Raw genomic sequence first — 122,848 nt, 5'->3', positions numbered from 1 at the left:
CCCATATTCTCTTTCACTTCATGGCAAAAATATTTTTAAATATTTAATTAAGTGTTTTGAAATACATTATAAAACGAAGAGAAATTAATGCCTTACAAGCAAGTAATTCATTAGTAATTAATGTGTTATATAAAAGATAGTTTATATTTTTTTCTGCCTTGAACATATTGGTCCTCTTTCTTTATACTATCACAGAATAAGATGACAACCTCCTCCTCTTCTCTCAATAGTACCAAAGATAGGTTTTTTTTTTAAGGTAGTTATCACAGAAGAGACTACGGTTAGCTTATATTTTATGATTGTTTCTACCACAGTTGAAAGTATTGAAATTTATTCTGACTGTGATGATTATGCTCTTTTACGCTTTGGGGAGCCAAGTAAACTGTCTACAGTTTTAATTATGCTAAAAATATTGAAATGAAAATGGGAAAACAAATGTCACTTTTATCACTATGGATAAATTTCCTGTGATTTCACATGGTTCACCAGAACATTTATATTTCTCTTTAAAAATGCTAAATTTAGGGGAAATATCTAATTTTTTTTTTAATATACAGTCATTCCCAGAACTGAAAATCTAAAAATCCATGCTAAATTGACTCTCATAGCAAATTGACCCTTGTAGTAAATTGACCTAGAAAAACAAATTTCATGGCCTGGTGAAAATGTACACCATTGTGGAAGAAAATTAGCTTATTGAGTACTGGAAACATTGATTGTCATTCTCCTTGCTTGCTAGCATTTTAAGTATGAGATAATCTGCCTGTGTTGCAGAAATGTTAAGAATTTATAGGCATAGTATATAGTATATACACCACAATATAAGTAGTATTATTAATATATGTGATGTGTGTGTATATGGTTGGTATATGTGTTTTTGTATATATTTATATACAAAATGGTTGGTATGGTTGGTATATGTATTTTTTGTATATATTTATAGCAATATTTACTTCTTTAGTTTTTAACTTCCAATTTTGCTACTGTTTATAAAACATTCAGTGTCCCTCTTCAAAATATAACCTATTATTTTACCTCACCCCACTCCGCATGTCTTATTATTAGAGTTTCATGTTATGTTGATGAAAGTATATAAAAGTAATGAAAATAAATTCACAAATATTCAGAAATTTATAACCTCAAGATGATCTCTTCCTTCCTTTTTATATAGCTACATCAAGTAACAATATGATCAACATTTTCACCTTCTCTCATTTTAAAATATGCACTCACAACGTATAGAGTGCAAATGACCTAATGATCTTATGTAGTGTAAATTCTATTTATACAATGATTGAATCTAAATGATCTAAGATATGTGGCCATCATGTACTTTCTTAAACTCATCAAGAAGGATAATTCCTTTCTCTACATTTTCCTGAGGACAAGCACATATTAACCCTAATTCATAGATGATCATATGATCCTTGAGTTTATCAGCAGGTAACATGTAAAATGGAAGTTTTGCAAATAATCATCTATAAACAGAAACATCCTGAAAATCACTATCTACTTTTGAACATAATCATACTGAAAATTGACTTGATTAAAAAAAAACAAGTAAACAACGACAAAAAAAAAAAACCTCTCACGACAATGACTCTATAGCTATTCAAGCCAATTTTATTCCTGACACATGTTTTTTTGCATGTGGAGTTTTTTTTCCCTGGAACACTCCTGTTGGTGTTCATCCTATTGGAGATCCTATTGGAGATCATCCTATTTGTCATTCCCTTACATTACCAAAGAGTCTGCCCAAATGTGACATTCTCAGTGAGGTATTGCTGATAACCCTTTTCCTCTTCACCCCTACCTCCTCTGGTCACTCTTCATGCCTCTAATTTTATTTTTCTTCATATCATTTGTAAACTTGAACTTATATAATTTAAATCATTTATTTACATGTGTGTTGGTTTTTCTCCCCAACTAAAATGTAAGTGGCAAGAAGAATGCAGGGACTTTGGCTTGTTGACCAAATTTTCGGCAGCAAAAAATAAACATAGTAATCACTCAATATGTGTTTGCTAAAGGAATGGGTGTCTGGTTTATCCTGTATAAATACAGATTCCTTTATCTTTCCTCTTTGTGTCTGTTTTAAGGGCAGTATTTCCCTATATAAGTAATTCTAAGTATTCTTAAGTGGAATGGCTCAAACTAAAAAATTCTGCACTTAAAAAAATTATTTCTATTTTCATTTACAAAAGAAGTCCATATGGGCTGTTACAAATATAAGCTGTGGAGAAATAAATAAAATTCCACTCCCCATTCATAATAATTGTTAACCTTTTTTGGGGGGTGGGGGGTGGGGACACTGTCTCTGTCCCCCAGGCCGGAGTCAATGGCGCAATCTTGGCTCACCGCAACCTCTGCCTCCTGGGGTCAAGTGACTCTCGTGCCTGAGCCTCCCTAGTAGCTGGGATTACAGGTGTGTGCCACCACGCCCGGCTGAGTTTTGCATTTTTAGTAGATACAAGGTTTCACCATGTTGCCCAGGCTGGTTTTGAACTTGTGACCTCTAGTGATCCACCTGCCTTGGCCTCCCAAAGTGCTGGGATTATAGGTGTGAGCTACTGCGCCCAGTGGATTGTTCACCATTTCTTAACTGTTCCTGACTTTTTCAGCCACAAGTAGTTTGGAATAAATAAATAAGAAAACCTATAGTCATTTATTAAAGTGTGCATTTTTTTTTAAGTGTCAGTGACTGTTTTTTAGTGTGAATCTTTGTGTTTCCTTAGAGTAGAAGATTCTTTGTATTTGTGTTGCCATTTAATAAAATTTCTGTTAGGAATATTATGAGTACTTCTATGGAATGAGAAAGGCAGACTAAAAATACTGAAACCAACTGAGGACCCTGTTTCTTGACCCAGATTGACTAAATAACAGGAGCTATCTTGGTAATTCACTTAGCTGAAATAAAGGAATTGTGAAGAACATCAGGATTTTACTGATTTTTGATAAACCCAAGCTAAATTAAACTACCTTAAAATCTCACTATTGTAAATAGCCAATTTTATATACATCTCTAAGGAACATCTAATTTGTACCTTGATACAATAAAAAGAAAAAATAAAAGCAATAAAGCATCTTGAAGTAGCAAACTAACAATTACTAAAAGAACAGAAGAGAATAGCAGGAAATGGATCTGGAAGGTAACATACAAGTTATAAAATAGTATGGCTTAAAAAATATGGCTTGTTCTCTAGAGCTGTGCTGTCCACCAGGTAAGCACTAAGCTTGAATGGCTATTTAAATTTTGATTTAAAATAATTAAAATGCTGTTACATTTAAATTATGCACTTTTGTCATAGTAATTAAATTTTAAGCACCCAATAGCCACATGTGGCTAGTGACTACTGTATTGAACAGCACAGATAAGAACATTTTCATTATCACAGAAAGTTCTACTGGATAGCACTGTCTACTATATCAAAATCTGTTTTTGTCTGAGTTCTCCAGAGAAACCGAACTATTCAGAAGTCTGTATATGTGTGTGTGTGTGTGTGTGGCATCTATACCAAAATGATGTTTATTTATTTATTTTTATCATTATTATATTGAGACAGGGCTTTGCTCTGTCACCCAAGCTGGAGTGCAGTGTGGCTGGATCTTGGCTCACTGCAGCCTTGACTTCCCTGGGCTCAGGTGATCTTTTCACCTCAGCCTCCCGAGTAGCTGGGACTACAAGCGTATGCCACCATGTCTGGTTTATTTTTGTATTTTTTGCAGAGACAGGATTCTGCCGTGTTGCCCAGGCCGATCTCGAATTACTAGGCTCAAGAGATCTGCCTGCCTCAGCCTCCCAAAGTGCTGGGTTTATATGCATGAGCCATTGTGCCTGGATTGTTTTTTAATTTTTATTTTTTGTGAGTACATAGTAGCCGCATATATTTATGGAGTACATAAGATGTTTCAACACAGGCATGCAATGCATAATAATCACATCTTACAGAATGAGGTATCCATCCCCTCAAGCATTTATCCATTGTGTTACAATCCAACTATACTTTATAATAACTTGTTATTTTAAAATCTACAATTAAATTATTATTGACTAGAGTGACCCTATTATGTTATCAAATGGTAGGTCTTATTTATTCTAACTTTTTTTTTTTTGAGACAGAGTCCTGCTCTGTCGCCCAGGCTGGAGCGCAGTGGCGCGATCTGGGCTCACTGCAAGCTCCGCCTCCCGGGTTCACGCCATTCTCCTGCCTCAGCCTCCCGAGTAGCTGGGACTACAGGTGCCGCCACCACGCCCGGCTAATTTTTTGTATTTTTAGTAGAGACGTGGTTTCACCGTGTTAGCCAGGATGGTCTGGATCTCCTGACGTCGTGATCCGCCCACCTCGGCCTCCCAAAGTGCTGGGATTACAGGCGTGAGCCACTGCGCCCGGCCCTATTTTTTTTTTTTTGTACCCGTTAACCATCCCCACCTTTCTCCCATTCGCCTATTACAATTCCCAGCCCCTGGTAAACATCCTTCCACTCTCTGCAACCATGAGTTCAATTGTTAGGATCTTATATCCCACAAATAACTGATAACATGTGGTGTTTATCTTTCTATGCTTGGCTTATTTCACTTGATGTAATGATCTCCAGTTCCATCCATGTTGTTGCAAATAACAGGATCTCATTCTTTTTTACAGCTGAATAGTACTCCATTGTATATATGTACCACATTTCCTTTATCCATTTCTTTATCCAAAATTCTGAAATTTTGGCAATTGTGAACAGTGCTGTAACAAACAAAGGAGTGCAGATATCTCTTAAATATACTGGTTTCCTTTCTTTTGGGTATATACCCAGCAGCGACATTGCGGGATCTTATGATACCTCTATTTTTAGTTCTTTGAGGAACCTCCAAACTGTTCTCCATAGTGTTTGCACAAATTTGCATTTCCATCAACAATATAGAATGGTTCCCTTTTCTCCACATCCTCACCAGCATTTGCTATTACCTGCCTTTTGGATATAAGCTATTTTAACTCGTGTGAGTTGATATTCATTGTAGTTTTGATTTGCATTTCCCTGATAATCAATGATGTTGAGGACCTTTTCATATGCCTGTTTGCCATCTGTACGTCTTCTTTTGAGAAATGTGTATTGAAATATTTTGCCCATTTTTTTTAAATCAGATTATTATTTTATTTTTCATGTAGAGTTGTCTGAGCTCCTTATACTTTCTGGTTATAAATCCCTCCCATTCTGTGTGTGGTCTTTTTAGTTTATTGATTGTTTCCTTTGCTGTGCAGAAGCTTTTTAACTTGATGTGATCTCATTTGTCCATTTTTGCTTTGGTTTCCTGTGCTTATGGGATATTACTCAAGAAATTATTGCCCAGACCAATGCAATGTTCTGGAGATTCTTTTCTTTTCTTCTTTCTTTCTTTCTCTTTCTTTCTTTCTTTTTTCTTTCTTTCTTTTTTCTTTCTTTCTTTCCTTTCTCTCTCTCTTTCTTTCTTTCTTTCTTTCCTCTTTCTTTCTTTCTTTCTTTCTTTCTTTCTTTCTTTCTTTCTTTCTTTCTCTTTTTCCTTCTCTTCTCTTCTCTTTTCTTTTCTTTTTTGGGACTGAGTCTCACTCTGTCACCCAGGCTGGAGTGCAGTGACCTGATCTTGGCTCACTGCAACCTCCGCCTGTTCTGGAGATTTTCTCCAATGCTTTCTTGTAGTAGTTTCATAATTTGAGGTCTTAGATTTAAGTCTATAATTCATTTTGATTTGGATTTTGTATATGGTGAGAGATAAGTGTCTGCTTTCATTCTTCTGCATAAGGATATCATAATGATATTTATTATAAGGAATTATAAGGAGTTGGTTCACAGGGTTATGGAGGCTGAGAAGTCCCAAGATCTACTGTCAGAGAGCTAAAGACCCAGGAAAACTGATGATATAATTTCAGTCTGTGATGGTTTATTTTATATGTCAACCAGACTGTGCTTACAGATGTCCAGATAGTTGATAAGATTTGATTTCTGGATGTATCTGTGAGGGTGTTTCTGGAAGAGATTACCATTTGAATCAGTAGACTAAGTAAAGAAGATTTACCCTCACCAGTGTGAGTTGGCATCCTCCAATTTGTTGAGGGCTCTAGTAGAATAAAATGATGGAGAAAGGTGGAGAAAGAAAAAATTCCCTCTCCCTCTCCCTAAGCTGGGACACCTATTTTCTCTTGCCCTCACACATCAGAGCCACTGGTTCTTAGGCCTTTGAATTCTGGGACTGACACCAGGTTCTACTCCTCCTTCCCCCACATCACCACTGGTTCTCAGGTCTTCAGACTCACTGAATTAGACCACCAGCGTTCTTTGTTCTCTACCTTGCAGATGAAAGATGGCGGGACTTCTCAGCCTCCATATTTACATGAGCCAATTTCCAGAATAAAATTACTATTGGTTCTGTTTTTCTAGAGAATGCTAACTAATGCATTGTCTGCATCCAAGTCCAAAGGCAGGAGATGACTGATGCCCCAACTTGAAAATAGGCAGAGAGAGAGAGGATTCTTTCTTACTCAGCCTTATATTCTATTCAGACATTCAGTGGGTGGGATGAGGCCCAGATGCATTGGAGTAGGAAATCTGTTTTACAGTCTATTGATTCAAATGTTAACCTCATTCAGAAACATACTTACAAAGACACAGAAATGTAACCAAATATTGGGTACCCTGTGGCCCAGTCATATAGACACACAAAATTAAACATCACCCCTTTCATCTGATATGCATCATATTAGCCTTCATCATCACTACCATGGTATTTTCACGACCCTAGCTCTACATTTCAGACATTACAATTCGGAGGAAATAAGATTTACCTCTCAAGTATGTCAACGTGCTACCTAATGCAGTTTGTTTATTTTGCTATAGATTTGCCTCTTTCTGGTAACACTGATATTAAAATCATTATCTTGGCATGGGAGTTGGGGAGAAGAGAACCTCCTTGCTCCAAGTATTACCTTACAGTACAGTCTATTAATATAAACAAATATATATATATATATATATATATATATATATATATAAAGTCTAAACTCTTTGGTTGCAAGTGTCATAAATCCAAATCAAATTAGCTTAAGAAGAATAAAAAAATCTATTAGTTCATTTAACTTTAAAGTCCAAATGAGGTGTAACAAGTCCACTTTGATTCTAATGACTCAGTGATATAATTAGAATTGTGTTTCATTTCATCCAAATATGAACTCTAATTTCTTTTGGATTCATTAAGGACTAATCAAGCTCTCCACATAGACAAACAAACAGGGTCAACAGATTTCTGGCTTACCCTATACTTATGTTTAGAGGTTCCAGAGTAAAGAAAAGAGCTATTTCTTTGTGACTCTGACAGGGATCCTTGAATGACTTAGAAACACTTCACTTTTTATTTTGTGCTCATCCTTCAATGACTCACTTTGGTGGATTGGCCAGTGGCAGGCAGTGAAGTGTAGATATTTAATTAAATTATCTTGCCAGAAGGGAGGACAAAATTCTGAAAGAGAAGATGCTGCGCAGACAAAATGTAACAAATGTCCCAAGACAGAATACAATAAAATTAGAAAATGTAATACGAGGGACATTTATAGTGATACGAATGTTATTTTGTTACCCATGATAGTTAGAAGGAAGTAGCAAATGACAATTTTTAACACTTTACACAGGACACAGTAGTGTCTCAAAAAATAGTTATGGAACGAATAAACATACTGCTGTAATAAAGTTCTCACTACTGGCAAAATGTAGAAGAAGATTATCTCAGATTTTACAGAGCCAAAAGATTACTTTTCTATGATAGCTCATAATACTGTGTATCTAAGTGTCATATCAGTACTTGAAAATTAACAACAGTTAAATGCTGATTAATTTCCAGCTTTTCTCCCCTATAATTTTCACATATTTTTTCAGAATTGCTTAGAGTCACCCCTGTGCTTATTGCATGCATACTTAGTTGTGTCCCCTGTGTGCCTCCTTGCACTTGTCCCTATTAAATTTCATACTGTTTTTGATGAATGGCTACTCTAATTTATCAAGGTCATTTTAAATTCTAGTTTGGGCTTCTAAGATCAAAGCAACCCAGGCAAACTCCCTGTCACATTAGACGTGTTCTTAATTATTTTACCTAAATTTTTACAACAAACACGTGTGCGTGCGCACACACACACACACGTCATAAGAATTCCAGTCTTAAATTACCTCACTGGTACTCCAGGAAAGAGTTTGTTATTAGTTAGGATTTGGATAAAAACTTAGACTTGGATGAAATAGAGTTAGCTTGCAAGCTCTCTACATTTTATGAGATTGCTTTCAGAGAAAGTATTTAGTTCAGCAAGGCAGAATGACACATTCTATGCCTATAGAGTTTGATAAGCCAGAGTGAAGACCAGGATTCTGAAACCTAGGATCAGATAAAATGAAATGCAAATTTGAAGTCCCAAAAAGGAATTTTGAGCAACATGAAAACAGAACTTGAGAGCACAATGCTTAGAGAAAGACCCCAAGTTCAGGACAAAAGCCGAAGAACTTGATGAAAAACCAAATACATTTTATGGATGGAATTCCTAGCTGACCCCTTGTTTAGAGAAAAGAAGAAAAGTTTTGGAATCAAACTCAGCTGGTAGAGTTTGAGATCCAGGAAATTATAGATCTATGCTTAAATTTTTCTTGTGATTTTTTTGTTTTGTTTTGTGTTTGAACTGAATGAATGTATACAGACTATTTTAACCAACCACCTTCATAGAATAAAATGATTGAATATGTTAAAAAAGCACATAATGACTTGTCTAAGGACACAGAACATTTTAAATAGAAAGAGAATAATAGAACAAAATGCTTGTTGATGCACAGCCAAATGCTAAAGATGGTGTGTATTCCCACAGCAACATGGTTGAAGTCCTGCTGGGTATTGTTTATTCACTGGATAGTTTTGGCAAAAAATGGTAAATTATCTACCTCCAAAAATGTCTCTATCATATGACATCCACCTAGAAATTGAAAGATCATATGCAGATTACACTAATACATTTAGACAATTTTTAAAACTATTCAGTATAAAAATGTCTCACATATAATCAAGTTTATATGGTCAACTGTCTCAGCAACCAGTATCATAGGAATGAAGTCATCCAGACTGCTACATGTTGATAATGAATTAGGCATTTGTTCTTCAGTAAATGATTATAGTGGAGGAGAAAGAGGTATAACATTTATTGTGACATTTTTTCTAGGTAAGATGCTTTTATAATACCATATATAATCATCAATCCAATAAAATATATGTATTATCATACATGTGCGCAATGTGCAGGTTAGTTACATATGTATATAATTAAAAAATAATAATAAAAAATAAAATATATATCTATCTATTATCAATATCAATTTATAAACAAATAATCTGAACTCAGAAAGTTTAAATAATTTTGTCAAGTTGTAAAGGTAGTAAATGCCAGATCAACATTACTTTAAATCTTGAATATTGTGATTGCTTATATTCTCCTTTAGCAAACCTAAGCAAACAGATATAAAATTATTATTACAAAATATGCTTTATTCTTTTTACACTGACGTGATAACATGGAAGTCCTACTGAAAAAGAAATCAGCACCATGGTCAGATCCACACTGTCTGACGTACACTTCCTGTCCCCGAAATGAGTCCCTGTGTAGGAAGAGAATGAAATAAGAAAGTTAGAACAGAAGTTGCTGGAACACTAAATCCTTTACCTCAGCATACATTAGAATATCTGAGATATCCATTCCACAAAGTGAAAACCAGCACTATTTTTGAAAGCTTTCTTTGTTGTCCCTCAAGGCTTCCCAAGGAAAATTTCCACAGGTTTTTCATGCAAAAAGTTTCTGTACTTAAAACATATTTACAGAAATGGCATTACCAAATATCATTTGAAAATGTCAATGCCTTTCCTTAGGCACACAAAGCTTCTATATTTTTAATTTTCCCACTTGCCCTCCTATTATTTCTATAGTACATATTATCCTTCTAACTCATAAACTAGGTTCTATGCTTTCATTACTGGTCTGCATTCCAAAAACCCTAGAGGGATTTTATCCTTACCACATATTCCATTTTGCATCACTTAGAAAACAAAAATTTTCACACTCTTTGGACTTTCTGAAACATCATTTATTTAATAACACTACAGAGCCGTTATGTTTTAAAAATTATATGAACAATTCACAGATAACATGTTTAACCAAAAATTCTGATTTCATAATTCTAACCAGTGCTTCTTCCATAGAGGTAAATGGTCACTTTTCTTTTTCAACATAAATAAAAACAGTATCATAGTTGGTGTAACTTAGTATCTAAAATCCTATTTATTTGTATTTATTTAAATGTGAACTATTATTTTCCATGTCTGCATAATTCTGCAAAAGACTGATCACATTGTTCTCTAGATTCTGAGATAAACTTATTTAAATGAGAGTGAATTTTGCTCCCAGCTACCATGTGTTTTGGAAGAAACAGCCTGCAGCCAAAGTTGCCTTTCTGCTGGCTTTACATATAGGAGAAACTGTAGAATTATAGCTGATTTTTAGCAACCTAAACTTAACAATGGTTTGTATTGTAAATGTTTATTTGTGTTTCTGTCTTTAAATGGGACTATTAAATCATACTTTTAATTACCACCTAGGATCTGAAAATTTTGATAAATAATACAAAGAGTAAGGTTTGGGGGCCAAAATGTCAGCTATTTACCTGGCAAATAACAAGTTGAACCCTTTATGTTCATCAAGGAGTTCTGCTAATTGAACCCTGAATCTTCACAGTTATAAACACCGTCAAATGCACTTTTCTGTCACGGGATTAGCCCTCCTAAAGAGAGGGTTGAGGACGGGGTGGGAAGTAGTGCTCAACCTGGGTAATTCTGTGACACTAAAAACAAAACCCTTAACAAAAGAGAATGTTCTTTCCCTGTGAGCATTTCACTCCCAAGATGAGGAAAAGAAGAAGGAACAAATTATGTCAAAAACATTATTCCCAAAATTACCAAACAGGCATCGCATCTCCCTGGAGCTAGAGAGAAGCCAAAAGTTTCATAGTAATTGAGGCTCCTTCACACAAAGAAAACTTTATAAGAAAAGTGTGCTCTTCCCAATATAATTACCATGATATGCCACAGTTTTGGTTTGGTTTGGTTTTATTGTTGTTTTTCCTTTACCTAAGTGGGCTTCATTGTTAAATCTACAGTCAAGCAGAGTTTTGGCTGTTTTCCTCTGGCAAGAAGGCTGACCATCACTCTGGACATGTCTGCTCCCACCTTCATTCTGCCGGGTTCCCAATCCGAACCACTGCATGTTTTTGTTATCCTCCAGGAGTCACTGAAGGATACAAATGAATCAAAACGTATTAATTGTACCAAATCCAAGTTTTCATTATAGTAACGCTTAATAATTGTTCCCTATTCCATTTTCCATTACAAATGTAAATTCACTTAGTCCAATATAGCCCATTTCAGACCTACCTTGAAATTGAAGGCAACATACTTTAAGAACAAAATATATAAAGACATTGCAATAAAATTCTAGCAACAAAGAGATGCCCCAAATTTGAGTATAATCTCCTTCCAATTGTGACTAGGGAGAATTAAAGTCAGAAAGAATAAACCTCCTCGCAAATTAAAGTCCTAAAATGTTAAAACCCAGAGAAATTGAAGTTTGTATTGAAATTATTTTTACTCTTGCAATATTTTATTTTGAATAAATTAATGTAAAATTTCCCCACCCTAACTACAAATTTTGTATATTCTCAAACAGTTGGGTCTCAGTGCCTGACCATGTTTCTTTAGTAACGACAACCAGAACTATCTGTCATGGGAATGGGTTCGGTTCTTTAGAGCCTCTTGAGTTGTATTAGCCATAGATGATATGTTTCACTTTTAGACGGTCCAAAGAGTTAATCATACACATCATATTTTATGTACAAAACCAAAGCTACCCAAATGTAGATTAGAAGCAGTCCATCACATCTAGAACAGTTTATCCCTAGCCAAATTTTGTTCTCAGAAGTCTTTCTTCATGCTGTAAGAGACCATAGTGGAGTTTCAGTGTTAAAACAGTAAAGGAGAGAGGATGGAGTAAAAATTGAATTTAGCCTCCCTGGACCAAAAGATCATTCATTCTTCGCCATGTCTCCAAAATCGTCTGAATGAAAACTCATTCCTGTCAAACAATTAATAATGGAGTTGTGATTACCACATTAATTGCCATTGCTCTTTAAGTCCCATGTTTCTGGCACTCCAATAATGACTTGAGTACAGGTTCAATCTGGCAACATAGAGTGGACACTCTCATTCAAACAGGCGTTGTCATTCCTGGATCATTTCCACAAATTGCAATGTACTGCGTAAGGCCTAAGAAACCCTTTTCCTAAAAAGTGTTTACCCTCCAAAACTTTGGTCTCAGTTAAAAAGACATCCTCTGTAGCTGAAACTGCTGTGGATGTCTCTGGCCCCTAGTGGCCTAATAAGAACAAGGCATGAATCGTCTTTGCTTTAATGTTACAACTTTTGAGCAGCATTTCATTGTTGCTGCATTTTCTGCACCCCTGTGATAAGTGTTTGACAGTTTGTTTCTTGTTTTGCTTTTTTTTTTTTTAGTATTTTCTGATTATCTAATTTTGTTTTTCTATTCTAGAAGACTCAGCTGAAATGGGGTCCCCTATCTAACGCTACCTTTTTAAGTCTGGAACTCATAATCCAAAGTTAGAACCTGCACAGTGTAGCTAGCACAAATCTAACACAGCTGCAGTTTTAAACTAGTAGAGATTGTTTTGCCAACCAGTGCCTTAATAGCCTGTGAAGACACTCTTTTGCCTGTAATTGTATATTTGCCTCAACTGTTCCTGCCTACTGAGGCCTTTGTGATCTGTCAGCATCTGCCCTGAATGCCAGCACATATATTCTAGGTGTAGTTCAAGCTAAAGATTCAGCAGCCTCTATCCTAAAGTTCCCCACATTTGGCAAAGGCCACCCATGATTTCTGCTGAGGCCCATGTGGCCCATGCCTTTGGTAGTGCTAATCCTCTCATGCAGCTGTCATCTGCCAAGATAAACTATATGCCAAAGCCTCTTGCCTGGCGCACAGAACATAAAAGCCAATAGCATCACTGTAAATACACGCTAGTCCCAACATAAGCCGCTATACACAGTATAGATCAAAATACCCTAGAGCACAAAGCTCAAAGCCACTGGTCCTGGTCCCACCAAATTCTCTCCCTAATATATTTCCCTTCTGCAAATGGTCATTTTTTTGGGGGGTTCTCAACATTTCTTAATTCTGAACCCATTTTGGGGGTCTTTGAAAGACTCAGTATTTGTCACTGTTCTTTCTCAGCTGGGATTCTAAACAAATTGAAAACTGATTTAAATAATAGGCATTTGGAAGCCAAAATAGTAGCCTTATTACTGAGCTCAAGGGATCCACCCTCCTCAGCTTCCCAAAGTGCTGGGATTACAGGTATGAGCCACTGCACTCGGCCAGCAATCTTATTTTAAAATAATGCATTGTAGTGAGCTGAGATCGCAACACTGCACTCCAGCTTGAGTGACAGAGCGAGACTCCATCTAAAAGTAAAATAAAATAAAATAGAATAATGCATTGTAATGTGTTTTGGGTGCCACAAAACCCACACTAGCAAGTATTGATGATATTTATGCCTGAGAGCTGGTTTTCTTGTAAACAGAATGTGGGAGTGGTGTAGTTGGGTTGGGGTCAGTGGCCCAGAGCATGAGTTGAAACTTGTGATTCTGGGGAAAAGACTACTGGAAATAGGGAATAAGCTGAGCAGGGTGGCTTATAGGGGTTTTCATGGAGGACAAATTAATATGGCAAATTGCAAAATGCTTGTCATAGTTGGGTTTTTTTTTTCTTTTTCGTTCCCTCTTCCAGGATTTCTTTTTCTCTATTTTAAACCTTCTCCGAGCATCATAGTGGGTGGTTGCTGTGAAGTGAATGTTTCTGTGTCCCCCACCCCCAATTCATATGTGAAATCCTAACCCTCAAGATTTTGGTATTAGGAAGACATTTGGGATATAATTAGGTCATAAGGCTATATCTCTCATGAATGGGATTCGCGTCCTTATAAATGAGACCCCAGAGAGCTCACTTGTCCCTTCCACCATGTGAGGACACAGTGAGAAGACACTGTCTAGAACCGGAAACAGAGACCTCCCAGACACCAAATCTGCTGGTGATTTGTCCTTGGATTTATCAGCCTCCAGAACTGTAAGAAATGCATTTCTGTGGTTAAAAGCCACCCAGTTTATGGTACTTTGTTATAGCAACTCAATCAGCTTAAGACAGTGGTGGAAGAGAAAGGACAGTCAGGAATGTCTTAATGTTAACAAGATGGACATTTCTCCCCCACGCCATATATCCTCCTATTTAAGAAAATTGATAGAGAGTGTGGAATATCTGCGTGGTGGTTTCAAAAAAAAAAAAGAAAGAAAATGTGGAAAAGCATTTTTTCATATTTTTATTATCTTCTTCACTTGCTATTTTCTCCTAAATTAAACCACATTGGGGAAGTATAGTCAACAATATCCTCACTGTGGAGGGGATTTGAGGTAGAAGAACTTCTAGCAAACAGGGAAAATGTTTCTAGGGTTTTCTGGAGAGTAGTCCATTTTCTTGCCAGAAATGGGGATTTTACAGCAACAACAAACTATTTCCATTAAATTACATTTTATGACATTAAATATTTTTCTTGGAAGATCTAATAAAGTTTAAAAAAAAGACAATAATATTCCTTCAAACTATTTTTAAAAGGTCTTTTTACAATTTTCTCTGTGTGTGTGTGTGTGTGTGTCTGTGTGTGTTTGTGTGTGATGGAGTCTTGCTCTGTCGCCCAGGCAGGAGTACAGTGGTGTGATCTCGGCTCACTGCAACCTCTGCCTGCTGAGTTCAAGCAACTTTCCTGCCTCAGCCTCTGGAGTAACTGGGACTACAGGCTCCTGCCACCACACCTGGTTAATTTTTGTATTTTTAGTAGAGCCGGGGTTTCACCATGCTGGCCAGGCTGGTCTCGAATTCCCGACCTCGAGTGAAAATGCTGGGATTACAAGCGTGAGCCACCGCGCCCAGCCTAATTTTTTTTTTTCTAAAATAATTTTACAGCAATCATTATAGCAATTATATCAAATGGTAATATTGCAACAGCTTAATAATTCGTGTGGCATTTCTAGGTGTTTTGCAGATTAGAACTTGATATATTAAAAAAATAAGAGCAGAAAACTAAATACTATGACTCAAATTCTGAGTTTTCTAAATACCATAATTTTGTATACCTTCTTGGTTAAAATGCATGTTAATGCACTCACAAAAGCATCTTTAATTATCAGCATTTTTCATGAGTAAAAATCCAAGTCTGTTTTCATGATCCGTCATACATCTGTGAAAAGAAATAGAAAAGTTTCAGGCCGGGCGCGGTGGCTCACGCCTGTAATCCCAGCACTTTGGGAGGCCGAGGCGGGTGGATCACCTGAAGTTGGGAGTTGGAGCAAGCCTGACCAACATGGAGAAGCCCTCTGAAAAAAACAAAATTAGCCAGGCATCTCTACTGAAAAACTAAAATTAGCCAGGCGTGGTAGCGCATGCCTGTAATCCCAGCTAGTCGGGAGGCTGAGGCAGGAGAATCGCTTGAACCAGGGAGGCGGAGCTTGCAGTGAGCCGAGATCGCACCACTATACTCCAGCCTGGGCGACAGAGAGAGACTCCGTCTCAAACATAAATAAATAAATAAATAAATAAATAAATAAGAAAGAACGACAATTTTCAATTCCATCTTAAAGAGATTTTTGTTAGGTACAACTGGTATTTAACATTTTAAATTTGTGAAAAACTAAACAAAACCTACACTAAGCTCAACAAAACCTAAAAAGTATACGTTGACTTTTATTTTTGGCTTTGGAATCAAATGGATAGTTTAATATTGGTTATACACATGCCAGTCTTCCATAAAGGCAGAGCAAAGAAAGGAATATATAAAAGATACTAGATAAATATAGAAAAATATACGATAAATATTTATCAGATATTATAGAATGGCTTCCGTTTTGCTTTGCTTTGGGTTTACTTGCAAAAGCAGGAATACTCTCACTTGTATTTTGTTAATTAAAATATATGTTGTTTATGTGTACATGAAATTAACCTTAATTATAATTATGCTTATCTTGAAAATACACATCAGAACTTGTGCAACACGTCCTTGTGTGCACATGTGCTCAAATACCTTCTTCCCTCTCTGCCCTGTGCACACGTTATACCCTGAATGTAAGAAGCCACTTCGTTAAAATGATGATAATTTTAAATAATAATATGAACTGTTTTGCTGAGTCTTGGGTTTATTTTTCAATGTTTTTTCTTTAACTAATTTCTAAATGTGTGTTGACATTTATTTCCATATAGCTTCCATTAAGCTTTTACTTTTTTGTTACAAGCTCTGGATTAGAAAAAATGTGTTTCTTTAAATTGTTAATCCTTAATGATCATTATGCTCATTTCAAAGTTGTAACATTTCAGAGCAAATAGCTTTCTAGATAGCTTTGCTGTTTTACAATTTTTTAATCAGAAATTTCACTTTTATTTTCTCAATTATTCTCTTTGAAATTAAAGAACTATATAATTATATCTTCATTTCTTTAAAATAGCACTTAAGACATTTGTAACAATTTTCAAATGCTTCCCATGTTCTTACTCAGCATTTTGTTAGAGTTACCTAAACTTACATTATTATTTTTCTTCCTGCTTCCATCAGCTGTGCTAAGAACCAATTCTGTGAGCTGTAATTGATGCATGTCTTTTCTCACATTCTTCTTCTTTTGCTTTGGAATTAGCCATAGTCTCTAACATAAATATTACTTCCTTTTGCTATGTTGCCTGCACTGCTGGCAGACTGGCTACCACCTTGTTGGTAGCCTACTTTGGAATTTTATTGGCCCTAATGCATGCACACTTTTGAAAAGTTTTAAGTGTTTTCTCTCCACACACCACCCTGATATTATGTAGTATATGTTTCTCTTGTTTCATCATTAGCTTCTGAATATGTTATTCCTTTAATTATCATTTTACTCCTCCTTTGCAACTTCTCCCTCTTACTCTGCTTTGAGAAACTGTCATTGTTAACATCACATGCCTCATTTCTTCCTAGGTCTCTTTAGAAAACCTTGAGAATCTCAAATCAATTTTTATTTCATTAATCAATAGATTCTAGTTCAAATATTCTTTATTGATAGCTTTCTTGAGAGGCAACATGTTTAGGTGATAGAGAAGACAAGACTGCATAAAAAATAGCTTCCACTGAAAGATGTTGTATTTTGATTGAGTTAATTTGATTAAATTAGAAAATGAGAGTTGGAAAACTAAAATACCTCAATGTCCAGAATTTTACCTGTATTATCTGAAAAACAACTGTTATTTATTTTATTTTACTTATTTATTATTTTATTTTTTGAGACAGGATATTGCTCTGTTGCCCAGGCTGAGTGCAGTGATATCCTTATAGCCCACTGCAGCCTCAAACTCCTGGCTTCAAAGGATTCTTCCGCCTCAGCCTCCCTAGTAGCTGGGAGTACAGGTGCATGTCACCATGTGGGGATAATTTTTTTAAGTGTTTTGTAAAAACAGGGTCCAGGCTGGTCTTCTGCCCTCAAGGAATCCTGCCCTCAAGGAATCCTCCTGCCTCTGCTTCCAAAAGTGCAGGGTTTACAGGTGTGAGCCATTGCACCTGGCCCCAAAAACTTTTATATGTGCTAAATTATTCTTTAAAAACAAAACAAAATTCATGTTAATTTTAAAAGACTACAGAACTTAAATATATTTCTTCATATTTTTGTCCAAAATTGCTTGACCATAGACAAATGATTTTGTGTCTGGAATCTCAATTCTATTCCAAAAATCTACGAGTTGATTCTTATGGTATGACCATACTTTTTTTGAATACTATAGCTTATAAATAATTTTTAGAGTCAGATAATGTGCATGTTTCAAGTTTATTTTATTTTATCTTATTTTTGAAGATTGTTATCTTCTTTTTTTTTTTTCTTTTTTTTTTAAGACGGAGTCTTACTCTGTCGCCCAGGCTGGAGTGCAGTGGCGCGATCTCGGCTCACTGCAAGCTCCACCTCCCGGGTTCAAGAGATTCTCCTGCCTCAGCCTCCCGAGTAGCTGGGACTACAGGCGCCCGACACCACGCCCGGCTAATTTTTTGTATTTTTAGTAGAGAGGGGGTTTCACCGTGTTAGCCAGGACGGTCTACATCTCCTGACGTCGTGATCCGCCCGCCTCGGCCTCCCAAAGTGCTGGGATTACAGGCGTGAGCCACCGCGCCCGGCCGAAGATTATTATCTTAATCTGTTTTTGTTGCTATAATAAAATACCTTAGACTGGGTAATTTATAAAGAAAATTTATTTCTTACAGTTATGGAGGCTGGGAAGTCCAAGGTCTAGGGGCCACATCTGGCCAGAGCCTTCTTGCTTGTAAACAAGGCAGTGCAGAGCATCACATGAAAATAGAACTCAGCATGCTACCTCAGATCTATTCACTTTTATAAAGCCCCTAATGACCGACCCTCATGACCTCCCCTAGTCCTAATTACCTCCCAAAGGTTCCACTTCCCAAATACCGCAACTGGATTTTCCACACTCTTAATACTGTTACAATGGGGATTAAGTTTCCACATGACTGTTGGAAGGGATATACATTCAAATGTTAGCATTCCATGCCTTGCCTCCCAAACTCAAGTCCTTCTCTAATACAAATACATTCATTCTGTCCACACAGCCCCAAGTCATTAAGTCATTTCAGCACCAACTCAAAAATTCAAAGTCCAAAGTCTCATTTGCTTGTCTGTGAAAACAAGTTATCTGCTTCCAAAATACAATGGTGGGACAGGCATGGGTACACATTTCCATTCCAAAATGGAAAAATAGGAACTAATAGAGGAGTAAGAGCTCCTAAGTAAGTCTAAAACCCAACAGGATGGAGAAGATTAAATCTCAAGGATCCAGAATATTCTTCTTTGACTCCATGTTCCGCTCCTTGGAGATAGTGGTTCAAGGGTTAGATGCCAAAAGCCTTAGGCAGTCCAAGCCCTGTGACTTGACTTTGCTGGGCTGAAAAGTCCAACAAGCTCTTATAAGTTGGCTGGTAGCTGCTTGTAGGTGTTGCATGCTGGTAGCTGTACAGTTCTAGATTCTCAGTGGCAGTCCTGCTCCTATAGCTCTGCTAGGCATTGCCTTGGTGGTGACTCTCTGCAGCAGCTCTGAACTCATATTTCCGCTCTGCATTGCTCTAGTGGGGCTCTGATCCTGCAACAAGTCCCTTCCTGGGCTCCAGCCTGGTTGATACATCCTTTGAAATCTTTGCCATGCCTTCTTAGCTCTCTCATTCTGCACACTTGCAGATTTCATACCATGTGGACACACCACCAAGTCTTACTGCTTGAGATCTCTGGAACAGTGGCATAAGCTGCATCTGGGTCCAGTTAAGCTATGATGTAGTGTTTCCAAAGTTTACTTGCTTGCACCTTTTGGAGAGGCAGGTTGAGCCACAAGCGGGGCAACTGGAATCACAGCTGGAATGACTGAGGAGCACACCACCGGCATGCAGAGAATAGTCATGAGTGAGTCCTGGGCAGGGAGACTCTGGAAGGCACTCTGCGGCCATCCTGCAAAATCGTTCTTCCCTGATAGGCCTCTGAGACTGTGATGGAAAGGGGCAGCTTTGAAAATCTCTGAAATGCCTTTGGAGTCCTTGCGAATAACCTCTGGCTGCCTTCTAGCCCTATCAATCTCTTTAGCAAACAGTCACTACGTCACATGCTTGGATTCCTCTGCTGAAAATGCTCTTTCATTCTCTACTACATAGCCAGGCTGAGAGTTTTCCAAATCTATTTTGCTTCCCTGTTATAAATTCTAACTAAATTATTCCTGTCCTCCCAAATCTCAGTAGAAGTAGATGCAAGTATCCATGCAGATCCTTCCATATTTTGCTTATATATTTTTTTCTGCCAGAATTCCTAATTAATCATTTTTAAGCTCCTCATTCCACAAAGCACTAGGATATGAATCCAGTGCAGCCAAGTTCTTTGCAATTGTATAAGAAGAACGACTTTTACTTCATTTCCAAATAATATACTCCTCATTTTCATCTGAGACATCATTAGAATGGCCTTTATTATTCACATTTTGGTTTCAAACATTTAACCAAACTCTAAGGAGTCCAAATTTTCCCTAATCTTCTTATCTGTTGTCTTTGCCAGAATCTAGGCTTTATCTAGCCTGCTCTTTCAAACTTTTTAAACTTCTGCCCATTACTCAGTTCCAAAGCTACTTTCACATTTTAAGTTATCTATACAGCAACAACCACACTTCTTGGTACCAGTTTTCTGTGTTAATCTATTTCATGTTGCTATAACAGAATACTTAAGACTGAGTAACTTATAAAGACAGGTGTGGATATATGTATGTATGTTTGACAGCTAGTTTTTTATGTTGAGAGTTCTATTATTTTGTTCAACTTTTTCTTAGTTTTTCTATTCATTATGAACAGTAGGTTACTGATATCTCTGAATATTTTTATTGAATTATCTGTTTTTTCCTTAATTTTTGTCATTATTTATTTCACACATTTTGATGATTTGTTACTAAGAGTATATATGTTTATATATGTTTATAATTACTATATTACTGCTAAATTAACGTTATATCATCAAAAAATGTCCAGGCCAGCATGGTGGCTCATGCCTGTAATCCCAGCACTTTGGGAGGTCAAGGCAGGAAGATTGCTTGAGTCCAAGAGTTCAAGATCAGCCTGGGCAACATGGCAAGATCCCGTCTCTACAAGAAATTAAAAAAAAAAAAATTGCTGGACCTGGTGGCACTCGTAGTCCCAGCTACTGAGGAGCCTGAGGTTCAAGGATTGCTTAAGCCCAGGAGGTTGAGGCTGTGGTGAGCCGTGTTCATGCCATTGCACTCCTGCCTGGGAACAAAATAAAACAAAAAATGTCTACCTTGATTTCAAGTAACATTTTCAGTTTTAAGGTCCATTTTTTTCTGCTATTAATATACCTACTCCAACTTTTGTGTGTTTATATGTGTTCACACTTTTTATGTTTCTGTGATATAGCTTTTCCTACCCATTTAACTTTCAAACTATTTGTGTCTTTGAATTTAAAGGGTGCCCCTTATAGACAGCATATATTGGATCATGTTTTTAAATTCAGTCTGGCAATCTCCGCCTTTACATTGTATTGTTTAATTCACTAACTTTTAATGTTATTATTGAAAGAGATGAATTAGGTTTGCCATTTACTTTTTGTTCTCTCTATATTTTGAGATTTTTTTGTTTTCAATTATTTGTTTACTGCTTTTAAATTAAGCATTTTAAGGTAGAATTTTAATATATGTAATAATGTTTCCACTAAGATTTCAAGTATTTTTTGACTTATTTCCTTAGCAGTTGCTGTAGAGTTTACCATATATGCCTTAGTTGATTAGAATCAGGTCCACATTTATACAAACTTAATATCCATGAGATACAGGAATGTTACTATTTTATAGCTCTGTTCTTTCTTCTACTTTTGTGGTATTATTATCATACATATTACATCTATGAATGTTTTAAACACAATAATATATCATTGTAATTATTAATTTACATCATTCTACAACTTTAAAAGGAGTAGATTAGTTAGTATCTGTTGCCATTTTCTTACCCTAATAGAACTTTGCTTCTACTTACCTTCTTTATGTGTTGTTGTTGAATACATTATATTTCTATAAGTTATAGGCCAAACAATTCAGTATATACATATTGTTTATTGTAGTTTCTTTTAAAACCATTAAGAGAAAAAAGTGTAAAAAATATCTCATTAATTTTTACAATACTATGCAAAATTACCTTATAGGTGTTCTTTGATTTGGGGTGTAGATTTGAACTACCAGCTGAGGCCATTTGCTTTCAGTCTGAAAAACTTCCTTTAGAATTTCTGGGAGCCTACTAGTATGCTAGGAAAAAATTCTCTGTTTCTGTCTTTATTTCATCTTCACATTTGAAATATAGTTGGGTATAAAATTCTTAGTTTAGAAATTTGTATTTGAGTATTTTGAATGTGTGCTTTTGGCTTCAATTGTTTCCACTGACAAGTTAGCAGTTAGTTTTACTTTGAGTACTTTATAGAAAATGAGTAATTTTTCCCTTGCAACTTTCAATATTTTCTCTGTTTTCGGCTTTCAGAATTTTTACTCTTGTGTGTCTGTTTGTATGGTCTTTTTTTTGTTTGTTTCTTCTACTGGCATTTGCTGAGCTTTCTGTTTGTGTAGGCTACTGTTTTTAATATATTTCAGTAATAACTGAAGTGAAAAATACACTAATAAGGCTAAACAATTGATTTTATGAACTGGGCAAAGAAAAAATTACCGAACTTGAAGATCTATTGATATAGATACTGCCATCAAAAGAGAGCAAAAAGAATGGTTGAAAATAAAGAAAGCTCAGAGAGATGTGGAACACCCTTAAGCATACAATGTTATACACAATGCAAGTATCAGAAGGAGAGGAGAGAAAGAGATAAAGGACTTGAAAAAATATTGAAAGAAATTTTGACTAAATACTTGAATTATAGCCTAATCTTGTGAATTCCCACAACCACTCTGGGATAATGGAAGTTTTGACAAGAATCCTTTTGACTGGCTTTTTTACTGGACACATCCAGTTACTAAGCTTTTCTGATTTCCAACTTATTGCTCTAATTTTTAAAACAATACTTTGGGGTATTAACTGCTTAAAGGCTAATCCAATTAAATTTGAGTTTCTTTGGAGGCATAGTCCCTATGAACAGTGTTTGAAATTTGAACCCTAGGAGCGTTCTTCCAAATTTTTCTTTTCCAGGTGTCTCTTGAAAACAAGACAGCATACTGTTTAACTTGCATCTCCAATCAGATTGTCAACCCCTCCAAATTGCCTTTCACCATAACCTGCACTCTTTTTGAAAGTGCCCTTAGGCTTGAACTTCTCCATGTTTTGTTACAAATAATTCTTTTAGGAGATTAGGAGCTATCAGTTTTATAGCCTGCTTTCCCTACCAAGGCAAAGTCACTGAGCAATCACTCTGGAGCTGGGGACAGAGAGAATGACATATTTCTCTCTGAATGACACTGTTATTGTGTGAGCTAAGCTCTGGGTTGAGGAGGCAGTAGCTTCAAGTCTTCTCAGCTTCTCAGGTCTTCAGGTAATCTGTGTGGAACCTTTGTCTTACATGCTTGAGCAAGGGCAACTGATGCCATAGCAATCTCAGAGGTGCTGTCTATCCCACCAATGGGGACTGAAAATAAAAAGAGACTTCCCCACTATTCAACTATACTTGCCCAGAACTTAACCTCAGCAGTGGATAGGAGGGAAGAATGACAACATGCTGACATATTGATCATGCAGGATAATAGCACTCTTACAGCAAAATGGGGAAACAGGAAGCTCTATATTTTTGTCTACACCACTCTGGAGTAGTTTCCACCTCATTGAGCTAGGAGATATGAGAAAGGGAGCTGTATTGGTTAAAATACCACCAATTCTTGTTCTTATCAGTTCAAATACCCTTTTTTCTTCTTAGGAGGTGCTCTTAGAGTCATTCCCATAGATTTTATGTGTTGTCATTTTTTTAATAGTCTTCACAAATTTTGCTGGGGATTGGGAGTGGTGGGGAGGGCAGGAGCTTCCTCTTGCTGCCATACCAGACTCCACTGTCAAATCCATGTTATTTTAACCATACATATTTATAAACGTTTTTGCAACTGTCATGTATACTGGCCTATTTTGTCTAATGCAAACATTAGTGCTAGAAGTAGGATGCCTCTTTTAAAAATTTTAATAATATATTTGGTTTTATTTTCCTGACTGGGCAGTAAATGATGAGGAAAGCAATAACCAAAGATTAATAAACTGCTATCTATGTTGTCTGGTATTAGAATATTCACTAAAACTGTTAACCTGGACAAATATGGAAGCAGATCATATGCCTAATAAGCTTATGGCTTTATGGGAATAAATTGAAACCAAAACCTTAAGGTATGTTGGTTGTTATCATGGAATTTGCAGAGTAATACAAGAGAGATATGAATTTCAAATTAACTACCAGTTTGAAAGGAGAAATAAAAGTGGTTAGAAAGATTTCAGAAATCTAAGGCCTTCCAATGTAAAGCCGTTTGCTTTTGAAGCGAAAATAATGAGAGACGGACTTTACTTTGAACATCCAACATTTGGTAAAAATGTAGTTTGATAAATTTATTTTAGGGAAAAGATAAAATTAAGAACTTTCACCAGAGAAACCTCTCATCTAATACAGCATCCTTGTATATTCATCAAATTAAAATGTCCCGTACTCAATATAAATGTATAGCCTCAAGGTAACCACAATTATATTTACAGAAAAAGGCATTTGAATAAAAATGCGAAAATAAAAATAAATATTTGGGAGAATGTCTGTAAAAATGTGACTATAGTTACTAGAACAAATAGAAATCCAATGAAGGTTCATTGCCAAGACCATTGTCATATAATGTTTTTCTTATGTTTTCTTCTAGGAGTGTTACATTTAAGTTTCTAATCCCATTAAAAATTGGACAAATGATTTAAATAGATATTTCTCCAAAGAAGACATACAAATGGCCAACAGATATATAAAAAGATGCTTACCTTCACGAATCCTCAAGGAAATGCAAATCAAAATCACAATAAGATAGGCAATGAGCCTCTATAATCCATATGTAGAAATCCTTACTCCTAAGGTGAAGCTGTTACCAGGTGGGGCCTTTGGGTGGTGATTAAGTCATGGGGCAGAGACCTCATGAGTAGGATTAGTCCCTTATGAAAGAGGTTCAGGGGAGACCCCTCATCCCTTTTACAATCTGAGATTTAGAGTGAGCCTGTTTCTGAGAAAGCCGACCTTGAACAGACACTGAATCTGTTGGCCCCTTGATCTTGAACTTCCCAGTCTTCAGGCCTGTGAGAAATAAGACTGTTGTCTAAATGCTGCCCAGTCTATAGTATTTTGTAATAGTGGCCAGACTAAAACAGAGATACCACTTCACATCTGTTAGAATGGTTATCATCAAAAAAATAAAAGACAACAAGTATTGGCAGAATGTGAAGAAACTGGAACCCTTGTGCATTGTTGGTGGAATATAAAATGGTACAGATGCTATGAAAAACAATGTAGAGTCTCCTCACAAAATTAAAAATGGAACTCACATATGATCCAGCAATTTCACTTCTGGGTATACATCCAAAAGATTTACCTCTTTGAAATCAGGATCTCTCATTGGAGCATAAGTCACAAAAGTCAAGATATAGAATCAATCCAAGTGTCAATTTATATATGAACAGACAAAATGTGGTGTGTATGTGTGTGTGTGTGTGTGTGTATATATGTATATAAATGTGGTATATATGTGTGTGTAAATATATACATACATACATACATACATGAAATGCTATTTTAGCCTCCAAAAAAAGTAAATTTTGTTGTATTCAACAATATGGATGAACCTGGAGGACATTATGCTGAGTGAAATGAACCAGTCATACAAAGACAAATACTGCATGATTCTACTTATGTGAGGTACCTAAAATAGTCAACCTGATAGAGGCAGAGAGTAGAATGGTGGTTGTCATAGGCTGAGGGGAGGAGGAAATGGGGAGTTACTGTTTAATGGGTTTAAAATTTCCGTTGCATAAGATGATTAAGTTCTAGAGATCTGCTGTAGAACATTAGGCCTATAGTTAACAATAATGTGTTATGCACTTAAAAATGTGTGAAGAGAGTGGATCTCATGTTAGATGTTCTCACCTCAATAAAAAACACAAAATGAGCTATAAAATAAAAATAAATAAATCCAGTAAAGGAGGAATACACTATTTTTTGAGAAATTCATATTGCCAATGAAAACTTAATTAAATCTACTCTAAAAGTATGACTGTTTCAAACTTAAAACAGCAGTTGATTCATAATATTTCAAAGGCTGTACACAGGCTGACAAATCTCTGTAGTCCACAAAGAGGGTCATATTCACCAATATCCCCTTCACATGTGGCCGGTAAGACTAATAAAATAGGAAGAACTTTCCACAGGGTGGAGCCAGGGACCAACCAAAACAGATTCAGAGGCAGGGCCTCCGAAACAGCCAAATCAAGGCTTAAGCTAGGGATAATTGGGGAAGAGTTCCTTCCTGGTAGACCATGTCATCCTTTATAACCTGGTAACCAAATTGGTTCAAATACCACAGATGCCAGCTCTTCTTAACTGATTTAAGTTTTTTTTTTTTCATTTGCTGTATGCCCTTCAAACCGTTCCACTGACTCTAAATTGTTGAGTTTCGTTTGTTTGTTATAGTTTCCCCAATTTTGCTGGGAAGTTGGTAGAGCTCCCCTGAAGATAAAGGAACTTCACTTTGTCTTCCTAACAGAAATTTCCGAATGTCAGTGGACCAGTACCTGATGTATTTCTCCATTTTGCATTTCTGAATGTGGTTATCCTGCTGTGATCTGCCACTGTGTATTTTCTGTGTATGTTAGTGGAGAGGTTATGCTTATGGAGAGTTAGAGGAGTAGGCTTATGCTTTGTCGTTTTAGTTCATGATGCACTGGACCCAAAGGAGCCACATTTAGACATATGAAAAAATTACATCACCTGATGTTTTGTAATGTTCTAAATATTCCTCATTTGCTCACTCTAGATTGACTTGCCTCCCTTCTCCACTCTGAGGAGGTGCCATAAAGTCACAGAGATTTTCTGCTTGGGCCTGCAGTTTACCCAGCATTCCTTTGAAATCTAGGTGGGGGCAGCCATGCTCCCACAGCTTTTCAGGTCACACTGACTGGCCCTACCAGAGCCACTTCTGGGACAGCTGAGGAGCACTGAGACGGAGGCAGGGAACAGAGCCTGAGACTTGCTTCTAATAAATTGATAAACAGATATCATTTGCTTAACTATATAAGCTGAAAGCAGTTTAAGAAAATCCACAATTAACAGTTGCCCTGGAATGCTGTGAGGAGGCAGGCACTTTCACTTACTGCTTGTAGGAGTACAAATAAACAGGCAACTTGTCAATAGATATCAAAAGTAGTAAAATTATGAAAGGTACGAATACTTCTCCAACTTTTGGCTATTTTAAACAATAATTTGTTGTATACAATAGCATCTATTTTCATTCCAATATTTTAGGCAAAACATTACTCATTATCCTATTAATTTTTACCATCTTTATTAGCAGTAATTATAATTTTTCATGTATTTATGACTACATGTGTTATTATTCTGTGAAATGTTTATCTACCTTGATTTCGCAGCTGCCTGTGTTTTCATTTAATGGGAAAAACTATTAATAACAAGTAAACTGTTTTCAACCTAAGTTTCTCCCCCTTTTGCTCTGGAAACAAGACTAGAAAAGGGCTATCCATGTGCTTCTCCAAAACAATCTTTTGTTCAGCAACTATTAATGAGCACTACCATGTATTAGCTACAGTGTTAGGCACTAGGGTAAAGTAATGAACTATAAATAAAACACACAAACAAACAAAAATTCAGCCTTTACAGAAGAGTTAATATTCTAGTTTATTTTAAACTACCTAACAGCTTATAGAATGATGTGGTTTAACTCTGTGTCCCCACCCTAATCTCATGTTGAATTGTAATTCCCAATGTTGGGGGAGGGACTTGGTGGGAGGTGATTGAATCATGAGGGTGGATTTTCCCCATGCTGTTCTCATGATAGTGACTGAGTTCTCACAGGATATAATGGTTTAAGAATGTGTGGCACCTCTCCGCTCATCTCCCACTCTCTCTCTCCTGCTACCATGTGAAGAAGGTGCTTGCTCCCCCTTCACCTTCTGCCATAATTGTAAGTTTCCAAAGGCCTCCCAGTCCTGCTTCCTGTTAATCGTGCAGAACCCTGAGTCAATTAAACCTCTTTTCTTCATAAATTACTCATTCTCAGGTAGTTCTTTATTGCAGTGTGAAAACAGAATAATACTTAGACTGTGCAATCATATATGTTAAGTGATAAAAATAGAAACACACCTCCACACTTTCCTGTCCCTCACTTTCTGTTTTAATAATGGTATAAACTAACTACTCCCTGCCTCCTCCCAACCAAGCTTTTCTTCTTTTTGATAATGATAAAGTACTTATTAAACAATTAATTCTAGAGAGATTATGTTAAGGTAAAATATTTTTAATTCCTCAAACTCATCATTGATTTATAGCCTACAGTATTCACTTATATCTAATAATTTTGCATTAAATACTGCATTTACCTGGGAATGCATTTAACTGTAACTGCAACAAATAAAACTTGCTCTGCAAGTCTTGGAAAGTGAATGCAATGCTGAACTGTTTCCGACTATTCATCAAAGCCCAGGCCAAACAAATTATATTTATGGAGCTGTTTCTCCCTCCTTTCCTTTTCTTTTATCTTCTTTCTTCTCCATCCTCCTTTTTCTTTACTAATGTGATATACTACATGAGATTTTGTATATATTTGTGCTTAAGTGTGTATGTGTGGAGATACATATCTCTATTGTTTTGTGTAGTATTTTTTTCTTTGATTTTATGTGGGTCTTCTGGTATTTTGAAAAGTGCTATTTAGTGCTTATCTTTGTAATAAAATTTTAGTATTATCTTTCTTGTGTTTGTATGACATCTTTATACTTTTGTCAGTGAATTAGTCATTTTGAAAGATGCCCCTTGACTTCAAGCTATTGCATATGGGGCAATAAATATTATTTCAATATCCAAATTTATTTCTCTTTTTATTATTTTCACTTAGTTCCTTTTAACATTGTAAGATACATAACATTTATGCCCCACCCTATTATTCTTATTCCTACCTTGATTTTTATATTTATATTATATTCCTACCTTGATTTTTATATTCCATTATACAATGAGAAATTCTCACTATGGCGTTTTTCCCAGGGATTTTCCAGTTACTCCTTAGTTTACCGTAGTTTTTCTTCAAAAAGACTTCATATGTAAAATGTATGTTGCTATTCCATATTGAATACTGTTTTGTCAGTATTCTTTACACTTGGAAGACAAGTTTGTTGAGTATAAGATCCCTGTATCACTTTTCCCTCCCATAAGTCCCTTTGTAGATGTTGATCTATTTTCTTTCTGAAATGAACATTGCAGCCAGACTGATTATTTGGCCTTTCATTTTTAATCTGACTATCTGAATTTCTTTCCTTTATAAATGATGTTATCTTTTTCACCTAGAAACCAAACAGATTGTTTCCTTATAAATCCAATAGCTCTATGAGAATATGTTTTAGTGCATTTCTGGTCCCTTGCTTTGATTTTCTCCTTCAAAACTCAACGTTACATAAACCGTATCTTGGCTCCTGTATTTTCTATCACTACCCATTCACTGATTATTTTAATTTGGTTTTCTTTACTTGATTTTCTTATTTCAGTCCTCCGTGTGCCTTACTGTACAGTTTCCCTTCTTTTTATTGATCCTTCTATTAATTGGCCATTTTCCCTTGAGTTTCTATCACTTTTCATAAAAAGTTGTGATTTAATCGTTAGTATTTTTGTATTAATGTTGGAATATTTGGCTAAAATCTTTTTCTACTTCTAGGTCTGGGTTTTCTTATATGTGTTGTTTTTCTAGTGTGGAGTATTGTTGATGCCCCTCCCCCAACACATTTTCTTACATTAATATTATATGGATGCTTTGACTATTTCTGTCTCTCTCAGTGGATTTTGATTTCAGTGGTAGTCTCTGACAAAAAATTAGCAGGAGCTAACAATGGCCATTATGTAAATTTTAAGTATTGCTTCTTAATATTATTTACCTAATTTCTTTTTAGATGTGTGTCATTTTTATTGTTATTAATTATTAATATATATTATGCATTTTTTTCTTATTGAGGATTGATGGGTAAAGGTCATTTTATAGACAAATCAGCAACTATTTTGTTATATGCCTAGTAATATTTTTAATAGTTATAGTAATTTTTTACATGTAGTATTAATTTATATGTCTTTAAGTCCTCAGTCACTGAAATTATAATCTTTTATCATTGATGATTCAGATAACATAAGCCTCTTTAAACATTGCAAACAGTATGGAGTTTAACACAGGAAATTAAATGCTTACAAATTCATTGAAAGGAGTGATGAGGAAAGGTCAAGGAAAGCCACCAATATATCTCAGGTTTGTTGCTAGCTTTTGGGGAATCATAAAGTTGCTATTTTCAACCCAGCTCAAAAAGTACAGGAAATTATTGCTGATGGTTACTGCAGTGCTGGCTGCAGCACCAAAGTGAGTGATTCTTAGGGCAATAGACAATGGACACTAAAAAGTCTCACATCTATCCCATCTATGTGTCTGCCTGTTGTTGCAATAGGAAGAATGATAACTGTATTTCACTTCTGCCTTCCAAATCTAACAAGAATCTCTTTCATTATTATAATCTAATCAAAGTCTTGCCACATACATTCTGGGAAACTTATTTCCCAGCCATCAGTTTCTAAGTTAAGAATAGAGCATAGAAGGGGGTAAAAATGCTTCTAAGTACCAATAATCAATGTGGCACAGTCCTCCCTTTTGGTTCCTCCATATCAATAGATAACCTTCTATTCATGCTTATCTGCAAAACAACAATGACAGCAACATCATATGACTACTTAACATGATGTGACTAACAATGTCTTTCCTCTCTTTGCCAAATTCCCATCAGTCACTGCATGCAGAACTAGATAGTGTTTATTCCTTTTCTAATTCAATCACGAGTCTACTTCTATATCTGGTAACAAAAGATTGAATGATAAAATTCACTTCTATCAAATCACTTTATATGTAGTTTTGTGGAAAAAAGAAAGGCAATTGGTAAGATGCAAAACAATGAAGAAAATATGCATATTACTATAGTTCTTACTTAGCAATTGGCATTTATTTTAAAATGTGCAGTGCATTATTGTTTATTATAGTTACCATTCTGTTTAATTGATCACTAAAGCTTATTCTTGATGTCTAACTGAAATTTTGTTCATATATCTCCTTTCCCCATCTAATCTCCGCTCTCAGCCTGTGCTAACTACCATTCTACTCTCTACTCCTATGAGTTCAATTTTTTTTTTTTTTTAGATTCCTCATATAAGTGAGATCGTGTAGTAATTGTCTTTTTGTTCTCGGCTTATTCCACTTAGTGTAATGTCCTCCAGATTCATCATGTTTCAAATGACAGAATTTCCTTCTTTAAAGCTGAATATTATATATATATCACATTAAAAAATCCATCCATATGATGATGGACACTTAGGTTGATTCCATATCTTAGCTGTTGTGAATAACGTAATGAACATGGTAGTGCATATATCTTCTTAGCATACGGATTTTAGTCCCTTTGCATATATACCCAGAAGTAAGATTGCAGGTTCATATGGTAATAATATTTTTAGTTTTCTTAGAATACTTCATATTGTTTTCCATAATAATTATATAATTTACATCCCTGCTTACAGTGTACAAGGATTCCCTTTTCTCTGCACCCTAATCAACATGTATTATTGTTTTGATAATAGCCATTGTAATGTGTATGGGATCTTATCTCATTGTGGTTTTAATTTGCATTTTCATTATGATGAGTGATGATGAGCATTTTTTCCATATACCTGTTGACCATCTTTGTATCTTCTTTTGAGAAATGTCTAGTTAGGTTCTGTGTTCATTTTTTAATTGGGTTGTATGTTTTCTTGCTGTTGAGTTATTTGAATTCCTTATATATTTTGGATATTAACAACTTTTCAGATATACAATTTACAAATAGTTTCTCCCATTCCATGAGTTGTTTCTTCATTCTGTTGATTTTTTCCTTGCTGTGCTCAAGCTTTTTAGTTTGATGCAATCTTATTTGTGTATTTTCACTTTTGTTGCCTGTGTTTCTGAGGTAATATCCCAGAAATCCTTGTCTAGGCAAATGTCCTGGAATATTTCCCCTCTATTTACTTCCAGTAGTATTACAGTTTCAGATCTTACGTGTAAGTCTTTAATCCATTTTGGTTGATTTTGTATATGGTAAGAGATGTGGGTCTAATTTCATTTTTTGTGTGTGGGTATCCAGTTTTCTCAATGCTATCTATTGAAGTCTATCCTTTTTCTATTATATGTTCTCGGCACTTTATAAAATATCAATTAACCATAAATGTGTGAGTTTATATCTGAGCTCTCTATCATGTTCCATTGGCCAATGTGTCTGGTGGTTTTTTTCCTCAAATTTATTCATTTTAAAACTGACATAAACTTAATATATTTATAGCATACAACATGATGTTTTGCAATATTTACACATTGTGGAATGATTACATCGACCTAATTATCGAATGCACTATCTCACATAATTATCACCTTTGTGATAAGAACACTTAACATCCACTGTCTTAGCATTGTTCGATAATACAGTATGTCATTAATAACTATAACATGATCATACTGTACAGTAGATCTCTTGAAGCTCTTCCTTTTAACTGTAGAGATGTATTATTTAATTAACCATTGGTCAATGTGTCTGTTTTTATGACAACACCATGCTGTTTTGATTACCATAGCTTTGTAATGGATTTTGAAGTAAGGTAGTGTGATGCTTTTAGCTTTGTTCTTTTTGCTCATGATTACTTTGTGTATTCAGGGTCTTTTGTGGTTCCATATGAATTTGGGGATTGTTGTTTCTATTTCCATAAAAAGAAGCATTGGAGTTTTGATAGAAATTGTATTGAATTTGTAGATTATTTGGGGTAGTATGGACATTTTAACAATATTCATTATCTCAATTTATGATCATGGAATTTCGCCTTTCCATTGGATTGTGTCTTCTTCCATTTCTTTATTGTTTGCAGATTTCAGTATGCAGATCTTCCACTCCTTGGTTAAATTTTACCACTAAGTATTCTTTTAAACTGTTGTGAATGAGACTGATTCTTTAATTTCTTTTCCAGATAGCACATTGATAGTGTAAATAAATTCTGAATTTTGCAGCTTGATTTTAAGTCCTGCAACTTTATTCTTTTATGAATTTTACCAGATAGTGTTGGCTTTTTAGGGTTTTGTGTGTACAAGAACATGTCATTAGCAAATAAAGAAAATTTCACTTTGTTCTTCCCGTTTGGATTCCTTTTTCCCCTTTTTCTTGTCTAATTGCACTGTCTCGAACTTCCAATACTATGTTGAATAAAATTCCCATTCTTCTTGACTCATTTGCTCAGAGGTCTTATTATGAAATAATGTTGAATTTTGTCAAATGCTTTTTCTGCATCTATTGAGGTAATAATAAAGTTTTGTCCTTAATTTTGTTAATATGATGTATCACATTTATTGATTTGCATATGTTGATACTTCCTTGCATCCTAAAGATAAATTACACTTGATTATGGCGAATGATACTTTTAATGTGCTGTTGAATTCAATTTGCCAGTATTTTGTCAAGAATTTTTGCATCTACGTTCAACAAGTATATTATCCTGTAATTTTCTGTTCTTTTAGCATCCTTATCTGGCTTTGGTATTAGGTGTAATGCTGACCTTGTAAAATGAGTTTGGACATATTCTTTCTCCTTCAATTTTTTAGAAGTGTTTGAGAAGGACTGCTATGAATTAGTCTTTAAATGTTTGGTAAAATTCTACTATGAAGCCATCTGGTCTTAAGCTTTTCTTTGATGAGAATTTATTATTATTATTATTGATTTAATCTCTTTACTAATTATTGGTCTGTTTAGATTTCTATTTCTTCTTGATGTATTCTTACTAAGTTATACATTTCTAGGAATTTATCCACTTCCAGTTTACCCAATTTGTAGGCATATAATTGTTCATAATAGTCACTCATGATCCTTTGTAATTTTGTGATATCAGTAGTAATTTCTCCTATTTCATTTCTGATTTTATTTACTTGAGTCTTCTCTCTTTTTGTAGTTAATCTGGCTAAAGATTTGTCAATTACATTTATCTTTTCAAAGGACCAATTCTTTTTATTGTTGATCTTTCTATTGTTTTTCGACTCCCTATTTCATTAATCTTTATGCACTCCTTCTTTCTAATGATTTTGAGTATAATTTATCTTTCTTTTCTAGTTCCTGGAGGTGTACTATTAAATCACTTATTTGATTTCTGTTCTTTTTCTATGTAGGCATTTATTGCTGTATACTTCCTTCTCAGAACTGCTATTGCTGCATCTCCAAAGTTTTGGTATGTCGTGTTTCTACTTTTGTTTGTCTCAGGATTTTTTGATGTCCCTTTCAATTTCTTCTTTCACCTTTGGTGTTTCAGAAGCATGTTGTTTTATTTCCATATATTTGTAAACTTTCTAATATCTCTCCTGTTACTGATTTCTAGTTTCATTCCATTAGAGTCAGAAAAAAATACTTGGTATGATCTTAATCTTCTTACATGTGTTAAGACTTGTTTTGTGGCCTAATATATAATCTATTGTGGAAAATATTCCATGAGTTGTTGAAAAAAGATGTATTCTGTTTCAGTTGGTTGGAATATTCTATGTATGTCAATTAGGTCTATATCTAAAGTGTTATTCAGGTCCACTATTTTTCCAATGATTCTCTGTCTGGATGATCTATACAATGTTGAATGTGGAGTATTGAAGTCTCCTACTATGGTCTGTTTAGATTTCTATTTCTTCTTGATGTATTCTATTATGTATTCTATCTATATATAATATTATTATATTGCAGTCTGTCTAACCCTTCAGATCTATTAGTATTTGCTTTATATGTATATGTGCTCTGATGTAGGTGCATATATATTAAAGACTTTTATATCTTCTTGCTAAATTGACCCCTTTATCATTATATATTGACGTTCCTTGTCTGTTTACTGTTTCTGACTTAAAATCTATTTTGTCTAAGTATAGCCACTCCTGCTCTCTTTTGATTATCATTTGCCTAAAATATGTTTTCGTTACCTTCTCTCTCAATCTATGTTTATTGTTAGAACAAATTTTTTTAAGAGACAGGATCTTGCTATATTGTCCAGGCTGGAGTTCAGTAGCATGTTTAGAACTCACTGAAGCCTCAAACTTCTGGGATCAAGCTATCCTCTTGCCTCTATCTCCTGAGTAGTGGGGACTATCGGCATGCACAACCATGGCTGGCTAACTGAAATTTTTTTTTTGTAGAGATAGGGTCTTGCTATGTTGCCCACACTAGTCTCAACTCCTGGCCTCAAGCAATCCTCCTCTCTCAGTGTCTCCAAATGCTAGAGTTATAGGCATAAGTCACTGAACCTGGCCTTATGTTTGTTCTAACGGCTAACGTGAGTCTCCTGTAGGCAGTGTTTTGATAGATCTTTGGTTTTTCATTTTTAATTTTTTTTTATCCATTCAGCTTCTCTGTGGCTTTTAAATTGAGAATTTAATCCATTTATATTTAGACTAAAAGTTTTGAAAATCTTTTGTTCCTTTATTTCACTCCTGCTGTATTTCTTTATGATTTGTTTTAATCTTATAGTGGTATAATGTATTTCTTTCTCTCTGTATTTTGTGTATTTAGTGTTTTTTTTTTTTTTTTTTTTTTTGAGACAGTGCCTCATTCTGTCGCTCAGGCTGGAATGCAGTGGCATTATCTCAGCTCATTGCAACCTCTGCCACCCGGGTTTATGTGATTGTCCTGCCTCAGCTTCCTGAGTAGCTGGGATTACAGGCACACGCACCATGCCTGGCTAATTTTTGTATTTTAAGTAGAGACGGGTTTTCACCATATTGGTCAGGCTGGTCTCAACTCCTGACCTTGTGATCCTCCTGTCTCAGCCTCCCAAAGTGCTAGGGTTACAGGCATGAGCCACCGCACCCTGCCGAAGTTTTTGCTTTATGGTTACCCTGAGACTTACATAAAACACCGTCATATTATCATACCCTAATTTAAGCTGACAGTGCCTTAACTTCAATTGCGTACAAGACACTGCACTTTTAATTTTTCTCCTCCACAGGCTATGCTATTGATGTTGTATTTTACTTTAACATTTTATGCTATTAATGTCATGCTATTGATGTGTGACATCAATTGATTGTGTATCTGTTAATTGATTGTGTATCTGTTAATCAATTGATTGTGTATCTGTTAATCAATCATAGTTTTTTTAAAAAATGAATTTTGTTTTTAACTCTTATAGAAAAGAGTGATTTACAGACTACCTTTATAATATTAGAGTATTCTGAATTTGACTATATATTTACCTTTGCCAGTGAGTTTTGTACTTTCATAAGCTTCATATTGTTGCTTATCATTATTTTGTTTTAATGTGAAAACTTCCTTTAGCATTTCTCATAAAAATAGTTTCATGGTGATGAACTCCTTCAGTTTTTTGTTTCTTTTGAATTTTTTTAACCTCCCCTTCATTTCAAAAGGACAGTTTTTCAAAGGATAATTTTCCTGTTTGGCTTCTCTTTTTTTCCTTTAGCACTTTGAATATGTCATCCCATTTTCTCTTGGCTTGAAAGATTTCTGTTGAAAATCTGCTGATGGCCTTATGAAAGATTCTTTACATGTGACAAGTTTCTTCTCTCTTGCTCTTTTGAAATTCTCTTTGACTTTTGGCAATTTGATTATAATGTGTCTTGGAGTGTTCTTTTTTTGATTTGATCTTGCTTACCATGCTTTGGACCTCCTGAATCTGCATGTCCACATCATTTCCAAAATTTTAGAAGTTCTCAGGCAATACTTCTTAGAATAAGCTTTCTTCCCCTTTCTATTTCTCTTCTCTTTCTGGTACTACCATAATTTATATACTTGTACATTTTATTATGTTCTGTAGGCTCATATGTTTTTATTATTCTTTTTATATATTTTTTCTTTTTGTTCCTGTAATTGGCTAATTTCAAATGACTTGTTTTGAGTTCACTAATTCTTTCTTCCACATGATTGAGTCTGCTGTTGAAATTGTCTATTGAGTTTTTCAGTTCTGTCATTGATTTTTTCAGTTCCAGAGATTCTTCTGTTTTTTTTCTTGGGGGTGGGGGGGTTGGTTTCTATTTAATTATTAAACTTCTTATTTTATTAATGCGTTATTTTTAAATTTTATTTAGTTTTCTATATATTGTTGCATCTCATCGAGCTTCTTTAAGATTATTATTTTGAAATTTTTTCCTGGCAATTTGTGTATCTTCATTTCTTTGGAGTTGGTTATTGAAGCTTTATTGGTTTTCTTTGGTGGTAATATGTGTGCTTGATTCTTTGTTATCCATGCAGTCTTGCATTGGTGTCTGTATATTGGTAGTAGCAAACCCTTCTTTCATTGTTTACAGACTGGTTTCAGCAAGGTAAAATAATCTCCTGTTTGGTCTCTGGGCTGATGGGATTGCCTGTGGGATAGCAGTTGAGTGGGATTGCATCTGGGTCTCATGGCTGATGCTGCATCTGCAATGGATAATGCAGTGAGCAGGTCTGTTACCAGGGGCTCTATTGCATGTGGGTCCTATCTGGTCCCTGTGTAGACTGGACTTTCTCCAGTCCTTTGGTCTATGGATCTGTGCTATAATTAAGTCTCATTTCAGGGTTTGCAAATGGCAGGTCTGTTACCACATGCATGATGGATGTGGTTTTCACCAGGTCTCTGGAAGGGCTCCTGTTATATCACTGGATGAATCCTTGGGCTGGCTGTACTTTTCAAGTTGATGGCTAAAATGGGCTGGAACTGTGACATGAGTTTATATGAGGCCACAGCTGAGACTGAAATTTTTAGGTCTGTCTCTGAGGCCATTGATAGGGTGTCTCCCAGTAGTTTTCCAAGTGAGCAGGCCTGCTTTCCTACTGCAGTTGAGAAGTGATAGAGCCAATTTCCAGAACCATTTTAGGATTCACAGTGGGACTGAGGTCAATGTGTCAGCCTGCAGAGCACTGCGGGACATGCCTCCTTCTAGGTCTCCAGATGGACAGAACTGCTCTAAGTCTACAAACAAGAGGGACTGGGACTGAGATCCAGGGCATTTGAGGATCTGCTGTGGAACAAATTGCCAAGTCTTTCACAGGAACTATCTCCAAGTAGGATTCTTCCTGGGCAAAACTGCTCTCAGATCACAGTTGAAAGATGGCTAAAACTGAGCTTCTGGGTTATTTCAGAATTTTCTGTGGGACAAAATTGGCAAGCCCAGCTCATGTCACTGGTGGGCAAGACTCCTAGCATATCTCTATGTGGGCAAGATTGGTCCCAGACTGCCACTGTAAGGAGATGGAACTGAAATTCAGGGCCGTTTTAGAATCTAATATGGAATGAAGTTTGGCAAGCCTGACCAGGAGTCTCCCAGCAATTACCTGCATAAGCAGGATATCAGTTAGTACTTAACATTTTTTTCTCTTACTTTCCATTCCATTTCATGTTCCATTTCTCCACAATTAACTCCCCCCAAATTTACAATACATTGCTTAGTACGGTGACTTAATTTTTTATTCCCAAACTGTTTGATCTTGCCTATATTTGATTGCTGTCATTTATTGTTGCTTATCACTAGATATGGAAATATTGAAAGACACCTCAGAGAAACCACTGGTTTAAAAACATAATCCTTTCAGACTCTGTTGACTAACAGAAATCCTGCTGCTTCTTTGTGAATTAGAATTAGAATTATGACTACAAACATTTAATACATCTTCTTTTACCTATTGGTTCTGTTGTATTAGGAACCCATAATGGTGAGGTAGTTTTCCCAATTTCCAGTTCATTGAAACAGTCATTGTGCCCTTGTAAAAGTTTTTTTTTCTTAGGAACATAGATCAAGAAATCATCAAAACAGTAAATTATAGGAATGGGAATTCTAAAATTTTGGAGGGAAGTTTTCAGGGTTATAATAAAAGAAGTCATTCCCATTTCCAACAATCCATTTCCCAATCTTTTTTTTCTTTTTTTTTTGGATAGAAGAGAAACATGTACCTTTTTTTGTCATCAGACCATAAACTAAAATTTGTAGAACACTTCTCCAAACCCACCAAGTGTTATTATATGGAAAATGTCATATTTAAGTCTTCTATAAGCTGTCCCACTATATTATTAGCCTCATCACTTCTTCTTCTTTTTTTTTTAAGGAATGTTGCTCTATCACCCAGGCTGCTGAAGTGCAGTGGCACAATCTCGGCTTACTGCAACCTCTACCTCCTGGGTTCAAGCAATTCTCCTGTCTCAGCCTCCCAAGTAGCTGAGACCACAGGCACATGCCTTGACACCTGGCTATTTTTTTGTATTTTTAGTAGAGGTGGGGTTTCACCATATTGGTCAGATTGGTCTTGAACTCCTGACCTGAGGTAATCCACCTGCCTTGGCCTCCAAATGTGCTGGGATTACAGGTGTGAGCCAGTGTGCTGGCTATGCTCACTTCTTCTGGATGATGGGGTACATAGTGATGTGAGTGATTCCCCTGAGTATGAATCTATTGCTTTACTTCCTTGCCGTACATAGGTGACATAGGTTATCAGCGCAGCAAATCATTCATTTTGTGAACTCATAGATGAGAATGAGGTCCAAACATTCCAGACGGAGAAGTGGCGATACCAGTGGGGACAAATTGCTGCCACCCCTGTGACTGAAAAGTAAAAGTTTATTAAACTGACACCAGAACTTACTGCTATACTTTCCTTCAGGAATATATCCCATATGAAGGGCTTCTCTTTGATTCTTGCTATGGGCACTTTGGTCATTAAGCAGTGGAGGTAGCCAGATTTACCTTGGTGAGGAGAAGTCTATGGACTTGAGGCTATACCACTTCTATACCAGCATTCATTCTCAGTTTGCTAATGAGCCCACTGAATAAGCTAAATTTAACAGGTAAAGAGGTTGGTGGACATTCACTGAATGAGAAATCTTATCTATGTGATTATTGCAGATTTCTTTCACAGCATTTGTTTTTGAAAATATTTACACAGATACTATATATATTTACCTACTTTGCCAATTCTTGAGTTTTTCCTTAATCTACGCTAAACTTTCTCCCAGTCTTATAACTGTACAGCTTCTAAGGTATTTGTCATCTGCATAAATTATTAATCAACACATCTGATTGTTAGTATGGATGAATTAAGGTCCAAATGAATTATTGGAACCTCTGGGCAATTCTTTTCTTAAATGAAGTGAACAAACAGATGCCATACTCAAGGTTCTGCCTCCAAGGGGACTTCCTTTCACTGTTATATTTTATGTTTATGATGGACAATTTTATGTGTGAACTTGACTGGACAGCAGGGTGCCAAACTATTTGGCCTAACCTTATTCTGGGCATGTCTATAACGGTGTTTTGAATGAGACTAACATTTGAATTGGTAGAATAAGTAAAGCGGATTGTCCTCCTTAATGTAGGTGGCCCTCATCTAATCAGCTGAAGGCCGGAAGAGAACAAAAAGGCTCATCCTCCCACGTTTAAGAGGGAACTCCTCCCGCCTGACTACTTAAGCTGAAACACCTGCTTTTCTTGCGTGTGGACTTGAACTAAAACTCAGCTCTTCTTGGCTCTTGAGCTTGCATATTCGTGGGCTAAAGGACCAAAACTTACATCATTGACTCTCCTGGTTCTCCAGCTTGCTGACTGCAAATTTGGGACTTCTCAGTCTCCCTCTCAATCAGTTTAGGTTGCTATAACAGAATGCTATAGATTAGGTGGCTTAAACAAGAAATATTTATTTCTCACAACTCTGAAAGCTGGAAGTTCTAGATTAAGGTTCCAGAATGGTTGCGTTCTTGGTGGCAGCCCTCTTTTTTCCAAATTATGTCATCACATGGCCTTCTTTGATGAATGCACGCGGAGGAAGGGGGTGGGGCAGGGAAGTGGGATACAGAGGGAGAAAGAAAGAGAGATAGAGTGAGACACAGAGAGGGAGAGGAGGAGAAAAACAAAGGGAGAAGAGGAGAGAGACAGAGCGCTCATCTACTTTTCTTTTTATAAGGGTGTTAATCCGGTCATGAGGATTCCACCCTCAGAATCTAATCACATTTTAATTACATTTCAAAGGCCCTACCACCAAATAAGATTACACTGGGGTTTGGAGTTTTAAGATATAAATGTAGGGGTTGGGGCACAAACATTTGGTCCACAGCAGTCTCCATAACCCCATAAGCCATTCCTATCAGAATGGATGTTTTTTCTTTACCAGTCAGTTGTTTTTTTTATGAAATCCCCTATGAGGCCATTGGATATGGATTGAAGAAGAGGTGGAAATTCAGGCAAAATAGATCTCATGAGAGTCTGAAATATCAGATCATAAAACTATTTGTGGTACCAGAATCTATAAAAGCCCATATCGGCTTTATGGATCCGATAATATCTAATTGTAATCATGTTGGAGAGCTCAGACCTTATGGTTACTAGGTAAGATGGCCCATCAAATCTCTACTGTGGGTTTAATAGCAAAGTTGAAGTTTTTTTTTTTTTTTTTTAAGGAGTTGTTATTTATAGAAAAAGACATGGCTTTTCTCCCAAACCTAGATGTTTGCCAGGTTTTTATTCCCTGTATGAATTTGTACAGATATTGTATGTACTGTTGGATGTATTGAATCATAAGCTAGCATTTCAGTCTTATTTTGTTATAGACACCAACAAAAATAGCAACCTATGGAATTCTTATGAAATAGGTAATTATAATTATTTATTTATTTATTTTGCTATTCTCCAACATGACAACTCAAATAAAGTCTCCAGATGGAGGATTTTATGATTTTTTTTCTAAACATTACATAACATGTTGGTATATTGGTTCATCTTTTTCAGTTCTAGAGTCTTCATGATCAACTTGCTACTTCCAAAGATACCCAATGTGAAAATTATGAATATTGCTATTTCAATACTGCTGCCCATTTCAGTAACCACATTGGTTGTTAAATCAGTGACTGTTAAGTGCTATAATTTGGCTTTGTCTATAGTGGGATACTGGTATGCCTATTAACATCAAGCAGCCCAGTCCTCATTAGTTAATCCATGCCTGATGAATAAATACATCCAATGCAGAGTGCTTCAAGGGTGCTGGTACTTCCCTCACAAATGTATTTTCAATGCTTTCATGACATGAATGTCTTCTGAGGATCTTCCAAGAGATAACAGAAATAATAAACCCACTTAAACATCCCTACATTTTTTAGCTTTGGCATTTGTTTATGAATATTATATTAAGAAAGTTACACTAACTCAAATTCCTTTAACATAGGATACCATTTAGGATGGATTTTGGTTATCCAATCAAGCACAATAAGCCAATTAATACATTTATTCCAGAATCCCTAGTTAGTGTGTTCATACTTTTACATTCAGCCACTTTAAATGCATTTTTCTTTTTTTATCATATAATAGGTATAACAACCATTCCTGTAATAAGTTCCTTAGAAACTAAGAATAAGATTCTTTTCAGATAACATAGAATATCTCAAACCAAAGAGCAAAATATCTACATGTACTTCCATTAAAATCAGATAAAAAATGTCATGTATTACAATTTTTATTTGACATTGTTCTAGAAGTTACAACCAATGCATAAGATATGAAACAGAAATGTTGTATACAATAGACAGAAAATAATTTTCAGAAAAAGATAATATGCTTCAAAAGTGCAAATGAATTAATTAAAATTATTGAAAAAATAATCAAAGAATCGATATATGAGATGGATTTAAAGAACTTCCTTTTATATTAGACATGACTAATTCGGAAATAACATGGAAAATATTCCATCCACTAGATAAATAGCTATTAATGGAAATATTGCAAGAGTGATGAAATGTCTAAGTGATTATTTTTAGTTGGTAATTGTTGATAAATTTTATTTCTTCTGTAGTTTTTATTATTTTGTATTTTCTATATTGATCAAGTATAGCTTTTAGAATAAAGAGGCAATAAAACATTTAATCAAGCATTACTTTGTGTACACCTATACTCTTAGCTACTGGGGAGGCTGAGGTGGGAGGATGGCTAGCACCAAAGAGGTAGAGGCTGCAGTGAGCTATGATTGCAACACTGCACTCCCACCTGGGTGACAGAGCAAGACCCTCTCTCTAAAAAAAACAAACAAAATATTACCTTAGTAAGAAGTGACTTTGGGGACCTCCTCAATTCACACTTGTAGTCTGCAAGCCATATTGTGAGAACCCCAGCTCTTAACCTCTTTTTTTAATTTAATTTAATTTTTCTTTTTCTTTTTTATTTTATTATTATTATACTTTAAGTTTTAGGGTACATGTGCACAACGTGCAGGTTTGTTACATATGTATACATGTGCCATGTTGGTGTGCTGCACCCATTAACTCATCATTTAGCATTAGGTATATCTCCTAATGCTATCCCTTCCCCCTCCCCACACCCCACAACAGTCCCCGGTGTGTGATGTTCCCCTTCCTGTGTCCATGTGTTCTCATTGTTCAATTCCCACCTATGAGTGAGAACATGCGGTGTTTGGTTTTTTGTCCTTGTGATAGTTTGCTGAGAATGATGGTTTCCAGCTTAATCCCTGTCCCTACAAAAAAAAAAACAAACAACCCCATCAAAAAGTGGGCGAAGCATATTCTCACTCATAGGTGGGAATTGAACAATGGGAACACATGAACACAGGAAGGGGAACATCACCCTTCGGGGACTGTTGTGGGGTGGGGGGAGGGGGGAGGGATAGCACTGGGAGATATACCTAATGCTGGATGACGAGTTGGTGGGTGCAGCGCACCAGCATGGCACATGTATACATATGTAACTAACCTGCACACTGTGCACATGTACCATAAAACCTAAAGTACAATAATAATTAAAAAAAAGTAAATTAAAAAAAAAACTCATTAAAAAAAAAAGTGGGCGAAGGATGTGAACAGACACTTCTCAAAAGAAGACATTTCTGTCACAGGGAGTTTTTGATTTATGTCGCTCACTGTGAGGATTCAGTGAATAAGTCAATGCCAATTTTTGTGTACTCTCTGGTACACATATAATAGTTTGTCTGGTACTGTCATTTCCCTTTTACATGACATTTCAAAATGACGAAAACCATTGGTGATCATACACACACACACACTGATGATCAAGACATATTGATCTAGATCAGAAAGAATAAAAAATGTAAAAATCTAATTCAGTATACTCAATGATCAAATTGTGCTTAATGAAGCTTATAATTCATTTAATTTCCCCTACCCTCAATTCTCCTAAATTGTGCTTTTGTTGTAATTAGTTTAGAACATGGAAATTTGCAATGTATTTTTATTTTGAACATATCGTCTAAGTTGGAACTTTCCAAAATCTGTCTAGAATCAAAATAAAGAGAAACATCTTGTGAGCTTTTCAAATGTCTCTTTTAATAATACATGCTAAAAAATAGAGAATAAGATTACTTAACTTCATATGCACACACACATATCACTCACTCCGAGGATTCAGTAAGTAAATTAACGGCATGTTCTTCTATATTCTCTGGTACATACAATAAAAAGTTTTCAATACAGACAATTTTTGTTAAAAAATTATCTTTGGGTGGTGAGGGGCAAGGGTAGGGAGAGTATTAGAACAAATACCTAATGCATGCAGGGCTTAAGACCTAGATGACAGGCTGACAGGTGCAGCAAACCGGCATGGCACACGTATATACCTGTGTAACAAACCTGCATATTCTCCACATGTATCCCAGAACTTAAAGTAAAATTTAAAAACATTATCATTTCTAAATATGCATAAACATGTAACTACCCAATGGATGAGATGGACATTTAAAGCCAAAGGACTGCTATTTCTAGTAACATTGTCACAGGATCCTTGGGGTGTTGGTTTTCTGGCCAGAAACCTCTATGGCTGGTGGCACCTTTGCCTGAGTTTTGCTCAGGCCCACTGGGCTCGTTCTACCCACTCAGCCTGGCAGGCTGACCTTGGCTTATGCTACTGGCCTGTTTCCCATGCCTGTCAAGGGCGAGTCAAGTGTGGAGCTGTGAGGCGGTGTGAGGGAGTGAGCATGGGATCTGGTCACTGTGTACAGCTAGGCATGCCAGCTGTGGTGGGGTGGGCAGCTCCAGGTGCCAGCATGGGGGCTGGCTCCCTGCAAGGCTACAGCTGGACCATGCACAAGCAGCTTCTATGGCTGCCACCAGGGAACGTGGTTGCGCCCAGAATCTTACAGACACCGGGAACCACAGAGCCCCAAAGTGGGTGTCACAACCCTGGCTCAGGGAGCCCCCAGGTCTGGGCTCCCTAAATGGCCGCAGCTCTTCTCTCTTTCCCTCTTGTCTCCTCCTTGTCACCTGCAATGTGGCAAGCAAGGGGCATGTTTCAGCCCTGTTTGTGTTACGGTTCTTTCAGTCCCACCGTTTGATGGGTCCTGAGTTCTTGTCCTGTGTCCAGAAAGAATAAAGTATGTGGACAGGTGGAGGGTGAGTAAGGCAAACAATTGCTTTATTTAGTGACAGAACAGCTCAGAGGAGACCTATACTGGGTAGCTCCTCTCCACAGTCAGGTCGTCCCAATAAGTGTCCAGCTCTCAGCAGAGAGGACACCCACAGTGGGTAGCACCTATCCACAGGCAGGCTACTCCGTAATCTGCCCGAGTCTAAATGAGTCCAGGGTTTTTATGGGCTTCATAGGGAGGAAGTGCATGCCTGATTGTTCCGTAGGTGGCATGGGCAGGCCCGGAAAAAGCACGAGTTTTCACTCTGGTCCACGGAACAGGCAACCTGGAGCCCAGGCCTCAGGCCCTCCCTGGCTTGAAGGTGGGGTTTCACCAGGGACTTGACCCTTTCCACCCAGGATCCTGTTTGCTTCCTGCCACCATTAACCTGCCAGCCACGGTGCCCATGGCGCCCAGGCTGTTACTGCAGGGAGCCTACAGGCCCACACCAAGCTGCCCCCCTCGGGCTCCCTCCCACGCTTGTTGGTGCCCAAAGTCCAGAAGGCACCAAGGTGGCAGGGGGCTAGCATTTCACTGCTGCCCCAGGCACTTGCACACCCCCCAGGTCGTGACAGTGCCTGGGCTCAGCCACAACTTTGCTGTGAAACGGGAGTGGGGAGAGACCAGGCAGCAGGAGCAGGCACTTCTGAGGTTGCAGGGGCAGGGGGGCTTCCTGCACCTCCCACCCCCGCAAAGTGCAGGGATACACAGATCCACAGCCACGTCTAAGCGGATGCAGCTGTGCCTGTGAGGGCGGGGCTCTCGCCCCTCCAACTTGGAAGAGGGTGGGGCTACCACCTGTTCCCAGCTCCTGCCAGCTCCATGGAGCGGCGGTCCCAGCTGCGCCTCCCTCACTGAGCTAGCGTCATGGCAGCGGACACTCCAGACAGGCTGCTGCTGCCATCAACATTTCATTTTGACAAAATGTTTTGTGTTGTTTAACCACGTGAGCTCTCCAACAGCCCGTTGCTTCTGAATCCTGGATATGTCACATAAAAAATGCGGGACCTTGGACTAATTAATATGATTCAAACTCAGTTTTCTTATTTTTTAAATAGGGGTAATAAGAGTAACTACTTCAGAAGGTTGTTGTGAAGATTAGGCATCAGTGCCTGTACTGGCAAGCATTTAATAAATGTAAGCTATTGTCGTTATCATACATTTCCACAAATGGAAAATAGAGAATATATAAATATCTGGTAAAAAAATAGTGAATTTGTTGAATTATTTCCTTCAATAATTCACAAACATATTTCCAATTACTTCCTTCTTATGACACACAAGGATGAAAATATATCATGTTTGAATTTCCTAGCAGAGGAAGAGTATGTATTTCCATCCACAGATATTGGCTTGGTCATGTGATTTGCTTTGACCAATCTAATGTAAGTTAGTCAGAAGCTATTCAAGACATATGAACCACACCAGCTGTTTGAACACAGATATTTCATATAAACTAATCTTAATAATTAGATACTGATGACAACTTAATTAAAAAGCAAAGGAAACACTACATTTTCATGGAGTAGCTGTGGAAAGCACTTACCATCCCTAAGGCTGGAGGTTAAAAAGAGAAGAGGCTGAAACTGTTAATAATAGAAGTTTGGAGGAGAGTCCTCATTAAAATGGAACCTGCACTCCTGATAAGGTTGGTGCTTGTACCTGAAGGCCTGTGAAGAAAGATTCTGTAGAACTTGGTTGCAGACCTTGAGGAAAGGGCACAATTCATTTCATAATGATGCCCTAGGTCTAAAAGAGGGAGCTTATTAAGAGGAGGAAATAAAATTCTGAGAAAGAGGCTTTGACCAGCTAGTGCTGGTATATTCTAAGTAGGCACAATGAGACTGGTTTGGGGAATTTCAGAAAAACTACAAGCCACTCTGTTTATTTATTTATTTATTTGAGACAGAGTCTTGCTCTGTCGCCCAGGCTGGTGGGCAATGGCACGATCTCAGCTCACTGCAACCTCTGCCTCTCGGGTTCAAGCAATTCTCCTGCCTCGGCCTCCCAAATAGCTGGGATTACAGGCGCATGCCACCACACTGGGGTAATTTTTTTAAAAATTTTTTTCAGTAGAGATGGGGTTTCACCCTGTTGGCCAGGCTGGTCTTGAACTCCTGACCTCGTGATCTGCCTGCCTTGGCCTCCAGAAAAGTGCTGGGATTACAGACGTGAGCCACCACACCTGGCCTTATCTGTCACTTTCAGGGTAAGGAAATTTAACTGGGGTTATACGCATGAGGAAGGAATAAGTCTCTTCTGGTTACTTCAGATTTTCAGTCATTTTCTTCCTTCTTCAGATTTCCAGATTTCTCCAGATTTCTAGAGCCTTCTATTGCTGTATCTCCAGCTGCCCAGCAGATTTCTTTTTCTTTTTACCCCTGCTCCTCCCTATGCCCAGCATATTTAAGATGGCATTAAATCTATCCACATAGATACTATCAAGAGAAACTAATGTTTTCCTTTATCATTTAACATCTTAGCCAATGACCTTTCAAAAGTATAGCACATGGTTATAAAATTCTGTCTTTGTTAAAACAGATTAACCTTGTGACTTTTGACATTTTTATTAATTTATTTCTACTGCATATTTCTCTGGATGACCCTTTGATATGAAAGCAAGAATCTGATGGCACATAATTGATTTATAGCACTGAGTTTTGGAATGGTTTGTTATTCATTAAGAGTTGACTGATACAAGTGGTTAGGTAAGCAGTTAGGTCAATGGATAGGTAGATAGATAAATAGAAGCCCATGAGGACAGGGCTTTCATTTGTCTTAGTTAGCACTACATCTTCCTCTTCTACTGGAATACTGTCTGATAAATTTTGATTAGTGAAATAGTCCCTAAATGAATGAATATATTGATTATAAATATTTAAATCCCTCAAATTTTACTTAACTTTGCTCTAGAAACAGTTTACAATGTCATTAAAAATCCTTGCAAAATTTTTCCCGGGGGCTTTCTATGAATGTATCATAATTTCCTTTACAGTCTCTTGGCAAGAAACATTATTTGGTTTCCAATTTGATTTTATTATAATTTTACTGTGGTTAATATTTTTATCCCTGCATGAAATCCTGAATCTCTAAATATTTTTATTTGGAATTTGTTAGTAAAGGATAAATTTTAGGTCAAAGGATCTACACACACATACATACACACTCCACACATACATAAAAAATTCCTAAGATATCACATATATGTTATTTTACTACAAATATTTCATGTCATGTATACAGAAGAGGGCATTTAATCTTTTCATGTAAGTATTATCTGGAACAACTTATATTTTCATGTATGATTTAACATCTTAACTAATGTCCTTTTAAAACTATAGTGCATGATCATAAAATTCGTTAGTAGAGATTAACTGTGATTTTGGACATTTTAATTAATTTATTTCCTCTAGAGATTTATTCACCTACAAAATAAGAATGACAATAATAATGCTTATTTCATGGTTTTGTTTTTATGATTAAATGTGTTAAGTGATCTAAGGTTCTTAGCATAGTGACTGAAACATAATATTAGTTTTATTAATCAAGGGTTGAATATTTGAAATAGTAGTTTTAATAAACATGGGATAATATTCTCATATTAGTCCATTTTCATGCTGCTTATAAAGACATACCTGAGACTGGGCAATTTACAAAAGAAAGAGGTTTAATTGGACTTACAGTTCCATGTGTCTGGGGAAGGTCTAACAATCATGGTGGAGGATGAAAAGCACTTCTTACATGGCAGTGGCAAGAGAGAATGAGAAGGAGGCAAAATGGAAACTGATAATAAACCCATCAGATCTTGTGAGACTTATTCACTATCACAAGAATAGCATGGGAAAGACTGGCCCCCATGACTCAATTACCTCCCACTGCGACCCTCCCACAACACATGGGAATTCTGGGAGATACAATTCATGTTGAGATTTGAGCAGGGACAGAACCAAACAATATCATTCCACCACGGCCCCTCCCAAATCTCATGCCTTCACATTTCAATGCCAGTCATGCCTTCCTGACAGTTCCCCAAAGTCTCATCTGAGACAATGCAGGTCCATTCTGCCTGTGAGTCTGTCAAATCAAAAGCAAGTTAGTTACTTCCTAGATACAATGGGGGGTACAGACCATTTGGTAAATACAGCCATTCCAAATGGGAGAAATTGGCCAAAACAAAGGGGCTACAGGCCTCATGCAAGTATGAAATACAGCACGGCAGTCAAATTTTAGAGTTCCAGAATGATCTCCTTTGACTCCATGTCTTGCATCCAGGTCACACTGATGCAAGAGGTGGATTCCCAAGGTCTTGGGCAGCTCCACCCCTATGGCTTTGCAGAGTTCAGCCTCTCTCTCAGCTCCTTTCACAGCTGGGCATTGAGTGTCTGTGGCTTTTCCGGGTGCACAGTGCAAGCTGTGGGTGACTCTGCCAATCTGGGTTCTGGAAGATGGTTGCCCTCTTCTCACAGCTCCACTAGGCAGTGCCCCATTAGGGACTCTGTGGGGGTGGGGGCTCTGACACAACATTTCCCTCCTGCACTGCCCTAGCAGAGTTTCTACATGAGGGCCCTGCTCCTGCAGCAAACTTTTGTCTGGGCATCTAGGTGCTTCCATGCATCTTCGGAAATCTAGGACGAAGTTCCCAAACCTCAATTCTTGACTTCTGTGCACTCACAGACTCAGCACCACGGGGAAGCTGCCGAGGCTTGGGTCTTGCACCCTCTGAAGCCATGGCCTAAGCTCTGTGATGACCCCTTTCAGCCGTGGCTGGAGTGGCTGGGACACAGGGCACCAAGTCCATAGGTTGCACACAGCACAGGGACCCTTGGTCAAGCCCATAAAACCACCTTTTCCTCCTGGGCCTACAGGCCTGTGATGGGAGGGGCTGCTGTGAAGGTCTCTGACATGGCCTGGAGACATTTTCCCTGTGGTCTTAGGGAATAACACTAGGCTCCTTGCTACTTAGGCAAATTTCTGCAGCCAGCTTGAATTTCTCCCCAGAAAAGGGTTTTTCTTTTCTAACTTCATCATCAGGGTGCAATTTTTTTTGAACTTTAATGCTCTGTATCCTTTTTAAAACAGAATGATTTTAACAACATCCAAGTCATCTCTTGAATGCTTTGCTGCTTAGAAATTTCTTGCACCAGATACCCTAAATTGGTATCTTTTGTGCCCTAACTGGCACAAGACAAGGATGCCCTCTCTCACCACTCCTATTCAACATAGTGTTGGAAGTTCTGGCCAAGGCAATCAGGCAGGAGAAAGAAATAAAGGGTATTCAATTAGGAAAAGAGGAAGTCATATTGTCCCTGTTTGCAGATGACATGATTGTATATTTAGAAAACCCCATCGTCTCAGCCCAAAATCTCCTTAAGCTGATAAGCAACTTCAACAAAGTCTCAGGATACAAAATCAATGTGCAAAAATCAGAAGCATTCTTATACACCAATAACAGACAAATGGAGAGCCAAATCATGAGTGAACTCCCATTCACAATTGCTTCAAAGAGAATAAAATACTTAGGAATCCAATTTACAAGGGATGTGAAGGACTTCTTCAAGGAGAACTACAAACCACTGCTCAATGAAATAAAATAGGATACAAACAAATGGAAGAACATTCCATGCTCATGGATAGGAAGAATCAATATTGTGAAAATGGCCATACTGCACAAGGCAATTCATAGATTCAATGCCATCCCCATCAAGCTAACAATAACTTTCCTCACATAATTGGAAAACACTACTTTAAAGTTCATATGGAACCAAAAAAGAGCCCGCATTGCCAAGTCAATCCTAAGCCAAAAGAACAAAGCTGGAGGCATCACGCTACCTGACTTCAAACTATACTACAATGCTATGGTAACCAAATTAGCATGGTACTAGTACCAAAACAGAGATATATACCAATGGAACAGAACAGAGCCCTGAGAAATAATACCACACATCTACAACCATCTGATCTTTGACAAACCTGACAAAAACACGAAATGGGGAAAGGATTCCGTATTTAATAAATGGTGCTGGGAAAACTGGCTAGCCATATGTAGAAAGCTGAAACTGGATCCCTTCCTTACACCTTATGCAAAAATTAATTCAAGATGGATTAAAGACTTAAATGTTAGACCTAAAGCCATAAAAACCCTAAAAGAAAACCTAGGCAATACCATTCAGGGCACAGGCATGGGCAAGGACTTCATGTCTAAAACAACAAAAGTAATGGCAACAAAAGCCAAAATTGACAAATGGGATCTAATTAAACTAAGGAGCTTCTGCACAGCAAAAGAAACTACCATCAGAGTGAACAGGCAACCTACAGAAGGGGAGAAAATTTTTGCAATCTACTCATCTGACAAAGGGCTAATATACAGAATCTACAATTAACTCAAACAAATTTATGAGAAAAAAAGAACCCCATCAAAAAGTGGGCAAAGGATATGAACAGACACTTATCAAAAGAAGACATTTACACAGCCAACAGACACATGAAAAAATGCTCATCATCACTGGCCATCAGAGTAATGCAAATCAAAACCACAATGAGATACCATCTCACACCAGTTAGAATGGTGATCATTCAAAAGTCAGGAAACAACAGGTGCTGGAGGAGGATGTGGAGAAATAGGAACACTTTTACACTGTTGGTGGGACTGTAAACTAGTTCAACCATTGTGGAAGACAGTGTGGCAATTCCTCAGGGATCTAGAAGTAGAAATACCATTTGACCCAACCATCCCATTACTGGGTATATACCCAAAGGATTATAAATCATGCTGCTATAAAGGCACATGCACACATATGTTTATTGCAGCACTATTCACAATAGAGAAGACTTGGAACCAACCCAAATGTCCATCAATGATAGACTGGATTAAGAAAATGTGGCACATATACACCATGGAATACTATGCAGCCATAAGAAATGATGATTTCATGTCCTTTGTAGGGATATGCATGAAGCTGGAAACCATCATTCTCAGCAAACTATTGCAAGGACAAAAAACCAAACACCGCATGTTCTCACTCATAGGTGGGAATCGAACAATGAGAACACTTGGACACAGGAAGGGGAACATCACACACCAGAGCCTATTGTGGGGTGGGGGAAGGGGGGAGGGAAAGCATTAGGAGATATACTTAATGTAAATGATGAGTTAATGGGTGCAGCACACCAGCATAGCACGTGTATACATATGTAACAAACTTGCACGTTGTGCACAGGTACCCTAGAACATAAAGTATAATAATAATAATAAAAAAAGACATACCCAGGACTGGGCAATTTAAAAAAGAAAGAGATTTAATTGCCCTTACAGTTCCACGTGGCTGGGGAAGTTCTCACAATCATGGTGGAAGGGTAAAGGCACTTCTTACATGGAGGCAGCAGGAGAGAATGAGAAGGAAGCAAAAGTGGAAACCCCTGATAAAACATCAGATCTAGTGAGACTTATTCACTGTAATAAGAATAGCATGGGAAAGGCTGGCCCCTACGATTCAGTTACCTCCCACTGGGCACCTCCCACAACACCTGGGAATTCTGGGAGATAACAATTCAATTTGAGATTTGGGTGCGATACAGCCAAACCATATCAATTCTAACAATATAAAACATAATGTTTTATATTTTTCACTTAATATTAAGTTTATTTCCATTACAAAGAATGTTAAAATTTACTTAAAATATAGAAATTTTTAGAGAAAAATCGTAACAAATAGATTATTTAGACGATTTGCTAGATATTTTCACTGTTAATAATAAGAAAATGTACTAATAGTACATTTTTAGATTCTTGAATCTTTTACTGAGAATAAAATTTCTCAATTCAACACATACAATTGTAGGTGTTAGAACTGGAAGAAACCTCAAATATCTTTGTTCTGGAAAGATTTAGACTCAGATTTCTGGGCTGGGCACTGTGGCTTAACTAAGCCTGTAATCCCAGCACTTTGGGAGACCGAGGCAGGTGGATCACCTGAGGTCAGGAATTCAAGACCAGCCTTGCAAAAATGTTGAAACCCCATCTCAACTAAAAATACAATAAATTAGCTAGGCATGGTGGTGGGTGCCTGTAATCCCAGCTACTTGGGAGGCTGAAGCAGGAGAATCGCTTGAACCTGGGAGGCGGAGGTTGCAGTGATCCAAGATGGTGTCCTTGCACTCCAGCCTGGGCAACAAAAGTGAAACTCCATCTCAGAAAGAAAAAAAAAAAAGATATACACTCAGATTTCTAAAGGTATCAAAGAATTTGAGCTGGGGGAAAGTGGGGAACCTCACTAGCCTCATAGTTTAAGCTATATTCTATCCTATACTGTTGCTTGGTTGACAGATGCAAAGATAAGTGGTTAGGAGCAAGTCTCTTTTACTTGTCCTCCCTGAGGCCTGTTACCATTGCTCAAGCAGTTTATAGCCCACACATTTTAGCCTTCATCTGGCACATTTAATAACCAAATTTGAAACCTAATCTCATTCACTAAACAATACTTATTCATCAGAAAGCAGGACAGAAAGCAAGAGTGAAATTTTGTTCATAAGCCTCAGTCTGCAAATCTTCACTCAGGCTATCCTTTCAGAGTTTAAAGGAAGAGACGAATGGTATGACCAATTCAATGGTATGACCAATATGATGTGTCTGGGTGAGCTGAACTTTTACCTGTGTTGAAACACAGATAGATAGTATTGAGGATCACCAGAGTTCACGTCTTGGGACTCCATATACATGTGTATTGCCAGCAACTGACATTTACATCTTCCTGTTCTTTACCATATCTCTGCTTTTGATAGTGCTAGAAACAATGCCATCTTTAAAAAACGAAGAAATTAGCTAGGACTTTCCTGCTCAACACAAATATTTACTCACCCAAATATGGAAATTATCATTGTGTCAACTTGTGACAGGATGATGGACACAGTTATTAATTTACAATTGTGCAGTTTTTACTGCATTGTTCAACACATTCCTTCCATCACTATTCATTACAACTGGAAGGCCAGAATCATTTGCCAGGGACTAGAGAAGAATGCTAAATTCTGTTTATGAGAGAAAAAGCCAAAGATTTGGATGTAAATTGGAGGAAATTTGAATGTTAATAGATTCTAGTAAAATTTATGTTTGTATTGGCCTCAAATATGAAAAGAGCTAAAAATGGGGAGGCACAAAATTAGAGACAAGGAAACAGGTATAAGATATAAGATGGCAAATTTTTGACAAAAGATTATCTTCATCTTACTGATAAGAACTGAATTGAAGAGAGAAAGAAAAAATTAAATAAATTTTAGTGCCCCATAACTAAAGAAGTTTGGGGGCAATTAGAAAAGGCAACAATAACATGTCATTTCCAGACTGAAGTTTGATTGCAGCAGCCTCAAAAATTATGCCAGAAATAAGTTCTGAGGTTTCAACATAGATGCTATTAACAAGAAATTAAGAATTAAAAAAAAATTTCTTGCAACTGAGCCTATTTTCATGTTTTTAAACCCCTACTAATCTTGTCACAGATAACTTAATCTAGATATTTTCAAGTAAATTCATTATCAATTCATATTAATTTAATTATTTATGTCAGCTAAATTCAACATTCACAAATAATTTCCAGTCCAATTTGCAAACACATTCTAGGCTTTTTTTTTTTTTTTTTTTTTTTTTTTTTGCTTTAACTGCTACTTCAGGTCTCTCGTGAGTGTAAATACTAGAGTAGATTGCTGGTGGCATAAGGCACTCAGAAACAAGAGGAGCCCTTGAGCTCACCAAGAGTCCCATGGCCTAGTGAATCATGAAAAGTATGTACAAGTTTCTAATGTCCTTAGAAACATACTCATGAATAACTTGAAGAATGAAAGTCAGGCAAGCATCAGGAGTCTAACTGGAAGGACTTCTCTTGTCCAACTATGACAAGAGAAGTACAACAATATTTCCATGTTACCATTCATTCTATGTGATAACAGAGGCAAATGTACCACCAACAGAGCTACCACTGAGAATTACTCGTGCCAAGAGACAGGTTAGGAGAACATCAGCAGCGAAAGACAACAGGAACACAAAATTGAGCTTTACTCTCTGATTCTTCATCTTTAACAGGATCAAATTATGTCAATGGCACCTCTGCTATCCCTAGCTACCTTCTACTATTTGCACATATGCAGGACCTCATGCAGTGGTTGAACAACAACAACAACCAAAATTTAGAGGTGTTTGCAGACTGCACTGGAACTGTGCTGTGAATCTTGAATTTGCAGAAATACATAATTTGATTTAATCAAATTGATACGAAGATATCTAGATTTAGTTACTTGGAAATACTAGGTACACTAAGGAACAAGATTGTCTACTCGCAAAATAAAATTGTTTTTTACATCCTTGATCTCAAGTTAACACCACTTATATCAATACTGAAATCACTGTTTTTGCCAGTTTTAAAATGTACCATATTAGATGGTTCTATTTAGAAAGTCAATTCATTTTTGAAGAACATTTTGCATCTGCCTCCTTATGGTGGACCCATCATATGGTCAAGTTCCATTAAATCTGGCAAGCCAAAGAGCCCATATAAATTGCATTTATTTCTTTTCTTTTTTTTCAGTGTTAAGAGGCCAGTACTATTAGCAGCCCTTATAGTTCTCTAGGCCCAAACCATCTCTCCCATGATTTATAGCCAAGTAATTTGAGGTCTGGAACAAATAATTTCTCTACTTAAAATGGTTTATCTTCTTTGAAGGATGCTCAAACTTGCTGTATGTCTTGCTGCCACGATCTCATTTAGTATAAATAAATAAATAAATAAATAAATAGTTTTTTTCCTTTATTATCAAAACCATCTCACTTTCACTGACTATGAATCTGTATATTCTCTGTGAACACTACAACATATTTTCAGTGGAAAATCAAGGACTTCATTTTAAATTCCAATTTCTGGGGAAGATCCCATTAAGACAATTTTTATTTTAAGTCATTTATTCACTAATGACTCATTTCTAGGTTTTGTGGGCTGTATAATATGCTAAGATTGAAGTAGTTACTGTTCTTAATACCTTTGGTTTACCTCTCTCAAATTTTGACTGCACATAGTTCCATTGCTTTTTCAATCTGTTGTTGAAGGTATCAAATACATTATAGTGTAATGCTATTTCAAATGGAATCTTGGGATGAAGGATTTGTGGAATTAGCAAGAGTTGAGGTTTCACCATTCCCAATGAAATTGCACATTTCACTTTATCAAACCATGAGTGTCATGCACTCCATTGTGTTTTCTCAGGTATTTGGCTTTTAAAAATCCAAAAGAAACCTTAATTTTAAATCACATGTAAGTGGAGCTGGATTAAAAAACTTACTTAGCAGTTGGCAACAGAATTTCTCTAAAAAAGCTAACTTTCTCTGTTATAGGAAAGTGTTCCCTAAATGTTAATATTTTATAAAATTTTACAATGTTTTTCCATGAATTCATCATTCCTCTATTATTTTTACCTAGTGTTTTGTAAATTGACTCATTTTCATTAAAGTACTTTTATTTTAAAATAAAATTTTAATTACCACAAATAAAAAGATATTCAAACAGAAACAATAAAAAGCTTCATTTTATTAGACACATTTGCCTTCTAGAACCCTTATCTGAGGCTTGTATTTTTGTTGTTAAAAAGTTATTAGCTAATGTTAGAAAATGTGTAAGACATAATAACCACAAACTGATAATTTCCTTCTGAGTTGAAAAGAAATATTGAAAGGAAGAAATTTCCAGTGATTGGATTTAATACTAATTAATGTTTTAACATGGTATTGCCAAACATTCTGTTCTTTACTACCAGAAATGATATTCGTGCTATGGGAAAATATTGTTAGCAAGAGTTGGAGAACACTAAGTGCTAAAAGTTCTGTAACAGAAATGCTCTGTTGGGGGTGTGGTGAAGTTGCTAAGATGCCATGTGTCAAAGGCAGCAATAAGAGAGAGGGATTGACGGAATTTTATGTCTGACTTTCCATTTAAGTTTGGATTGGTATGATATTAGCTCCATTTCTCTCCACCAAAACTCAGTGAAGCTGTCCATACACACAAAGTTCATGTATGCAAGTACATAGGTAATTTATTTAGGTATGCAAATCAGGACTGAGTACCATATCTGGATTGATATGGTATGGAAAAAGAATTGCACATTCATCCACCTGAGCCAACCCATAAAGTGAACAGATTTGGAAGAAGGAATTTCTCTGAAACAATGATGAAAATGAGAGGCTATGTTAACTATGAATTTATAAAGTATAGGAAAAACATTAGACTTTCCATAAATAGTTGCATAGATATTTCAGAAAACATTTTATAGATCTTAATGAGCAGTATTGATTTAGTTTGCACTTGGATTACATATGCTAGAGTCAATTTTTAAAATGTTTTTCCTTCCTTCATATTTTTTTTAATGTTTAAATTTTCCTGAACTCTCAGTTAGTGTATATGTATTCAATTCAGGTTTATTGGCTTGAAAAAATTATATTTATCCCCAAGTCTTGGAGAGGAAATCCAAGAATGAAAGTTTGATATTACTTTAAACAAATAAATAAACCCTGTAAGTATATTAAATTCTAGGAAATTTAATGTATAATTGTCAAATATTTAGTTTTTTAATGAAAATTTTTCCATACCTTGTTTTATAGATTTTTCAAACTTTTTAGGTGTTAAAAACAATATACTATTCTTTTATATTTTAGAAATATTAGTGAATTATGGACACATATATAATTAAACAATTGCTATAAAATCTCCACTCCGGGGAAAATAGATTTAGACAAATTTTTAATTGTGTTCTAAGCTTACTTAGCTTAATGTGTTTGCATATATTTTAGAATACCTTCAAACTGTATTGAGTTTAAATATCAATTTATCCCATACACGATATCTAGCCTTTGTGTTTTGTTAGCTTATCTTCTGTTTTATTAATTATTTATGCAAAGATCATCTAAACGTGCTTGGATCTAAATCTTTCTCCCAGTTGATGTGACTTGGCAATATTTAAAACTTGAAAGCAAACAAAAGTTGTTTATTTGGAAAATAAACAAGGTTTTGGAAATTTTTTTGAAAGGTTTATTATTTTACAAAATTGCAGGCCTCCTATTTTCCTTGATTAGAAACTGAGATTTTTGGCATTCTCTGCTGTTAACATTTTGGGCAAAAATACTGTATTTTAATTTATCATATTTAACTCAGCTGAATTTTTAGACTCTGGAGCTCCAGAATATTGCACTTTTGTGTGTGTGTGTGTTTGACTACAAATGCATACATCACTAAATAAATATTTTACTTGGTTTCTGTTGAATCCATGTAAGTGTAGTGGAAAGAAAAGAAACGGTAGAATTTTTGCTCAGCCCCTAGAAACCAGTTTTACATATTCAGGGAAAAAGATGATTCACTGTATATATTTCTACTCCATCATATTGACACACCTAGAGCCTGGTTGCTTTTTCACATTCCACAGCATCCTTATACACCAAAAAGCAGAACATCTAAATAATCTACCCTCATTTTCTTTAGGAAAAAAAGTGAAGGGATCATTATGTTTCATTTTAAAATCTTCAACTTTCCATTTTCTGCCTTGTTCCAGAGCAAGTGTTTTATAAATAATTAAAAGCAAGGACTTTGAATCTGCCAGATAAAGGATCAAATCTGGGTTCTTTCCTTTATTGAGTAACCTTGGAAAATACAAACAATGTTTCTGAACTTCATTTTTATTAACTGTAAAATCACAATTATAAAAACAGTATCATAAAATTATGTTTCTGAACTTCATTTTTATTAACTGTAAAATCACAATTACAAAAACAGTATCATAAAATTATTATTAATATTTAGTAAATTCATATACATCATTTGGCATAGAGTCGGCACTCAACAAATGATAACTCATTATTATTATTTATGACATCCCGTGTGATTTATTTTTTAAACAATTTCTTCTCCCTCTCTCTGAAAGTTACAACCATTTTATGAATCTTTCATCACTGTGGAAAACTATGTTCTTTTACTTTACTGAAGCCTCCAAATCCATTAGCCAAATGGTTTCATTGCTTTTCTTTTCCATTTAAACTTATATTCAACATAACTTTTGGAACTAACAGCCAAGAGATGGAATGGATATGTTTAAGGGAGGAAACAAAATTTTTCCTCTACCTATCTTTGGTTCAATGACTGGGTCTTGCACATTTGATTGACAAGTTGAGGGAGCAGCAATATGGCTATGTGCACAGCGCCTGCCTCCTCCACAAGGAAGACCAAAAGTATTGCCTGACTGGATAATCGTACATTAAATGTAGTCTCTAAAAGAGAACTCTGGAATTCAGCAAAGCAGTGATGAAGAGCCTCTCAGGGATGGAAATAAAGAGAAGCAAAGCAGCCAACTCACTTGGAACCAGCGTGGAAGTAGGAGAAACTCCCTGGTGTAGGGACAAAAATAAGCAAAAGATCCCCAGCTGTCAACATTGCCACTGCTGACTCTTGCAATCCTAGCCACGGGAAAGCTTCTTGTCCTTTGCGGGCCCTGAGACTAACATTGAGAATTGCCTGGAATCCACTCAATGGTGTTGTTTCAGAGAGGCAGTTCATACTGCATTCCACCCCTTACCACCCCAAGATCCAAGCAGTTGTAGCATGGTGCCAATTTGGAAGCTCTGACCCCAGCAAATTACATCCTGTCCTGGTTCTGAGATGCCTCCGCGTCTCCACATCCCTGGAGCTTCACTGACATTTCCTCACACCCACGCAAAGGGCTGCTGTATCATAATGCTGATTGGATCCAGTGATTTGACCTATTGACCAGATCCCTAGCACTGTAGCCCACACAGAGAGGAACAGGTGGCACAGCACACGAAAGAGGCTGCCCTAGGACAAAGGAGCTGGAGAATAGGCTACTCAGAGCCTGAGAACTGCCTTCCATGGGCCGTTGCCACTGATAGCAGCCATCCCCCAGCAGCAGGGCCATCTACCTGCATGTAACTTCGGGGAGTCTGGATGCTGGTCCATCTGGACATCTTTCTGCAGCCTAGTGTTGACCCAACCAGCCCACCACCACTGCCACTGTCATCCAGGGGGCTGGCTATAGGACTGTTCTCCCCAGCACCACTGCTGCCCACCACCACTGTTGTGCTGTGCCCATGTGCATGGCCTAGGGACCTGAGGACAGGGTGGCCCTGCCCACTGCCATCAATGCACCTACTTGCACCATCTGGGGGCCTGGGGAATGACCCACCATACCTGCCCCCACAGGCACCCATGCTTATTGGGTCTGGGGGTCTAAGGAGAGGTCTGCCCCACCCGCCACTATCCCCAGGCATTAATGCACTGTCTGGGGGTCTGGGGGTTGACCCATCCTACCAGATTCAGCCTGTACCCATGCACATGACCAGAGTAACTGAGGACAGGCTCAATTTTGCCCATTGCAACCCCTGCCAGTGCCTGTGTGTGTTGTCCAGGAGCCTGGGGATCAAACTACCTTATATCACTGCCTCTGGTGCTGTGTGTACCACTGTAGGAACCTGAAGACAGGTCTTCCCTACTGGTCACTGCTGGCACACACAGGTGCCCTCTGAGTGAGGATGGGCCTATCCAGATTGCTTCTGTCACCTTCACTGGCATCCATGTGAAGGTGTCATCTGGAAGCCTGGGAATTGGTTTTGCTTAGCTTGCCACTGCCACCGCTGTGCATGCATATGCCACTTAAGGGCCCAAGGGTTGGCCTGCAAGCCCTCACTCCCTTTGCCCATGCAACACATGCCATCCAGTGACCTGAGAACCCACCTGATCACTTATCCCACCACTGCCACTGCCAACACTTAAGCAAGTGACCTGGGGGGCCCAAAGATCAGCCTGCCCAAACCACCATCACTGGTGCTTATGTATGCAGCACAAGAGCCAAAGGACCAGCAAGAGAGGCCTTCCACCTCCACCACAGATGCCCAAGGACCAGCCTACTTAGTGTACCCATCCCCAGCAAATCCTCTCCAGAGCCTTCTAATAACTGAAACGTAAGCCACTGAAGAGCTCACAAACATACTGACACTGATTACAGCCAAAGAAATCATAAGGAGACTACACTACTATTTCCATCCAGAATCAAAGCCAAAGCATCCTACCAATCAAAACACATCAACAGGAAAAAGTCTTTCTCAAGGAAAGCCAATCCATAAAATTGGAAGAGGTGATTGTTACAACAGATGTGCAGATATCAATATAAAAACACAAAAAAAGGAAAAAGAAAGAAAATACGATGCCTCAAAAGGAAAACAATAATTATCTAGCAAGTTTCCCATGCAAAGGAAATCTATGAAACGGTTGTAAAAGAATTCAAAACAATGCTATTAAATATAGTCAGTGAGGGAGTCACTTCCAAGATGGCTGAATATGAACAGCTCCAGTTTGCACCGCCCAGCGAGATCGACGCAAAAGATGGGTGATTTCTGCATTTCCAACTGAGGTACCTGGTTCATCTCACTGGGACTGGTTGGACAGTGGGTGCAACCCAGGAGGGTGAGCTGAAGCAGGGTGGGACATTGCCTCACCCAGGAAGCGCAAAGGGTCAGGAGATTTCCCTTTCCTAGCCAAGGGAAGCCGTGACTGACTGTATCTGGAGAAACAGTTCACACCTGACCAAATACTGTGCTATTCCCTGAGTCTTAGCAACCAGCAGACCAGGAGATACCCTCCCGTGCCTGGCTCAGTGGGTCCCATGCCCAGGGAGACTTGCTCACTGCTAGTGGAGCAGTCTGAGATCCACCTGCCATGCTGCAGCTGGATGGAGGAAGAGGTGTCTGCCATTGCTGAGGCTTGAGTAGCTCAAGGTGTAAACAAAGAGGCCTGGAAGCATGAACTGGGCAGAGCCAACTGCAGCTCAGCAAGGCCTACTGCCTCTATAGATTCCACCTCTGGGGGCAGGGCATAGTAAAACAAAAGGCAGCCGACAGCTTCTGCAAACTTAAATGTCCCTGTCTGACAGCTCTGAAGAGAGCAGTGGTTCTCTCAGCACTGCATTCGAGCTCTGAGAATGGACAGACTGCCTCCTCAAGTAGGTCCATGAACCCCGTATAGACTGACTGGGAAACACCTCCCAGTAGGGGCCGACAGACACCTCAAACAGGCAGATGCCCCTCTGGGACGAAGCTTCCAGAGGAAGGATCAGGCAGCGATATTTGCTGGTCTGCAGCCTCTGCTGGTGATACCCAGGCAAACAGGATCTGGCATATACCTCCAGCAAACTCCAATAAACCTGCAGCTGAGGGGTCTGACTGTTAGAAGGAAAACTAACAAACAGAAAGGAATAGCATCAACATCAACAAAAAGGACATCCACACTAAAATCCCATCTGTAGGTCACCAACATCAAAGACCAAAGGTAGATAAAACCACAAAGATGGTGAGAAAAGAGAGCAGAGAAGCTGAAAATTCCGAAAAACAGAGCACCTCTTCTCCTCCAAAGGATTGCAGCTCGCGGTCAGCAAGGGAGCAAGACTGGATGGAGAATGAGTTTGACGAGTTGACAGAAGTAGGCTTCAGAAGGTTGGTAATAACAAACTTCTCCAAGCTAAAGAAGCATGTTCAAACCCATGGCAAGGAAGCCAAAAACCCAAAAACCTTGAAAAAAAGATTAGAAGAATGGCTAAATAGAATAAACAGTGTAGAGAAGACCTTAAATGACCTGATGGAGCTGAAAACCATGGCATGAGAACTTCGTGATGCATGCACAAGCTTCAATAGCCAATTTGATCAAGTAGAAGAAAGGATAACAGTGATTGAAGATCAGATTAATGAAATAAAATGAGAAAACAAGATTAGGGAAAAAAGAGTGAAAAGAAACAAACAAAGCTTCCAAGAAATATGGGACTACGTGAAAAGACCAAATATATGTTTGATTGGTATACCAGAAAGTGACGGGGAGAATGGAACCAAGTTAGAAAACACTCTTCAGGATACTATCCAGGAGAACGCCCCTAACCTAGCAAGGCAGGCCAATATTCAAATTCAAGAAATACAGAGAACACCACAAAGGTACTCCTGAAGAAGGGCAACCCCAAGACACATAATTGTCAGATTCACCAAGGTTGAAATGAAGGAAAAAATGTTAAGGGCAGCCAGAGAGAAAGGTCGGGTTACCCACAAAGGGAAGCCCATGAGACTAACAGCAGAAACCCTACAAGCCAGAAGAGAGTGTGGGCCAACATTCAACATTCTCAAAGAAAAGAATTTTCAACTCAGAATCTCATATCCAGCCAAAATAAGCTTCATAAGTGAAGAAGAAATAAAATCCTTTACAGACAAGAAAATGCCAAGAAATTTTGTCACCACCAGGCCTGTCTTACAAGAGCTCCTGAAGGAAGCACTAAACATGGAAAGGAAGAACTGGTACCAGCCACTGCAAAAAAATGCCAAATTGTAAAGAGCATCAACAGTATGAAGAAACTGCATCAATTAATAGGCAAAATAACTGGCTGACATCATAATGGGGATCAGATTCAAACATAACAATGTTAACCTTAATGTAAATGAGCTAAATGCCCCAATTAAAAGACACAGACTGGAAAATTGGATAAAGATTCAAGACCCATCAATGTGCTATAGTCAGGAGATGCATCTCATGGGCAAAGACGCATACAAGTTCAAAATAAAGAGATGGAGGAAGATCTACCAAGCAAATGGAAAGCAAAACAACAACAAGAACAACAGAAACTCAGGGGCTGCAATCCTAGTCTCTGATAAAACAGACTTTAAACCAACAAAGATCAAAAGAGACACAGAAGGCTGCTACATAATGATAAAACAATCAATTGAACAAGAAAAGCTAACTATCCTAAATATATTTACACCCAATACAGCAGCACCCAGATTCATAAAGCAAGTCCTTAGAGACCTACAAAGAGATTTAGACTCCAACACAATAATGGGAGACTTTAACACCCCACTGTCAATATTAGACAGATCAACAAGAGAGAAGGTTATCAATGATATTCAGGACTTGAACTCAGCTTCTGGACCAAGAGGACCTAATAGACATCTGCAGAACTCTATACCCCAAATCAACAGAATATCCATTCTTCTCAGCACCACATCGCACTTATTCTAAAACTGACCACACAAGTGGTAGTAAAACACTCCTCAGCAAATGTAAAAGAACAGAAATCACAACAAATTGTCTCTCAGACCACAGTGCAATCAAATTAGAACTCAGGAATAATAAACTCACTTAAAACCACACAACTACATGGAAACTGACCAACCTGCTCCTGAGTGACTACTGATTACATAACAAAATGAAGGCAGAAATAAAGATGTTCTTTGAAACCAATGAGAACAAAGACAAAAGGTACCAAAATCTCTGGGACACATGTAAAGCAGTGTGTTGAGGGAAATTTCTAGCACTAAATGCCCACAAGAGAAAGCAGAAAAGATCTAAAATTGACAACCTAACATCACAATAAAAGAACTAGAGAAGCAAGAGCAAACAAATTCGAAAGCTAGCAGAAGGCAAGAAATAACTAAGATCAGAGCAGAACTGAAGGATATGGAGAAAAAAAAACCTTCAAAAATCAATGAATCCAGGAACTTGTTTTTTGAAAAGATCAACAAAATATATAGAGTGCTAGCAAGCCTAATAAAGAATAAAAGAGAGAAGAATCAAATAGACACAATAAAAAATTATAAAGGTATATCACCACTGATCCCACAGAAATACAAACTCCCATGAGAGAATACTATAAAAACCTCTATGCAAATAAACTAGAAAATCTAGAAGAAATGGATAAATCCCTGGACACATACACCTACCAAGGCTAAACCAGGAAGAAGTTGAATCTCTGAATAGACCAATAAGAGGCTCTGAAATTGAGGCAATAATTAATAGCCTACCAATAAAAAAAAGTCCAGGACCAGACAGATTCACTGCTGAATTCTACCAGAGCTACAAAGAGGAGATGGTACCATTCCTTCTGAAACAATTTCAATGAACAGAAACAGAGGGAATCCTCCCTAACTCATGTTATGAGGCCAACATTATCCTGATACCAAAGCCTGGCACAGACACACAAAAAAAGAGAATTTGAGGCCAATAACCATGATTAACATTGATGTGAAAATCCTCAATAAAATACTGGCAAACTGAATCCAGCAGCATATGAAAAAGCGTATCCACCACGATCAAGTTGACTTCATCCCTGGGATGCAAGGCTGGTTCAACATACACAAATCAATAAACGTAATCCATCACATAAACAGACCCGATGACAAAAACCACATGATAATCTCAATAGATGCAGAAAGGCCTTCGATAAAATTCAACACCCCTTCATACTAAAAACTCTCAATAAACTAGGTATTGTGGAATGTATCTCAAAATAATAAGAGCTATTTATGACAAACCCACAGCCAATATCATACTGAATGGGCAAAACCTGGAAGCATTCCCTTTGAAAACTGGTACAAGACAAGGATGCCTTCTCTCACCACTCCTATTCAACATAGTGTTGGAACTTCTGGCTAGGGCAATCAGACAAGAGACAGAAATGAAGTGTATTCAATTAGGAAAAGAAGAAGTCAAAATGTCTCTGTTGGCAGATGACATGATTATATATTTAGAAAACCCTAATGTTTCAGCCCAAAATCTCCTTAAGCTGATAAGCAACTTCAGCAAATTCTCAGGATACAAAATCGATGTTCAAAAATCAGAAGCATTCCTATACACCAATAACAGACAAAGAGCAAAATCATGAGGGAACTCCCATTCACAATTACTACAAAGAGAATAAAATACCAAGGAATCCAACTTACAAAGGATGTGAAGGACCTCTTAAAGGAGAACTACAAACCACTGCTCAACAAAATAAAAGAGGACACAAACAAATTGAAGAAAATTTTATGCTTATGGATAGGAAGAATCAATATCATGAAAATGGCCATACTACCCAAAGTAATTTATAGATTCAATGCTATCCCCATCAAGCTACCAATGACTTTCTTCACAGAATTGGAAAAAAACACTTTAAAGTTCATATGGAACCAAAAAAGAGCCTGTGTTGCCACGTCAATCCTAAGCTAAAAGAAAAAAGCTGGAGGCATCACGCTACCTGACTTCAAACTATACTACAAGCCTACAGTAACCAAAACAGCACGTTACTGGTACCAAAACAGATATATAGAACAATGGAACAGAGGCCTCAGAAATAACACCACACATCTACAACCATCTGACTGACAAACCTGACAAAAACATGAAATGGGGAAAGGATTCCATATTTAATAAATGGTGCTGGGATAACTGGCTAACTATATGCAGAAAGCTGACACTGGATCCCTTCCTCACACGGTATACAAAAATTAAGTCAAGATGGATTAAATACTTAAAAGTTAGACCTAAAACCATAAAAACCCTAGAAGAAAACCTAGGCAATACCATTCAGGACATAGTCATAGGCAAAGACTTCATGACTAAAACACCAAACGCGATGGCAACAAAAGCCAAAATAGACAAATGGGATCTAATTAGACTAAAGAGCTTCTGCACAGCAAAATAAACTATCATCAGAGTGAACAGGCAACCTACAGAACGGGAGAAAATTTTTGCAATCTACCCATCTGACAAATGGCTAATACCCAGAATCTTCAAAGAACACAAACAAATTTACAAAAAACAAACAAACAAGCAAACAAACAGAAAAACAATTCCATCAAAAAGTGGCAAAGGATATGAACAGACACTTCTCAAAAGAAGACATTTATGCAGACAACTGACATATGCAAAAATGTTCATCATTACTGGTTATCAGAGAAATGCAAATCAAAACCACAATGAGATACCATCTCATGCCAGTTAGAAGGGCGATCATTAAAAAGTCAGGAGACAACAGATGTTGGAGAGAATGTGGAGAAATAAGAGTGGTTTTACACTGTTGATGTGAGCGTAAATTAGTTCAACCACTGTGGAAGACAGTGCAGTGGTTCCTTAGGATCTGGAACTAGAAATACCTTTTGACCCACCAATCCCATTACTGTGCATATACCCAAAGGATTGTAAATCATTCTACAATAAAGACACATGCACACATAAGTATATTGCAACACTACTCACAATAGCAAAGACTTGGAACCAACCCAAATGTCCATCAATGATAGACTGGATTAAGAAAATGTGGTACACATACACCATGGAATACTTTGCAGCCATAAAAATTGATGAGTTCATGTCCTTTGCAGGGACATGGAGGAAGCTGGAAACTATCATTCTAAGCAAACTATCACAAGGACAGAAAACCAAACCTCGTATGTTCTCACTCATAAGTGGGTGTTGAACAATGAGAACACATGGACACAGGGCGGGGAACATCACACACCAGGGCCAGTCAGGGGTGGAGGCCTGGGGGAAGGATAGCATTAGGAGAGGTACCTAATGTAAATGATGAGTTGATGGGTGCAGCAAACCAACATGGCACATGTACACTTATGCAACAAACATCCACATTGTGCACATGTACCCTAGAACTTAAAGTATAATAAAAAATTTAAAAAATAAAAAAAAAAAATACAGTGAGATATAAGAAGAAACAAATACTGAAGAATTCAATGAAAGAAATAAAAATATAATCCAGAGCTTCAACAATGAACTAGATCAAGCAGGAGAAAGAACTTCTGAATTTGAAATAACTCAGCAGAAAAACAAAGAAACAAACAAAAGCATTCAGGAAAAAAATAATAAAGAAAGCCTATGTGACTTGTGAGACACCATAAAATGACCAAATATTTGAATTTAGGGAATTCCAGAAGGAGAAGAGATTGGCAAAAGCATAGCAAACCTATTTCATAAAATAACAGCTGAAAACTTCCCAAATCTTTTGAGATTATAGACATCCAGCTATAGAATTAAAAACAGCAAAAGTGTGAAGTCACATATAAGAAAATCGCTATTAAAGTACCAACAGATTTATCAGCAGAAAACTTACAGTGCAGGAGATAATGGAATGCTATATTTCAAAGTGCTGAAAGAAAAAAAAAATTGTCAATCAAGAATACCATACCCAGAAAAGCTATCCTTCAAAAATAAAGGAGAAATATAATCTTTACCAGACAATAATAAAAAGGAGGGAATTCATTATCACTAAAACAGCCATACAAGAAATTCATAAGGAATTCCTACATCTGGAAGCCAAACCACAAATCTACCATCATGAAAAAAGGAGAAAATATAAAACTCATTTGTAGAGCAGACACACAAATGAGAAAGAGAAAGGTGTCAAAAGTTACCACTACAGAAAACCACCAAACTGCAGTTATTTTCACAGAATTAGAAAAAACAATCCTGCAATACATATGATACATAAAATACCCTTACTAGCCAAAGTAATTCTGCCGAAAATGAACAACGTTGGAGGCATAACACTATGTAACTTCAAAACGTATTACAAAGCCATGGTAACCAAAATAGGATAGTGCTGGCCAAAAAAAAAAAAAAAAAAAAAAAACCAAAAAACAAAACAACAACAACAACAACAACAAACAGATACATAGACCAATGGATTAGAAAGAGCACCCAGAAATAAATCCACATATTTACAGACAATGCATTTTCAACAAAGGAGCCAAGAATATACACTGGGAAAAGGACTGTGTCTTCAATAAATGGTACAGGGAAAATTGGATATCCGTATGCAGAAGAATAAAACAAGTCTCCTGCAGGGAGATCCCCCTGAAACTATTGCTACAGAATAAAAGATGAAATGCTCCTGATTGTTGTAAATACAAAATTGTATGCAGGACTGTGTAAAGACAATGCCAGGTTGGACTGCCAGAATGAGCCAACAGCATATGATGTGCTTTCCCCTGAAGAGAGCCTATGAATGAACATGCAGTCAGGGAGGTTTCACATCACCAAGATTCCTATCCCAGAAAAGCAGATGTTCATAGCTCTGGGAATGGAATGCGACCCTTGTGGAGAGCCTATAAATGGATGCATGAGGGGTGCCTGTTCATATGGATAAGATAGGGCTATAAATGCCCTCATCTTGCCACAGCTCTTCTAGGCCTATTTAGGTTTAAGGCATACTCCCTTCTGAGAATTTCTGGTCTAACCAGTTGTCTAGCTTCGTGTCCTGTTTCTATGGATTGTTTGTAATCAGCTTTTGCTGCACTGTTACTGCTGATTAATATCTTGCTAATCATAGGTTATGGAAAGTCTGTGTTTCTGTTTTAAGGCTCTGTTAGAAATTACTGATGCACACGCTATATTGTAAATTCTTATCTCTGTATACTGTACTTCTGCATACAGATGTTATATTAAAGAATTACTTCATCCCCATGTGACCATCTCACCTCATAATCAAATGACCCTGAGTCCCTCACTAACTTACCCCCGCCCTCACTAAACTTAATAATAAATGCTGGCATATCCAGTGCATTGGTGGCATCGCAGGACCAGAAGGCGGTGACACCCCTGGACCCAGCTTTCACTATCTTGTGTGTGTCTTTTATTTCTTGACCTGTTGATCCACCTGGGAACAAAGAAAGAGCCCTGTTGCACTGTGGACTGTTGGCCAGATCCCGCAATAGTCCCTTATCTCTCACTATATGCAAAAATCTGCTCAAAATATCAGACCCCAAACTATGAAACTACTGGAAGAAAACTGTGGAAAAACACTTCAGAACATTGATCTGGGTGAAGACATTTTTTAGTAAGATCTCAAAAACAGAGTCAACTAAAGAAAAAATAAACAAATTAAAAAGTTTTTTCATATCAAAACTAACAGTCAGCAGAGGAAAGAGACAACTTGTTGAATGGGAGAAAGTATTTGCAAGCTATCCATTCAATAAGGGACTAATATCCAAAATATACAAAGAATAGAGACAACTGAATAGAAAAACATTCCAAAAATTGGACAAAGCCCATGTGAATACACATTTTTCAGAAGATGTACAAATGGCCAAAAGATATATAAAAAAATGTTCAGTATCACTAACCATCATGGAAATGCAAACCAAAACCCTAATGAGATATCATTTCTCTCCAGTTAAAATGACTATTACCAAAAAGACAGACAATAACAGATGTTGCCAAGAATATCAAGTAAAGGGAACTCATACATTGTTGGTGAGAATGAGAATTAGTATGGGCATTATGAAGAAAAGTTTGGAGGTTTCTCAAAAAACTAAAAGTAAACAATCATATCATCCAGCAATCTCAGTACTGGGTATTTCTCCAAAGGGAGAGAATTAGTAAATCAAAAGGTTACCTGTACCTCCATATTTATTGCAGCATTATTCACAATAGCCAAGGTATAGAATCAATTTATGTCCATTACCAGTTAAATGGATAAAGAAAATGTGGCATATGTACACAATTACATACTATTCAGCCATTAAAAAGAATAAAATCCAATCATTTGCCACAATATGAATGGAACTGGAAGTCATATTATTGAGTTAACCCAGGTACAGAAAGACAAATATCATATATTCTCACTCATATATACAGGAGCTAAATATTTGATCCCATGGAGGTGGAGTAGAAGAGCTTCCAGTGGCTGAGTAGGGCCAGGGAGAATGAAGAGCAGGTACATAATGTGCAAAAACATACAACCAGATAGATGGAATATGTTCTAGTGTTCAAAAGTACAGTACTGTGACTACAGTTAACAACAATTTATTGTCTATTTCAATATATCTAGAAGAGAAAATTTGAATTGTTCTCAACTCAAATATATGGTAAATGCTTGAGGTGATGGATATCCTACATACCCTAGTTTGCTCATTACACATTGTATGCATGTATCAAAATGTCATTGTATCCCATAAATATGTACAATCGTGTATCAATTAAAAAATTTTTAAATTAGATTGGCCAAAAAGATAATAACAGGAGAAAAACAGACAAAAGTTTATTAACACATACATTGTGCATATACATGAGAACATTCAGTGATGAGTAACTCCATGGCGAGTTTAGAACTTGAACTTATATAGCATCTTGGCAAAGAACAATAATTTGTACAAAAGTGACAAGGAAAAGAAGACAACTTGGAGCTTCCAGGTGTGGCAAATTGTGGGAAGGTAAATATTTTGGGGAGCCAATGTTAGACAAGGACTGGTTAGTAAGGTTTTTTATATAGATTCTTCTATATGTTCCTCTGTATGCCATCTTTTGGCTGATAAGCATCTAGAGTTGCCTCTAGCAGTTAACTTCATCTTTCCTGGTAGAGAGTGATGAGAAGATACCTTTACAAATTTATGTATTGCTTTTGGCACAAAGGGGAAGGCAGAGAAGTTTTTTCTGTATCAGCTTCCTCTTAATTGCCTGTAGCTCAAAATAAATCTTATGTCAAAGTAGTGTATTTTTGGATGCCATATTCTGTTACATTTTACACATGAATAAACACAAAATTTGTGTTTATTTTCAAATATATATTCTAGCCTAGCTACAGGGCATAGTACAGTGCTTTGTAGGTACTAAATGTGCAATAAAGAGGTATTGAGTAAATGAATGCATAGTATTTCATTATTTCTTTATTTAACCTCTACTTCTGCCCCATCTGTAGAAAGAGAATGTTCCTTCATTTGACTTGAAATAATAAAATTTGGGTTAGCAAGCATTGAAACCCGTGCATTTTCAACACATCTATACTGGGTCAATCAATATTGTAAAAAGGAGAGCATGAATTTGAAAGCTCAGTCATATCATCTGTGAGTGGGGTGAACTCTAAACTTTTTTCAGCTTCAGTGAAATTGTGATGTTATGGTTATATTTGTCTGACAAGATTAGTGTGAAGATTAAATGAGATAGTGTAGTTAAGCAGCCCTTGCTAAATGATAAACATGTACTAACTTTTACTGCTATTGAAAAAGTAATAATAGGAGATAAAACTTTCAAATCAAGTACTCATAATAGCATGAAGATTCTTCAAAATGGAGGAGAATGAAAAGTTCAGGAAGAATCTATAATGTCTAAAAATGAAGGCTACTTTAACATGTTATGACAGTTTTATAAAGGGAATATAATTGAAGCATTACAAAGTAAGAGGCAGATATTTTCATACCAATATGAAGTATTCTGAAGGCAAGTTAAGTGACAAAAATGAAACAGAATTGTATGTGTGATATATGATCTTTTTTTGAGATGGATCTATGTCTGTTTGTAAATATATGTTTACTTGCATATGCATGCTTTGAAGAATGTGTAAGCAATTGATTATATATATATATATAAAATATATTTTATTCTGGGCAAAAACGTGGTCGATTAGAAAAGGAGGAATGAATAAGAATTTCTTTTACTATATATTTTGAACGTGTACACTGTTGTCTAGTGGTTAGCTACACATAATGCTGAATAACAAACCACTCCTAAATTTAATGGCTTAAATCAATGATCATTTATTCTATTTCAGGTACCTCTGGTTTGGCTGCAGTTCAATTGATCTAAGCTGGGCAGAGTTAGGCTTGAGTCCAAGATTCAGGTTGGGTTTAAATATATTCCCCGTGTTTTTTATTTTTCATAGACTTCCAGGCTAGCCAGCACATTATCTGCCTATGGTGATGCCAGAAACATGAATCAATACCTCATCATGCCAGTATGCTTCAGGTGTTTGCTTGTGTCACACCAGTAAATATTTATCTGATTAAAGCAAGTGACATGACAAAGCCTAAAATTTCAGAGATTTAATCTACTCACCATAACATAAAATAAAGTTACATGGCCAAAATCAGCACCTGTTGGGAGGAGAAATGTAGTTCTACTCTCAATCACGTGGACGAGGAAATGATTAGTATCCTAAGCAATCAACCACCATATTTATGACTGCGTTACCTACTCAAAATATATATAAAGGAGAATTCACAAGAAAACAAAACAAAAGGGGTGGTAAAGTGTGCATCTATAGGTTAAGCACAAGAAAGATAATACACCTAATGGCAGCAGTACCAGAATAAAGATTCATTATGTAGTTTTTCCAGAGATGAGGAAAGCATATTATTGAACAAACTCACCATATATGGACATTATCCAAGTATCGAGGATAATCTAAAGAGAAAATTTAAAAAGATGGGATGTTAACTTTGAAGATCCACTGTTTTCTTCCTTTGATCTTACAGAGAAAATTAACTCTCACTAATACACAGCTACAGAATGATTTTTGTCCTTATTTCTTTAGCATATCATTTATTATGTAAACCATTTTCAGCCTGTTTTTTGTAGGGAGTTCATTTATTTATTTCATGTTTCTATAGTTGGACATTGTTCTAATGTCCAAATTTGCATTTGTTTATTCCTGTTCTGTTTGCAATTAAAAACAAAGTAAGAGCAATAGAGACCTCTGTAGTTTTCAGACAAGTTTGTGTTATTTCTCTTCCACTGTGTATTTATTAGTCTTTATTAAAGATTAAACAAATGATGGATTCATTTCAAAGGTACGTTGATTTTCAGTATTTTAAAGTTTATATATTAGAATTGAAAAATCAGTCAATTACATCAATGCCATTATAGTATTTACCACCAGTCTGGGAAATTTGTTTTTCCTGAAGGGAGTTTGAACAAATTTTCTCCTGAAACCATGTTATGCTGAAGGAGCTCTCTCCTCTGTAGCAACTCTATCAGAGGGGACAGAAAATTACTTTGTTTAAAGATCCAGAATAGGACACATGAGGCTAATCTTTGCTCTACCTTGACCAAGTTGCTTAGGTTATCTTTACTGCAGCCTCGTCTGCTAAATGAAGATAAGAAACTTTCTGTCCCTTCCTTAATTTTATATAAAATTATTTTTTAAATGTGGTACCTCCAGAAGGGAGTCCATATGGCAAGCACTTTACCACAGTAGATGACCCAGATTTAAAGCGTTAAATAGATAAGTAGAAGAGAAAAGGTACACCATGCTACCCATGGTCGAGCACAAATTTGTTGGCAAAATCTGGTGGCCATATGGCCTTCTGTAAAGCTGTCAAAAGTATTAGTAGAAGATAAGAAAGAGCCACTATGCCCATGATATAGGCACAAATCATTCAAAACCTGTTTGACCACATACACAGAAAGGACGAAAGAATAAATAGACTACCTTTTGGAGTTTGAATACACTAGATCCAATTTTAAAAATACACTGGATTCAATACACTAGAACCAATCTGTAGTCCCTCAATATATCTGCCTATTCCCATATAAGCCAACAAGAGGAAAATAGTCACCTGCAATGGAAATTTACAGGAGGGATGTATCAAATACAAATTTTATCAGAGAGAGTTCAGAGGCAAGGAAGATTTTATTCAGGACTATTGCAATAGAGGGGAGAGATTGAACTCAACTCTGCGGAAACAAAAGACAGGAGGGTTTTAAGCAATAGGTGATCTGGTAGAAAAATCCTGGAAAATTTTAGTGGGAGGTTGATCAATCTGTTTAGGCTGTGTTTGCTAATTATACTTTGTGGAAGTTAGGTTCCTACCCTCCTACTGAGACTAGGAGATGGGTATTATCTTTCTTGATCATTGCATTTCAAAGGAATGGCTTGAAGAAAGTCCTTCAGAAAGACATTCCTGCTTTGTAAAATTGTCAAGAGTCTGGGAGAAGATTTACATCTCAAAGAAGCAGAGGTAGAATTAATAATTACAAGTTTTGTGAAGTAGATGCTCTAAAAAAGCAGATCAGGGCCCTATAATCAGGAACAAAAAAACTCCTCCACAAAGTTCAGACAGGCTAAAGAGAATATTAAGGCTGCTTTGGTCAGATGATAGGGTTAGTTAGATTAATAAAATAAGATGGAAGAAATCAAGGAGGACTGAGGGTAAAGAACGGAATTAACTCATTTGTTTATTTATTTATTAATTTTATTTTTTATTATACTTTAAGTTCTGGGGTAAATGTGCACAATGTGCAGGTTTGATACATAGGTATACATGTGCCATGTTGGTTTGCTGCACCCATCAACTTATCATTTACATTAGGGATTTCTCCTAATGATATCCCTCCCCCAGGCCCCCATCCCCTGACAGACCCTGATGTGTGATGTTCCCCCGCCCTGTGTCCAGGTGATCTCATTGTTCAATTCCCACCTATGAGTGAGAACATGTGGTGTTTGGTTTTCTCTCCTTGTGATAGTTTACTGAGAATGATGGTTTCCAGCTTCATCCATGTTCCTGCATAGGACATGCACTCATCCTTTTTTATGGCTGCATAGTATTCCATGGTGTATATGTGCCACATTTTCTTAATCCAGTCTATCATTGATGGACATTTGGGTTAGTTCCAAGTCTTTGCTATTGTGAATAGTGCTGCAATAAACATACATATGCATGTGTCTTTCTAGTAGCATCATTTATAATCCCTGGGTTATACCCAGTAATGGGATTACTCTGTCAAACGGTAATTCTAGTTCTAGATCCTTGAGGAATTTCCACACTGTCTTCCACAATGGTTGAACTAATTTACACTCCCACTGACAGTGTAAAAGCATTCCTATTTCTCCACATCCTCTCCAGCATCTGTTGTTTCCTGACTTTTTAATGATTGTCATTCTAACTGGCACGAGATGGTATCTCATTGTGGATTTGATTTGCATTTCTCTGATGACCAGTGGTGATGAGCATTTTTACATGTGTCTGTTGGCATCACAGATGTCTTCTTTTGAGAAGTGTCTGTTCATATCATTTGCCCACTATTTGATGGGGTTGTTTGTTGTTTTCTTGTAAAAATTTCTTTGAGTTCTTTGTAGATTCTGGATATTAGCCATTTGTCAGATTGGTAGATTGCAAAAATTTTCTCCCATTCTGTTGGTTGCCTGTTCACTGTGATGATAGTTTCTTTTACTGTGCAGAAGCTCTTTAGTTTAATTAGATCCCATTTGTCTATTTTGGCTTTTGTTGCCATTGCTTTTGGTGTTTTATACGTGAAGTCCTTCCCCATGCCTATGTCCTGAATGGTATTGCCTAGGTTTTCTTTTAGGGTTTTTATGGTTTTAGGTCTAACATTTAAGTCTTTAATCCATCTTGACTTAATTTTTGTATAAGGTGTAAGGAAAGGATCCAGTTTCAGCTTTCTACATATAGCTAGCCAGTTTTCCCAGCACCACTTATTAAATAGGGAATCCTTTCCCCATTTCTTGTTTTTGTCAGGTTAGTCAAAGATCAGATGGTTGTAGATGTGTGGTGTTATTTTTGAGGCCTCTGTTCTGTTCTGTTGTTCTATATATCTGTTTTGGTACTAGTACCATATTGTTTTGGTTACTGTGGCATTGTAGTGTAGTTTGCAGTCAGGTAGCGTGATGCCTCCAGCTTTGTTCTTTTGGCTTAGGATTGTCTTGGCAACGCAGGCTCCTTTTTGGTTCCATATGAACTTTAAAGTAGTTTTTTCCAATTCTGTGAAGAAAGTCATTGGTGGCTTGATGGGGATGGCATTGGATATATAAATTACTTTGGGCAGTATGGCCATTTTCACAATATTGATTCTTCCTAGCCATGAGCATGGAATATTCTTCCATTTGTTTGTGTCCTCTTTTATTTCATAGAGCAGTGGTTTGTAGTTCCCCTTGAAGAATTCCTTCACATCCCTTGTAATTTGGATTCCTAGGTATTTTATTCTCTTTGTAGCTATTGTGAATGGGAGTTCCCTCATGATTTTGCTCTTTGTTTGTCTGTTATTGGTGTATAGGAATGCTTGTGATTTTTGCACTTGATTTTGTATCCTGAGACTTTGCTGAAGTTGCTTATCAGCTTAAGGAGATTTTGGGCTGAGATGATGGGGTTTTCTAAAGATACAATCATGTCATCTGCCAACAGGGACAATTTGACTTTCTATTTTCCTAATTGAATACCCTTCATTTCTTTCTCCTGCCTGATTGCCCTGGCCAGAACTTCCAACCCTATGTTGAATAGGAGTGGTGAGAGAGGGCATCCCTGTCTTGTGCCAGTTTTCAAAGGGAATGCTTTCAGTTTTTGCCCATTCAATATGATATTGGCTGTGGGTTTGTCATAAATAGCTCTTCTTATTTTGAGATACATTCCATCAATACCTAGTTTATTGAGAGTCTTTAGCATGAAGGGCTGTTGAATTTTGTTGAAGGCCTTTTCTGCATCTGTTGAGATTATCATGTGGTTTCTGTCATTGGTTCTGTTTATGTGATGGATTACGTTTATTGATTTTCATATGTTGAACCAGCCTTGCATCCGAGGGATGAAGCCGACTTTATCATAGTGGATAAGCTTTTTGATGGACTGCTGGATTTGGTTTGCCAGTATTTTATTAAGGATTTTTGCATTGATGTTCATCAGGGATATTGGTCTAAAATTCTCTTTTTTTGTGTGTCTCTGCCAGGCTTTGGTATCAGGACAGTGTTGGCCTCATAACATGAGTTAGGGAGGATTCCCTTTTTTTCTATTAATTTGAATAATTTCAGAAGACATGGTACCAGCTCCTCTTTATACCTCTGGTAGAATTCGGCTGTTAATCCATCTGTTCCTGAACTTTTTTTGGTTGTTGGGCTATTAATTATTGCCTCTATTTCAGAGCCTGTTATTGGTCTATTCAGAGACTCAAATTCTTCCTGGTTTAGTCTTGAAAGGGTGTATGTGTCCAGGATTTTATCCATTTCTTCTAGATTTTCTAGTTTATTTGCATGGAAGTGTTTATAGTATTCTCTCATGGTAGTTTGTATTTCTGTGGGATTGGTGGTGATATCCTCTTTATCATTTTTTATTTTGTCTATTTGATTCTTCTCTCTTTTATTCTTTATTAGTCTTGCTAGCACTCTATCTATTTTGTTGATCTTGTCAAAAAACCAGCTCCTGGTTTCACTGATTTTTTGAAGGATTTTTATGTCTCTATCTCTTTTAGTTCTGCTCTGATCTTAGTTATTTCTTGCCTTCTGCTAGCTTTTGAATTTGTTTGCTCTTGCTTCTCTAGTTCTTTTAATTGTAATGTTAGGTTGTCGATTTTACATCTTTCCTGCTTTTACTTGTGGGCATTTAGTGCTATAAATTTCCCTTGACACTCTGCTTTAAATGTGTTCCAGATATTTTGGTACATTGTGTCTTTGTTCTCATTGGTTTCAAAGAACATCCTTATTTCTGCCTTTGTTTCATTATTTACTCTGTATTCTTTTAGGAGCAACTTGTTCAGTTTCCATGTAGTTGTGTGGTTTTGAGAGAGTTTATTAATCCTGAGTTCTAATTTGATTGCACTGTGGTCTGAGAGACAGTTTGTTGTGATTTCTGTTCTTTTATATTTGCTGAGGAATGCTTTACTTCAAATTGTGTGGTCAATTTTAGAATAAGTATGATGTGGTGCTGAGAAGAATGAATATTCTGTTGATTTGTGGTGGAGAGTTCTGTAGATGTCTCTTAGGTCTGCTTGTTGCAGAGCTGAGTTCAGGTCCTGGATATCCTTGTTAACCTTTTGTCTTGTTTATCTGTCTAATATGGACGGTGGGGTGTTAAAGTCTCCCATTATTATTGTGTGGGAGTCTAAGTCGCTTTGTAGGTCTCTAAGGACTTGCTTTATGAATCTGGGTGCTCCTGTATTGGGTTCATATATATTTAAGATAGTTAGCTCTTCTTGTTGAATTAGTCACTTTACCATTATGTAATGGCCTTCTTTGTCTCTTTTGATCTTTGTTGGTCTAAAGTCTCTTTTATCAGAGACTAGGATTGCAACCTCTGCTTTTTTTGCTTTCCATTTGCTTGGTAAATCTTCCTCCATCTCTTTATTTTGAGCCTATGTGCATCTTTGCATGTGAGATTGTTCTCCTGAACATAGCACACTGATGGGTCTTGACTCCTTATCCAATTTCCCAGTCTGTGTCTTTTAATTGGGGCATTTAGCCCATTTACATTTAAGGTTAATAATATTATGTGTGAATTTTATCCTATTATTATGATGTTCACTGGTTATTTTGCCTGTTAATTGATGCAGTTTCTTCCTAGCATTGGCAGTCTTTACAATCTGGCATGTTTTTGCAATGGCTGGTATTGGTTGTTTCTTTCCATGTTTAGTGCTTCCTTCCAGAGCCCTTTTAAGGCAGGCCTGGTGGTGACAGAATCTCTCAGTATTTGCTTGCCTTTAAAGGATTTTATTTATCCTTCACTTATGAAGCTTAGTCTGGCTGGATATGAAATTATGGGTTGAAAATTCTTTTCTTTAAGGATGTTGAATATTGGCCCCCACTCTCTTCTGGCTTGTAGGGTTTCTCCTGATAGAGCCCCTGTAAGTCTGAAGGGCTTTCCTTTGTGGGTAACTCGACCTTTCTCTCTGGCTGCTCTTAACACTTTTTCCTTCATTTCCACCTTAGTGAATCTGACAATCATGTGTCTTGGCATTGATCTTCTTGAGGAGTATCTTTGTGGTGTTCTCTGTATTTCCTGAATTTGAATGTTGGCCTACCTAACTAGGTTGGGGAAGTTCTTCTGGACAATATCCTGAAGAGTGTTTTCCAACTTGGTTCCATTCTCCCCACTGTTTTCATGTACACCACTCAAACGTAGATTTGGTCTTTTCCCATAGTCCCATATTTCTTGGAGGCTTTGTTCGTTTCTTTTCACTTTTTTTCTCTAACCTTGTTTTCTCACTTTATTTCATAAATTTTATCTTCAATCACTGATACCCTTTCTTCCACTTGATTGAATCGGCTATTGAAGCTTGTGCATGTGTCACAAAGTTCTCGTGCCACGGTTTTCAGCTCCATCAGGTCATTTAAGGTCTTCTCTACACTGTTTATAGTAGTTAGCCATTCATCTAATCCTTTTTCAAGGTTTTTAGCTTCCTTGCAATGTGTTCAAACATCCTTCTTTGGCTCAGAGAAGTTTGTTATTACTGACCTTCTGAAGCATACTTCTGTCAACTCTTCAAAGTCATTCTCTGTCCAACTTTGTTCCATTGCTGGTCAGGAGCTGCAATCCTTTGGATGAGAATAAGTGCTCTGATTTTTAGAATTTTCAGCTTTTCTGCTCTGGTTTCTCTCCATCTTTGTGGTTTTTATCTACCTTTGGTCTTTGATGTTGATGACCTACAGAAGGTGTTTTCTTGTAGATGTCCTTTTTGTTGATGTTGATGCTATTCCTTTCTGTTTGTTAGTTTTCCTCCTAACAGTCAGGTCCCTCAGCTGCAGGTCTGTTGGAGTTTACTGGAGTTCCACTCCAGACCCTGTTTGCCAGGGTATCACCAGTGGAGGCTGCCCAACAGCAAATATTGCAGAACAGCAAATATTGCTGCCTGATCCTTCTTCTGGAAGCTTTGTCCCAGAGGGGCAGCTGCCTATAAGAGGTGTCTGTCAGCTCCAACTGGCAGGTGTCTCCCAGTTCAGCTACACGGGGCTCAGGGACCCACTTGAGGCAGCAGTCTGTCTGTCCTCAGAGCTCAAATGCCCTGCTGGGAGAATGACTACTCTCTTCAGAGCTGTCAGACAGGGACATTTAAGTCTGCAGAAGTTGCCTGCTTTTTTGTTCTGCTATGCCCTGCCCGCAGAGTTGGAGTGTAGAGGCAGTTGGCCTTGTTGAGCTGCAGTGGGCTCTGCCCAGTTCGACCTTCCAGCTGCTTTGTTTACCTACTGAAGCCTTGGCAATGGCATATGCTCCTCCCCCTGCCAGGCTGCCACCTCGCAGATTGAACTCAGACTGCCGTACTAGCAGTGAGCAAGACTCCGTGAGTGTGGAACCCGCTGAGCCAGGAACTGGAGAGAATCACCTCGTCTGTCGGTTGCTAAGACTTTGGGAAAAGCACCATATTTGGGTGAGAGTGCCCTGTTTTTCCAGGTAGTCTGTCACGGCATCCCTTTGCTAGGAAAGGGAAATCCCCGAACCCCTTGTGCTTCCCAGGTGGGATGACGCCCTGCCCTGCTTCAGCTCACCCTCTGTGGGCTGCACCCACTGTCCAACCAGTCCCAGTGAGATGAACCAAGTACCTCAGTTGGAAACGCAGAAATCACCTTTCTTCTGCATTGATCACACTGGGAGCTGTAGACTGGCGCTGTTCCTGTTTGGCCATCTTGAAACACCCAGCAAAACTCATTTGGTTTTTGAAATTCATTCTGTGAAATAAGATTTCAATAAAATTACTCAAAGCTTAATTTGCTATATGCATGTGTCATGCATTATAAAATACAATTTGTTAAAGGAGAAGTGGTTCTCGTCTTCTGGGACTTTACTTAGTAAAAAATGTGATACATGTAAACACACACACACACACCCCATACACCCTTATAACTTTAAAACCAGGTAAAACTGAATAAGAATTCTCCCACAAAATGATATAGAAGCAAAAAGAATAATGGTATTCAAGATGACTTCATGAGGGTGGGTAGATTTTGTATAAAACTGATTTGAATTTGGTGGTAAAAGTGTAGGTTAGAGTTTCCAAAAGAACTAAATTAAATTCTACAAATATTTTTAAGGATAAAATTTTTAAAAGAAAAATTTTGAATGCAATTTTATAAATTAAGTATCTATGTCAGGCATGGTGGCTCATGCCTGTAATCCCAGCACTTTGGGAGGCCGAAGCAGGTGGATCAACTCAGTTCGGGAGTTTGAGACCAGCCTGACCAACATAGAGGAACCCTGTCTCTACCAAAAATACAAAATTAGCCAGATGTGGTGGCACATGCCTGTAATCCCAGCTACTCAGGATGCTGAGGCAGGAGAATCACTTGATCCCAGGAGGCGGAGGTTGCAGTGAGCCGAGATCGCGCCATTGCATTCCAGCCTGGGCAACAAGAGCAAAACTCCATCTCAAAAAAAAAAAAAAAGTGTCTTTGGGGAAAATTTGTTTTAGTATCATCTTTTGATTTATTTATTTTTAAAACTTCTTTGGAGTACCACATGTGTTACGCATCTGTTACCCATTGTGGATTCAAAGATAAATACTACATACCCCCTCAAAGTACTCATGGGTGCAAGTGATAACAGGTAAATGAACAAAAAATTACAAGAGAAAATAGTAGTTGTTTTGATAATGGTAAAAATCATAAGTAGTAACACATAAAAGGAGAGATCAAATGCCTTTGTATTACAGAAAGCTTCAAAGAAGTTAAAGCATTCAGAGGAGGACAAAAGTGATTTTGTAGCACTGTGCTGACAAAGCAAAATAGCTAAGGATGAAATTCTGTTACTTCTCCATCCTAACCCATCCTGTGGCTTTCCATCGTATTTAAATTTTTAAAAATTAATTTTGTTGGTCTGCAAGTTCTCTATTTCTCCAACGTCCTACTATAACTCTTTTCTTCCATGCTACAAATTTCAAATTCACTGGCCTGCCCTCAGTTTCTAGAATGTGTCAACATATGCTCCTGTCTGCTTTCTACACAACTGGATTCATCTCATCCCTCCTCTCACCTGATTCATATCATAACCCCATAGGTATCTTTCCAGAACATCTTACCCAGGTATCTCCATCACTCGTTATTCTCAGTAACAACAAAGTAACTTCTCTGTTCAACTTATCATTTACTTTTATTTCAGAATTTTAACTATTAATTATTCCCTCTTCTGAAAGAGGACAGTAAAGAAATTTCATGAATAAATAAATATACAGCTTTGTCTGGTGCCCACAGGGGAAACAAAAATAGGAAGCAAAGTATTGAATATAGCATAATAACATTTGTGCTTATATTTGTGAAAAACAAAACAAAACAAAACAAAACTGGAAGGCCAAAATGAAAACTAATAAAAATGTTTGTTTATACAGGTGGCAGGGAACAGAGGGAGAGGATAAGAATGAAAGTGAGATGTTTCTGAGCATATGTTCTTATTAATTCTGACTTAAGACACGCAAGATTTGTATATATTAAAAATAAATTACATAAAAGTGCAAGTGTTAAAAATTCAGATCAAACTAAAACAAATGAACATATCAAGTTGGTGATTAACCACACAGGCAAAAATTAATAATTTCAACATGATTCAGAACATAGTATTGTGGCAGTACATCCTTAAAGGGGATAGGTACAAAGGAAACCTAAGGCAAACCTTTATTCAGTTTTATTGCTCTAGTTAAGATACCACTATGGTTATTTAAATGTTATTTTACGTGTTGTAGAATAAAGCAAATAAAAGTTTGTATTTTTAGAATTTTTCTTGTAGGAGAAAGGAGTTAAAATTATAAAATTTTAAAAAGTTAAGGAAAAACTATAATATTGAATTTAATGTTAAGCATAAACTCATAGTTTGTTGCTGTTGTTGTTAAAAAATTTTCCCCATCTCTGTCCACTGAAAATGCCTAGAAGCAATGACAACTCAGTAGCTCTCAGCACTTACCTGTACACATCATGTTCTCTAAATATTATTTCTTACTAAAAGTAATCAGGGCTGCTTGGAAAAATAACTTGTTTTGGGTCTAGGGCAGGATATGCACAAAAAGATTGTAGAATAGTTTGCTGTGTTAGAAGTCAAGAAAGCTATCATAAGCTAATGTTGTTATGCCGAAAAATCACAGTGACAACTCTAAGGGGATCTTGCTGCCAAAGATGTAATCATTTAAGAATCAAAAATAATAATAATTGTAATTAATTTTAATAATAATAAGTGGCAACTATTAATTATATATTTTATATCCACATAGCTAAAAATAATTTCCAAAAATATAAAAAACCGAAAATGGTAAATCTTTTTATCATTATTGAGGATAGTGAGTACATTAGTTACTTTACTCAGAAGATCAGTAATGAAGAAAAAACATTAAATGTTTTCCTCTTTTTTTCTCTAAGAAGTGTATTTTAACTGACAGAATAACCTTGTTTGATAAAAAAGTCCTTTTTTATATGTGAATTCAAGTTAATATTAATACATCTATGGGAAACACAGAAAGTCACCATTTTGCCACCACTACTTAATGATTATATTAAGCAAGAATAATAAACTACTTAAGAAAAACATTTTTGTAAAAAGTTGATAGGGGATGCTTACTCTCAAAGATGGTAAGTTTCAGCCCAAGGATTATTTACTGATTTCAAGATTTAAACCAACACCAACCAACCAACCAACCAATAATGAGTTAACAATGGAGGGAACAAGCTGCCACTTCCTGAAACAACTGGCCAATCACTAATAATGTGACAGCCAGACACTATGTGTCTCAATATGATGCAATACGTTACCTAGAAGACCACCTCAAAAATGATTCTGCCAGAATGCTAATGTAAATCTAATCAGCCTTTAGAATTTAAAGGCTTAAAAAAGACTAAAGAAAAATAACAACCAAATGCAATATGTAGAACTTATATGGAGCCTGATTTGAACATCAAGTACAAAGAGATGTTTTTGAGAAAATTGAGAAATTTTAACACATGAAATTGGTATCATATGATATTGAAGACTGCTGCTTTTTCAAGACGTCCTCAAATTTATTTTACATTCCTTCCATACTAACTCCTCTCCTTGCATGTAGACAGACTTGTGGCTGCTTTCAACGACTTCTGAAGTTAGGTCATTAAAACTCATGCATTCTTTGCCTAGTAATCTTGGGTTACTCCCTCATGAGAGGCCAAGCTCTATCTAGGAAGTTCAACTACTCGAGACTGTCATGCTGGTGAGTATACATGTAGACACTCCATTCAACAGCCCAGATCATCCCACCTAAGGAAGGGTGCATATAAGTCAGTCTTGAATAATCTAGACTGGCTCATCGCCAGGTGAGTACCATTGAGTAACCATACAGAGCAAAAGAATCACTTAGCGGAGCACTGCCCAAATTTCTGACCCAGAGATTCATGAATATAACATGGCATTTGTTTCATAAGTACGGAATGGATGTTTTAATGGAGAATAGATGATGGAAAAATTAATTGTAAAATTTTTTTGTAGGTGGGTAATGGTATTAGAGTTAGGAGAATGTATTTATTTGTGAGAAATACAAATAACGTATTTAGCAGTAAAACAATGCCTGGGATTTGGATAAAGCATATATGACTAAATAATTATAATTGTTGGATCTATGTAATATGTATAGAATAATTTATTGTATTATACTCTACTCTTTTTTTGTTTTAAGAGTTTCTTTTTTGTTGTTTGAAGGACTCACAGGGACATAAGTAAAGATTTCTGTCAGAAAATTAAAGTGAGTAGGGGAAGACTATGGCTTCTTGTAATTTTAATCCAAATCCTAGAAGAAAGCAAGAATTAACATAGGATTTGAAAAAAAGTTAAAAGATAGATTTGGGAAGAATAAAAGGTAGACCGAAAACTAGGAGATCAAAGAACCTTGACAGATATGATAAAATCACTTTGTACTGTAAATCTCCATTTTATGTGGTGGTACCTCCCACCACTTTGTAAAATCATTTTGGGCAAGGACATTATCTTCACCTTTGTACTCCTAGAGGCCAGCATATTGCCTGGCATAATTTGGACACTCAGTAAATGTCACATAAAGGAAAAATAATGTTGGTGGAAATTGGAATTTTAAACACTGCACATATTAGTTCAAAACCTCAACACTGAATCTATAGGGGAATATCTATCATGTGTAAATGTCTGTATTCAGGGCTCAGAGCACTGGCCTGTTGGCGTGGATCCTACGGAGATTCCGGATATGGCATTCAAACTGTACAATGTGTAACTGGAAAGGAGAAATAGAGAGAGAAATAAACGTGGGAAATTAAAGTAACCTCAGCTCTCATTTAAAAGAAATACAAATATATTTAAGCATATAATAACTTCTCAGCAAGTTTTAAAAAAAACAAATATTAAGAGATCATTTTAGCTCTCAGAATAAAGATTGAAAGATGAATCATGATAATTATAGTCATCAACATTGACAATACCATTATTTATTGAATATCAGATACTTTATAATCATTGTTGCTAATATATACAACATCCTCTGTAAGGGGAAGTATTATTATTTTTATTTTACAGATAAGGAAATTGAAAGTCAGAGATTTAAGCATCTTGTGAAAAACATCACATGCAATAAATAGGTCTGAAATGTGACAGGAACTACAGAGGTAACAACAGTTAGCAAAAACAAAGTTAATATTACCTCTATTTCTCCATGAGAAAAATGAGATACAGAATCATGCAGTTTATAAGTGGCTAGGATATGAGGTCTGCCTAATTTGCAAATACTTGCCAATAAAGTCAAATGTGTAACCCTTTCTGTGTTACCAGATTGAAAGATACTAATTTAAATATACAGGCTCATAGTTGTAAATATTTATGAAAAAGTCCTAGGAAAAGTGTGTCAGAGGAACTGAGAATACTTTCATACAAGGAAAAATAAAGGTTGTATAATGTAACATGAAAGATGTTGGCTTTCCTGAACCTGCTATGGTAATAGCTGAAATTAATTTCTCAAAACTGCAAAATTTGGTAGAGCTTTTTGGAGGTTGAGAATATCCCTATGAGAACAAGAGGAAATTAAAAAATATAAGAAAGATGATCAAGGGTAGAGAATCCCTTCTCACCTTTCCAGATGTCACAAAGTGGTGGTTCATGTTTAAAAAATGATATAAAGAAAATTCCCCAGGGAAGGAAGCAAGCCAACAGATTTAAAGAGCAAAGTAGCTGCAGAAATGTTTAAAGGAGTACACACACAGAAAACCAGGGTGAAGACTTGGATGTAGAAATCTATACAGAAATAACAGGTCTGTAAAGATAGTCAGGGTGATGAGAGAAGAGAGGACGCCAGACAAAAGTAAAAGCACTTCCCACAGACACCTGAGGTTGCACAAGGAAACGAGACAGAATAAAGAGCAAAAAAGGCGCAGGTTAAGTTGGCACTGAAGAAAAACAATGGCAAAGCTTGTGTTGTCTGAATAATGAAAATGATATTTATAAAAGAAGTTGAGAAACAAGAAAGGAGAAGGAAGATGAGCTGATGCAGGGTGCCAACCAAAGAATAAGGAAGTGATTTATTGGAAATGATCACAGCTCAAGTAGTGAGGAACTCAAAGAAGAAAGTGCTCTAATGACATATTGCAGTCAAATTAAGCACATTCTTAGATATTAATTATGACAATATTTGAAAATACTCATTACAATGGAATCTCTAGTTGGTTATTTTTTAAGAATTGAAAGATGTGTTTTAAAAGTTGGAAATCTATGAAAGTAGACATTGATTTCAAGATTTTTTGAAGCGTAGCATAGAAGACATGTGATAGGTGTTGTGGCAGGAGGGAAAAAAGCTGTTGGCTTAGGGAGGCTAAAGAGACAGCAGGCTGAAGGAGGAAAGTGGGAAGAACATTAATTTTATTTCAATGAAGCAAACGTTTGATCAGAAAAACAACAACACAAACAGTTTCTCTTCAAGACCATCTGTCTGAACATTATTGAAATATGTGAAGACATTTCCCATCATCACCATCCGCAGCCCATACTCAGTGGTGGGAGAGAGTGTGTGAAGACTGTATACTTCGAGGTGCCGGAGAAACAAGACAAAACTACTTTTCCAGCTTCTCTGTGTGTGTATGATCTGAAAACTCTTTCTAAGAAGTTTTTTTTTATTATTATTACTTTGAGATAGGGTCTTTCTCTGTCACTCAGGCTGGAAAGCAGTGGTGTGACCTCCCAGGCTGAAGCAATCCTCATGCCTCAGCCTGCCGAGAAGCTGGGACTACAGATGCATGCCACAATACCTGGCTTTATTTATTTATTTATTTAGTTAGTTTTGAGATGGAGTCTCTCTCTGTCACCCAGGCTGGAGTGCAATGGCGCGATCTTGGCTCACTGCAATCTCTGCCTCCTGGGTTCAGTGATTCTGCTGCCTCGGGCTCCTGAGTAGCTGGGACTACAGGCATGAGCCCACCATGCCTGGCTAATTTTTGTATTTTTAGAAGAAACGGGGTTTCACCATATTGGCCAGGCTTGTCTCAAACTCCTAACCTCAAATAATCTGCCTATCTCAACCTCCCAAAATGCTGGGATTACAGATGTGAGCCACTGTGCCCTGACTTATTTTTTATTTTATTTTTTACTTTTTAATTTAAAATTTTTCTAGTTAATTAATTTTTAGAGACAGGGTCTTAATATGTTGCCCCGACTATTCTCAACTCCTGTCCTTAAGTGACCGTCCCACCTTGGCCTCCCAAACCGTTGAGATTACCGGTGTGAGCCATCAGAAACAGACCTAATGTATTTATTTCTTTATTTTATTTTATTTATTTTCTTTTTTAGAGACAAGTTCTTTCTATGTTGCCCAGGCTTCCTTCAAACTCCTGGGCTCAAGCCATCCTCCTGTCTCAGCCTCAGTACCTGGGACCGCAGGCACATGCCACCATGCCTGGCTAAAGACATTTTATAAGGAGATTCTTAGAAACTTTCAGGGAAGTAAAATACAAAAATGAAAACAGGATGCTAACACTGAGTGTGAAATCAATTTTATTTCATGCAGATGACACCACTCTTTGAATTACAGGAAGAGCACAAGGATGTACATAAATATAACTAATGTTCTCCAGAGACCTGAAGAAGAACAATTAAACAGATCAAAGCAGCAAAATCATAAACATGGGCACCAGATGCAAAAGTGGCACTGTGACATGTAGAATTCAGAAACGAGCTCAAGGAGAATTATTGGAGTGCACTTTATAAAGGAGACAATTAGGCAAAATAAAATAATATATGGAAAAGGAAAAGAAAAATAAGTGAAGAAACTAAGGGGAAAGCTGGTATTGGAAAATAACACTAGGCTGACTGTACGGCTTCCAGCGACAGCTTTTGTACCTTATTTCTATACGCTCACCTCACAGGTATGTGGCACTTCTGGCACTGGATTTTTCAGATTCCATTGGAAAAGTAGGAAGGAGTTAAAAGAGGGCTCATATACCTGACTGAGGAAGAACTACACAATTTACTATTGTGTTTCCATGTTTCAAAGTGAGCTTTAACAATACAGTGCTTTGGGAAATAAACTTCAAATTCTACCAGCTCATATGAAGGAATGAGGGAGTGGGGGTGCTTTACTGAAGATAAAATATTTTTGAAGTAAGAAAAGGGCAAATTATGAAAAGGATATAGTGAAGTACATGACAGTGTAGAGTATAAAGCCTAAGACTTAAAAAGCAAAACTAGGAAAGGTATCACACTTAGAAATATCAAAGGCGATCTATATGTATAAAATAGAAATTGATGATCTTGAGGATGAAGATGTTAAAAAAGGTTTTTAAACATCTAAAGGAAGTAGTGGAACTGGGTCAAGGTAAAGATGTCTTTTTGGAATGAAGCAAACTTCTGGCTAAAACACATATAAAGTTCTACCCAAGAGAACTAGGTACAGAAGAGACCAATAAACACATATTCGCTAACTATAAAAGGCTTGGGAGTCAGATGGCTCAGGGTATACAAATTATAGTCATAATAGTGGCATATGCAATACATATATGCATACACATGCATGTAAATATACATATATATGTTAGTGAACTGCATACATCTTCTTTCACATATTGAATTAGTCCATCTTCATGCTGCTGATAAAGACACACCCGAGCCTGGGCAATTTAAAAAAGAAAGAGGTTTAATTGCACTTTCAGTTCCACATGGCTGGGTAGGCCTTACAATCATGGCAGAAGGCAAGGAGATGCAAGTCACGTCTTACATGGATAGTGGCAGGCAAAAAGAGAGGGCTGGTGCAAAGAAACTACTGGTTTTAAAACTATCAGATCTCGTGAGACCCAATCACTATCATGAGAACAGTATGGGAAAGATCCACCCCTATAATTCAATAATCTCCCACCAGGTCCCTCCCACAATGCATGGGAATTATGGGAGCTACAAGATGGGATTTGGGTGGGGACACAGGGCCAAACCATATCACATGTGTTGCTTGGTGTTTACACTAATCTTTCAGGCTGGAAAGACAGTTAGTTTAATTTTCATTTTGCAGATGAAAACACTGAGTTTCCAAGAAACGTTTCAATATTTCTAAGAAACAAAATAGCTATAATCCTCCACCTCACCAGCTTTACCTACTTGCAGACTTAGCCTACCTATTCCCCAGGGAAAAGCAAATCTGGGAGTGTATTAACCCAGTAATCACACCTGAGTGATACTTTGGGGGTGTGTGTGCCCACAAAGCTGCAGCTCTTTCCTCTAACCTTTCCTAGATTGATGAGTCTTTATTTAGGCCTCAGTCCCAGCTGTAATTTTCTCTCCAGTTCTGTGATGAGCCTAGATCCTGCTTAGCTGGGTGTCTGCTCCCTTATCGAGGCATGGATGGCTTCTTATCTTTTGAGGGCTGGATCTTGTGCCTGTCTACAAACTCTTGTTTGAGGTTCTCTTTAATGCAGACAGAGTGCTTAGCACAAAAACAGTGGGACACAACAGACAAGGAGTGCTGCTGGTCACCCAGTACGCTGCATATTTTCATAGGGCCTACATTTGCCATGCCCTCTTGAACATAGCACATACATTTCAGGCTGTTGTCCTTGAGAGAAAGACAGTTAATTCCCTTCCCCATAAATAGCCCATGAGTACTGTTTATTCTGTGCCTTGGTAAATAAATGTCATTTATACAACAAATATGAGATAGACACAATTGTAGTGGCAGTGGAGGGAAGAAATGGACAAGCAACCATGGTAGAAGAACATGACTTGGGCACTTTATTGAGAGATTAAGGTATAGAGAGAAAGTGATGTGGTAGGAGCAGAGAATCCACAAAAAAGCAGTAATGCTAAAACAATGCTACTCAAAGTGAGGTTAGTGGGACCATGCTTGTCTGCTGTTTGTTACGGGTTCATCAACTAGATAAGAAATTGGAAGTAAGTATTTAGAAATCAGTCAATCAAACTTAGATCGACTAAGTAAACGAGCAAAAGTAGACTCATTTGTTACGCTTAAAACTTGAAAATCTAGGCAATACCATTCAGGACATAGGTTTCATGAGGAAAATGCCAAAAGCAATTGCAACAAAAGTAGAAATTGACAAATGGGATCTAATTAAACTAAAGAGCTTCTGCACAGCAAAAAAAAACTATCATCAGGGTGAACAGAGGGCCTATGAAATGGGAGGAAATTTTTGAAATCTACCCATCTGACAAAGGTCTAATATCCAGAGTCTACAAGAAACTTAAACAAATTTACAAGAAAAAAAACCAAACAACCCCATTAAAAAGTGGGCAAAGGACATGAACAGACACTTCTCCGAAGAAGATATGCATGTGACCAGCGAACACATGAAAAAATCTCAACATCATTGATCATTAGAGAAATGCAAATCAAAACCACAGTGTGATACTGTCTCATGCCAGTCAGAATGGCGATTACTAAAAAGTCCAGAAACAACAGATGCTGGCAACGTTGCGGAGAAAAAGGAATGCGTTTACACTGTTGGTGGTAGGAGTGTAAGTTAGTTCAACCATTGTGGAAGACAGTGTGCCAATTCCTCAAAGATCTAGAAGCAGAAATACCATTTGACCCAGCAATCCCATAACTGGGTATATACCCAAAGGGATAGAAATCGTTCTATTATAAACGTAAATGCACATGCAGCACGATTCACAATAGCAAAGACATGGAATCAACCCAAATACCCATCAGTGATAGACTGGATAAGAAAATGTGGTACATTTACACCATGGAGTACTAGGCAGTGATAAAAAGGAACTAGATCATGTCCTTTGCAGGGACATGGTTGGAGCTGGAAGCCATTATCCTCAGCAAAATAACACAGGAACGGAAAACCAAACACCACATGTTCTCATTTATAAGTGGGAACTGAAACATGAGAACATTATGGACATATTGGGGTGAACAACACACACAGGCCTGTTGGGCATGGGGGTGATGGGAGAGCATCAAGAAAAATAGCTAATGGATGCTGGGCTTAATACCTAGGTGATGGGATGATGTCTGCAGCAAACCACCAAGGCACACGTTTACCTGTGTAACAAACCTGCACATCCTGCAATTGTACCCCTGAACTTAAAATAGAAGTTGAAGAAAAAAAGATATTATATATGGATCTATAGGTGCTTGTTCAAAGTGTGAACGATATGCAGATTTATAACTCTTGGTTTAGTAAAAATAGGAATCACATTATGAGTATAATAATGATTCTTTTAATGAACAAAGTTTACAAACTTTATAATTATTTTCTTTTTCCTAATGTTTGATATGATATTTATGGGGATGAATTTTGTGGTTTTAAATGCAATAGAAAAAGTTTGGGTTTGTATTTGGTATATCTTTTTTAATATTCCTTTTTCTTTTTCTTTTTTTTTTTTGAGACGGAGTTTCGCTCTTGTCGCCCAGGCTGGAGTGCAATGGCACGATCTCTGCTCACCACACCCTCCAGCCCCCTGGTTCAAGCAATTCTCCTGCCTCAGCCTCCCAAGTAGCTCGGATTACAGGCATGTGCCACCACCTCTGACTAATTATGAATTTTTAGTAGAGATGAGGTTTCTCCAGGTTGGTCAAGCTGGTCTCGAACTCCCGACCTCAGGTGATCCGCCTGCCTTGGCTTCCCAAAGTGCTGGGATTACAGGCATGAGCCACCGCGCCCAGCCTAATACTTCTTTTTCTAATGATTAATTCTTATTATATTTTATGGAATTATTGATCTGCAATTGAATATAAATCTGGAAATAAAACAAGCTTGTTCTTTACCACTGTATTGGGAGGCATTGAATTAGAATTCAGATCTTGTAGCAGGAGGATTAATAAGAGAAGTTACTTACATTGTAAAAAGAAAATAAGTCAGTTGGACACAGTGGTGTGAGTCTGTAATGCCAGCTACTCGGAAGTCTGGGGACAGGAGGATCATTTGAGCACAGGAGTTCTAGGCAAGCCTGGGTAACATAATGAGACCCTGTCTCTAATAAATGAACAAACAAACAGATGATAGATAGATAAATAGATAGATAGATAGATAGAACAGCAATAGGGAAAATGATGAAACTGGAGGGTATGAAATTTACAGCAGTAGGTAATTTTTAACATGTTTATAGAAGTATAATATACATATAATGTTCAAAATATTTTTATGAGATGACAATGAGATATTTTACAGCAGGTCCAACCTATAGTAGGCATCTATTTTCTATATCACGCCATTGCTGACGTTATGGCAAACATCATGAGAAACGTGGAACAATGAGATCATCTGTGATTTAGTAATATTATATCTACCTATAAAAATTATCTATCACATTTATAGGTTTAGATGAAATAAAGAAAAACACAAAAAAGAATCAAATTTCCAATGCCTCAGAGATAAATTGTGTTAACGTTTTTGTGAACCTTATTGCAGTTTTCTACACACACACACACACAAAAAAATATTGGTATATTATAATTTAAGAGCCTTTTGCCAATTTATAGATCATGAACGATTTCCTGGTCATTCAATCATCCTCTATAATGCCATTTTAGTGGCTGCATATTTTTTTCAGTGGATATGTGTGCGTTGTCTGGCACATGCATAAGTAATCTGATAATTTTTTTCTTTGTTGAGTATTTACATCACTGACAATATATCATTATTTTGAAAATGCTGCGCTAAGTATACTTGAGGTGAATATGAACATATCTGCAAATATTTCTTCAAATTAATTTCTGGAAGTCTAGATTAGTGTTTTGCACAGTTAGGGGGTTTCTAGTATGTATTTCTATTTCTAATGCTAAATTGTGCTTGAGAAAAAAGTTTGAAACATTTTTTTCCTGCTCAGCTGTTATAAATGAGTGTCCATTTATTCATACACTTGTGAACAATGGGCACTATTACACTGATTTATACAAGAACAAAACAAAGACTAAAAATTAAAGGAGAATGCATGTGCATACTTTTCAATCATATTCTCACTGGCGCTTTTCTCTCTCTCTCGGCATATTAGCTGCTATGTTCCAGGTACTGGGCTCTGGTCTTTTGGTGACTCCTGGCCACTAGACTTTTCTGCAGTTGTCTTGGGGATTGAACAGAAGGTATTTCTGGGAAGAAAACGCTGGGGTTGAGGATGAGAGTGCAAGATCCTGCAGGTAGAGATGACCTAGGAGAAAGGCTGGTGGAAAAGTCTGAGGAGGTGGCAAATTTGGAAGATCACAGGCAGAGGTCAGAAACTGAGAGTTTGTGGTTGCTAGAAAGCCTTCTGTAGAAAGAGGAATTAGATGAGGAATAGGCAGTTGCAGAGAAGTGGTCCTGAAGGCAGCAATACTGAAAACAGGTTTCCTAGAAGAACTCCTTGAACTTGGAGGTAACTAGGGCAAGAAAACAAGTTCTGCATCTGCTTATGTATCGTTATTTATAACATGGAGCAGTGCTTGGAATTTTACCAAGAGAAAATCTACTATGGCCAACATGTACCTTATTTTCCAGTATAAATGAACAGAAACGGTGTGGGGATATTAATCAATCACATGTTAATGCAAATAAATGTGTGCCTGTTGCTTTTTTTCCCCCAAGAGACATAAAATAATTTAGTCTTAAAAAAGAGAAATTGTAATTTGGTCTGGGTTTACAATTCTTTGGGATGTGGATTACATTGGAATATCAGAGTTCCTCTTTCTTGGTCCCAAAGTAGAGACCTGAGGAAATATATTGGACATAGGGGAAGGAAAACATGCACACATGCACAAATACACTTCCATTTTCTAACCACTTTCGTTGCCATTGGCTGTAGTTGTTTTGAGAAATAATTTCTTAAAGTGAGTATCTTTCTAAAATGGGTTAAAAACAAAGGAATGACGCTGGAGGGGGATGACAAAGATGAGTAATTATTTGACGGGCGGGGGGGGCTTTTGGCATTGTAAGTAGACCCATACAATGCAGGGAAAGTAAAATTTTCAGTGTCATTTTGGAAAGAAAATTTTTCATTTTGTGATGTTTCCGTCACTGTGGTCCTTATCCCTCCCTAAAGGCTAAACCTATAAATAGATTCACAGGATGGTGGTTTCTGCACCAGCATCAAACTCAGTTTGGGTTCTTTGTAATCATTTCAAAACCATTGGTTATGATCCTCCATATGTGTATGTGCATGTGTGTCTGTGTGTGCTAGAGAGAGAGAAGGAGAAAGCGACAGAAAGAGACAGGGAGATGGAGATGGAAAGAATGAGATTGTTTTGTTTATAAACTTGGAAGCAGTGTGTCTCTGGGCCCTAATTTTTTATTGTTATTTTATTTTTCTTCTTTGCCATATCACATTATTTAATTGCTTCTTTTTTGTCTGTGATACCCATAATACATGCCAGCATATCTATTAACACTTTCTCATTTTTAAAGGTGGCAAAGTTACTAAATATGCAAGGCCTCATAGCTTAGATAGCAGCTGGCTTGTACTGCATCCAGCAAATGGACCTACACACCTGTGAGTACTTAACAGACTCTTTTCCCTCTAGATTTAAAAATCATTCCATACTAAAATATTTGGTATTTGGAAACTCATTTTAAGGTTACCACTGAAAATTATGGAATCTATATGCATCACCTTCTGGATAAAATCAGCCAGGATGTTTTATCATTTCTGTTAAAGTGGAAATCCCTAAGAAATAAAAATTTTAAGATTTCCGTCTGTAAAATTGATTCATTGAAATTCTGAAGCTGAGTTCGCATGATTTAATTTCTTTATAGATACACAAATAGATATTTATAATGATCCTCCTCTTTCAGCTTCCCTATTTAAGGGGGAAAAGTTTCCAGACAAGCGTGTAAGCATATTGGTCAATCTGGCTTGATTGCTTTCCTCCAGCAATGGGCAATTTTAATTTCCTATCACATTTATAGTCATCATGTTTGAGAAAGGGCAAAAGAGGTTAATGAAATCATTATAATTTCATTCAAATGATATATATTTTAAAAGCTCAATTAAAGAAACAGATACCAGGGTACCACATTTTATTTTGCCTTATGGAGACCATTGCTCTACAGCACCTGTAAAGATACTGAAAAAACACATTTCCCAATGCTAAAATGAATGTGAAGTCATTACCATCACTGAACATATCTATAAAGTAAGTTTATTATGAAGATAAATGATGTTTTATTGAAAATGCATTGTTTCCTTATTTATTTAATGCATTTTTTTAAATCAAATTCCTGACAGTTTTAAGGTAACATAACAAATTGGTTACTAAAGAGTACTGTAATTCGACTGAAATATTACCAGTTACTTGGTTTTGAACAAACTAATAAACCTCTTTAATCAGTGCTTTCTTCATCTGTAAGGTGAACATAATGATATTACTAGCCCCACCAAGATGGGGCAAATGACATAAGTAACATAAAATCACACTGACACTCATCTATAATAAGACGTTAATACATTTTCTCTATTATCATTATTACTATTGTTACTATTATTATTATGTGATATCCTTTAGAAATATGGAATATTCTGGGAGGCCGAGGTGGGTGGATCACGAGGTCAGGAGATCGAGACCATGCTGGCTAACACTGTGAAATCCCATCTCTACTAAAAATACAAAAAAATTAGCTGGGCGTGGTGGCAGGCACCTGTAGGCCCAGCTACTTGGGAGGCTGAGGCAGGAGAATGGTGCGAACCCGGGAGGCAGAGCTTGCATTGAGCCGAGATCATGCCACTGCACTCCAGCCTGGGCGACAGAGCAAGACTCCCTGTCAAAACAAACAACAAACAAACAAATACGGAACATTCTGATATGAATAAGACACTTGCTCACTTCTCAATTCCTTGGTGTCCAGGTGGGAAAGCAGATAAGATTATGTTAACATCGTACCACTCTGATCTGGTCTAAACATTTTATCTATATTAACTCATTTATACTGTCAATGATTATGTTAGGTAGGTTTCATGAGTATTCCTGTTGTACAAATGAGGAAATAGTGGCTTCACAGGATAAACGGTTGCTCATAGTTACATGGCTAGCTAGAGTTTTTCTGGGATGTGACTCCAGGCAGTTTTGTTCCAGTCATTATTTTTTTCTTTTCTACAGCTCTACAAGTGTATATAGACTTCCAAAGAATATTTAAATCCTTGAGCAAAAATGCCACCTAAGCAAATATGAAATACTTCAGTCTGTCTGTCAGTGCTCACTTCCTGTCTAGAAACTTTCAGTTGAGGAACACAATTCTGGAAATGGTTGTCCTCAACCATGTTCAATTCTTTTCCCCCAGTAATAATTGAGGCATGAGGACACCTTCCTGTGTGTGCAAAACCTCTCATATTTTTCAGTGTGATAAGCAATTTCTTCACCTTGAACAATTATTCCAGTATTCTTTTCCCAGGAGAAGCAAAATTATTGACAGCATTCAGCTATCATCTTTTCACAAAACACTATTTCTCTTTTAGGCTCCGGCACAAATGAACCATGTTCTTCACCTAAGTCATTTATGGAACATCTGCTTTCGGTTTAGTGTCAGGTAAGATAATAAGAGAAATTCAGTGCTACTGTCACTGCTTTCAGGAAGCTTACAACCTTTTAAACAAATATGCAACCATAGTGTATGGCCCTTTTATGGAATTTTGGAAGATGAATAATGTCTGTATATGAATAATGTCTGTATACAAAAATGTATGTACATACATATACAATATACTATATATGTTTGTTTTGGAGATAGACTTTATTCATCTTCCAAAATTCCATAAAAAGTTTATACATTATGTATGTATGTATATATGTGTATATATATTCACATACACACAATTATAATATTTGGTTATACATATAGTAAAGAATGCTACCCATTTTAAAATTATTTTCTGCCTTCCAGTCAATGAAAAGAATCCAGACATATTCATTGAAACAGGGGGAGAGGGACACTTACAATTCCTATTTCATCTTTACAGATACAATGTATTTCTTTGGAATTGACAGGGGAAACAAAGCAAAGAAGACTGACATGGAAGAATCAAAAAACATGAGCATGGCCGGACGCGGGGGCTCAAGCCTGTAATCCCAGCACTTTGGGAGGCCAAGGCGGGTGGATCACGAGGTCAGGAGATCGAGATCATGCTGGCTAACACGGAGAAACCCTGTTTCTACTAAAAAAAAAATACAAAAAATTAGCCGGGCGTGGTGGCAGCACCTGTAGTCCCAGCTACTCGGGAGGCTGAGGCAGGGGAATGGCGGGAACCCGGGAGGCGGAGCTTGCAGTGAGCCGAGATGGCGCCACCTCACTTCAGCCTGGGCGACAAAGCGAGACTCCGGCTCAAAAAAAAAAAAGCAAAAAAACATGAGCATAAGACCCATCGGGATTATAGACACATACATTCCTAAAATTAAACATTAAGCAGAATAAAAATAATCCCAGATTATATGGTCTGACATGCCAGAAGAAATAAAAAGCTAAGGAATTAGTTAAAATCTGTGCAAAAAAACAAACAAACAAACAAAAAAAAAAGACACTATGACTAGAAAAAGCACTATTACTAGTAAAAATAATGGTAATGAACTCTGGTGTCTAAAATATTGAGCTAAATAGTTAACAATAGCATATACATTGAGAGAGTGATTGGGATTTACAGGTTCTTAATCCTGCTAACGTCAGGAGTAAGGTAGAGAGATAATGTTAGCAGAGATTTTGATAAATATGTATATTAAAATCTGTAGGGTAATCACTGAAACCAAAGTGGTGGATATAATTTATCAAATAATAGCAAACAAATCAAGTGAAAAATTACCAAATTAAGGCTGGGAGCAGTGGCTTACACCTGTAATCCCAACAATTTGGGAGGCTGAGGTGGGTGGATCACCTGAGGTCAGGAGTTAGGGACCAGCCTGGCCAACACGGTGAAACACCATCTCTACTAAAAATACAAAAATTAGCCAGGCGTGGTGGTGGGCGCCTGTAATCCCATCTACTCGGGCAACCGAGGCAGGAGAATCGCTTGAACCCAGGAGGCAGAGGTTGCAGTGAGCCAAGATGGCGCCACTGCACTCCAGCCTGGGAGACAAGAGTGAAACTCTATCTCAAAAACAAAAACAAAAACAAAAACAAAGACAAATTAATACATAAAAGGCTAGAGAGCATGAAAAACAAAAGAGAAAAAAATAGCATTCAGCTATCAGAAGTTTGGGTCTAAAGGAAATAAATCTGTTAAATCCAGTAGTCAGACTCCTCAAACTTTGGCCTGCTTCTCCCAGATGAGATTATACCAAAACCAACCAACCTAATTGTTACTAAATTATTTGGTCAATTTGGAATTGAAATGATGAAGAAGAAAACACAACTAAATGGAATTGTACACCCAACATTATACACTAAAGTCAATTCCAGTTTGGGATAAAGAAAAATCTAAAAAATGAAAGTATACAACTTTTAGAAGTCATTTGATTGGGATATATTTATAATTTAAAGACAGCCAAAAAAAAAAACAAAAAAAAAATTGGCACAAAACAAACAAAAAAGAAAACCTCTACTATATGAGTATATAAATTAAAAGTTTTTGTTTATCAAGGACCATAAAAAACAAAAACAAGAATCTCAAATTGCGAGAAATTATTTTCAGTGCATAAAAATGACAAGTGAATATTATTCAGCATGTATAACAAAAGCTTCACAACTACTAAAGGAAAGAAAAAAATATAAAACACAAAGACTCAAACTGCAGTTAACAGAAGGGGAAATTTGAATTTTTATCAAAAAACTAAAAATTACACTCAAATGTAATAGCAATATGAAAATACAAATTAAAATCATAATGTGGCACAATTTTACATGTAACCACATTGTTATAAAAATTCATAGCCTTCAAATATCAAATAGTGGTGTTGTGAAATGACAGATCTTTCATATATTGCTCACAGGCAGGACTCCAAATAAGTACAAACACTTTGGAAAATTACTGATATTACCTTTAAAAGTTAATAACATATAGGTACAAGGACTAGAAATTCTAATCTTAAATCTTTATCTGGAAGAACCTCATGTATATGTATTCCAAGACATACCTATTTTCATAGGAGTATGTATCAGCCCATTCTTACATTGTTATAAAAAGAAACATCTGAGTATGGGTAATTTATAAAGAAAAGAGGTTTCCTTGGCTCACAGTTCCACACGCTGTACAGAAAGCATGATGCTGGCATCTGCTCAGCTTTTTGGGGGGCCCTCAGGAATCACAATCATGGTGGAAGGTGAAGAAAGGAGAGGCAAACACGTTTTATATGGCTGGGGCAGGAACAAGGAGAGGGGAAAGTGCTACACATTTTTAAACAACCAGATCTCATGAGAGCTCATTCACTATCATGATAACAGCACAAAGGGGGAAATCCTCTCCCATTATCCAATCATCTCCCACCAGGCTCCACCTCCAACACTGGGGATTCCAATTTGACATAAGATTTGGGCAGAGGCACAAATCCAAACCATATCAGAGTACTTTTTGTAATAGCAAAAAAATCCAAGAAAAATCTTAAATGTCCATCAGCAGTAGAATAAACAAATTGTGTTACAACCATACAATATAATACTCCATAGCAATATAGATGAAGACCTCAGCTACCTGTAATAACATTGAGGAGAGAACCTAAAGTTTAAGAACCTTAAGTGGAGCTAAAAAAGCAAATTTCAGGTAAATACATACAATTTATTTTGTTTTAATAAATATTAAAGCATAGGAAATAAATGATTAGTCGTTTAAAAACTTAAAATGAATAATAACATTTCTCTAAAGCAAATAAAAAATACATCCAAAATTTAAAATAGATGTTACCCACGAAGGGGAAAGTGAAGAGATAAGGGGAGGAGGATGAGAAGAAGGATGTTAAAAGCAATGAGACCGATCTTTCTCGTAAACCGAGTAGTTTACATGTAGGAGTTTGTTTATCAGTATTCTTTGTACTTTGTACCTCATTTTTTAATGAATATGGCTTAAATAATACAAATTCATTTGAAAAATGACTGTTTTCATGTGACTAAAAAAAGAATATAAAAAATGCCCTAAAGAAAAAGAAAATCTTTATATTTCAAGATTTAATATATTTTAATGTAAAATATTATATAATATAATTAAATGTATATATTTAATTTGTACAGATTGTCAATTCTACTACATTGATTGCCAAAATGCTACATATCTATGAGAATGTATATATTTATCTGAAAGTTAATTTATGCAAGCTCTGATAATGCATGTTTTATTACATCTGTGTGCAAAAAGGAACTGCTGCCCTCTTTAGATTTTAGCTTAAGAAATAAAAATTTTAGATAATGCCTAGTTTGAATCTGATTAACATGGTTTTCAAAGACGTTCTGCCTCATTCCATGTAAACATTTCTAATACAGAGATTCTCATAATTTGTATACAATTTAATATAATGCCCACTCTCAGAATTCTGAAATATCCAAGGCCAGAGCAATAATTTAAATTATTACTGCTATAGCAACAGATTCGCTTTCTGACTGAACCCCAGAGCTGGGTGAAATCTCACTTGTAGACTTCATTTTCTCTAGTATTTCTCTACAAATGAATTAATCTCAGTTTGAAATTTCTATCTTTCTCTCTGGTTGTAACTCCATGAGAATAGGCTCTTTGCTGTTCTGTTTACCCAGGGTCTAGCACAGTGTCTGATAAGTAGTAGGTATTTGAGAACTGTTTATTAAATGAACAAATAGATCATTGATCACAAGTTAGTGTACAGAAAGAAGGCAAAGATAAAGGACAACATTTCAAAAGTCATATAAAGTACTAATTATTTCTACTATTTAATGCTTAGGTGCCCACATGCTTGCAATAAGATTCATTTATTTTGATTAAATTGAATTTTATTTTTTATTTGATAGTATATTTACATGAGTCAAATCTCAGTAAAAAATATATATTTGGAAAACTTGATTGTGCCCATTTCCTTCTCTACCAAATTTCTCCTCTTCTATTCCCTAAAATGATTTCTTTCCTAATGCATAAGAGAGCCTTCCAGTGTTTCATGAAACCAATAAGAAAATATACTTATTACCTCCCTTTAGATACATAAAATTAGATATTCTATTTACACTCTTCCACTCCTTACTTTCATCTCTTAAAAATATACCCTGGACATGGTGTGCACCTATAGTCCCAACTGCTGGGGGACTGGGGCAGGAGGATAGCTTGAGCCCAGGAGTTCAAGGCTATAGTGTGCCTGTGAATGGTCACTTTACCTCAGCCTGGACAATATGCTCTGGAGATTGCTCCATATTGGCACAGTGAAAGCTACCTTGATCATTTTTATAAATACATATCATTCCATTGTGTGAATTTATGGTATCTAATTGAATTCATCCCCTTGTGTTTTTTCTAGTCTTATACTCTTAACAATGCTCTGGTGATGTGCAACCTTGTCCATACATCATTTCTGATGTGTGCAGGCATGTCTAGATGATAAGCCCCCAGAGGCGGAATTGCTGTGCCAAAGGGTATATGCATGAGCAATTTGAATGATACCACTCCACAGCAATTGTACTATTTTGTGTTTCCACAGTGTGCTATTAATCCAGATCTTCCAAGAAACAAATGCCAAGATGGTATTAAACATGAAATGATTTTAATTGTTTACATGCCTGAAAGTAAATAAAGAGGGTGCCAGCTAAGGCTGAAAAAGTCTTCAGTGATATAAATTTTACCACACTTAAAGAGAGAGAGGAAAAGTTCAAGTGGAAGCTCCTACTCAGCCATGCTGTCTAAGGAAGATTTGGCAAAACCATCACAATATCCTTGAGCCAAAGTCAGCCAACAGAAATCCCACTTTTCTCCAAAGAATGGATCTGCTTTACTATCTTGCTTGGTCTTATTGGTAGGAAGCAGCCAGGGGAACTCAAAGAGCAGCAGCAATATAATGCGGCTGGGTTCTCCCTAGTTGGAAGTTTGCTCTGTGTGTAAGACAAAGGCAAACATAAAATCAAAGGCCTAATTCTTCCTGTTGAAAATGGGAGAAGAGGTTTCCCTCCTCGACTTTTTCTTTTACAACATTATCTTCTTAGATTACTTTTAATGATAAATATTTTCCAATTTATTTGAAATGTATACAAATATTTTCAAAGATTATATTGACTTTTTTTCAGCTTTGTGACCTAGTAATATCTTTCTCGAGTGCATGAAACATCTCAGAAATGCAAACATCAAAGAAGATAGTAATCTTTTCTTCCAGTTTCTGTGTGAGGGTTAGAGCCTGACTCTGGTGGTGATCTTGCTCCAAATTATAGAACTACATCCTATCATGAAGAGAAGTTTGTCTTCCCGATAAACCCAAGTAGCTAACAGAGATGGTCACCCCAATTACCAGGTAAAGTTAGTATGAATAATGTGTGACAAATGGTGTTGTCGAGTCCTCTTACTTGAAGACTAGTTATTGTTTATCTGGAAAACATGTCTGTAATTGGTTGTATCTTCTTGGATCTTTAAGAGGGTGAAATTTGTTTCTGTCTTTGCAATCACTTAGTGGACTGCCTGTGATGCACATCACATTCTGTTTTAATGCCTTCTCAATAGTGAAAGTGTTTTCTTTGTCTACTACCTCTGTGGAATAGATTTCTGGGTTGAGAGATTTTACTTTCAATTATATTTCCTCAATAGATACAACAGGCAGGTATTGGTGTCAATTTACCTACAGAATTATGAAAGTGCGTTGTCAAACTTTTCACTTAACTTTTCTAAGTGCTCAGTTTTCCTTCCATTAGATGGGCCTAATTATACTTGAATGCTGACCTACAACATTGTGTGCTGTGGAGAGGCTTTGAAAATCAAACAACTTTGAAAATACAAAGCACCGTGTGGATGTGAGTTTATTAAATTTTGTTTTCATCAACATTCAGTTGAGGGTATCACTTCAGAAACATTATAAGATTTATTATTATCAATGCTTAGAATAGCATGAAATATACTGGAGAGATTTATATATGATAAGTTTAGCACACTATGTTTACAACATACCCAAAAAAAGCACACTTGTTAGCACTTCAATTTAACATGAATGGAATTTGCATGAATAGATCAGGGGAAGCATTGAGTCCCTAGTAGCAGAGAAATACCAGGAAAAATATTAGTGATTTTGAGCAGCAAAAGGGCTTTGCCTGAATTAATAAATAAGCTATCTGGTGATGGTAATTATAGCATTGCTCTCTACCTTTGTATGACATAAATATATCTGGGAAGAGCAAATAGACATGAGTTGGGGAAACAGACTATTAATATAAAGTATCATGTAATAGATCTTAGTTGAAAGATTGCATTCACTTTAAATAGGGCAAGTAGAAAATTATGAATTCTATAACTCTAAAACCTTTTGCTTTGTCCATTTGCCGAGTCCCAGTTTTGACATAAAACATTTTTCTTCTCGTTGAATTTACTTTCTTCACTTTGCCACGCTTAAACCAGTTTTAATGAAAACTATTTCCTATGATGTGACATAGGAGCTCTAGCAGAAGCTTGTTCACTTGTATATAATATGAGCATTGCGCCGAGCAAACACCATTTAGATACTACCACTATTAGGCTCAGCAATCAAACAAACATTTACCTAGAGTAGAGGCACTAAAATGCATATTCACAATGGAAAAATCTCCATTCAAATTAACGCACACCTTAAAGACCAAACCCGGCACTGCATCCTATATATCTAGACTGAGATACATGCCATTATCTTTGTGCCTTTCCTGTTGTGTGTGTCCCTAGGGGCACATTTACCTATTCTGCATTCTATCTTGGTTACTTTTTTTTGACCTTTTCTTGCTTTCATTTTGCTTCTTTTGATTTACAAATCCCTTTCAATCTATAGTAAATGCAATGGATAAATAGCACAATTTTAACTTCTCACCCCTTTATTTTAAATATACTCTTTCTGCAAACTGTGGTAGTATTTATAGCAACACACCAATATTCTACTTTTCTAGGAGATAACAGTCAATACTTTTGAAATTTTTAATCTTTTCCCATTCTACACAAAGGAAAACTACTTTGATTTCCATTGAGTAGGAAAAATTCAAATGATAAACAAACTTCTAAGACACTAAAATCTCATTTACTGTTAAAAATGGGGGTGTGGTGTTAATAATTTGTATTAATCGAGACTATTGAAACATTTTAACTATTATATGTGTAAAGACTTCTTTGATTTCTAAAGAAATGCATTTCTAAAAGTTTTATGCGGTAAGGATGCTGGATGCGTAGTTTGACCAATTATGGCTCTTGATGTTGACTGAAGTGGTCACTCGATTCCTATTAGCATAAGTATCTGTCTGTAAAGACACTTCGTAAAGGAAAGCCTTAATTTGAAAACAACAACACAATAATGATGAATATCTGTCTAATATAGAAATCTGCACATCAGAAAAAAAAGCTATATATGTATCTGTTGATTTAGGAGGATCTTATAAAATGAACCACTTAATTCCAATTGTATTCCAATTCCTTCCTCCCTAAGAGAATGTTGAAAACATGACACTTACTGGTAAGTGACAGGTCTCCTCTCTGTCTTGGTTTAGATTCTATGCTTTTCATACAAGAGCTGAAGTGTTCCTCATGTGGAGAAACAGGATCTCTTGTGATGAGGCTTTTTTGTATCACAGATCATATTTCACACTTCTTGTTTGTCAAATCTTTTTCACAGTTTAGGATGCTCAAACTTTATATTTTTAAAAATATTGTGAACACTTCTTACTTGACTTTTTTTTTCAGTTGGAAAGACATTTTAATCCTTCCCTTTTTTTTTTTTTTTTTTCTTTTGAGATGAAGTCTCGCTGTGTCACCCAGGCTGGAATGCAGTGGTGCAATCTCGGCTCACTGCAGCCTCCGCATCCTGGGTTCAAGTGATTCTCCCGCCTCAGCTTCCCGAGTAGCTGGGACTACAGGCGTGCGCCACCAGGCCGAGCTAATTTTTGTATTTTTAGTAGAGACGGGGTTTCACCATGTTGGCCAGGATGGTCTCGATCTCCTGACTTCGTGATCCGCATCTCTCAGAATCCCAAAGTGCCGAGATTATAGGCGTGAGCCACTGCGCACTTCCAGAAAGACATATTTACATACTGCTTCCTCTCTCGTCCTGGTGAGCAAACTGCAGGCAGGAAGTCAGAGTTTGACGTTGCTCCTCCTGAGGAGGGGCGAGCTGGACTTCAGGAAGCTTCTTTATATCTAATGCAGCTTTCTGATTCTGTGCCTTGGTATTAGGAACCTGATTCAGCCCAATTTATATTATTTAATAGCAATTCTATTTGGTCTTCATATGACAGTGACTTTGCTTTATATCTCAACTAGTTCAGTGTTTGGGTTTAATTATTGTCAGAGGCAATATCATGAGTACCCCCTAAAGGTACTGGCTCAATACATTTGCTGCATTCCCATTTAATACAACATGCTTGAAAAGTGCCTATTGCCAGTTACTTAATACAAGTAATATACACCCTAATATTTTACAGTCCAAAAAAATTGTTTAACTCCTCTTAATTTAATTTATGGGGGACCCTTTCTGTTTAGACTACTGTGTAAATAATTTGATAATAAGTCAACATATTTTTAGTTTTGGTTTTGGTTTTTTTTTGAGACAGGGCCTCACTCTGTCGCTCAGGCCGGAGTGGTGCGATCTTGGTTCACTGCAGTCTCTGCCTCCCCGTCCTGGGTGCAAGCAATTCAGCCTCCAAGTAGCTGAGATTACAGGTGTGCGCCACCACACTCTGCTAGTTTTTGCATTTTTAGTAAACATGGGGTTTCACCATGTTGGCCAGGCTGGTCTCCATCTCCTGGCCTCAATTGATCCGCCTGCCTCAGCCTCCCAAAGTTCTGGATTACAGGTGTGAGCCATTGCGCCTGGCCTAGTAAACATATTTTTTTAAATAAAAATGTTATTTTATCATTTACATAAGATCAAAAACATGTCTATTGGATTCCACCGCCCAGATCCTTACACTCTACATTCTATTTTGCCTCAAATTTGACTCTTTTCACTTGCTTTTAAGCTCTGGATGAGTTTGATTCCAACTAGTTCAAAAGAAAAATGGAGCATCCCAAAAGAACATAAAACTAATAAAAATCAACTTGTTTATGAATCTAAAATGATAAAAAGCCATACATTTAAAATAAAGGTTACTTTTAAAACATGATTTCATTGTCTTAATTTTTCCAACTACTTGGAGATTCTTCTAATATTAACATGCCATTATTATTAGGCTTGACTGCCTACTGTGAACCACTGTGAGGCCCACAGAAGAAACTCACTACAGGCAAATGCAAATGCTGAGATTTTAATGGCTGTTAAGTAAATTTGAACTTAAAAATAAACAACAGGCTTAATAGAGGCTTAATTATTGTCAGATGCAGTATTAAAAAAAAACAATAGAATTTGTCTACCTACCTGTCATGAAAATATATTTCTTCTGGGAGGAAAATCTTATTTGTATTTTAAAATATGAGACTTGCCAGGCAAGCAGGTACTTCTCTGTTTAATTATTGATTACTTTCCTTTAGATATAAGATCCATCTTGCAGATGGGATAAAATTAGACCATCAAACTACAAAAATGTAACATTCAGACATACTACTCTTTGTCATGCACATTCATGTATTCAGCTTCTTCTGACACTTAATTTAAAATATTGGTTGATTTAGAACTTGATTTTTGTCTTTATTCTATTTGCTTTTATTTTTTACCTATTCCTAATCTTGTTAGCTTGCTTTTTTTAGAACTGAAGCTGCTGGATTTTTATTGATTATAATTTCATATTGATGTGTCTTGAGTACATGTACAAATACATAAACACATGAAAGAGCATAAATACCTTGTTTCACATTACTGTTTGATCGGTCTCTCTATTTATCTATCTATCCATCCATCTAGCTATGTATATTGTTATGTGTATAAGTGTCTATGTATCTGTCATCTATGTATCTAGACAAGTAGATATGTATATAGGTATCTATGTATGTGTGTATAAATGCATCTGTGTATCTATGTCTCTGTCTACTATCTAGCTTGCTAGCTGTGCATGCATGTATGTACCTATCTATGTATGTATCTATCTACCTATCATCTTTCTAAATTATAATTGGCAAGAAAGACATTGAATTGGCAGAAAATAAATCTTAGAAATTATTTCTCTCAATTTCATCAGTTTACAAATGAGGAAAACGAGGCACAAAGATATTAATAAACAGATGGTTTGTGATGTAACTACAGCCAAATGGAAGGTTTCCCAATTCTAAGGATACGAAATCCTTACATTTTATCTTCCACATAATGACCTCTGATGCCCAAATCAGAAGTTGCTTACCATACTGGTGAACATTATTTCCATGTAGGGCTAGGCAAAGCCGGAAGTTAGAGAGGATCTCTCACTGCTGTAGTGTGCTAGGTATCTTTATTAGACCTTTCATCCATACTTTCCTTAACATTTTCTTTTAAGAAAATCCTCTTTTAAACATTTATTATAAAATACATACACAAAAGTGAACACATTATAATCATTCAGCTTGGTGAATATTTGCAAAGTGAATATACCTGCATAGTCACAACTCAAATCAAGATATGGAAGACTATCACCACTTTTAATTTTATATAACTTAACATATGCTATGTTATATAAATGAATCATATAAATTAAAAAATACTTTTTTTCATGTTTGACTTTTTTCACTAAGCATTATTTGTGAGTTTAGCCATATTATTGGATGTTTGTTTTACTTTCATCATATAAATATGCCACAGTTTACTCACTGATCCTACTGTTCATGGATATTTGGGTTGTTTTTGCTTTTGACTTTAGTAAATAGTATTGTTATCAGTATCCTGTACAAACCATTTCTACACAAAATAATACATTTCTCTATATATTGTTTGGTTCTAGGTTGTACCAGTTTGGGTAGAATATAACAAAGTCATATATCAATTGGCAATCTGAAAAGTAATGTATGGCAGTTTAGACTGCTTGATTTCCTCACCAATATCTGGTCATATCAGTTTTTTATTTTTCTTTTCACTGTTTTTGTTTTTTTTTTTTTTAGCCATTCTAATGGTGTATGTTAAGATATTATATTCTTTAAAATTTTTATTTCCCTGAAGACTATGTTGAATGCCCTTTCATTTTATATGCAGATATATGTTTGTATGTATATGTGTGTATATATATATATATACTTAACCCTATCAAGATCTATTCTATGTTACTGTCTACCCAGATGTAGGTCCCTTCAGAATGCTCTATATAGCATAAATTTATATAACATAACATGTGTTAAGTTATGTAATGTAACAGTGTTTTGAGTGATGACTATGCAGTGGTGGGCTCTATGTTGTACTGACTATACCAACAGACTCTCTTGTCTTCTGGGTTCCATCATTGAGGACCATTGGCAAGGTATAAAAGGAAGGAAAGGAGATAATTAGATCAACATTTCTGCTCTCTACTCTGTCCTGGCTCTGCTGCAGTCCGTCTGACCTTCCACAGAATGACCTCATCTTCTGCAGGCAGGTTTGCCTCACTGCCCTCTGTCTCTGGTTTCCAGGTCACTGTTGTCTCTCTCACTCCAAATACCTAGAGTTGTTATGGGAGTCTTTCTAGCCCCAGAGATTTCACTGTGTTTTGTGGGTTTCCTATTCCTCACTACAACTATGTGTATGATTCTTTTACTAAGCCCTTTCAATGTATTTAAATTTGAATGTGTTATCTCTTTCCTGGTGGAAAGCTATATGATATGCATGGTTATATCTGAATTGTACTGAACATGTGTGGAAAGATGGTATACGAAAGAGATGGAAATTTTAAAATTGAGTGACGGGTATTTAGTAGTAAATACAGTGTTTTAAAGCAGACTCCTCATCAAGACCTTAAGTGGTGAATGTAGTTTGCCAAGGTATCTTGCAATGTTTTAGTGAATGGAAAGATATTCTATTACACTGACAACTAAGGTCAAATCTTTAAAGAGATTCTGGTTGCTTTTAAGATTTCATCTTTGTTTTGTAGCAACAACAAAATTGTAATTCATACATATTGTATGATCTCAAAGGAGTGCACACCAGATTTGCCTAATAATCTTACCAGAGTGCCTTAAAGTTCTATTTATTATATACTCATTTGTAATAAAGTAGGAAATCTGACATTTTGAAATATTATCTTCTGAAAGAGGTGTACCATTGTCTTTTTATGTACTTTTAAGGCTTCTATCAGATACTATTAAACACATTGAAATCTGAGTGAAGTAAAATTTTTCCTTTTCAGTCAATAATAGCTTCCACCATAAGTATCAAAATGGTATACAGAAACCAAACCATTTATATAGAGGAGAAGATTTACAGAGATTAAAGTTTACAAATTTCCAGGAAGAGTGAGAGAAATAGTTGTAATTTCAGTCTTAAATGTCTTTAAGCCAGGAGATTAATCACTTTTAAGCATTTGTTTAAAATGGGGCCCATAGTTATGAAAAAAGCACTGCCTAACAGCAGTGCCAACTTGGAGCCAACTCAGGATGAAGTGTAATAAAGTACTCCCATGATATAGTTAAACAGATCTAATACACAAGATAACAATTGGAGACAATTCCATGAGCTCATGAGTTCTTCACCATTCAGTTTAATTCCCCTACCCAATGCAATTTGGTGTCTGCCTTAAATATTCCTTCAAAAAATGCTCAAAAAGTCCACAGTGATTTTTTTAAACTGTGACATCTTCTCCAAATTTCTGGCAGCAATTTTTGGGGAAATCATTTCACTCATGAAACTCAGTAGTACAATATCTAGTCCCTTAATTCTGCTTTCTCCTTTCTGGCCACTCTTTTTTCCTTCTTTCCTGATATACCTTTCACTAACTACCTCTTAAATATTTGTGTAATGCAGGGTTCAGTTTTTGGAACTTTTCTCTGCTCATTCTATATCATTTTAGAGGGCTAAGTTAATCCCTTCATAAGAGTGATCTTTTATTCCAGTGAATTTAATAAATCTGTATTTATAATAACCCCCAATCATATAACCTGTGTTGTAATATAACCTGTGTTGTAAAATAGTTACAAGGTATATTTTACATAGACTTTAGTTTCAATACATCCAGGCCAAAGTCCTTATTTTCCTCTCCAAAATTGCTCTTTCCTCTTTAGTTTTCCTTTCAGTTAATGAAATCACTATTCAGTGAGTCACCCAAGCTAGGAAACCTGATTATAATCCTCAACTTATTCATTTATCTCATCTCTCACATTCAATCAGTCAGCACATCATGTTAATTCCATCTCCTGAATAGCTCTGGAATCTGTCTTCTATGTTTCATTCCCACAGCTACCTTTCTTGTTTATAGGCTCATCATCCCTTTTTCAGCTTCTAACCATGGCATCCTAACTAACTTCCCCAACTCTTATGGTTGGCTCATGATGTCCTGAACTTCCACTGATCTTTGGCATCACTACAAATGTATAACTCTGAAACATAAATAAATCATATCCAACTCTTACTTTAAAAGCTTCAATTACAGAATTAAATACATACTTACATGGGATCTGCCTTAGGATAAGCCAGAATTCCAAATGGTAACATGCTCTTTGAAAAGAAAATATAAGAGAAAGTTTCCTTTTACAGAGAAACATAGAAAATGCATAAAGATAAGCATCCTTATTAAATTTTAATGCAGTGTTGAATTTTATGGCTTTCAAAATTACATTGGTTATATTTAACCTTCAAGTATACAATACAAATTAATTATAGTTATTGTTCACTAATGATTTTCTCTTTAAATAAAATTATTCCATGGTCTCTCCCTCTCACGCACACACACGCACACACACACGCACACACAAGCGCACACACGCACACACACATGCACACACGTGTGCGCACGCACGCACACGCGCGCACACACACGCACACACACCTTTATAATTTATACATTATGTAAATGTATACACATGTGTATATACTGCTTAAGCGACAATCTCAGAGAAACAATATGAATTCATAAAAACTTATAAATTCATTAAAAATGAGTCTAAACTATCTAATTAGAAAGATTTTTTTTTTAGAAAGAACTCTTGGGGTGCATGGAAAAAATGAAAATTGTTTCTAATCAGCACTTTTCCTCTTAATGAATAGGGCCAATGAGTTGGTATTAAAATGTGCATTTATAAATAGGATTCTGCAAGCATGTGACATTACACACCTGCCCGATAGCTTTAAATTGCAAATGCAATTTTTTCTTATCTTTTTCTATTTTGTATTTATTTATAGTAATTGATCAGATTATTTTTCTACGTGATAAAACTTCTATTACTTTCTGTTATTTAACATTCCCTGTGCTCTGCTTAATAGCAGTGTGCTGGCTAGCTTTGGGTATTAATAAATTATATCAAATAAAATGAACATGGTAACTGGCAACCTTATGAATTATTATTCCACTATACGTCTAGAAAACGCTTTGATTTAAAGAACTTGCTATTGCTAGAAAAGTTGCCTTTGCTCCTCTTTTTCTTTGTAAAATGTTTTAGTAATTTTAGGTTTCTGAATTATGCTCCTAGAGAGGCTGAAAACTCAAGAAATGTGGACTAAGTGTGTGGGCAAGTGTGTCACTGCTGACTAAAACTATGAACAGCTTTGTTTACCATGATTCTCTTCTATTAGGCAGTGAATGTGTGGCAAATTGAAAACGGCATGATTGATAGTTATGAAATAAAATAACTAATAGTATTTTTTGGTGTCCTCTTATTCTTTGACTCTATCAGTAAAAAGAAGACTATTTCGAAGTTCTGAAGAATAGTTTTGTAGTATTTCATACATAAGAATGCAACATTCTTAGGCATATCAGTTGGCTCTCAGAGTGACAGGAACTAGAACATGAAAATATTATTTGATACATTTTTGGCTTTGAAACTGACATTCAAAGTATAAAGATGTCACTACAATGACTAAAATACAATCTAAAATCAATGAACAACATTCCTTAGCTATGTGTTTAAACTAATGAATGGAAATGGGTAGATACTTTTATTTTGACATAGTTATAGATAATGCTTAGATACCTAAAAGAGTTTTTCTGACTTTTTCAAGAACACAATATGAAATAACATACAGCCAAAATCACAATTCAGGTAACCAGTTTCTCATTTCTGCATTTGTTTGATCAGAGCCTGAATCTGGCCAAATCTAGTGATGTTTATTAACTTAACAGCTTCAGTAACGGAGGAGACAAAAAATTCTTCATAACATTACATTGAAGAATAAATCTTAGAACATATTTGTACTTGCAGCCAAAGGGAAATACACTGCTCCAGTTGGCATAGTTTATAGCCCCAATACTTAATTATTATCTATGACTGAGCTTAATTTAAAGTCTAAGATAACCAGAATGTTTGCTTAACATTCCAAAATCAAGGAGTATTATAGATTCATGGATAATAAATGGTCCTGCAATAATGGGATTCCTATTTCACATAATACACAAAAAACAATTTCAGGTGGAATTTATGTTCACCAAAAGACACCTACAAAATGTGAACGTTTCTCAACAATCCAAAAGAAGAGCTTACAATGCATAAAATTAACATAGCATGTATCCAGAATAGCTAAAGAATAATTCTTGTGATCAACATTTCATTATTGATCAATTCTTTGACTCTATCAATAAAAGGAAGACTCTTTTGAAGTTTTAAAGAATACTTTTGTAGTATTCCACACATCAGAATGCAACAGTCTTATGAGTATCAGTTGGTTCTCAGAGTGACAGAAACTAGAACAGAAGGATATTATTTGATAATTTTTTGGCTTGGAAGCTGACAGCCAAAGTATACAGATCTTCTAACTATAATGACTAAAATACAATCTAAAATAAATGCTTCAGATTATCATAATAAATGAAATGACAAATAACACAATTTCATAAATTTCACTGAAAAAGCAACACAACTAGCCCACAAAATTTATAAAAAGATGTTAAATTAATGAATAGTCAAGGAAGTGAAAATTAAAGCCACAATGATATGCAATTTTGAACTCAGCAGATGGGCAAAGTCAACTAATATCATCTTTGACATGGCTATTGGCTGGTGGGAATGGTAACTATTACAGCTACCCTGGGAATCAGTTTAGTGTGACCTAGTAGAGATGAACATGTATGCATGTATTGTATAATTAGCAATCCTACTCCTAGTTAATCCCCCAGAGAAACTCTTGCACATGTATATTAAGATATATTTACAAAACTGTATCAGTTTTGTAAAAAACTGTTTTGTACAAAACTCTCCTCAGGACCTACAAATGGTATGATAATTTACAGGATATTTGTACCATCACTTAGCATAGCAGTGAAAACAAAGACCTGGAGCCACACACATCAAAATAGATAAATTTAAAATCTAAATTTTGAGCTAAAAGAAGCCCCTCACAAAAAAATTAAAAATAATATTGTATGTCTTGGCCTAAATGATGGCTACTCAGGTATTTTTAAAGGAATTTTTGCTTATGTTCCTATGCCCACTTATTATGTATGTTATATTTTAGATTTTAAGAAATCCAGTGTCTAGAAAGGCAATACTGTTTATGAAGGAGAAGAAAGCATAAGAAGGGAAAACATTTGGGAAACTTTTCTCATGGAGTTTATTTTTAACTTCCTTTCAGCACCCTAGAATTTTGCTTTCTTTTCATGTCTAACTTGCAAAGCCCTCTATTACCTTAGCTCTCTTTCATATAGCTGTGAAGGTTTTACTAAATTAGTTAAGAAAAGCAAAAATGCTAGTTCTTTATCATCTCCTTGGAAAATTGAGCTTATAAGGTATCAGTGTTAGTAATATTAGTTACAGTGTGTGAACTATTGATAGGAAAGCAATATCAGCAAGGTTGACCACACTGACGTTGGTGGAGGACCCAGTGGTGACAGAAATAAGCTAAACCTTGAAAATAAGTAGCTCTAACTGAAGAAGCAATGCTGTTGATGGTTACTGTTGGTAAGGCTGACAACAAAAATTAGATGTATAGTGAGAAAAGGAGAAAAATAGCAGATAGTCTAGAGTAGATACTACATAAAACTTTTTAGGATTATTTCTTAAGGCCCAAGTGAAACAGTTCTTGGGGACTCCCAGTATGATAAGAAATTTGAAATTGTTTTGTTAAAAACAAACTGGATGGAGTAGCATCAGGTTTGGGAGGAGCTGCTGCTAATGATAATATATATATTTTTAAGTGTATGTATTTTCTTACTCCTTATAGATTGCTTACATCCAAGTCACTATAGTTTTAGAAATATAAGTTATAACATTTTAGAAAGATAAATCTCCTAATGTATACATATATAACAAACATGCACATTGGGCACACTTACCCTAGAACTTAAAGTATATTAATAAAGAAAAAAGAAAGATAAATGTATTTCCTGGCATAAACATGTTATAGTGGTTTGGCTCCATATAGCCAAATAATATTGTTCAAAATTTTGGCATTGGCTTGATTCTATATACATAATTATAATATTGTTACCTGAAATAATGCATTTTGGGTATTAACTGAATTTATGAATGAACATTTGAAATATACCATATCTACAAATTGGGAGATGACCAAACACGAACGTGGAAATTTACAGAGGGTATAATTTGTCGATTAACATTAAATAGAAAACTGGTGAAGCAGTAATGCATTGTAGCAGGCCACAAGGAAAAAGCAACATGCTGGTTGAATGGAGCTTTTATAGTCAGTTTGGGCTGCTACAATAAAGCATCACAGACTTGGTAACTTATAAACAACAGATTTATTCCTCACGTTTCTGGAGACTGGAAGTCCGAGATTAGGGTTTCTGCATGGTCAAGACTCCGGTGAGGGTCCTCCTCTAGGCTGCAACTGCTAACTTCTTGTTATATCCTCGTATGTGAGAAGGTGAGGCAACTCTCTGGTTCTTTTATAAGTTCACTAATCCCATTCATAAGGGCTCTGATAGGGTTTGGCTCTGTGTGACCAAGCAACTCTCATGTCCAATTATAATCCCCACACGCTGAAGGTGGGGTCTGGTGAGAGGTGATTGGATCACAGGGGTGGTCTCTAATGATTTAGTGCCACCCCCCTACTGCTGTCTTGTGATAGAGTTCTCGAAAGATCTGACAGTTAAAAAGTGTGGCACCTCCCCCCTTGCTCTTTCTCTCTCCTGACATCTTTTAAGATATGCCTTACTTCCCCTTTGCTTTCCACCATGATTGTAAATTTCCTGAGGCCTCTCAGTCAGGATTCCTGTCAAGCCTGCAGAACTGTCATAAATTAAATGTCTTTTCTTTCATAAATTACCCAGTCTCAGGTAGTTCTTTATAGCAGTGTGAGAATGGACTACTACAGAAAATTGGTACTGGAAGAGTGGGGCACTGCTATACAGATACCTGAAAATGTGGAAGCAACTTTGGAACCGGGTAACAGGGCAGTGGCTGGGACAGTTTGGAGGGCTCAGAAGAAGACAGAAGGATGTGGGAAAGTTTGGAACTTCCTAGAGACTTGTTGAGTAGTTTTGACCAAAATGCTGATAGTGACATGAACAATGAAGTTCAGGCTGAGATGGTCTCAAATGGAGAAGAAGAACTTATTGGGGCCAGGGGCAAATCTTGCTATTCTTTAGCAAAAATACTGGCAGCATTGTGCCTCTGCTCTAGAGATCTGTGGAATTTTGAACTTGAGAGACATGACTTAGGGTATCTGGTGGAAGAAATTTCTAAGCAGCAAAGTGTTCAAGATGGAGCCTAGTTGCTTCTAACAGCATACAGTCACATGCGTTCAAAAAGAAATGATCTGAAATTGAAACGTACATTTAAAAGGCAAGCAGAGCCTAAACGTTTGGAAAATTTGCACTCTGACCATGTGGTAGAAAAGAAAAACCTATTTTGTGGGAAGAAATTCAAGCCAGCTGCAGAAATTTGCATAAGTAATGCGAAGCCAAATGTTAATAGCCAAGAAAATGGAGAAAATGTCTCCAGGGCACTTCAGAGATCTTTGAAGCAGCCCCTCCTATCACAGGCCCAGAGTCCTAGGAGGAAATAATGGTTTTGTGGGCCAGGCCCAGGGCCCTGCTTCTCTGTGCAGCCTCAGAACAAGATACCTTGTGTCCCAGCCCTCCAGCTCCAGCTGTGGCTAAAAGGCACCAAAGTATAACACAGGACATTGCCTCAGAGGATGCAAGCCTCAATCCTTGGCAGCTTTCGTGTTGGGCCTGTGGGTGCGTGGAAGGCAAGAGTTTGGGAACCTCTTTCAAGATTTCAGAAGATCTATGGAAATGGATGAATGTTCAGGGAGAATTCTGCCATAGGGGCAGAGCCCTCATGGAGTACCTCTACTAGGACATTGAGGGAAAATGTGGGGTAGGAGTCCCCACAGAGTCCCCACTAAGGCACTGCCTAGTGGAGCTGTGAGAAGAGGGCCACAATCCTTCAGACAACAGAATGGTAGCTCCAGTGACAGCTTGCACCATCTTACTGGAAAAGCCATAGGCACTCAATGCCAGCCCATGAAAACAGCTGTGGGGGCTGTACCGTGCAGAGTCACAGAGGTGGGGCTGTCCAAATCCTTGGAAGCCCACTCCTTGGATCAGTGTGGACTGGATGTGAGGCGTGGAGTCAAAGAAACTTATTTTGGAGCCCTAAAATTTAATCACTGCCTTCCTGGGTTTTGGAATTGTAGCCCAGGAACCTGTAGCCCCTCTGTTTTGGCCAATCCCTCCCATATGAAATGGGAGCATTTATCCAATGTTTATCCCCCCATTGTATCTTGGAAGTAACTAACTCGTTTTTGATTTTACAAGCTCATAGGCCGAAAGGACTCGCCTTGTCTCAGATGGGACTTTGGACTTGGACTTTTGGGTTAATGCTGGAATAAGTTAAGGCTTTAGGGAACTGTTGGGAAGGCATGATTCTGTTTTGAAATGTGAGAAGGACATGAGATTTTGGAGGTGCCAGGGGCAGAATAATATGGTTTGGCTTTCTGTTCCCATCCAAATCTTATGCCAAGTTGTAATCCCCATGTGTTGAAGGTGGGGCCTGGGGGGAGGTGATTGGATCATGGGGGTGGTTTCTAATGGTTTAGTACCATCTCCCTAGTGCTGTCTCAAGATAGAGTTCTCACAAGATCTGATGGTTTAAAAATGTGGCACTTGGCCCCTTGCTCTCTCTTTCTTTTGCTGCAATGTAAGATGTACCTTGCTTCCCCTTTGCCTTCTGCCATGATTGTAAGTTTCCTGAAACCTCCAAGCCATGCTTCCTGTTAAGCCTGTAGAACTGTGAGTTATTTAAACCTCCTTTCTTCATATATTACCAAGTCTTAGGTCATTCTTTATAACAGTGTGCAAATGAACTAACACAGGCTCCCAACCTCATGACCTAATTTCCTCCCAATGGTTGGGGATCAGGATATCAACACATAAATTTGGAGAGGGAGGATAGACAGACCAATATTCAGTCCTCAACAGCACACCTTCTGAGGAATGGAAGTGATTGCCCCCCACTAAAAAGGGGGAAAATGAGATATTTACCTAAAAATAGAGAAGATATGCTGAATGATGTAAACTCTCCACCCCCAGATGAGATGAGGAAGTGTTCACTGACACAAGTCCTGGATTCAGAGAGAAAGAATCAAAACCAAGAAACTAAGGCAGTATAGAACCCATGAATGTCAAAACAACAACAATAAAAAAATCCGTAGTGATTCTGAGAGATATTAATTGTGATGAAAGCTTTTGTTGCTTATTTTTCTTTTGTTCTTGTTTATTTGTTTTTGTTTTAAAGAAGTCTAAAAAAATTTCTTATATAACCAACTACAGTTAACTTCACATTTTATAGACTCTCATAAGATTAGGTACCTGACAAAATGACAGCAGTTAGCTTTGCCAGTTTCATAAATGCAAGTCACTGAAATACTGTTGCTTCTGTTAATTAAGTTTATTAATACAATTTCATGGTAAGAATACCTGTTCTGAATTTCAGATTTCTATCACTACCAGAGAGATAGAAGTTTTCAGAAGGAGAAAGTAAAAAGATATGCCAATTTGGCAATGTTTCATGAAACTAAATGCCTGTGTAAATGCAGGAAAATAATATACTAACACAGGAATGATCTATGTAGACAGATTAAAATTCAAGAAACATATTAGCACAATTACATAGGACTGATTAATAAGCATCACACAAATATAGAGAAATAGAAGTGAAATTAAAATAGTATTTACTGTGGCTCTTATTCATAATATTACTATTTTAAAATATTCATATTTAAAAGTTAATATGGTTATGTTATCCAAATATTTTTAGTTTCCTAAACAACAACAAAAGAAGCTACTTCTTTTAGACTTCTTTCATATAAATGATATTGATTATGAAGCAATTTTATCTCATAATTAATTATTTACTTTGTAAAACAAGTATGACTGTATCATATAGATTTTAATGTAGATCAGAATTCAGATTCATATTATTTGTGGTTAGTTTTTTAATATAACTGTGAATGTACATGTGTTAACAAATTCTTTCTACACATGTTTATTCCACAAGTGTATACTTAAAATCAGACATGATTTTTTGTGTTCATGATACAGTAGTGAATGAAATAAATTCCCTCCCTTGTATATTTTATACTCTACTTTATAAAGTTTTTTTAACTTGTATTTTCTTAAATTTGTAGTCTTCTATGGTGTTTAAAAATTACAAGTTACCAATCACCATCTATAACAAAGAAAAGTATAGAAATGTTATTTTTCATTGTTAGCATTAACGTAAAGAATAGCAATCACAATTTGCTCTTGCATAGTCACTTTCATTCATGATTCTCAAAGAATAACATTTTATAGCACTCAAGAGAGACAGGGAGGTATTATTATTTCAATTTTACAATGATGAAAATGTGTCATGAAAGCTGAATTCAGAGTTTCCTCCACATCTCAACAGAGCTCTTAAGAAACCCCATAGCTATGGCAAGCTTTCAGTTTACGTATTGTTGTGTACCTCTGTGGCTATGGCACTGTTTTCATTACTCAAGGTAGACATTCTTTGGTAAATGAAATAGAGCAAATTTTTATGGGGACTGGGTTTTCGAATAGTGTTATACAGTTGATGGAAACTTCCCAGCAAATTGTATGGTAAAGGTGGACTGACCCATGCTCATTTCTTATTTCATTTCCACATAGAAATGTAAAGCCACATATACATTTGGTTCAGAGAAAACAGATCATTTTGCCCAAGACCTTCTTATTTCATAACTTGGAAAACCCAAATAAAATTTTAAATACAATTTCCTCAACACAACAAAAAATGATAAACAACAACCAACAAAAGAACAAGCAAGCAAAAACAACTAAACTTTTTTTTACAATAAACAAATACTTGCTCTATCCTAAAGAATACATTAATGCTCAATTAACTCATAGTATAAAAAGGTAACTAATTATATTAGTGAGCAGACAGAGATTTAAAAACAAGCAACAAACAAACATACCAGGTGATTCAATAAAGAGACTATTGTAACAACTATTATAATAATGTTAGAATAGCTGAAACCAACAATGTAGGAAGGAGAGGCAAGCAGAAGTCATTGAAAGAAGCCTCTAAACCAAGCTCTGGAGGGGATGCTGGAAGGAGGCTGTATAAAAGCCTGAGCTGTCAGGCTGAAGCCATGGAAAAGACACAGCCAGTGCTCTTTGATAACAATTCAAATAGGACACAAATATCTTCATACTCTGTCCTCTTTCTGAGAGGTCAAAAACAAATGCTTCTCCTCCAGATCTCCTTGACACAAATCTTATAACTGGGTTTCTCCAAGTTCCTCACAAATTAACCAAACGATTAGCCAATGCACATGAATAAGTACTATGAAATATCTTTCCTTTCATGCCAAATGAACAACTAGATGTGTTGTTCAAATTTCACCTCACTGGGAGTGTTTTCTTTTAGGGACACATTGATTGGATTATTGAAATAGGTTTTTAACTATGAACTGGTTTTCTCCGGATTGCGCCTCATGTGTCATTTTTCCTCCTTGATTTTGCTTTGTATCTTTTCACTGTATATGTGTTTCCTGTCTCTACCTCTTATTCTTATTTTCCACATGACAGCCAGAGTCATCATTTTAGAACATAAAGTATATCATGACAGTCCTGTGCTCACAACTCCAGAGGAGTTTCCACTCACTCACTCAAAAAAAAAAAAAAAAAAAAAAGCCCGAATCCTGACATGGTCAAAAGATCACTTGTAATCTAACCTTTCACTATCACTGAACAGTCTGGTAGCACAGGCATACCTTGGAGATATTGCAGGTTTGGTCCTAGACCACCACAACAAAGTAAGTATCATAATAAAGTGAGTCACACAATTTTTTTTTGTTTGCTTGTACATATAAAAGTTATGTTTATACTATACTATTCTCTATTATAGCAGTCCCCAACATTTTGTTACCAGAAACTAGTTTTGTGGAAAGCAATTTTTCCATGGATGGTGCAAGGGGGATGGTTTTGGAATGAAACTGTTCCACATCAGATCATCGGGCACTAGATTCTCATAAGGAGTACACAACCTAGATTCCTCATACTCATAGTTCATAGTAGGGTTTGCTCTCTTTTGACAGTCTAATGTCGTGGCTGATCTGACAGGAGGCAGAGCTCAGGTGTTAATGCTTGCTGGCCCGTGGCTCAACTCCTGCTGTTGAGGCCCAGCTCCTAATAGGCCACAGACAAGTATCCATCTGCTGCCCAAGGGTTGGGGACCCCTGCTCTGTTAAGTGTGTAATGACATTATGTCTAAAAAAGAATGTACATACCTTAATTAAAAATACTTTGTTGCTAAAAATGCTAACAACCTTCTGTGCCTTCAGTATGTTATCATCTTTTTGTTGGCAAAGTGTCTTGCCTCCAAGTGGATGGCTGCTGACTGATCAAGGTGGTGGTTGCTGAAGATTTGTTTGGTTATGGCAATTTCTGAAGATAAGAACGATGATGAAGTTTGCCACACCAATTGACTCTTCCTTTCACAAAGACTTCTCTTTAAAACTTGATGCTGTTTGGCAGCATTTTACCCACTGTAAAACTTCTTTCAAAATTGAAGTCAATCCTTTAAAGCCTTGCTGCTGCTTGATCCACTAAGTTTATGTAATATTCTAAATCCTTTGTTGTCCTTTCAACAAGGTTCACAGTATCTGTACCAGGAGTAGATTCTATCTCAAGAAACCACTTTTTTGGTCCTTCATAAGAAACAACTCCTTATCCATTCAAATTTTATCATGAGATTATAGCAGTCACATCTTCAGATTCCACTTCTAAATCTAGTCCTTATGCTATTTCTACCACATCTGTAGTGACCTCCCCCATTTAAGTCTTGAACCCTTCAAAGTCACCCGTGAGGGTTGAAATAAGCTTCCCCCTAACTCCTATTGATGTTGACATTTGGATCTCCTCCCCCATGAAACACAAAAGTTCTTACTGGCATCTAGAATGATGAATCCTTTCCAAAAGGTTTTCAATTTATTTTGCTCATATCTATCAAGAGAATCACTATCTATGGCAGACATAGCCTTACAACATATATTTCTTAAATAATAGACTTAAAAGTAGAGATTTCTCCCAGATCCATGGGCTGCAGAATGGACGTTGTGTTAGCAGGCATAAAAAGGACATTAATCTCCTTCTATATCTCCCTCAGAGTTCTTAAGTGACTAGGTCTTTGTCAATGAGCAGTAATATTTCAAAAGAAATATCTCTTTCTGCGCAATAATTCTCAAGG

The 122,848-nt window shown here is 36.7% G+C and overlaps 2 long non-coding RNA genes across 5 annotated transcripts; one reads left to right on the top strand and one right to left on the bottom strand.

Moving 5' to 3' along the window:
• Window positions 1–9,570: 9,570 nt before the first annotated feature.
• Window positions 9,571–84,433, bottom strand: LOC112132625 (uncharacterized). The gene is made up of 5 exons (XR_008523661.2): window positions 84,245–84,433; window positions 81,250–81,375; window positions 73,364–73,397; window positions 11,165–11,324; window positions 9,571–9,642 (listed from the first exon to the last, which is right to left on the bottom strand). It is a non-coding gene; the product is annotated as an uncharacterized LOC112132625 (long non-coding RNA).
• Window positions 84,434–84,450: 17 nt separating this feature from the next.
• On the top strand, window positions 84,451–103,921 carry LOC129058512 (uncharacterized). Of its 4 annotated transcripts, none has more exons than XR_008523660.2 (5): window positions 84,472–84,866; window positions 95,491–95,575; window positions 97,535–97,605; window positions 98,064–98,181; window positions 103,846–103,921. It is a non-coding gene; the product is annotated as an uncharacterized LOC129058512 (long non-coding RNA). The 4 variants fall into 4 exon arrangements; XR_010139154.1 differs by lacking the exons at window positions 84,472–84,866; window positions 103,846–103,921 and adding exons at window positions 94,107–94,196; window positions 102,651–102,871; XR_008523658.2 differs by lacking the exon at window positions 103,846–103,921 and having other exon boundaries at window positions 84,451–84,866; window positions 98,064–101,126.
• Window positions 103,922–122,848: the final 18,927 nt, after the last annotated feature.

Source organism: Pongo abelii, chromosome 2 (assembly GCF_028885655.2).
Source record: "Pongo abelii isolate AG06213 chromosome 2, NHGRI_mPonAbe1-v2.0_pri, whole genome shotgun sequence".
NCBI classification, from domain to species: Eukaryota; Metazoa; Chordata; class Mammalia; order Primates; family Hominidae; genus Pongo; species Pongo abelii.
The sequence above is the reverse complement of the archived record's forward strand: the minus strand, read 5'-3'. Positions and strand labels throughout refer to the sequence as shown.